The 144,179-nt window shown below is 45.6% G+C and overlaps 1 protein-coding gene across 9 annotated transcripts; it reads right to left on the bottom strand.

The window, feature by feature from the left end:
• Positions 1-36,704: 36,704 nt before the first annotated feature.
• Positions 36,705-111,246, bottom strand: LOC138488657 (ADP-ribosylhydrolase ARH1-like). Of its 9 annotated transcripts, none has more exons than XM_069615830.1 (6): positions 111,074-111,246; positions 104,829-104,901; positions 100,462-100,570; positions 77,457-77,799; positions 58,747-59,107; positions 36,705-39,246 (listed from the first exon to the last, which is right to left on the bottom strand). In XM_069615830.1, the coding sequence occupies exons 3-6, from the start codon at positions 100,540-100,542 to the stop codon at positions 38,859-38,861; spliced, it is 1,173 nt and encodes a 390-aa protein (XP_069471931.1). In that variant the 5' UTR covers positions 100,543-100,570; positions 104,829-104,901; positions 111,074-111,246; the 3' UTR covers positions 36,705-38,858. The 9 variants fall into 9 exon arrangements, with proteins under 9 accessions (XP_069471931.1, XP_069471934.1, XP_069471932.1 ...); XM_069615833.1 differs by having other exon boundaries at positions 100,520-100,570; XM_069615831.1 differs by lacking the exon at positions 111,074-111,246 and adding an exon at positions 110,709-110,816.
• Positions 111,247-144,179: the final 32,933 nt, after the last annotated feature.

Raw genomic sequence — 144,179 nt, 5'->3', positions numbered from 1 at the left:
GCTCTTGCTGAGGTTCGTATTGCAGATTAAAATCACCCAAAATCTAAACAATGCCCTTGCTCGTGTTTGTGGACGGCCAATTTGCCAACATCGTTTCAAGGGCACAGTCTGCAGAGCATTCACACCACAAGGGTGGTTGTAGATGGTATCCCAAAACAAGGATTGTTGATTGGGTAACTGCATGGTAGGGCACAATTAATCAACATGTTGGCTAGCAAGTACTTCGATCTGCGCATTCAATGCAGTTGTCACTTATACACTTCAGCTCTCACTCGGTCGTCCCTTGGGACCCTTAGATCTCAAAATTGGCAGATCTCTCCATGCTGACGGTGCTACATGTCCAGATCTCCTGAAAGTAGATTATATCATATACAGAAATGAAAATGGACCAATCCATATCATCTTTATGCCTCTGGAGTCTTGGTATATTCCAACAGAGTACCTTAGGTTCCCGGGCAAAGCTAATTTTCGTGAGGCACATTAACAGGGACCGTGTGGTCTCGGGAGGATAGCTCAGAAGCCACGCGCTCGGATTGGAAGCAAGATGATGTGGAGCAACACAGGGTTCAATCCCCAGGTCCACGCTTAGAAACCTCTGGTTATTAAGCCTGTTATAAATAACCAAACACAATCACAATTACATCACTGCCAGGGGTGTCTAATACGGTGTGGTTGCCCAGGTGTACAATTTAAATATTATTTGATTGCTATCTGAATTGTTAATTGTTCACAGTGTTTGTGTTTATAAAGGATAATGTTACCTGTTTATACGTACTGTGTCTAGACAAGAGAATGGTGTACATCTTACTCAAGTAGGACAGAGAGTACATATTTAGGTATCCGTGTATTCTGTAATTCAATCTGACCCAAAAGACTTTCTAAAGTAGGACTTCAATGCCCCATTAGTGTACAGGATAGGGTGCTACTAACAAACGTTACATTATGTCTATGCAAAAGTAACAATGACGCTCTACAAGGTTACAGGAGGAAAGAATAATTAGCCAGGTGCTGATTTTTTCTAAAAGACATATGGCCTCATTCCGAGGTTGGAGGTAACCATGTCGCAATTTGCGGCATGGTTACCTCCTTACCGCATACCGGGTCCTGGTTCCTCAAATGAGGACTTACTGGGCCATTCCAACCTTGGAGGACCCTGTAATTCCTCATTCGAGGAAGCCGGCCCGGTACATCCCCATTCCCATTCGAGCCCCCATAGGGCTCAATGGAAATGGGGAGGGAGCTAACAACGGGCCCGTTAATAAGGAGCCCGTTGTTAGCTCCCTGGTCTGCTAGCGGGACCCGCTAAGGGCACCTGGTTTTAGCAGGCGCCCTTTGCGGGTCCCACGAGCAGACTCGTAATAGGGCGGTAAGGGGGTAACGGCGCCGGCACTATTACGGGCTCTGTTAACCCCTTACCATCCACCTCGTAATGAGGCCCATAGTTACATTTGAACTATAAAAACACATGCCAGAAAGGAAGAGCCCTGAGGCCGAGGATATGCATTCCAAATTGCATCTGGTAGAATCTGTTTGGGTTATAGTACCATTTGCTCATCTTCTCTGTTATCCCGTACTCACCAAGATTTGGGAGGTCGCTTTCATATGTGCCAGAATCCAGCTTGAAGGTGAAACAACGATTTCTGGGGTGCCAGACCTCACCAAGGGAGCACTGAATATATTTATTTGTGTAAGTAGTTTATGTAGCGCAAATCTAGCTACAAAACAACAGAGCACTTAACAATAAAGAAAGTGGAATGTAGATAGGGGAAGGGGGATCGTATTGTCAGTCTATGGTCCTCATTTGTCGGTAAAGTGTCCCTTAAAGAGCAGGGTCTTCAGATCTTTCCTGAATCACAGAAAGGATTAGTATTGACTGCACAATGGGAATTGTGTGGGGCATTTGCATGGTGCAGTGTGAAGCTTGAGGCGAAACAGCTGCTCGAGGGTAAGACTTGAGGGATACACATGGGCAATGTTACCCGTGCCCCTGCTCCCTGTGATCCTTAACAGAAAAACCCATGGATGTTACCTGGCATTGGTCTTAGGCTTTTGTGAGTGGGCATGGCATCATCACTGCATAAGAAGGTCCCAGTGGTGACACACAATGGCACTGTTGTTTCTCAGCACTCTGTGCAGTCCTTGCAGCAACACATTTAGCATCATGCGTATAATCACAGTTTTGCATTGATGGGTTGAGAGTGTCATGCAATCCCCAATTCAATTGTAGCAAATAGCTAAGAATGGCCTTGGAACCCAGTGGATTGATGGGACTACAGCATGCTATTTCTGACTGTTGTCAGGTACTTCTTCATCTCAAAAATCCCTATTGTTGTGCTCTGTTGCTGTAAGACCACTAAGTCACTTTAAAATAGTCCTTGCTCAAGAGTGTGATGGGCTTGAGGACATTACTCTATCGTTTGCATTAGCTTAGGGGCAACATACTCGCCTTGGAAGCAAGACGACAGGAAGCAACATAGGTTCGATCCCGGGGTCTGTGCTTAGAGACCTCTGGGTATTAAGCGCATTATAGATAACCTATCATATATCATCCCTTTATTACACCAGTAAGGCAGGTGTATCAGAAGGGACGGAATGATAGCCCGTCAATAGGTGTCAAAGTTAGGCCTTCTTTACTGTCCCCTCTAATGTCTCAGTCATAGTGCACCTTGCTCTTATGTCTTCCCATAACGATGAATGTTGGGGGCTTTCATGGGGTGGGGACTGCGTATGGAGAAAAGTAAGGCCTGAGGGGAGCTGTTCCGAGGTAGCTGTTGCACATTGGGAAGGGTGGAGGTTTCTGCATTGAGCTTTGTCAAGCTTGGAGGGCAAAACATGTTCCCACTGTTCTGAGGGCTTGTGGTGGTCTGAAAATGACGTGTAGTGCAGTCAAGCTTAAGGGTGAAATGCCTGCGCTTCAAACTCTTAACACAACACCCGAAGTATTAGGCCACAGTACATTGAACACATTAAACATGTTGTTTGTTTGTTTTGGTATTTAGATTTATTAAGAAATGGAGGGAAAAAAACAGATTATGTACCAGGAAGTTGGTCATCTATTGTCAGTGCAATAGATTTGTTTGAAGCAGGAAAAACATTTCAACATCATCATACCACTCCCCTGTGGCTGCCTGATCAGTGTGCTTGCTGAGTGACACAAAATCTTCCACTTCCTCTCCTGATATTTCTGCAAGACATTGAAAGACGCAACAATAAACACACAAAAGGAAATGGAAGCAGGTGAAAATTAAACAAAGCCCTGAACATAATAACAAAACCTAAGATCCGCTAAAAGCTTCCACCAACGAGGAGATAATTGAAGGTGCCCCAAAATTAATATAAGCTAAAAGTAGTAACATACCCAAAAAAAGTAAAGTAAGCCTTCCTTCCTGAAAAAATCCAGAAATGCATTTAGTAAGTTAAATAAAATGTAATTAAAGTTTCCTTAAAAATTCGAAGAAAACAAAAAAGAAAATAAGCACTACAAAGGAAGGTTTTCCTAACAAAAAATAGCAACTGAATTGGTTCCACAGTGAAAAAAGTTTGGCCTAAATATGTAAAAATAAGAAATGTTCCCTAACTAACAGGCACTAAACATTTTTTACAAGATGCGCCCTAAGCTACTCCCAAAAACTCTGAACTCCTCCCTGTACTATGTGGCTCAGCCCTGACCTGACATTCGGCAGCCAAACAAAATTTTCCAAAGGTAACGAGATGTTACTGGATTCCTTATATCCACTATAGCACTCGCTTGTATTTCACGCTTTTGCAGAAGCCACACTAGTTTGACAAATTTGGCTGAATCTCCGTGTGCAATTAATCCACCGACTGGGCCCACAGAGATTTGTGAGTCACTTTTGGCAGGATTTACCCCCTTTAATTCTAGCTATAACTGCTTTTAATTTCCAAGGCACTCCAGTCTATCAATGTTGTCAGTTTCAGCCCTATTACATAGACTGGCAGGGAGCTAGTTCTGTCTTTTTGACTTCTTCAATTGGTCTGCTTTGGTTGCCTTTACTGAGGCCACTCTGTTTCTGCTATTACTTTTTTTCCGAACAACGTCTGGGTACAGGTCAACCTAGGCATGTGTGGGTGGTTCCCCCTCGATATTGTGACAGGGCTGCTCATATGGCCCTGTCGGGGTGGAGGGAGACCGATCCAAACATCCCGACTAGTAATGTCAGCGCTGGGCCTGCCCACCTGACCTCGAAATGTTGTCAGCGGATCGTGGTGGACACCGCCGCAATCAAGGGAGATGTCGGGAGGTTGGAAGCAGTACCAGCCCTGCACCAAGACTGTAGGGAAGTCAGGCTGGGGGAGCCTGCCCAGCACAGCAGGAGCACCCTGTGAGACATCGGACAGGTAGGCGGCATGTGCGCTTCCCCGGAGGAGAAGGCCACACCACAGGCAACGCCAGCACCGAGGAAGGAGGGGCGAAGCAATCCATAGGAAGACCGCCGCCGGGCGTGGTGAAGCTGCCGCAGCAGGCCGGAGCAATACGACACTCCAGCAGTAACTGGTGGACCCATATGCAGGCAGAAATATACCTTTGCTACCTGGGGGAGTCTGTGAATGCTTTGCTCCCACCCTCCCCAATTATCAGACCACACATTTGTTGGGTGTTGGCAATAAAAGGCAGTGGGATTTTATTGTACAGATATGGTCATAAAGAAGCATAATAACAATCACATATCATAGTATAGTACTTTTGGGCACTGGGTCCAGGTGTTACCCCCTCCAGCCCGTGCCGCCTTCTTTTTCCCATGACTTGTGTGTGTGTTCACCGTACGGTGTCCTGATTTTTCTTCCGTTGGTTCTCTCCCGTTTTCTCGGGTGGGAGGGTTTTTGTGGAAAAGAAAAAGTAGCAAGACGCTGTGTACACAGTGTACTCGCTTGTGTTTGGGTCCTTGTGCAGGCTCCCAAACTATCTGTGCTTATCTTGCTGCATTGCAGCACGTTATATAGGACCCAGGTGTCGCCCTGGTCCTTTTGGGGACTGTGAGGCCAGCCCCCAGGCCGGCGATGGTGCTGACTGTCTGAGCACCGAGGGTACATATCTATTGTGGTTCTCTGTCTCTCTGGGTACCCAGCATCCTGGGTGCTTAGCACCTGCTTGCGAAGGAAGGGCGAGGTGCTGTTTCGCACCTCGCCCTTCCTTCATGTTGTGCCCTGTTGTGTCTGCGTGTCACTTCGCTGTGAATGGCGGAGGAAGGAGGCAGCCCTGTTTGCGTGCTGCCTCCCTTCTCACCTGATCAGCTGCTATGGGGCACCAGTTACCAGGCCACGCTTGGTGCCTGGCAGCGCTGCCCATAACTGGTGGACCCATACACAGGCAGAAATATACCTTTGTTATCTGGGGCAGTCTGTGAATGCTTTGCTCCCACCCTCCCCAATTATCAGACCACACATTTGTTGGGTGTTGGCAATAAAAGGCTGTGCGATTTTATTGTGCAGATATGGTCATAAACAAGCATAGTAATAATCACATATCATAGTATAGTACTTTTGGGCACCGGGTCCAGGCGTTAGACCCTCTGGCCCGGGCCGCCACACCTGGGCTGGTTGCCGGCTGACCAGGTTCCCCCAAAAGTCTAGGTTAGTGGCAGCCTCTGGTAGCTAGCGACTCAGTTATTTGTCTGTGAAAGTGTTCCATCCCTACGCCAGATAGGTAGTTCCCGTCCTTGTGAAAAAGGTTGGGGTTACCCAGAGTTATGGCTGTATGCTTTATGAACCCTAGGCCCCTGGATATACAGAATTTTTCAATCCCCCTGTTCAGCTTTCTTCTGGCTGAGTCCACTGATTTGTAACAATTGGCCCCCAGCCATGTTTTCCTGGGCAAGATAGCAGAGTAGTACATTTCTGTGTCCCTCCAATTGTGGGCGATGCCGGCCAAGGAGGTGCATATCTCGTCATAGAGCCTTTTCCTACCCACGTTTACCAGATCATTTCCTCCTAAGTGAATGATCAGAAATTCTGGCGGGTCCCTGTAGGCGACCAGGTTGGACAGTTTCTCGTGAATTTCGGGCCAGTGGAGGCCTCTATAGCCCCACCATGATTAAATCGTGTTCCTAAACGCAGGCCCGTCTTTATTTTCTTCAGCCCATCACCCGGTCCTGAATGCGAAAAAGTGCCCGACTAGCCAGGCGGATCTTAGCGGTGTGTCCTGATCTGCTATTTGGAGGGGCAGGGGGCGTTAGTGAAGAAAATCTATATTAGTTTGGGCCTGATATATTTTTTAAAACAATCAGATTTTCCAGCCTCCTATGTTCTTTACCTTTTGGCCCCCCCCCCCCCGCCACCCTGTGATGCAGTGGTTGCTGGCTCAAAGAGTGGGTGCCGAAATCTCTAGGGTTCCATCCCGCTTTATTAATGGTTTTCATCAGGACCCCTTTGAATTGGTAGTGGTTTAGGGCCGAGGTGTCTCTGTGTATTAGAAATCTTCCCCCTACTTTGGGTCGCTGCATGCAGTAGAGATTGGTTATGCAAACTGGGCAGTTGGGTGCATCGTCAATGCAACAAATATTTATTACTGTTTTTGCTCCTGTTTTTGATCGTTGGTGACGCTGTCTACTCTTACCCTGGTTTCCATCATGCCCAGCCTATTGCTGGCTTTGGTGCTGGATGCTATGAGCTCTCCCACGCAGAAAGCCCCAAAATATGCAAGGGAGAAAGCTGTTTTAACCAATAGTGCTTCGTAAGGGTGTATGCATTTGCTGTCTAATAAACTTGTTATTTTTACTAATTACTCAAAATCAAGCGGGCGTTGCGTGTCTATCTGCGGCCCCTCTACATTGTCCCATCCCTTTAACGCATAGGTAATTAACGCGCTTCATGTGGGGTCTGAGTCACCTCGTAGCTTTCAGAAATGCGATACTGCCACGAGGTGTCTTTTTGCCCAATCTCTTTTAAAACCTTGGTTGTGTGCCCACTTTAAAAAAAGCATTTATGTCTTTTATCGTTATTAATTCAACATGGTTCTGCCCTGTCACTTTAAATACTGTTTGTGGGCACTTACTGTATTGTGCTGTGGTGTTCACCGCCAAGGCTTTCTTTGCCATCTCTATCAGGAACCCTGTGTTTTTCACATTTACCCCCAATCTGATGTGTAAATGAGGTTTATTGGATGCTCTAGTTTTAAACTCCAGACTCCTGGAGAATACCGTCCCTTGTAGTAATATCCTGGCTGCAAAGTTTAAACTGCCCGCCAGAGATTGTAACTCCCTGACTGTTCCTTTGTCTTTTTTGGTTAGGTTTTGAATTTTTACCAATAATTCTTCCACTTTCTTTATTGGGATTCTGCATAAACCCGCTGAGGTGTTTATTTCTATCCCCAAGAAAATAATATTTGTTGAGGGGTTGGTCATTTTTTCGGCTGCCAATGGATGCCTCATTGTGCAGCCATTTTTAAAGTTCTGCTAGTACCCTCCTGCAGTCTTCTGTGTTGGCTGGCCTATCACCATCAAATCATCCCGGTAGTGTACTACTCTGGCCCCTGGTACTTGCTTCGGAAATGCCCATTGGAAAGAAAAACTAAATTATTCAAACAGTGCGCAAGATACTGCGCAGCCCATGGGGCGGCATCTGTCCACGTAGAATTTTTTATCAAACGTGAAACCCAGCCATTGTTGTGAGTTCGGGTGGACTGGTAGTAACCTAAAAGTGGACTTTATGTCTAGTTTTGCCATCAGGCGTCTCTGCCGCAGTCCTGTATTATTCTTAAAGCCTGCTGGAAGTGAGTGTAGTTCACTGCTGATTCAGTTTGGGGGATGGCATCATTAAGTGAATGCCCCTTCGGATATGAAATGTGATGCATTAACCTCATCATTCCGGGTTCCTTTTTTCGTACTAGCCCAAGTGGTGACACTATAAAATTCACAAATGGCATTTTTTCCCATGGGCCCCCTAGTCTACCCAGTTTTAACTCCTTTGCAATTTCTTTCCCTCATTATCTTTGGATTGTCCCTTGCAGAGACCAAATATTTTTTGGTGAACTTTCCCCTTCTAAGGGAATGATGAAACCCTCTTTGAAACCCAATTCAATTGATGCGCTGACTTCTTTGTCTGGGTATGTCATTAATGTTATCTTGAACCCTTTGGAGTTAATGGGGGTTCTGCCTGATTCCAGCTGTACTAAATGTGCAGCCTTATTAATTCTCTTTTTTTGCATTTTTGGCTGGTAGCCTGGTGCAGCTGTTGCTGGGGTGATCCCCAGCGCAGTTGGAGCAGTTGTGCTTGTACCAGCATTCTTTTCCCCATGCACACTGATTTTTCTATAATTTCTGCATGTCGTTGTACATTTTGTGGAGTTGTGTGATTTATTCTGACCCCGGGTATTTGACCTAGCTGCCCATGGCTGATTCTTATGAAAGGGCTGCTCTCCATTTTTGTTTTTCTCACTTTCTAAACTTTTATTTCCTCCTTGAGTGGTTTTACTTGTTTGATTGATTGCTTGGGAGATCTCCTCCTCTGATGGAGGCTTGCCATTCATTAAATATAGGTAATTTTGGACTTCGTCCCATTCGATGGTTGTCCTTTTAGACATATTCCTTCTGAACCTTATGTCGTAAGCTAAGCAGCCATTCCCACTATAAGCAGTTTTTACTTCTCCGATCTTGTCCGCATAGGCCCAAATTTGTATCCCATCCCCAGGGAATTTTTCTAGAAAATGTGTGGCTAAAATAGCAAATGATTTCAGCCAGTTGTCCCAGGTCCGCTCTACGTGAACGTTTCTGGCTATGGCCTTGTCCTCTGTTTTCTTGGGGTCCCTGAAAGCATCCCTCCCTTTACATTGGGCCTCAATGAGTGAGAATAGTTCTATGCATTCTTTTACCCATATGGCCTCTTTTATTGTTATATCAATGTTCCATGCTAAGGATTTCTTATACCTATTAAGTATTTCCGTTTCTAAAGCCTTTAAATTTACATCTAGTTGTGCACTGGTGATCATCATCTCAGGTGCGTGCTGGACTGGTAGGTATGTCCTTTGTCCCTACGCTGTTTGTGTTGGAAGCAGCCCATGCTTTCAATGGCCCTGCTGCTTCCGCCCTTGTTGGTGCTGGTATGGGTGGCAGTGGCTCTGATGGTGCTATGGTGTCTAAGATTACTATCGATTCCAAAGGTATATTATCTCTCGTGCCCCCTGGTGGGTCTGTGGGTGTCTGCTGTTTGTCCCTGATCTCCAAAATCATTTGTTCAATTTTTTTCATATTATCACAGAGTAAAGACAATTGCTTATTCTCGTTACCTTTTGAACTGCTGTCCATTGGTGTCTAATATTTCTTCGGTGGGGATGGGCTGTCCTCTCCGTCTGTCAGCTCGGCTTCCTCAGCTCTTGGTACTTCATCTCTTGGTAGTCCATATAGATTTACCCTGACCCATTCCCAGCCATAATGATCTGTTGCCCCGTTCGGAGAAGTTGGGATTTTGGCTTTGGCTCTTTGGATTGTTGCTCCTGTGGTTTCCTCTTGGGTGCCATGGTAAGATCTATTCAGAAAAGATTCAAATTAAAATTGCACCTCGTGTTCAGGGTACTGCTACTCGATGTGCCTCGTAATCAGGGTACTGGTCAGCTTGGCCTTTCGTTTAAACTTATGCTGCTGTGTGTTGTATAGGCTAATTAGCCCCACTTCTGTTCAGGTCTGATTTGCAAACATTTTCCACTAGCACAATGCCTGTGTTTCCTTTCCTTGGTTTGTTTGACAAACAAAACGTGCAGTTAAAAAATAAAGGGTTCTTCAAACTGACAAAAACGAAACGTGCTGCTCAAAATTAAAGGGTTCTTAAAACTGCTTGCTTCGTCCTGTTACCAGGTTTCTTGTGTGGGTTATGATGGAACTTTGTTGCAAAACGTACCAGCGCTTTGCGTCGTTCTGCTTCCAATTTTGATTACTGGTGTGGGTGTGTTGCCAGAGTAACCCCTGGCTGGGTTTCTGTAATGTTTAGGGCAGCCCCCAGGCCGGCAATGGCGCCAATACACCCGGGCCCACCCGGATGGGAGGCCCGGGGCCGTAAGCTGGGAGGTGGGGGATTTGTGCGAAGTCCGGTGGGGCAGCGCCTGTTTGGCGCTGCCCCACTTAGCATGCACATGGTGGGGTCGGGCTGCTGGGTCCCTTAACAATGGGAACCCAGACAGCGCGTCTCCAAGACAGGAGGGTGAGGTGAGAGGGGCAGGTGCAACCGGTAGTCGCTGCCCCCTGTCACCTTGCCCTCCATACTTCAAAGGCCCCCCTTCCCATCCTGCGGATGCTGAGAGGGGGCCTTTTGAAGTTCAAAGAAAGGGCCGCCTTGCCCCCAGGCCGAATTTTGCCTTTATCTGGTGGGGGCAAGGTGGCCCTTCTCATGCTTCCTCCCCGTCAGCCACGAACAGCAGCAGGACGGCTGCAGGTCTGCACAGAGCACCAGGACAAGAAGGAGCACCGTTTGCTGGGTCCAGCTGACAATTTTTTCCTGGCTGCGCAGAAAAAGCGGACATTGACATATTTCCAGCAGTGAAGACCCATCGGTGAGTGAGCCTCCCCAGCCTCGCAGGCTTCAACAAGACAGAGAGGCACACTGCTGCTGTGCTTTCTTAGGAGAGAAAGCTGCAAGCTCCCCAGCCCCTCCTGCACCTCCCATCGAAGTGGAATTTTGTAAAGAAACCAACGCTGCGCTACACTGTTGCACTCATGCGAATTGCTTCAAGGGAAGAGCCCAGCTACAGCCAGGTGATTGTTTCAACTGGAGGGGCTGCTGCCAGTGTTTTGCGAGGAATCAACGCTGCTCATACATAGGACAAGGTACAGCTGGACAATTGCTGTATGAGACCTGTCCTAATCTGACATCGTGTCACGACGGCGAAGATAAATTAAAAATACCTTCTGGGGGATACAGCGGGGGCTGTGGGCTGACACTGACAGGCCACAGCATTCCAAACCTGACCGAGTCAAAGGTCACAAGCAATGTGCAGCTAAGGAGCAGAGCAGAATTTGCCGGCAGTGCTTTTCTGTGTCTTCAGCCTGGGAAGCAGGACTACACAGAGCACCGGCTTTAACAGCTGGACAGGGGACAGCCGGAATTCCCAGGCACACATTTCGGCAGACCTGCACTGGAAGGAGGCAGACACAGAGCCCCAGCATTTTACTTTACCTGGGAACTACAAGGGGGGGGAGGGAGAGGACCCTGACCCACACAGCAAGTTGGGAAACACAAAGACAACCCATTACGAACCAGCACGCAGAGACCCAAACAGGCAAGAGATGGCCAACGCCTTATCCCTGAAAGAAACATTACTCCTGGAATGGGCCAAAGCAGCGGAAGCCGTCCATGGCATGGACGTGGTGCAGGAAAGAATGGCAGAGCTCGCATCCACCGGCCTCAACGAGGATGACGCAGGCGCCCTGAAAGAGGAGGTCGACGGCGATGAGGAGCCAGCAGAAAGGGAGCAACCAGCTAGGAAGAAGCAGCGCCTTGACGTCCGCAGCATGCCCGCCTCTTCAGACACCCACCCAGGCACCAAAAGAAAAGCAAAATCAGGTACTGTGAAAAGCAATGATTTGGGGCCTATGCTTGAACAATTTTTAAAATGGCATAAGGGTGCGGGTGCTGGGAAAAAGAGGAGGCACAGGGATGACTCGAGCAGCTCCAGCAGCGAGAGTGACAGCACAGACACAGAGTCGGAATCTGGGGGCGAGGATGACCAGGGCCACCTTAAAGCATGGGTTGGGCCTAGCAATAATGTACCGTCTCCAACCCCTCATATGACTAAATATGGGAGGCGCACTGCCGGCAAAAGTGTAAATAGAAGCCTAAAAAAGACCATTGCATGGCACATTGAGCGGAAAATTAAGAGAAAGATCTGGAAAAAGCAATTTATTGACATTTTCTGCCTATTGGAATATGAAGAATTAGGTTTTGGCATTTCAAAAAGGGATAAGAAAGAGGAAGAAAAAGAGAGAGCAAAGAGGCCCACACTGGAGAAGAATATTCAGAACTGGGAGGCCTCTTTTCAAATACTATCCACAATAATTCTAGAAAAATTCCCAGAAGAGGGCACTGCACTGATTGCCTACCACCACAGAATTTTGGAGATTCACAATACCTTTGGGGGGGAGTCTTGGCTGAACTATGATAGAGAGTTCAGGAAGGAGATGCAGAGATTCCCTGACCTGGGCTGGGAGGAGGAAGACCCTAAATTGTATCTTTTTCATGTATTAAAAGAAAACTCAGCTAAGAGCGCCCAAAGCAGCAAAGACTATGAGCATCAGTATAATAGAAGGGGTAGAAACAGGCAACATAACCAGCGCAGGCCTCAACAAGACAGTATAAATACTAACAAAAACAAACCCCCCTTTCGAAGAACGCCCCCAGGGGGGCAAAAAACAGGGCATAATCAGGGGCAGTCTGGCAACCGCAGCAACGGGGGGGCCAAAGGAAGCACTCCGGGGTCCTGCTGGTACTTCAACAGAGGGTCATGCAACAAGGGCACCGAGTGCAGATACAAGCACCAATGCAGCACATGCAGTGGTGGCCACAGCAGGAACAATTGCACAAAAGCCTCTCCTTCCAGGCCCAGCCCAAAAGTCACTGAGGGCAAAAACATGCACTAGCTATAGATTAGGGGCCTCACCAATAAAAATTGACCAACTGCTAAAAATGTTAGAGAACTACCCTGACCCAGCAGCTAGAGCATCCCTGGCTCAGGGTTGCAAAGATGGCTTCCGGATCCCATTCAAGGGCCAGGGATCTCCCACCATACCCAAGAACCTACAATCTGCCTCATCCCTAGCTACCATAATAAGCGAAAAAATTGATAAAGAGCTACAACTAGGGAGGATTGAGGGCCCCTTCCAGCACCCCCCCCTTCACTGAGTTTTTATGCTCCCCCCTGGGCATTGTGCCCAAAAAAGAGCCGGGGGAGTTCAGGATGATCCATCATTTATCACACCCACCCGGTAGCTCTTTCAATGACGGCATCCCTGCCACGGAGGCCGCTGTCTCTTACAGCTGCATGAAAGATGCTGTCGACCTAGTAAAACTGTCAGGTAGACACGCTCTCATGGCAAAAGCGGACATTAAGTCAGCTTTCAGGCTGCTGCCCGTGCACAAGAGCACCTACCAGTGGCTGTGTTTCTATTTTGACAATAAATTCTATTTTGACAAATGCCTTCCCATGGGCTGCGCCATCGCGTGTGCCTATTTTGAACAGTTCAGTTCTTTCTTACAGTGGGCGTTCCAACAGGCCATGCCCAGTGCCAGAACGGTACACTATTTGGATGATTTCTTCTTCACTGGCCCAGCAGGGTCTCTCCTATGCAGCTCATCCCTAAAAACATTCAGTGAAACCATGCAGGAATTAGGGGTTCCTCTGGCACCCGAGAAAACTGTAGGACCCACCACCACCCTGTCATTTCTAGGAATAGAGATTGACTCTTCCATGGGGGAGTGCCGCCTGCCCAGGGACAAAATAGAGGACCTTCTTCAGACAATAAGGCAGATGACAGGCAGGGACAAGGCAACGCTGCGTGAAATACAGTCCCTTGCTGGGAAGCTGAACTTTGCCACCAGAATCATGCCCCAAGGCCGGGTTTTTCACAGGAGCCTGGAACTAAAAATGAGGGGGGTTACAAAGCCACACCACCACATCAGATTGGGCAAGGAGATAACACAAGACCTGGCCATGTGGGAAGCATTTCTTAACAACTTCAATGGCCAAGTGATATGGCGCAAACCCATGAATGGGGCAGACAAACTGATGCGGCTGGCAGCAGAGGCTTTGGGGTATGTTTTGGTAACAAGTGGTGCGCCGGCCACTGGCCGCCCTGCTGGCAGCAGAGGGGCTGGACCAGGAACATCACATTGCTAGAGATATTCCCCATATGGCTGGCACTCTACCTATGAGGGGACCTGTTGGCCAACACAGAACTGGTCACATGGTCAGACAACATGGCGGTTGTACACACTTTAAACAAGGGTGCTGCCTCCTGCCCTCTGGTGCTAAAAGTGTTGAGAGAAATGACGAACGTCACCCTGGAAAATAACATTGTAATAATTGGGCGGCACATTGCAGGCAAAGAAAATAAGGCCGCTGACGCTCTATCCCGTTTTCAGTTCTCCACTTTCAAGGCACTAAACCCACAGGCAGAAGCCAGGAGGACAGCAGTTCCAGAAGAGGTTTGGGCCATCATGGACACGCCGAAGGCAGCCCCCGCCAGCCAGCCGGTCACAGCTCTTCCCTGAGATGCCCGCGCCCAGCTCTACCCTCACCCCCGGGCCCGGACAAAAGGGGTTGCCTTTCCAGGCACCACACTCCTACAGGTGAGCCTAAAGGTGTCTTAGGGGAACTGGCCAAAAAGGCTCTGGCACAGAAAACTGCCAAAATGTACAATAAGTGCTTGACTGATTTTGGAAGGATCACAAAAGTCACCAACATCAGGGATATACAGGAGTGCCATGTCAATGACTTTATGGAGTGGGCTTTCAAACAAAGCAAAAAGAAGGCATGGGCTTCATCCCATCTGGCAGCAGTTTCATATTACACTAGATTAGCGGGGGCACCCGACCCCACCCACGGCACACTAACCAGATATGCACTCAAGGGTTGGTCCAAAATGGAAGGGGTCAAGACAGACACCAGGCGCCCCCTCAATTTTGCTAAATTAAAAATTCTGCTAGACACCCTCCCTGCAGTATGCAACAATGCCTACGAGACCTCACTATTTAGAGCTGCCTTCACACTAAACTACTTTGGGGCGTTCAGGATCAGCGAGATAGCCTCCAAAAACACAGGATCAGAGGAAGGGCTGGATATAGGCGACATCCACCTGGGGAAAGATTCCAATGCTGTGAAACTGTGTAGGTCCAAAACTGATCAGTTAGGAAAAGGGAGGATCATCAACCTGTACTGCATTGAGGAAACAGAATATTGCCCCATTTGCACCACCAGGGCATTCATGAACAAGCGCCCCAGTCGGGGGGGGGCAATTATTCACACACAAAAATGGGTCTGCCCTCAGTAGATTCCAGGTGAGGTCTGTCCTCAAGAAGACTATAATAGCTATAGGATGGAATCCTACTGAGTTTGGATCCCACTCCTTCAGGATAGGAGCAGCCACTTCAGCCTGTATGGGGGGGCTGCAAGAGAAAGCCATAAAAGGGATTGGGGGTTGGAAATCGGGGGCTTACAAAAGATACATCAGAAAAGACTTGATCTAATAGTATCCTCCGTCTCCCCCCCCCCATTTTCCTCTAACCACAGGCTACTCCCCGTCCCAGACGGCGTGGATCGTGGGCCACTCTTTCATTACCAGAGCCAGCAGATGGCTGGAGGAAACCCAGGACGGCATGCATTTCCAGGGCACCATCACCTACTGGTGGGGCAAGCCGGGCATGCGCTGGGGAGACCTACACGACAAATTGGCTGGCCTACTGGGGGCCTGCTCACCTCCCCCCGATTTTCTCATCATACACCTCGGGGGCAATGACTTGCCTCAGCTGGGCAGGAAGCTTCTCCTGGCTGAAATCTGCACCTCTCTCAGATCCCTGGCACACATGCTAAGACTTCGAACAGAAGTGATGATGTCAGAAATCATCCCTCGCCAACATTGGCATGGGGCAGAGTGCAACAAAGCCATGGAGATTTCTAGGCGCAAACTGAACAAAGCTGTGGCCAATTTCTGCCTTTTCTCAGGCCTCAAATTTATTAAACATGGGATCTTGGTGCACAACCAGGCCATGTTCTGCAGTGACGGGGTTCACCTGTCCATTGAAGGTATGGACACCTTCACCAGGAATATTTTCTGGACCCTAGCAGCCAGAAGCTGTACTTAATTCACAATCTCTTATTTTGGGGGGACCTGGGAGACGCCGGTCAGCATCCCCTCAGGGTGGCGGCGGGGATCAGCCTCGAGCGTGCCCCTAATTGGGATTAGGGCCCCCCGCTCACCTGTTCCCTCTGTCCCCAAAATATAGTATTGTTATCCTTATGTGATGTTATGGCTGGTTTTTCTTTAGCACCATGGCTGGTACTAAAATAAAGCTTGTGGCCAAAGTTTATTCCACCTCACATCCTGGTCGTCAGTCTCCTCATTCCTACAACTGTCATTACTGTATTGCCTGTCTTATCACACTTGTCATCCATCCGTGTCACCCGCATGCCACTCCCCAGCACAAAAACACTTCCAGGCTTATACACCCGGGCCCACCCGGACGGGAGGCCCGGGGCCGTAAGCTGGGAGGTGGGGGATTTGTGCGAAGTCCGGTGGGGCAGCGCCTGTTTGGCGCTGCCCCACTTAGCATGCACATGGTGGGGTCGGGCTGCTGGGTCCCTTAACAATGGGAACCCAGACAGCGCGTCTCCAAGACAGGAGGGTGAGGTGAGAGGGGCAGGTGACAACCGGCAGTCGCTGCCCCCTGTTACCTTGCCCTCCATACTTCAAAGACCCCCCTTCCCATCCTGCGGATGCTGAGCGGGGGCCTTTTGAAGTTCAAAGAAAGGGCCGCCTTGCCCCCAGGCCGAATTTTGCCTTTATCTGGCGGGGGCAAGGTGGCCCTTCTCATGCTTCCTCCCCGTCAGCCACGAACAGCAGCAGGACGGCTGCAGGTCTAAAAAAACCATCCCTCCCACCCTGCAAATAACTGTAAGGAAAAGCTATAGCGAGGGCCAGGTAGAAGATGGAACACAAGCATATCATTAGGGGAGGCTAAAACGCCTCATTTTAAAAAATAAACATAAAAATTCAACTCCAAGAGGGGCCTTTTTTAAAATACCGGGGGGTCTTTTGTCTATTAGTTAATCTTCTAGGAAAATACAGTTATAGAAGACCCAGGCGCTCAGAATCCACCAGAGAACATCAATACAGGTGGGAGCTCTAGGGGTCTTACAAAACTGAAAAGGAGAGAGGAACTTGAGCAGAAACTTGTACTAGTAAGCCTCAAGTATCCACCTCCATGCATGCAGAAGGGGGGGTCTCACCACAAGTGGATCAGGAGCAGGGTAAGTTCCTAGTAAGGCTCCGGAACCCACCCCCTCGCATTTTTTATGCAAGATAAGCGCACTGGGGTACACAAGTGGATCGTGGGCAGGGGAAGTTCCCAGCTAAGCCCTTAGAACCCACACCAGCAGCGAAATAGTACAACACAAGTACTGAAGGGGTTCACAACACAAGTGGATCGGGAGCAGGGAAAATTCTAGTAAGGCTCTCTTTTTGAACCCATTCCAGCTGTAAAAACAGGCAGCCTTAAGCGCTGAGGGGGTCTCACAACGCAAGTGGATCAGGAGCAGGGTAAAAACCTAGTAAGGCTCTTTGAACCCACCCCGGCTGTAAAAACAAGCAGCCTAATGCGCAGAAGGGGTCTCGTAGCACAAGCGGATCAGGAGCAGGGAAGACCCTAGTAAGGCTCCTAGAACCCACCCCCGAGGAAACAACTAGCCCGCAAACGGAGCGTGGGGGCCTCAAAAACAAGTGAATCATGTGTGGAGAAAGTGCCAAATTCATCTCCAAAGAGTGGACCAAGAGGTTAAAACGCCTCCATCCATGGAAAAGTGCAAAACACATGACCAAATAAATCAAAATGGCTCCAAGAACACATCCCGCGGAGGATCAAGTGAAAGGCTTCACAACGCGGGGTTTTGGCTTATCAAAAAATACGGATCAAGAGCCATAACTTCAGCGAAAATCACCCTGTGAGCAAGAGAGGGCGCAAGTGCTAAACCTGGTCAGATTGGACAGCAATGAAAGGCACACAAGCGCACACCTCCCCACCTCACTTGGAAAGGACAAGAGAAAGCAGGATGAACCTGCTCCAAAGACAAGCAATTATGAACATGTCACAGCTCACACGCTGGGGCCAAACAATTGTCACAAGCTTTCATTTGAATGGCGGCGGGGATCAGCCTCGAGCGGGCCCCTAATTGGGATTAGGGCCCCCCGCTCACCTGTTCCCTCTGTCCCCAAAATATAGTATTGTTATCCTTATGTGATGTTATGGCTGGTTTTTCTTTTGCACCATGGCTGGTACTAAAATAAAGCTTGTGGCCAAAGTTTTTTCCACCTCACATCCTGGTCGTCAGTCTCCTCATTCCTACAACTGTCATTACTGTATTGCCTGTCTTGTCACACTTGTCATCCATCCGTGTTACCCGCATGTCACTCCCCAGCACAAATACACTTCCAGGCTTACTGTCTGAGCACCGATGGTGCATATCTATTGTTGTTCTCTGGCTCTCTGGTTACCCAGCATCCTGGGTGTTTAGCATCTGCTTGGCAAGGAAGGGCGAGGTGCTGCTTCGCACTTCGCCCTTCCTTCATGTTGTGCCGTGTTGCGACTGCGTGTCGCCTGGCTGTGAGTGGGGGAGGAAGGAGGCAGCCCTGTTTGCATGCTGCCGCCCTTCTCCAATGATCAGCTGCCACGGGCCACCAGTTACCAGGCCACGCTTGGTGGCTGGCAGCACTGCCCAACAGCGTCTGTTGGAGTCTGCGCTCCAAAGAAGAATTCCCCACTAAACCAACAGAAATTGTTTAAAGACAAAGGCCTCCCTGAAAGGCCTTACAAAGCCACTGAACCACCAGGGAATGCAAATAATAAATACAGACCTTGATGAGGGCCTTGCCAATAGAAAATCTCTAGCCTGCCAGGGCACCTTTTCCTTTTTAAAATAAGGCCCACAAAAAGGCCAAAACGGAGGGTTAGTATTCCCTTAGGAATAGCTGGAAGTTACAGGCACGAAACGTTGAAGGCCTGCATGGAGAAGGGGGCAGGGCTTACACACCCTTATGAAACCTCTCCAGGCCCTCCTCTATCACAATTCTGGGGCCGGGTAAGTCAATGGTTAGGGAGGGTGTCCAATCCTGGGGGTGGTGGGATATTTAAAGGTACGTTTGGGAATGGGTTAGTGTGGGTTGTAGTTGGGTAAGGGCAGGAAGTGGAGGAAGACATCAGAGAGACCAGAGGAGCAGAGCGTGGAAGGTTACTGGAGAGAGGGGTCTGTGGAGTGTTTGTGCCTGGGAGTGAGGAGTGAGAGTACTCGGAGTAGAGTAGGTGTAGGAGGAGGTAGTAGTCATTTTGACTAGAGAGTAGTAGTGGTAGTAGTAGAAGGAGTAGTGAAGCAGTGGTGGGAGCGAGAGGTGGTAGTAGTCAGTGGTACTGGTAGTGCTAGTAGCAGAGGGTGATAGCAAAAGTAGAGAGAAGCTATAGAAGAGAAGTGGTAGTAGCAGTAGAGGGGGCCTAGTAGTAATGAGACATGGTAGTGGTAGTAGAGGCGGTAGTAGCAAGAAGTGGTAGTGGACTACGGGTAAGAGCAGAGAGGTATTAGTGACAAGGAGGCAGAGTAGTAGGAAGGAGGGAGGAGAGGTAACCTATTAGGGAGTGGTTGTGTGATAGTAGGAGGTAGTCAGCATAGTGAGAGAATTAAGAAGAGAAGTATGGTCAAAGGGTGCAGATGGGAAGGCGGAGTGTATGATCAGAGGGATAGGAGCATTGAGGGGGGGGGGAACATCGTGGGACCCATTATAGATGAGGGTCTGGTGAGATGGTGTGTGAGTGATGAGTTGGTGGAACCCGATGGATGGAGGCACCATCCCCAACTCCCCTTGAAAACTAAGCAGGGCAGGAAGGGGACCACTAGAACATAGTGTAAGCAAGAATAACAGACAGTGGTCTGTTACCTTGCCCTAGCACTAATCGGGTTAAGAGCGACTGGGCTAGGGTGGAGGAAAATGACAAGGGTGGTCAAAAGAGAGAGGTATGTCTCTAGTGCCACATTTTCCATCACCCTGGTCGGCCCAAAGTCCCCAGACCTTGTCCATTAGCCATTATTTCGATCCTGTTTTAAGAATAAACACCCTTGGATCTATTTCAGGAGTCAGAGTGGTCTTATGTAGTGACGCCCCATCACAATATGCACTCTATAGAGCAACTCCATCTACAAGACAGGTTTACTCACGTGACTGGTTATGGATAAAACATGACAGACGGGATGCTGGTAGAGTTTGCCTGTCTGCTGCCCCTTGTGGCAACAAGGAATGACAAGACTGACCAAGTGGTGCCCAAGTGATTGCTGTAGACTTTTATCTCAGACAAAAAAGGTAAACCTATCTGTCCTTAACGCTAATGGGGTTTCCCTACCAAAACTAAAGAAACTTGGGTGCTCATCAGGAAGTCTGTGCAAGTCGAACTCAAAAGGCACCCTGCCAGTCAAAAGCTCCTACGCTATCCCTGTTGCTACAATAAGTAATAATAAAGTTCTGGTTCTGATTGGGACCCAGGAGAATGACTACAATCTCCTGGATGCAAAGGACGTTCAGTCTTCTCAAAGTAATATCTCCAAGCTTTTCACAACAAACAAACAGTTCTACAAGATCCTTGTGGGGCTAGGAGAATGAATTCATTCTCCTAGCTGGTTCCCCAATGTTCTTTATAGTTTTCAACAAAACTTTCAATGAGAGTTTAACACATTCTGCTTTCTTTGTACATTTTTGCTTGCACTCACTGGGACAACGAAGATACTTCCTGAGTTCCTCTCGACTCTCCAGCACCACACTTTTGTGAAACTGCCCAGGGAATTGTGGTACAAAGTTAACTACTTTCCCTGCTTCTTCATGATTTACAGTCTCAAATCTTCCCAGCCCTCTCCCGTACTTGTACTTATTCCCGTTACCCTCTCACAGGGAACTCCTCACCGGTTTAACCAGGGGTTGCGGGCCCTCTTCCTCTGCTTTAACTTCTTCTTTCATACTACTTCTGAGGTCTGCTTCACTCTGCGGCCAATTGTTACTGGTGGTCTCGTCACAGTTTTCAGAATGCTCGATCCACCCATAACAGGTCACACCACCACCACCACAGTCTGTTGTATTCTCTGCACATTCGCCTACGTGGCTCTGCTGTGGGCTATGGTAGGCAGTCTGGGCACCTTTGACGGACCAGATGGTCCACCACCACAGGTCGTGCCACCACCCTTCCGGTCTCTCCAAGTTTACTACGCCGGTTTCCAACCCAGTTGAAAGATGCTTCTCAGGAGTCCCACTGTTCGTGTCTTTAACTTTGGAGACGTGCCTCACTGCAGTCTATCGAAGCCCAAGCTTGACATTACAGGCTTCGACGCAGCCTCCCCACTCATCGTGTTCTCCTTCTGGAGTACAACAGCGCTCAGCATACCAGAACTGCACGGCCATTGCCAAAAGGGTCAGAAGACAACGAAGAACTCAGTCCCTCTTTGCTGTTCATGTTAAATAGTGGCGACGACCCCAGCTTAACGTCAGTCCAATTGAGAGAAGCTGATCAAGACTTCCTCCCACTCGATTGTAGCATTCTCAAGTTCTTCTTTATCTCTGAATCTATGACATCAGGATGGTTTGCTATTTTACAATAACACATGGTTTCAGACTTGAGCTTTTGTGAGAAACCTAAAGGTGTCTCACCCGCTAGTCCCTGGAGATCTGTCATCCAGGTGGCCAGGACACAGCTATCGCTATTGGATCTAGATCCTGGGGGTGGACCAGTGGGGGTGGATCACCTGGCTGAGGGGTCTTCGGGGAGTGGAAGTGGGACACCGAAGGTTGCGACGTGGTACCCCCTTCCCACTAATACCTGTTCCCCCATCCTACCCCGTAGGATATGTAGAAGCTCTACTACCCCTTTTCTAAAACAAATACTTTCCTCTTCCGTGACAGACAATAGACTAAAACTGGAGCCGTTTACCTGACATGTCCCAACACTAGGGTCAGACAGAGCCAGGCAATTAATAACTGAGTACACCTGACGGCTCTTTCCCTTCCCCACAGGTATAAAAGACAGAGCTTGAAAGCACACTTCGAGCAAGGATAAATGCATAAGGAAGTAGTAATTTCGAGAAAGCAGTTCAAACAGAGAAGAAAGGCTTTGAGAGCTGAGAGGACGACAAGGAGGGAAAACCTGCAAAGCCTCCGTGACAAAAATCATAAGATTGGGATTTGCAGTTAGCATTTGGTGTAACAGATGTCAACTGTGCACGGGGCCGGGGGGCGTGGCTTGGACGCCATGTGAAAGGACGTGCCTGAACGGGAGCTCCCGCTGATCCGAACATTATCCGGCTGAATCCGCGCAACGGCCGCTACGATGTGGCATAGACGGTGATGACTGTAAATGCGAAGCTCGGCTGCACATGTGGATGCATTCTCATACGGGATTGTGCAGCGCTTGTGTACTCAGGAACCGCGTGAAGTTTTTGGGCCGGAGCTTCGCCGGCAGACAAAATGGCTGCCGTCGCTTGATGTTGGGACACAGGATCGGGGACCGGATCCTGGAGGCGATTCCCTCAGTTCACGTTCAGCGCGATCCAGCGAAAGCAAGCTTGACTGGAGGTAGCCGAAACTGTGTGGCGACGGGGGGACATAGTGCCCCCAGGCCTGGGGCCTAAGCGAGATCGAAGGGACGCTCCTGATCGAAGATATGACGAGCAAGCTCCTGAGGGCGAAGAATAAACAGCCCACGCTCGACGAATTTGCCAAGACATCGCCTGGCACCGAGGGGACCAGGAGCAAAGAGAAGGCCCAGCCCAAGGAGATGGCCGCAGGAGGAACGAATCAGGAGGTCCTGGCAGCGATCGCAGATCTGAAGGCGACATGGGAGACCAAACTCCAACTTGCGGTGGCCGAACTGAAAACTGCGATGGAACTTCAGGTCGGGGCGGTACAGGAGGACGTGAACCTCCTGAGGCAAGATGTGCGAACCCTGGCCGAGCGCACAGAGACCCTGGAGAAGGAGATGGGCCCGACTGTGGCGGAATGCACCGCGCACAAACGAGAGATCCATGCCCTGGTGCAGAGGGTAGGCAACCTGGAAAGCAGGGCTGAAGAGGCAGAAGGTCGGGCCCGCAGAAACAACATCCGGATTGTGGGCCTACCGGAGGGAGCTGAGGGCCAGAATCCCACAGATTTTATTGAGACTTTGCTGCTGCAGGAGATCACCGGAGGTGCCCTAACGCAGGGATTTGCAGTGGAGAGGGCACATAGGGCCCTGATCAGAAGGCCACCGCCGGGTAATCCGCCCAGGCCCGTGATCGCCAAGATCCTCAACTACAAAGACCGGGAGAAGATTCTGGAACATTTTCGTAAAGGGGGCACCATACGGCGAGGGGAGGCAACCATCACTGCTTACCCCGACTACACTCTACAAGTGCAGCGCAGTCGGATGAACTTTGGGGCGGTCAAAAGGCGCCTGCGGACGGCCGGTTTCAAGTATATGTTACTCTACCCAGCCAAACTTAAGGTCTTCTTCAAGGCTAAGACGCTGTTTTTCGACACCCCTGAGGAGGCCATGGAATGGCTCGATGCGCAGAACTGCCCTCGGGAGCCTGATGAGCAGATGGCGGACGGAGCAGGGAGAGTTAAGTGAAACAGTGGGCCCGGCGGACTTTGAACATTTGGACTGGAATATAGTCTTTGCCACTTTGTGATGGGGATGTACTTTTTAACTGTTTCGAACATGGTCCGCGAGCGCGGATACAAATGTGTAGGGGGCATCCGAGGGCCGTTTTATTCGTACCCCAGTGTGTGGTTAGGTTAGTCACTGTGTGGGGTGTGACACCCTGTCGGGTTCTCTACGGGGGCTTCCGTAGAGAACCGAACACGGGGATGCCTGAGATCCAGGGATGGAGCTGGGCAGTTGGTTGGGTTAGGGGGGTGGGGGGTGTTAGTTGTTATGTGAGCCTGGGGAAGAAACTGAGAAGGGATGTAGTCGGGACTGGGGGGAGGCGATCAGACCAGAGGGGGAAGTGGGAGCTACGGATAAATCATGGGAGACCTTAAGGTATTGACATGGAATGTTAGAGGGTTGAATAGCTACCTGAAGCGTAATAAGGTCATGTTGTATTTGAAGAGGCAGAGGATAGACGTGGCCTTGCTACAGGAGACGCATTTGACACGGGATAAACTTGAAATGGTGCGGAGAAAATGGAGGGGGACAGTGGTTGGATCCACATTCTCTGCGTATGCCAGGGGTGTGCTGGTTTGGGTTGCACCACATGTCCCGTTCAAGCTCTTGGGGGAGGTTGTGGAGTCGGACGGGCGGCTGGCCATGGTTCGGGGGATTGTGGAAGGTAGAGTTGTCTGTATCATAAACACTTATGCGCCCAACCAGGACACAGCGACTTACTTCAAGACACTGTGCGCGAGACTCGGTGAAGGGATGGGGAGCACAGTAATCTGGGGTGGAGACTTTAATTGTGTGCTTAACCCCAGGGAGGACAGGTCGGATGACAAAATGGTTAGGCCCAGCCCAGCGGCCAAGGTGTTGCAGTCGCTGCTAGCGGATCTAGGCCTGGTAGACGTGTGGAGAGCGAGACACCCGGGTGGGAGGCAGTATTCGCACTATTCGGCTCCGCACCAACTGCACACGAGGCTCGACTACTTTTTTGCCACTCCAGACATTCTTACGGAGTGTGAACAGATTGACTACAGGGCGAGGGTCCTCTCGGACCACTCGCCCCTAATCATGCATTGGCGGCTGCGCCCCCCACGTGCACGGATTCCAACATGGCGCCTTCGGGCGGAAGCGCTACGGGATCCGGTATTCAAGGAGGACATGAGGGAGGAGATAGTCGCGTATTTTGAGTCGAACACAGGGAGTGTCAAATCGGCTGGTACTTTGTGGGAGGCTTTTAAGGTGGTGATGAGGGGAGTTGCTATCGCGAAGTCCAAGGGATTAATGGGCGGAATCCTGACCGACCTGCGAGAGGCCGAGATCGAGCTGGAAAAAGAATTGGAGAAGGGTGGGACCGATACGGAAGTAGTTACTGAGCTGCAGCAGCGGTGCTCTGGGCATTGGGACAGACTTTGTAACCTGAATTATACGAAGTACATTGAGAGGTTGCATGCGGGTGGGGACAAGACAGGCAGGCTCCTCGCTTGGCTATATAAGAGCGAAACCCCTAGGGCTCCGATCCGATCGGTCATCACCGAAGGGGGTGCGGAGATCGATACGCAAGAAGGGGTAAATGGGGCATTCGCAGAACACTACCAAACATTGTATGAAAATCGGGAAGGGGGGAGCCGAGAGGAGATAGATGAAGTACTCGGGGATATAGGCCTGCCCAGAATCAGCGATGAAGAGCGAGAGGAGATGGATGCTCCGATCACTCTGGAAGAGCTCAGAGAAATAGTGCGACAGCTGCCCACTTGCAAGGCCCCGGGGGCGGACGGGTTCCCCAGCGAGTTTTATAAGGCGTATGGGGAGGAGGTACTCCCACCCATGCTGGACATGTTTAATGAGGCGTTTGAGCTGGGACAGCTACCAGAATCACTCAGGGAAGCGGTCATAGTGCCACTCCCCAAGCACAATACACCGGGACACGGTTGCGGCTCCTATCGACCCTTGTCAATGCTGAACCAGGACAGCAAGATCCTAACAGCTGTCTTGGCGGCTAGAATGAGGAGAGTGATAGGCAAGCTGATTCACCCTGACCAGACGGGCTATGTCCCGGACAGGAACATTACCCACAACCATAGACGCCTACACAGAGTGGTCGAATGGGGATGTAACAAAGACGGCGAAATGGCGATAGTGGCGCTGGATGCGGTCAAGGCGTTCGACTCTGTTCATTGGCCGTGGCTGTTGGCGGCACTGGATCACTTCGGAATGGGGCCAGGGTACAGGAGGTGGGCTGAATTATTATATAGCGCGCCTCTAGCCAGAGTTCGTACGGGGGCAGTAGTGTCGGATAGGTGGCAGTTAGGTAGAGGCACCAGGCAGGGATGTCCTTGGTCCCCAATGTTGTACATCCTGGCCCTTGAGCCCTTGGCAATTTACCTCCGGCAACAGTATGACCCGGTGGGCATAGAGGTGGGGGGGGAGAGCCATCTGATATCCCTGTATGCCGACGATATGCTGTTGTACCTCCAATACCCTGAAGAGAACTTGCAATATGTCTTGGAGGTGATGGAGAGGTTTGCTTGGCTTTCTGGTATAGCGGTCAACCCTCGGAAATCCACCCTGTTCCCGCTGGGCGGCTATGTGGGGATACCGGCTGAGAGGTTGCCAGTATTGCGAATCCCATGGGCGACAAGCACCTTTCGGTACCTTGGCATAGACGTATATCACACGACCGGGGAGGAACATAGGCACAATACTGAATTGGCAGTGGGGAGGATCGAGAAGTGCATGAGGTTTTGGGAGAAACTACCCTTAGCGATGATGGGCCGGGGTGCTATGCTTAAGATGGTCGTGCTACCTAGGCTGCTGCATTATTTCAATAACATTCCATACATGATACCCAAGGGGTTTTTTGCTAGACTACATAGGGTATGTAGAGATTTCTTATGGCAGGGCACGCGTAACAGGGTCGCATTGTGGAAATTGCAGAAGGCTTATGAGAAAGGCGGCGTGAGGCTGCCGAACTTTGAGGCCTACTACGTGGCAGCGCAGCTGCAGTACGTGGCCAAGTGGCTTTCGGACGATGAAACCCCGGAACATAGACTGTTGGGAAAGGACTGCTCCCCCTTCTACCTGCGAGAGATTATTTGGGTATCCAGCACATGGATGAGGGGGCGTCCTAAAATGCTAGCGTTGGGCAGGAACATGTGGCGAAGAGCCTGCCGGATGATGGGGGATCCCCTGCCGTGCATGCCGCAGCTGCCGCTAGTGGCCTTGGCAGGGGAAGACGGACAGCTTAGGGCCATCCTGCGAACATACTGGGAGTCAGTGGGGCTGGTCACTTTGGGGGACATTTGGCAGGATGGGGCCTTGGCGGAGTTCGCAGATCTAGAGGCGGGGGCGGGGCTGCATGCGGGGCAATACATGACGTTCCACAGAGTGGTCGGGGAGGTCCGGAGCACTTGGCCCGAGACCGTATTGGCTGACGAGCCGGATGCGACGCTGGAGATTATGTATGACGCATCCGAGGGCGGGCATGAGGTCTCCAGGCTGTACGAGATGCTGATGGCAAAGGTTGGGAAGGATTTGGGGTACCTGAGGTTGGAATGGGAAACAGAGATGGGGGCCCCGATGGCGGATGGGCAGTGGGAGCGCGCCCTGGGGTACCACAAAAAGGTATCGAGGAATTCCAGGTTTAAACAGATACAACTATATATCACGCATAGGGCATACATGACCCCCCTGAGAATTTCCAGATTTCGAGACGCTGGGCGCCAGGCGTGTCCCAAGTGTAACACAGAGAACGCTGATATGATTCACATGTTCTGGGCCTGCCCTGTGATTGCAACCTACTGGAGTGAAGTGGCGCAGAAGCTGGCAGGGAGGGGCATTGTACTTAAGATAGATTCGGCCTGGGCCTGTTTGCTTGGAGGGTACCCCAGGGCGCGCAAGCTTCGGCACGTGGAGAAGCTTAAAGATTTGGCTTATACACTTGCCAAACGCAGAATAGCCATGGGATGGAAGAATTGTCAGAGGCCACGGGTGGAGGTATGGTGGCGTGACCTCCAGAAATGGGCTGCCGCCGAGACGACAGCATGGTGGGAGGCCAGCAGGGCGGGAGGGGAGGAAGAGGTGAGCTCCCTCACGGCATGGAAGGTGCTATTGGCTGAACTGTTTAGTACGGGGTCGACCTCGGCTGGATCTGAGAGCGACGGAACCCCACCACACGGAACGGACAATGATGGTGGACACCCTGCAGGCTCATAGGGGGGAGGGAAGGGGATTGTTAAGTTAATTCTGTCCTGTTTTTTCTTTCTTTTCTTTTTCATATCTGTTGTTTGGCCTTTGTTGTGGCTTGATGTGTTCTATTTATGTTCTGTTGCACTGTGTGGTCGTTATAAAATAAAATACATTTAAAAAAAAAAACAAAAAAAACTGTGCACGGGGCCTCCCGCATTGATAACACAGGCGGGGAGGCATGCTTGCTACCATGGTACCATCCTTGACTCCAGAGGCAAGACAAGCCAACGGGTTCAGCACAGCCGGTGAGTCGGAGAGAACGTATAGCAAACTGGACTGTGTTGAGCCCAAGGTTGCAAACAGCAACATTGTATGAATCTGTTTGAACAAAGAACTTGTGTGTTTAAGATTGAAAGAAAGTCCACTGAAGGACCAGCTTCAGAGTGGTCACTCATTCAAATGACTCTGGCTGGTCCCCTTTGTTGAACCTACAAGTACCAGGAGGCCCTAGGAGAGGCCATCATGAGGAGTCAGAGGTGTTATACAATAGTTGAGTCAAATCCTTTGTACAATCGTAAGTCCCTGACATGTTGACAAGAAGTAGAGCAAAGGGAAGTGAATCCTGCATATTGATAAAAAGTTTTTTTGCCAAACGTGAACCCGGCTGAGGGATGCCTGCGAATCAAAGTGAATAGGAATACACCCATGAACATTGTATCGACAAGAGTGAACCCAGCTGAGGGTTGTCCACATTGAATGGTTGTCTAAAAAGATATCGAGACTCTTGAATGTTACATTGTCAATGAAAGGCTGTAGTGAACTCGATGGAGGGAGGTCCACATTACACAAAGGATCAGAGCCCGAGGGGGATCCTAAGGTGAAGAGTAATCTCCCCGTAAAGAGTCATTGGATGAACTTTTTTGTTTTTTGTGGATTGTAGCACATCAGGTCCTCTGAGGCAACAGAATGTGAAAGAGACTTGACCGCAGAAGGGCAGGATATTTTGGAAACAAACCATAATCTCGTGCTGTCGAGGCCCAGGAGTGTCTTGTGCTTAGGAGTCCTGCCTTGTCACATGCTAAAAACGCGGGGAAGGGAGACCCCAGCCATACCATCCTTACTTATCATTTCGAGAACACTTCTTTCTTTTCTGATGAACAGTATCCCACACTATTCTGTAACTTAGTGGTAAGGATTGGCAATATGTTTTATAGTATAGGCACTTTTTATTTGACAAGACGCCCCTAGGACTACCTTATTATTATTTGATGGTCGTAGCTTGCTCCCATTTTAAATTTAGATTAGGCGTTTATCCCACCCATTTTACGGTGTAACAAACACCCTTGAACTGTGATCACTTGTGTCTGTCTTTACTGTTTCCACCATGAGTGTCTTACACTTATGTGTAGAAGATTCGGTGATTAACATCAGCCTGCAGGGTTGGGTTTAAAGAGGCTGTGTCTCCCAATTGGGTCATTTTCCCTAGGAGACGAGTCCCTCTCTGCGAGATCCTCCTGCATGTGACCACCCATAGGGAGACTATTGGTTAGCAGCCTCACCTCCCCAGCTTCACGGAAAGGGGCTCCTCGGGGTAGAAGTGACGCTATCTGAAGGATCGTCACATACTATTACTGTTCCTGCCTAAAGAGGGTTCCAGTGCTGGGGACCTATCCCTGTGATTTAGTTTTTGATCATACCCTATTCGCTAGTACCGTACCTCCACACCACAGGCAGTCAGGAACGTCACCTGAGGTGGTGGCAGGTTTTGAGGCAGAAAGTAGTGCTTACACCTGACGCAGTGCACGAGAAAGTGTGGGAAAAGTTCTCTGCATTACAGAAGGTGGCAGCCTAAAAGGTTTATTATTAGCCAATAATATGATTGTGAGCCTACAATTAGAATTCAGGATAACTTACTGTTGTGTGTATCATGTATAGTAAAATGCTCCTACAGAGTTCTACATTACAACAACTGGAACTTATACATGCACTGAAATATCTCTGAAACACATAAGACGTATGCACATAAAATGCTCCCACACAGCTAGTTGACATTTAAATATGTATTTGACATCAAAACTAAAATATACACGTTAGAAAGAGTAAAGTGAAACCTATAACCAATTCCCATATTTAGTATACATGCTTACTATTCTAGAACGCATATTCTCTTGCTACCTAACATCTAAAGCTAAACTTCAAAGTGTGAAATCATTTGAAGTATGACATGGTAAAATGGTACTCACAATAGTGCACGTTAGAAAGACAGCTCTGTATTGCTGTTCCAATAACAATTCACTGGAAATATCGACTTTGAAAAACCAATATACTTAAAAAATGACCCAAAAATGATAAAATGGTGAAAACTAAGAAAGCACTGAAAATGTGTGTCAAAATTGAACAGGTTCCCCATACACCAAAAATCAATCAAAAGGAGACATGGGGCCTCATTACGAGAATGGAGGTAGCCATGGAGCTGTTAGCTCCATGGCTGCCTCCGTTCCGGGCTCCATTAACAGGTTCCTGCAATGGGGACTTACCGGGTTACTCCGACATAGGAGGACCCGGTAATTCCTCCTTGCAGGAACCCATCACCATTCCAATTTGAGCCCCCATAGGGCTCAATAGGAATGGGGAGGGAGGTAATAACGGGCAGATTACATCTGGCCCGTTATTACGTCCCTCTTGCCCTCGCGGGACCCGGAAAGCACGCCTGGTTCTACCAGGTGTGCGATCCAGGTCCCGCAATTGGAATATATAATGGGAGCGCCAGCCTTATAATGAGGCCCCAGGAGTCTCTGAAAACATTTTTTTCCAAAAAGTAGAGATCTATGAACAAAATGCAATCCAGGCATCGGTCCTACCACTCTGTAAAGAGGGCTGCTTCCCTGGTCCATCTTCTTTGCCGCAAGTCATGCTTTCAGCAAAGTGTTGCCCTCTCCTTGCCCCAGATCAACTTAAAAAGCAGTTCAACATTGGCTTCTTCATCTAGAGATGTTTGGATTTAACACAGGCTGCTAACGTACTGAACCAGCTCATCATGCAACATGGTGGCATTCTTCAGTTTTATATCAGAAGGTGTGGTAGCTGTATGCATGAAATGCAGTCAAATAAAACTATCATGAAAATGTGCATGCTCATGGTGACTGAAAGGTATGCACTTCGATCAATCCGTTCCTAAATTCAGCTTCCTAAAAGATGCAAAAACAATATTGCAGTCAAACAAAAATCATGGATTAGAACTGTAAGCGATGCTCCAAATTCATGCTGTAATGTAAACAAATAATCAATTGACAAACAGATGCTCAGTGGTTCAGACCCAGAGGTGAACTTGCAGGCATGGCTACTCGGCGGTGATGTGGCATGTGTGCGTGTTAGCTAGAATAGCCTATTCCACTCCCACGCTTCAGGTAGAAAGGCTTTAACATACATCTATTAGATCTGATACAACTTTGATGGTGTTTGGTAAACATGCCCCAGTTCTTTAATCACAATGATGTTAGATTGCACAACACCAATAATCCTCCATTGAGGGTGAAATGTGTCCTTGAGAGCTGCCTGCCTTTGGCTGATAAAGTTATTTAATATTGGAGAAAAAATGTATGCTTTTGAGGAGATTTGTATAGACACAATGAATTGCTTGGTGATTCAGAACTGGAGGTGACACGGCAGCACATTTACGCAATGTAGCATAAGTATAGGGGAACTGGTCACTACATTTCAGCATGCTGTCTCGCAAGATATACACACCACCTCTATCTGATTTGCCTGGCTGCCCTGCTTCATCATCTGGGCAACGTTGCTGATCAAGTACTTTATTTTACCTGGCTTTGGATTAGGGGAGAAAAGTGTACTTTATGTTTTGGTCATTATGATGTCTGCCCTGTTGAGTACTGATGTTCTCTTAGTTCTTGTTCTTCTGGGGCAAAGTATGAAGATGCTAAGTCATCTCCAAAGTATATCAGTGTTTGCTTTCTGCATGTACACATAAGTGAGATTGTTGCATGTATTACCTACGTAGGAGACCTGCAAACATTATTTTGTTTGGTCCTATTTCTGCCGTTTCAATTGTAGTAGTTGGCAGCATTTCATTTGCACTTTCCAGACCTACCCCTGCACATTTACACCAGCATGACAGCTTGTCTCTGTTTCCAGCCAGTTCCTGAAAGCCTTTGGTAGGGCAGATCCTCTCTGTTTTTCACCCACTGTTTTGGTTTGGCACCAGTAACTGCACACGTTATGGGCAGAGTATAAAACTATTTGCCATAATGATTTTGTGGGTATTGAGAGATGGGCTTATTGTTCAGATTTTCTTTAACTCAAACTCATAGTATTTCTCGAATTGTACCAATGATTTGTCCAATTCAAAATGGCCTCATTCTCTAAAGATATTGAAAAGGTGAATCATGGACATGCGTGAAACGTATATGGGGCCCTACACCCAGTATTGTACACCGCACGAATGCTCATAACTAACTCATAACCTTTGCATTCATCAAGTAGATCAAATAATGGCAGTCCAGTTTTATAACACCACTCTTCAATGGGCATTGGGTCAGGGCTCTCCTCGGGCCTCGGTGCTTTAGCTGGATGTGGATAGATTCTGTGCTGCTGAATTCCTCTGAATGATGCTCATGGTGTAGAGTGGTGGTGGGCAACCTGCAGCCCTAGCCAGCATACAGAATTAAGAGGGGCCATGAACGTTGTTGGGCAAAACATTTGGTGTGCTGCTGATTCTTGATCTACATAATTTACCTAATGTAGCATTATGGGATGGGTCTATGTACAAATCTATCCTTTTCAACAAATTGGATGCTCCGACTAGCACTGAACACTTCAGCTGAGATAATGACAGAAGTTGCATGTTTCATCCCATCTTGCACTAGATCATCTGGGATGGGACAAATTCAAGTTAGATGTAGCAGTCTTCAAAGCTTGACACTAGAGGTTTTGTATATATGCCGTTTTGGCTGACATGCTAGTCGTCCCATAGCTTTGACCTTCGGGCCTGAGAGTATGCGCCCCCAATCAGACCACGAGTGTCACACCTGACACTTGGAGTTTGGCAATGCACTTGAGAATGCATAATGTTATGTAACCTCCACCTCTGGTCTTTAGCTTTAGACATTGGGCCTCATTACGAGGTAGGAGGTAGCCATGGTGCTATTAGCACGAAGGCTACCCCCTTACCGCATTCCGGGTCCGGGTCCCCGAAATAGGGACTTACCGGATCATTCCAACCTTGGAGGACCCGGTAAATCCCCATTCCGGGAACCATTACCCATTCCCATTCAAGCCCCCATAGGGCTCAATGGGAATAAGGATGGAGCTAATAACGGTACCGCAATTTGCGGTACAGTTATTAGTTCTGGAGTCCCTTAACGGGTCCCTTCCATAACGCCTGGTAAAACACCAGGCGTTAAGGAAAGGACCCGCTAAGGGACCTCGGAATAGTGTGGTAAGGGATTACCGGCACCGGTGTCCTTACTGTGCCGGTAATCCCTTACCACCTACCTCGTAATGAGGCCCATTGTCAATCTTGCACTTTGCATTCATTTCATCACATAGTATGTTAATACCCCCTTCAGTGTGTCTGCGCGGAGGGAGGGGTGTTGTTTCTCTCTAGAAAATAAAGGTTTATGACAATAATATCCTTACATTTGTCATTTAATTAACATTGTTTATAATAGTGGTGTGCATACTGCTTGGGCTGATGGCAATCTATTTCATTTCCCTATGGTGTTGTTATCAACTAGAAGTGAATACTTTTCACGTGGTGACCATGAGCTCAATTTGCATACAAAAAAGGAGACTATAGAGAAATGGTTTTGAATGGGAGAGAGGGAATAATAGGATCCCCCCCCCCCTTCCCTGGCAAAGAAAGAGCAGCATAGGTAACCTCGATACACATTTTGCGACGTAATATTTTGATTAAGTCATTCTGATGTTTTGAAACACTGGCAATTACACTCACATTTTTAAGTGATGACCCTACTCAGATTTGAGAAGTTGCTGTGCTAAGATTATGGCAATAGCAGCATAGCGGGAACCATGGAGTATTTTATTTCAAAACATTGAAATAAGATAGTAGTTTGAACGTGTCTGATTGTGCCACCCTTCCTCTGTTATTCCTGGAGGGTGTTTCAGACTAGCATGATTAGGATCTGGCAATTCCATTCAAACCAAATGACATCTTCGATTGTATGTAGCTAATTTATCTTCCATCGTCTCATGTGCTGAACACACTAGATAGTGATTGAGTGATTGAGAGTATCTAATGAAAAAAACGACCTATCGGATCCAATAAGTCGACTGCTTAAATATGTGAGAAACCTGAGGGTATTCTAACGGATAGGCCCTGAGGATCCTTTGTTCAGGTGGCCTTGGAAGTGCCATCACGCTTGGATCCAAACCACGGGAGCAGATAACGAGGGAGGACCACCTGGGCATGGGGTCCTTGGGGACTGCGGAAGGAATGCCCTTGGGCGAGACGCGGTACTCCCTTTCTTTTGACACACCCCTACCCGACATGCCCTCTGTTTGTATGGGATATTGTCACCAAAGTCCCCATCCTACCCCAACCTTTTCCCAAATCGAAAAGATGGCGAAACCATCGGGGAAAACAAAGACCATCCCTAAATTCCAACATGAGTTACCCCTCTTTCCTCAAAACCCACTTTTCAACAACCCTAAATTCAAACCCCTTTTCCTGACATAAATCTACATCTTTATCCCTTTTTTGTAGAACACCACAATTCCCATAATCGCATTCCCCTATTGAAATACCCTAGTACTGAGACGAAGAAAAGAGGGACTGAGAGTACGAGGATTACTGAGGGAAAAACCTTTGAGACCGAAGACAGACTATCCTACCCTGATAGTAAGCTGTCCCACTAATAGAGTCAGGCAAGGTCAGGCAGACCCAACCCTGACAAAACACCTGCAAACAATTAACACCTCATAGGTGTACAAAAGGAGGCTGCATCGGGAGAGAGGGGAGTTGCTCTTGGGAAGCCAGGAGTTAGGCTGCAAGGATGAGTCCGACAGAGGATCCCTACCTATGTCCCAAGCACTCAAGGGAGCAGCAGTTGGGAAAACAGAAGGGAGGCTGTGCGGCTGAGACCAGCAGTGGATCCCTTCTCAGTCCCAGCCCCACTGGCTGCCTGACCTTGAGGGAAACGGAACGCCGGAATGCTGGCCCAGTGTGGCTGGAGGGTTGCCACAACGTGAGGGAGCCAAAGCGAGGCGAGCCACCCATAGTGGGCCATATCCAGGCCAGTGCTTGTTCTTTTGGGACACTGATAAACAGAGAAAGAGGTGCACTCCGGGAACTGTAATGCACTGCTTCCCGGAGGAACGAAGGAGTTGGGGAGGAAGCCTCCCGGGTGAACGACAGGTTTGGGGAGAAAGGAATGCACAAAAGTACTTGTTTCCCTCCCAGGTGAACGAAGGAGTTGAGGAAGAAAAGAGGGGCAGGTGGTGAGACCCTTACCTCAACACTGGAGGCGGACGGCATTCCCCATAGCTTAGCGCTGGGCGGTGAGTTTCTGAGAGTTGGGAAACACGGCACGCATGTGAGACTGAAGCAGGGATTTAGTAGAACTGTGTGAATCCTTCTTTGTAAGCCTAAAATCCACTCTTAACCATATGAGATGCATTATGGTACTTGTGGGGAAAGTACAGAAAAGAAAGACATTTGTAAATTGCTCATAAACTGTGGTATTAATTTGGCCAAGGATTACAGTATGCTGAAACATGCTTTGCCAAAACCAAAAAGAGCGTGTAAGACAAGTTGACACATTGGGGTGGGCTCCAATCAGTGGAAGGATAAAGGAGGATTGCAGAGCCCCACATTAGATGTGAAGGTGAAAGCGTGCCCGGGGCACGTAGCGATGACAGCCAGAGTATGGGAGAGGTCCCGCACAGGAGTGGTGAAAATACTGGGTGTTCTTTGAAAGGCTCCGATATTGTTGCAAAGTATAAAATTGGGAATACAAGTGAAACCATCTGAGAGAAACTGTGAACTATGAGACTTTAAACCAGCCAAAGGAGGAATAAAAAGCATAGGGGAGGGGTACCACCATAGAAGCTAAAGTGCAATTGAACTAATCAGGGTCCGAACTCTGGTGAGAGAAACCGGAGAGACCCGTTTTGAGAAAGTGAACCTTTTTTTTCTGAGTTCTGTGACATTTGTGGAACTTTAAAGGCCAGAGTTATTTTCCCTTGGGCAACAGAGTTTCTGAGAAGCTACCATGCCATAGAGGGAGGGCTGTACACACCATCTACCTGACCAGAACGCTCTCTCTTATGGTTTTACCGTGGGAACGAAGAAGACAGCTTGCTATCCTGACTTTATGTTGATACACTTTTTTTGGTTGAACACTTACATTTCGCCTCACCACTTTTTGTATGAGGTTAGGGCAGGTAATAGGTTTGTGTAATTATTATTGTTTTGGACTAGACTGACTACGACTGTTTTTCTTTAATTTAATGGTCGATATTACTCCCATTCGAGCGTTAGGGCAAGGTAGGCAGTCTCCAACCCTTTTGAAGCGGTTTAATAAACACCCTTGAACTTGCTCTTTTGTGTTGTTGTCTTGCTTTTGATACCATGGGTACCTCACAAATACTACAATTTTGTATAATTCATTTGCTAAATCAAATAAAACTCCTCAGTCAACAATGTACAGACTCCGATTATTTGACAAGTGTACACTATTATTGTGTGCTCTTCAATGTCTTGATTTATTCCTTACACAGTAAAGTAACAATAAGGAGTTAACATATGATTGCCAAACAGTTGTGCGCTGTAAGCTTTGTGCCAACACGTGTTTCATCATTTTTAGGCTTTTCCAAGCTACAACTGTAATAATTACAATCATTGGCTAGTATTAATTATACAGTATAAATTATATCATTAATGAAAATACAATAAGAAGAACATATATTGTGGTTTTCCCCAAAGAAGATCACAATCTAATAGATGTGCCTTTTGGGAAAGAGGTGAAAAAAGAAAATATATTATTTCATTGATTAACTTTCTATTTGAATCAGTAAAGAGTTTCAAAAACTTGATAATTCATCGATAATCTTTTCAGTAAAAAGATCTCAATTTCTAAGTTCATCCTTTGTAAATGATCAGTCAGGCATTTATTTTCAGTCAAGTTTAATTTAGAGGTTGTAAAAGGTCAAAGTTATCCTCAAGAATCCATTGCGATATGAAAAATGTATATACTAAAGCAGATTGATAGTCTTATGAATATATGTAGAGTGAGAGAGAGAGAGAGAGAGAGAGAGATAGAGAGAGAGAGAGAAAGAGATGGCCCTACATGTCCTGTTATTAAGAGTTATTTTCATATCATTGTCAATGTATACCTAATTTTATATGGTAATGCATTGTCAGCTTGCTGTATAATGTTGATATTTATTTGAATACTCCTCCAAAGAGACCTTTTTAACCTTTAATAATTATACTGCATCAATCATATATCTTTGCTGAACTTATTATTTTATGCTGAAGGCAAGTATTAGCAACCACTCACCTACTTCTACATCGATGATATAGTCCTCAGTATGGCCTGTCCAATTCTTTATATTAATACATGTTTTAAATGTCCATCCACATTTACTTGTAGCAATCGAAAAGTAAAATGGGAAGAAATATACAAATAATATTATATGTTTCTGACTTGGTACTTGTGTGATATGATCAGGATACTTACTGATCATTATATCAATCTCGGGAGATCAATTCTCCCTGTTAATATCCCATTAGAATATTGGCATGCTGCGTGTGTAATAGCAGCCATCAGAATTTATATAAAAACATAATTGCGCATTTACGTCAATACGTGTGACGTGATCGCGCATGACGTTATCACGTAGGCGTATGGAATCATTCCCCCATGGGGTCGATGTATGAGAAGTATAGAAAGATTTCTTGTAATCTATTTATTTCCAAGTTACAGAAAATTACATTGTACTGTGTGCACCAATGCTATTATTGGACTGATATTGTCCTTGTGAAATGAGCAATAACTATTTTAGTACTTAATACTTTAGTTACATGATTACCATTTATTATATTAAGTGTGGGGTCAATTCCACAGAGGAGTTTCAAATTAAATGAGTGAATTATCACTAGCCAATGACTAGTGCAAAGTTTGAGCCCGAATTGTATGCCTCTGTGCCCACCTATAAATGTCCATAAGTACTGAGAATGGTTAAGGACCCGGGGGAGAGTAGGATATGATCTGTGTGGTATTATTTGTCTTGGCGGTATATGATGGCAATCAACACGAAGAAGGTAAAGGAGGATATGGGAGGAGTATGGGGAAAATATTCAAATATATCTGAAGTGTCACTTGTTTTATGAATAAGCCTGAGCATGTATTATTTTTCTTTGAATCTTAGTGGGCATTGGATAGGGCAGCCCCACCTATTGGCTTTTGTAATACTTGTTCCAACCCCAGGAGCTCCTTAGTTTGAGCATGTGCTGTAGGACTAATGAGACAGCATTGTAGGAGCTCTTAGGGGCACTGGGTGATGGCCACTCGGGCCTCCATCTTGGATCGGCCAGTTAGGACTAGACAAGACAAAGGACTCTTATTCATCGCCGAAAATACATCGGGGCCGAAGGCCCAATGCCCATCATCTGAAAAGGTGGACACTGGATATCGTCAGACCAGAGCGACTGACCCGAAACTGAACAATCACGTGAGGTGGATGATCCATATGGAAACCGAGGACAGACTATGATGATAAACAATAGGGGTGATTGTGATGTCATGGGGGGCGGGGAGATCAAAGGGAAATGACGCCAAATGGAATGGGCCAGACAAAGTGGGGATATAAGGAGAAGGTGAGTTGGTTGGGTTAAATTGGGTGGCGGGCTGTTGGAGTGGCGTCCATTTATTCAGTTTGCAAACTACTTTTTGAATAAATGTCTTGCGTTGTCCATTCTCTACCAGACTACACAGTCTCTTATTTGATCTGCATTGATAGTACACAGGCTCTATAGGCATCCTAACTGGGCAGAAATATGTACATTCCCAAATAAGGATTGGGCTCAGTCCTGAGCTAGGTGTGCTTTTCTGTCTTCTGTATTGTCAAGCCTATTTTTCTTTTTTTATAAAAATGTTGCAACAGTCTTTTTTTATTGAAATATTCACTGGTGTGGCAAATTATCAAAATAAATAGCACTCACTAAATGTGGGATTCTAGAAGTTGACCACATTAGGAATGCATGACCCAATTCTTTTTGTCTGATAGAAGTAGTTTCCTTGTGACATCCGATTTTCTTTTTAGCAGAGTTGAGATAAATCACGGCCGAGTGCTTCCAGCCTCTCACGGTACTCAAGATGCTTGTAATTTGCGGGGTTCACACCTTGAAAGCCATACATGGCGCCCCACCAGCAGGCAGCGATGGCTGCTGTGGAGTCACTGTCCCCACCATGGAAAAATGCCCGGTGTGCCAGCTCTATCCAGGAATCCCCTGCACCTAGAAGGGCATCGTAGGCGATCATAGGGGCATCGTGGCCACTGCTTCCTCCCCAACCTTCGTAGCTGACAGAAGTGTAGAACTTGTCCCGCTCAGCCACACCATAGTTGTCAGGAAACACAGCTGGTCTTGTGCCATCGAGGAGATCTCTCTGCTTCAGGTACTCTGTCCACTTTTCTTCAAAATATGACCTGTGTGCGAAAAAGGCAATGCTTACCCTTTAACTTTTTTACGTCATCATGAATGTTTACACATAATTTAAAAAATAAAATGGTTTATGATTGCAAATCTTATTTATTTATTCATAGCCTTTATTGTCTAAAAGTCTTTTTTTTTTTTTATAAAATTTATTTTCAAAAAGTTCATAACAGAGAAACAGCATGTACATAATATAACATCATGGGATAATCAAAACAAAGCCAACAGAACTATATACACCAGAAAACCCCCCAGACCTCCAGGAGTCACAAAACAATCAATAAACTGGTCTAATATAGTAAAAGAAATTTACCCCAAATCTTGTTAAATAAAAGTCTTTTGTGAGTACTGACTAGGCTATACCTCCACTAATTACACCCAATAATATGGCTAAACTATGTGAATGTGTTTTTCTAAGTCATATTGCTCCATTTTGTAGGCCACTGCTGGTGAGTTCCGTACAGGTGTAGGAATGGAATATAGTAACGCTAGCTTTGACTTCATGGTTGACCTACACAGGCACTTTGATTAACAGGTGTGAAACAATAAATTAATTAATTATACTGCGTTCACAAACTGATGTTAGGGGCTCTTTACATCTGAGCATTATATGTTTGGGCCAAGCACTATTCATCACTACTGTTAGCTGTGCCCACATTTGAGTTGATCCTAATTGGAATGCTTTTGTGGTACATTACACAAAAATAGTAGGGCTGCAGAGGCTCCTTGTCCATAATGGATGACAGGGCACCGACCCGCCACCCATTACGGAGCAGTAAAGCCTGCCCATTGAAAACAATATGTCCTCAGTTGCAAAAAACAGCTGAGGATGCACTCCTGGGCTGGTATTCACTATGTAGGGAAGCATGGCTTCCCTTTCACAAGAACGCTACTCCAATGACTCATGAATGGCAGAAGGCGTTCTGCTTCCCCAGCCTTGCAGGCCCACTGTGGGTGCAGCCTGGTCGAAATGCAGAGCCAAATGTACATTTGGGCATACCTGCAGCCCCCCCCCATTCACAGGGTCTGCACAATGGTGGCGATCCTGTCCAGGAACAAGGAAGTTCTCCCGACTTCCTATTTGTGGTGTACGGGAGCCAGAGGGCCATCATGGCGGCGTCTGTACTCTGTGGCTGCAGGTAAGAAGAAAAAAAAAAACTTCTGTATGCACATGTGCATGCAAGGGTTTGTCTGCCTTAGCTCTATGAGGAACTCAATACAATGATACACGTCACTACTGACATTGCGTTGAATTTTTAGTAAGCAATAGTCATGGTTAGCCAAACGCCTAGCAGGTACTAGGGGAAACTATACGACTTTAGAGGGACTTCTGAATAAGAATATGTCAGGATGAGTTCAACTAAATTGTTACTCTTTAGTGCTCCTGGGATTTCCCTTGTGAAGAAACATACATTTACGAAACATATTCTAATGACTCCCTGCCCCCCTAATGGTGCCCTACCTTTAATAAAGAAAGCTCCAAAGGCGCGGCCACAAAACCAATTCTTGATCCTGTGCTTAACAAGTCTAACCGGCACTAATAGCACAAAGGTTCTAAGAACTCGGCCAAAGTAAAAGGTCATAAAACTACCATTCCAAATCCATCAGTATTCTAATGCAAACAAAATGCGTTCCTAAGGACTTTGAATAACCACAGTCCTCTCCACAGCCTAGGATTTCAGAATTCATTCTCTACTGGTTCTTCCTAGACATTCTGTCCTGTGACTCTCTCTGTTCCTACTTTTATTGGGGTAAGAGCCGGCCCCTCTCACAGTCCCTTGGGTGCTGGTTTCACAGAAGGACTCTCCAATAGGCGCAAGGCCTCCCTCCCATGCCTTGGTATATGTCCCCTTTTATCTGTATACCGTGGTTTCATTAAATTACTTTGACCATATCACTTTGTGGGGAAGTGATATATCTGTAGGGTTTGAGGTATGGGAGTAGTAGTGGGGGGAGGAAGGGGTATGTGAGGTATCCACATTGAAAATGAAATAGAAAAATACATTTGAAGTGATTTTGTCAAAATAAATTACAATGGAGCAGGTTGCTTCGATAAAACCACGCAGAACCAATTCACCAGGGTTATTTACCCCCCCATCTCCTCTGTAGGACTCTCTCACAGGCACTTGGGTGCAGGATTCACACTAGGCGCTTCTCCTAGCTCTTGGGGTACATGACAGCATTCACAATATACCTCTTAGACCTTGGCTTAGAGGACTCTCAGAAAGCATCTCTCCTAGGCCTTGGGATCAACATTCATATTAGGCCTCACTCCTAGACCTAGGCACCTCCTGCCAGGGCCGGAACCTCTTATTGTCTTCCCTAGAGATCACAAGTAGAAAGCCCATTCATTGAATCTGCCCCCATTCTGAACTAGGCTGAGCTTCTATTATTTCATTCTGCGTCAAGCTAGTTTCTAATTTGTTTTAACACAAGGCTTTCATACAATTATTTTATCTTTCCTAGTAGGCACACATCGCTTTTTGAGTTTTTACTGCATCATATTTCATGAAATCTCCTCGTTCTAACCAGGTAAGCATAATTTCCCATACATTTTCCGGACTATCTCTCTCCTCTGCGTTCAGCGATTGATGCTGGGTATGCGCCCATCAGGCTTAATTGTATTCCATCTTTGCAAAGCCTATTAAGCGTGTCCAGGCTGTTGGCTCAAGGCTGATAGACTGAGTATGGAATGGTATTTAATTTCTTAGAGATTTATGGTAGTCGCTGCAGGCCCTTTCTATTTTATGCACAATTCATACCAGCTTGATAATAATTTCAATCTCCTTATACTAACCAGATCATATGCATTCATCGAACATATACCAGGTTTATTCTCGCCAGGACACATTCTGTTTAAATATTTACTCTGCTTACTCCTTGCACTGACTATTTTGTTTTTCTGTTATGCATTGTGAGCACTCAATAATGGAAGGGGCACCATTTCCTTGGGGTTCTCAATAGTATCTGCCAAGGGAAGATTAACATAACTAATATTAATGAACAGAAGTATGCTCAATGTTAAAGGCAAGTCCTCCAATCACTCCGATGTCTCTACAGCCCCGTTTTTTTAAGAGTGAAATAATCAATTTTAGAGCAATTGCTGATCATGCATCAGAAATATCCGACCTGCACTTTAACAAAAACAATGGATTTCTTATTTGCCATTGAAATCTGGGTCAGCAATGACTATGAGACCCTTTTCCATTTGTTCACTCCACCGCAATACTCTCTTTTTGGTTACATCGATCTGCAGACTGGGGAGGCATTGTGACCCAAATTTATAATAACCTATGCAAAGTTCTTTCAATTAATAATCCAATTGACGCAAATCAGCAAAATTACTCTCTTGAAAATATAGTGTAGACAAGTGTTAGGTAAGATTTACACAGAGCTGGTAAATCTTCCTTTCCTGGTTCAACTCCAGAACTTTTTGCTTTTCTAGTGGGATATTTTTCCTTAATACCTCGGTGAGTGGGAACCTTTTTCCACACTCACCTGTCTTTAATTCTTTTTATGGGTGTCATTTTTAAGACTCTCCATAGTGACTTTTTAAGTTATCATGTCTAACAACTTATTGGCAATACGTGCCTGGTGTGCCACTGTGCGGTGCACGGTCTTCCGAATTCCGAATCGCTCTGAAACTTCGTGGGCATCCTGGTGTATCTCCATAGACACGAATCGAGTCCAAAAAGTCCCCTCACAAGAGTGCTGGACCTTTTAAACAACAAGAATTCAATCATGATTTTCTGTCTTCTTCTGTGCTCCTTGAAAAGGCGTCAAACCCGCAGAACCGCATTCAGCCGTGAGAGAAATCTTGCCTAAGCCTTCTTCATCGATCCCTGCTGCAAAGTTCCTTCTGAGGTCTTGTGTTCAGTCTCCAGGACACGGAATCCACTGACCGGGTATTTGGCTGAAGTCCCTGAAGTTCTCCTGCTGCAATCTCTTCTTCATTGCTGAGGTACTGTGTTGGCTTGGGTATATACTTACCTTAAGCCTGTTGGGATTTCTGTGTAGTCCTGGGGTGTTTTCTGTGATTGGGAGGTCCCTCGTCCAGTACACCCAGTCCCACTGCTAGAATCCTGCTGGGGTGTCTTCTGTGAAGCCCCTGGACCCTCTTCTAACCCTAGAAGTAAAGTACTCACTTGTTTGCCAGTTTTCCTAAGGAAACTCTGACTTTTGCTACTAAAGAACTTATTCTAACATTGCCTGTTGGTCACTAGTTCTAGTGACCCCCCTTCTGCTACTGAGAACACCCATGCTCTAAGGGAAAGACTTTGAAGGGATTGGGACTTCTGCCTAGAAAAGAAATCAAGTGTTGTACTTACTTGTAAAGAGTTGGTTAGTTGGTAACTGTAATTCTAAGAGTGAACAGTTACAAAAGTTCTTACTGATCTGGAATGTGTGATGCACTATTCTTAAAAGTATGGTTAACATCTTTTCTTCCTTAGCCACTGTTTTACCAGTCTAAAAGAAAGTAGATGTAAATGTATTTTACTCTTCTGTGATTAGGTTGTGCCTCTTTACAAAAGTAATGTGTTGGTTTCACCAGATTATTCCTGTGGGGTAATTGTATGAGTGTCCTCCAACTGTTGGTATCACCAGGTTAGTCCTGTTAGGATAACTGTATGAGTGTCCCCCAACTGGGTCTTGCTTCCCCTGACTTGCTGCTAGCCTGTCCTTAATAAGTCTACATTAGGTTGTTGCCTACCTAGAATAACTATTCAGTAAAGTGTGACATTGGGTTTTACTCTCCCCTTCATTGTGAAGTTAAAGTAAGTGGGTTTTACTTACCTTGTGTTAGCTGTGTGCCATCCAAAACAAGTTACCAGAGTTATTGCTTACCTCAATCTGGGGTTCCCTGATTTCCAAGGCATCTGTAATGGCACATTACATCCTTAGGTTTTACTCACCTGGTATAACTGTGTGTTATGACAAAAGTAGTTAGAGGTTTTTACTGCACCTAGAATAAGTGTTTCACTATTCACCAAAAGTATATTGTCCAATTGACTGTCTATGTGATTTGTTCCAAGAGTCACTGTACAACTGGAAGGGCCTACTGTCCTTGTATTACCAAAAGTAATCTAAAAGTAACCATTGGTCTTTTACTCCCAAAGGATAGGGTTGACCTATTCTAAATGTGTATAACAAGGTTTTGACTTCCCTAGAACTACAGTTAGAAGTTCCAAATAAGGTCTATACTTGGGTCTGCGTACTTTCAAGTATAGTATTGTGTTTTATATTGTGATTTTATATAATGTGTTAGTACTTACTTAACCCCTAGATTTATCTGGGCCTACTTGTATTTAAATAAATTCTTTATTGTTACAATACATAGTGTTTCAGTGTTTCTTTGGATCATTTGTATTACAATTTTCACTTGTACTGTATCTACTGCCCTCTCTCCCTCCTAAGATAAGCCTGGCTGCTCTGTCTACGCTACCCCGAACTCAGGTGGTACAGCCTTATACTAAGAGTGGAGTCTTGTACTGCCTCAGTAGAATGGCTTTGCTAGGCCCTTAACTGGACTTCAGAAAAAACTGTCCTAACAACAAGCATAGGACGGCCTCCGTTTTCTTGATCAACTTGAAAAATGGTTCAAAATAAAAGCCATAGAATGCAACACAAATATTTCTGGAAGACTTGAGTTCAGGCCAAGACAATAACACAGATTTCAAGTCTCCCAATCAAATCTTAGGTACACCTAACTCCAGCCACCATCTGGAGCAATCCTTACAAGGGTCATTGCCTTTACCAAGTGTTTTTGGAGATTTTAAGACACTACTTCAGGACATTTTGCATTTCTCTTGTCTGATCATTTTATAAAAATGTTTTACTCATCACCACATGCTTCTCGAAGCATAATGCCTCCTTCTAGCACTCTTAACAAAACAAATCAATTAACTTCTCCACAATTAATGGGCATAAGTCCAATCTGCCCTGTAATTATTCTATAGCTTGTTTTTTATCCTTATCACGTTTGTGCGATGGCCTAGCTCCATTGACTTCATCCAATCACAACCTTAAGTGAAAATCATCACAGGGGTATACCCCTCAATTAAGGGCTAAGAAAAAAGCCTTACTTATGACTCAGTGATCTTGCAAGCACCTAAATGCAGATGACCTTCCGGGTAAACTCAAATTATTATGTGTTAAATATAAAAAAGCAATTTTTAAAGCAGAGACTTTTTACACACAGAAATCAAAAAATGAGACAGCACTCCTAAGAAATTGTTTCAAACTATAGAATCATTACTAAACCCCCTAAACACTCAAGCATCAGTCCCTATTTCTTAGGATCACTGCTTGGCCTCAAATTCAATTTTTCTCTAAAAAATGTCAATAGTCAAAGATAAGATCTGAACACAGATACTCAAGTAGATGGGAAAGAAGAATGATGGTCTTCGTTAGTCCCTTCCATAGTGACTGTTTTTCCTAATCAAGTCTAAGCAAGCTACTGCTAATGAAACGCATAACTTACTCAGGAAGCTTTGACCCGCCTCTCGTATATAGGATGCTCTCCCTGCAATTCCAGCAAAGATCTTTGCTGATTTCATTACCAATCATATTACCTTATTTATAAATAAAACACTTATGGAAGGAATGGTATCCTTCCAACTGAAATCTGCTACCATTTCCCAACAGAGGAAAAAAGCATAATTAGATCCATTAGAAATGCGTTCTGGCCGAGTCGTTTGAAATACATTTTCCTGACAAGCTGCTGTCAACGAATGGCGGCCTGTTCGGGAACAGCACATGTGTTCACTGCACTCTGCGTCATCAGGAAGAGGTGGCGGACAGTAAGGGAAGGAGGGGGATTGGGGAGCGGTAGGGGTGTGTTTATGTGTGTGTGTGTATGATGTCAGGAATGGGGATGGGTCAGGGGAATAGGAATTTGGGGCGACGGTATTGTCCCCCACGATAGACATTTGGGAATGAGGGATGAGGGGTGGGGAGGGAACAGATGTTGCATGGGTGTCCCCCGCATTAGAGAACAGCAGGCAAGGGGCACCATAAAGGTAAAAATGATACCCTGCAGCACCGACATCGGACCTTGGCAACGGGGTTAGTATGAAATCGGCCTGCGGGGAATCAACATAGAACCTAGAATTGAATAGCTATCGTCCAGTCACCGGTCTTACTTCGCCCTCCACAATCTTGAAAAAAGTTGATACCTCTCAGCTTATGTCATTCATCTAACAGCATTCACAATTGGATGACTACCAATCTGGTTTTCGCTTTATCCATGGAACTGAGACTGCTTTACTACCGGTCTCCGACAACATCCTGGAATCAGCTGACCAGGATGAATGAACACTCTTGGTGATGCAGCCTTCAACACGTTCACTCATTGTACGCTACTTGCCCGTTTGTCTGACTATATCCATTTATCGACGCGTGCACTGGAATCATTCTGGTCTTTTATAAAGGGTGAATAACAACAAGTTAGGTTTGGCTCTTTATTATCGCCTAAGAAACCTTGCGACTTTTGGGGTTCCACAGGGTTTTGTTTTATCCCTGCTACTTTTCAATATCTGTATCAGACCATTCTTTAAAATCTTCATCAATCCTGGACTTAGTTATTATTCATACGCTGATGATGCACAAGTATACAATACATTCAACATTTGTATTCCTTGCAATTTGATTACTTGTTTAAGTGAAGTTAAATCCTGGATGCTTGAATACTTCCTCCAATTGAACCCAAGTAAAACACAAGTTATCTTGTTGTGCCTAAAAACTAAAAATTGTTGATCTCACCTAAAATATGCCCCTAACCTATACTGTTCAACATCCCCATGTCTTACTCCATCAAGGGAAACAACGTGGGTTTCTAATTAGCATCAGCAGTTCCCGATAAATCCTCCTGTTTGCTGCCTTCTCAGAATTTCCCCATACACTGACAAACGGCACTTCCCAAAGGTCGTTCGCTCCCTCATGAATTCCAGGATTGTTTAGTATAACTCTCTATACTTGGGTATTCTGAACTATCAATTAGATTGCATGCAAAAAATCCCAAATGCTGCAGTTGTTTGATTTTTCATCTCCCCTGCATTGAATCTATCACCTGTTCTTGTCACTCCTTATATTGGTTACCCGTGGAATGCGAGATTGCTTTTAAAACTCTACTTTTAGATTACAAATGCATCCGGGGCCAGGCCCCAATCTATTTGCAAAACAAAATTAATCAATATAAACCAACCTGATCTCTACAATCATAATCAATTAATATTCTTGTAATTGCTCAATTTAGGTATAAATACCTAGGCGATCCTAGATCTGGAATTACTGCCCCACTTCCAGTCTCTGGTATATGCTACCTTTATGCAACAAGCTATTTACCTTTCCTGAAATCATTGAAAATCTGGATTTTTTGGTTGACATAGCTTGCATGGTGGAGGATGATTAGTCATGTAGCAACTCAGTAGAAACACAAGTATGAGGCTTTGGATTGACAGTTCCCCTAAGGAGTGGCGAGGGGCTGGGGAGCCCTTCAAGTCCACATTCCTTTTCCAAGGCTTCCAGATCTTCCAGGGCTCCTTCCCTCTCTCCAGCTTCTTCGGGCCAGTGCTACCTGCCCCAAGGCTGCAGTCCTGCCAGATATCCTCCCTCCAGCAGCCTCCCCTTGTATCAAAGAAGCAGCAGCTGTCAGGTCTGCTTCATACGAGTCCAATAGAGGTACTGAAGTATTCAAGCCCATTCTATGACGATGGGGCTCTGGTGCAATGGACTCTCATTGGTTCACTTCTAGGTCCTAAACCTCCCACCCTTGGATTGGTTCTACTCAGTGATCATCTAATTTCATCTAAGCATCCTTTGGACGATTGGCTTTTACCAATGGCGGTATTGGCTTCCTCCCCTCTAGCCTGCGACTAAGAGATTTCTAAGGTGTATGTGTTATGTGGCGCAATATGAAAATTCCCTCAGCCTATGACAGTGGCTCCATGGCATTTTGCAGTCTCTTCCGCTGGTTGCAGTGTTTGCCCCAGTTTGGATTTTAGAACATTTAATCAGCGAGTGCCTCACTGCTTATTCCTAGATTCCGGTCTACTCTCTTGCAGTGTATTCTGGGAGATGGAGTTCCCAGGCAGTTTTTAAGGGCCAAGCTACCATGTCTCTCTGGGAACCCTGGTTCAGGTACACAATCCTGTGCCCAACAAGCTGGGCAGGCCTCCTTCATCTAGCCAGAAGGGGGCGTTCTGGAAATTGTAGTCGCCTGTAGCAAAGACAGCCGATTGCAGCGACACCGGACCTCTCACCAATTACTGCATGGGCCCACATCTGGCAGCAGCTGGGTCAACCTCATTCATTTTCTCATGCTCCCCTATACAGGACCACGAGGAGTTCCTCCAACGCACCACACTGCATGTATATATGAGACCAGTGTCTATTGTATGTGGGCACCTGTGAAGGAGCCAGTGTGTGTGTTGTGTGGGTGCATCTGTGAATAAGATAGTGTGTATGTTGTAAGTATGCGCAAATTGGATAGTGTGCATGTTGTATGGGTGCATGTATGAATGTATGTACCTGCATACATGCCAGCTGGTAGCGAACCTTTGATTGTGGGGGGATACATCCGTGAAGCGGAAGCCTGCAGGAAAATGTTTTCTTACAGAGGCATGGCATATGATTTTGCTGGTATTATGGGAAAAGTCAACACTAGTATCCTCATATGGGGTTACCGGGGATGGCGTCAATGGTACAGGCAGTAGGGACATGTTTTCTAACAGTGGACATAGCACAGTTACTCTCATTATGGGGAAAGCCAACGTGATGAGTGTTGTAACAAGGTGGGTTCATTGGTATAGGTCGCATGTACATGTTTCTTACAGTGGTCATAACATATGTACTGCCATTGTGGGCAACGCCAACATGCTGTGTTCTTATGTGGGGGGCGACATTGATGCAGGCAGCATGTACATGTTTTCTTAAAACAGAATTTTTACTGCCGTTCTGAGAAAAGCCAACATTGTTGAGTGTTAATAGGTGGCTATACTGACTTACATGGGTATAGCTAGAATGTAGATTTTGCTTACAGTACCATGGCATGTTTTATTGGTTACTGGCATTATAGACAAAGCAAAAACAAGGGGGTACTCTTGTTCGAAAGAGAATTGCCAGGCATTTCGGTGCTGGAGTGCCCTTGGGCAGGGCAAAGACTGATATGTAGTGGACATTTCTCTTCTGTGAGAGGATGATGAGCTAAAGACCCTGGTTGAGACTCTAACACGGGATATAGGCTGGTAGTAGAGAAACTCCCAGAACCCCCCTTGTTTTTGCATTATCGCCAAGGCAACCATGAGTATGCACTTTTGTTGGAATGCTGGCATATATTGGTGCATTTATGGACACAGATGGCATCACAATTGTTTTAATGCAGACAAAATAATGGCATATATTGTGGGCAAAAGGATCATGAAAATGCGTTAGACAAAGCTCCGAAAAACATTCTCCTTTGCACTGTTAGTGACTTGGCATCTACTGGAGCTTTGTCCCGTATTAACGTACAACATCAATTGTAAACTGTTTGGCTTTTTACATAATGTTTCACAGAAAGTGTGCTGTATGATGCACCATGTTAACTCATTATTTGAAACATTTTCTCTGTGAGGAACACTTCCCCGCCCCAAAGCCCTCGTGGTTGGTTCACGCTATCTCGCTAAACTAGGTAGCTCCCACATATTCATGGAAAAAATTATACCACTACAATAAAAAACATTTACCAGCCCAAACTGGAGGACGACACTTATACATTTAGCATAATGGAGGCCCGACAGTCCATGGGGACTAAAGTTACATTCTGAATTCACCTATAGGGTTCCATTTTAAGTTACTCAGTATCTTTGTATGTTTATTGTTTCTCAATTACGCAAAAACATGCTGGGCGTTATTGATGTGGCAGAACATATGCATGTTTTACACTCAAGGGGATGTGGAACACAGACTTCCGCATGTACTGACTGGTAAGCACAAAAGTCACTTGATCTATTCAAAGCCAACCTTCTACTGTCCTGTTGAGCAAAATACCCAAATAATCATATGTAACTAGATGAAACCAGGCCAGTCATTAGAATTCACTCAAAGCAAAAAGGTTTCCTCTACCCAGGCGACATTCTTACATGCAGGCCTATGGTTAGTGGGCACTGTAACTAGGAGGAGGACTGAAAGTCTCTGGAGGTTATGGAGATTTACAGATTATGGAGATGTTTGCCCCAGTGCAAATACCAAGCAAAATTGCTTCTGCCCTGGTGAATCATTTCAGTTATAGCAGTCCAGGTTTAAAAAAGGACTTTCAGTTATGACAAAAACTTCTTTGGAGAACATGCAAGCTCATACTTGATGGCCCCCCTATTTTCATTACAGCACAAATCATATAAATTGCCAATAAAATTGCATTCCCCTCTACTAGTTGCGATGTAGCCGATGGTGTCATCACGCCTTTCCCAGCAGTGACCTCTCCCCATGTGGCCAGCAGCCACTACCTGATCCTGACCCTTGGGGTGGCTATATGACGGATGATCTCATGGGGGGAGGTAGCCCTCAAGGGAGTGACACAACACGATATGCTCTAGGTAGAATTTCGTGTGGTTTAAAGTCATTATTGCCATATTATGCCATATCTCACCATTTATCACCTTCTGCATTGTTAATACCCTGCATTGTGACTGTCCTTTGTCCAACTGCTACCAATGTCAGGCCTATTTGATGACAACCATTACTATTTGTTACTGTATGCATATGTAACTGTTTGCATTTTGAAATCAACAGCCTAAAACTCTTACTGTAGCTTATGTGTGCCTCACTTGTACTAGGACATATTTTAGTATGCATGCTGCTATCCCCCACTCATGTAGTCCCTGCCTCCTATCATTAGCAAGCCTATTCTATGCATTAGTGGTCGACCACGTTTAACGCTAACATGTCTCCCTCCTCGCCCACAAAGATTAATCGTACCAAATTTCTACCACCATGGAATCATAGCTCACCAGACTCACATATTAAACCTACTTTATTCCTTCCAAACTTAAAACTATGTTCAAGTAACAATAATACCAACCCAATCAGGCCTAATTCGGTAGATATCCCCACTCCTAGCCAATGGATACAGTTATTTGCTACCAAACCTACTGCGAACCAGCCTTGCCACGGTACTCTCTGAAATGAAAGACTCAGCTCCAGATTCAGCAGACAGGCATTCCTACCCCACACACCCCAGGAGAATCTGGGCAGTCTACTTTGTCCTCACAAACCTTCACTTCATATTAGTCCTCTACCTCAAAAACCGCAATCAACGCCCAACACTTCGCACCCCAAAAACACTAACAAAAACTCAGACAAGAATTTCAACACTTGACCCCATTCCACTAACCCCTACATCAAAGGCGCCCTGATAAATGCAAGATCTATTATCGCGCATGCGACAGATATTGCGGACATTATCAACAAGGGAGAAATTGGCTTCCTAGCTATCTCGGAGACCTGGCTCCACGCTGCAGCAGGACCAGCTCTCCTATTAGCCATCCCCGACTCCTAGACTATCGTAAGAGCGGACAGAGAGATTACAAAAGGAGGGGATGTCGCCTTTATCACAAAATCCAGCCTGGCGCTCAAAGTAACCACCTCCCCCTCGGTCAAATCCTGCAAACTCCTCTCAGTTAAACTAGCCACCTCTAAATCTAGTACCCTTACCATCTACCTAATTTACAGAGCTCTGTGCCCCATAACGTCCTTTGAGAAAGACCTCATCACCCTACTATCCGCCAACACCAAACCCACTTCTCAAATAGTATTGCTAGGTGACTTTAACTTTGGATACCAGGACCCCAACAACCATTCAGCCAAGGCTCTTGCAGATTCATTGACTGAATTATGTTTTGCGCAAAGAGTGGTCCATCCCACCCATGAGAAAGGGAGAACCCTTGACTGGGTCGCTGACCTCAATTGTGAAACCTCCATCACAGCCATCGAACCCCAGATTTGGATCGACCACTTCCTAATCTTCTTTACCACCTACACCAACCGTCCAACCAACAATCCTAAGACAACAGACCCACCCCTTCTTACCAGAAACAAACGAAATATCACGTCTGACAAATGGATTCCTATCCTGCTCCCTACCCTTAACGTCTCTAAATCTCAAGACCCTGCTGAACTAGTCAACCTATATAACACAACTATGACCCTAGCTTTAGACTACATTGCCCCACTTAAACTACGAAAAGGTAAACCTAAAGCACACCTAAACAAGTGGTTTTCCCCCACAGCTGAAAGCTCTAAGATCAGAAAAAAGAAAAATGGAAGCCAAATGGAAAAACCTTCCATCTAAAGAAAATAAAGACAATGCGAACGGAATTTCCACGAAATACAAAGCTGAGATTATCTTATAATGAAAGGATTCTCAATGCCAGCTCCAGCACAAAGGACCTCTTTGCAATCCTGTTGGAAATGGAATCACCCATACCGCCTGATGACTCATAACGCAAAAACAAAAAATGGTGCACCGATATCCAAAATGCTCTTTCCAACAAAATCGCCACCCTCCTAAACAAAATAGCAGTCAAAAGGCTCAAACTCCCCAACTCAGAGACCTCACAGCACACAATACTCTTTGGGAATTCAAATGTACCCACGCTTCTACCCCAGAGGTAGAAAATATTATAGCATCCCTCAAACCAACAAAATGCCAAGGTGACTTGTGCCCGGCCCAAATTATCAAGGAGGCCACTAGAGACTTGCTTGAGTGCCGCAAGGCTCGTGTGTCTCTCCAACATTATATAACATATTTACTAAGCCCCTCTTCGAAAAACTGGATCACTTTGGTGTCATCTACACAAACTACGCAGATGACACCCAGATTCTTATCCCCCTCTCAGGAAACTACGACTCAGACGTTGCCTTACTCAACAAAATATACCTTATCCTTCAGGCATGGATGGCAGTCCACACCCTCTGCCTGAACGATGAGAAGATCGAGATTCTGATCCTAGGTGCCCCCACAAACCTCAATTAACTTGATGTCCAATACGCTTCTTTCCTCAATGACAGCATTACCATCAATGTTGCCAAGGAGACCAAAACATTAGGCTTTCGCCTTGACTCCACTTTGAACCTGTGCAAACAAGTTAATGCTAAGCCTCTGCAACTTCGTATACATGCAAGCTAATTCATGCCTGCAAACCGTACTTCTCAACTAATAGCTGCATCACATTAGTGAGAGCTTTAATTTTATCCAAACTTGATTACTGCAACACCCTTTCTGCAGGAGCCAGCAATCAAATCTTGAGCAAACTCCAAATACTAAACTAAAAAATAATGCCCTCAGAACTGCCTTAAGTATACCTAGGAGAGAACATATATCAGAAACTAGAAGAAAGTATAATTGGCTTTCCATTAAGGACAGGATTCAGCTTAAATTTGTTTCCATCACTCACAAATGCCTCAACAGGGCGGCTCCTCAATACCTAACAGAGAAAATCACCAAAAGAACCTTGTTACGACCCACTAGGTCCTGTAACTCGCACTGCATTAAAGTTCCTTGGTTCAGCCTAAACAAGCTGGAGGCATCAGTTTCCCGGTGCAGGCTGCCCAAGCTTGGAATGGCCTCCCCCTTCATCTACACACTGATCAGTATTTCCAAAGCTTCAAGACTAACACAAAAAAGTGGATAGCCCTGAACTACATTCTGCCTCTGAATGCTTGAAGTTCACTGAGGACTTAATCGCCCTCCAGCAACGCACTTGCTCCTTACATCGGCATATACCTCTCTTTGTATCTGATTTTTTTGTAACCACCTGACCTATGTAAATTATTTGTAAATGCCTAACTATCCCTGTTACTAATTGTACAATGATCTTATGTATGTATCCATTTATGTATCAAAGCTATCTTTAACGAGCCCAGATATCCCAGGCTGTGGAGCGCTTTATAAATCAATAAATCAAATCATCGGACGAGACATGGTATTCCCCCTTTTTCTTTTGAGGATACTCCTTCCATTCCACATACCTTAATGGCATATTGTCATAACTCCCCTCATCCACCTATGAAAGTGACTGAGAATACTTTCCATCCTCTGTATACAAGTCATCACGAACGGACTCCCCTTTTAAGGCTTATGAGAATTCTTTTCCATATGCTGCATACCACTCATCAAGAACCGACTTTCCTTTTCCGGAGTACAAATGTACTATAAAAAGGAAACTGAGCCGAAGTATGAAGATCAATGGATGCCAGGAGCACCAGCTGCACTCTAGTTGTTGCAAGTGCATCCTTGATGCTGGGAAATTTAAACCCCTGAACCAGCTGAAAGAGACGCGGGCTGGAGAAGTCTGACGCTCTCTCTGCCGACTGAGAGATCAGTGGGCTGGTGCGAGGTCTGTGGAGTCAACTGGCTCACCTGAGAGGCCAAGGAGAGCAGACTGCAGGAGATGGTCTGCTGTAGGGACACCACGAGAGAAAGATGAAGGCTTCCTGGTATCCGCAGGTACCAAACAGCAGCCTCCACACCGCCTGAATCCAGAGAAGCCCAGGTCAAGCAAGCAGGAACCGCGAGAGGGAATGAAACTACAGAGCAGAAGCGGCGAACCCATAGAGCAAATGCAGGATGCTAAAGAGACGCTGCAGGCTTGCCGTGGGAAAGCCAACGTATGCTACAGAGAGCCGGTGAGTCCACCCAAGGGATGCAGGAACAATGGGGCACTTCAGCAAGCATACCAACGGCATAAAGAAGAAAATGAAGCATCTGAGTAAGAACAAGGGATTCGATATTTCTTAAAGAGACAGAATGGAATACATATAAGAGACGGTCAAGTTTACAAGTGTGCAAGTCACAAGTATATTCATATGAGAAAACCCTGGCAGAAAAGTATACCAGGCATATCCAAGTTGCTAGTATGTTCATATGAGAAAGACCTGGCAGAAGAGTCAGGCAGATTCAAGTTACAAATATGAGAAAGTCCTGGCAAGAGAGAATACCTGGCAGGTGCAAGTCGCAGGTATGTTCATATGAGAAAGCCCTGGCAGGAGAGTATACCAGGCAGATTCTAGTTGTAATTGTGTTCAGAGGAGAAAGCCATGGTAGGCAGACTTAAGGTGCAAGTGTGTTTATATGGGAAAGCCCTGGCCGGAGAGTATGATTCAAGTTTAAAAGTGTATTAATATGGGGAAGTCCTGGCAAGAGAGTAAGCAAAGTCAAGTTGAAACAGTGTATAAAGTACATACTACAAGGAAGTCCTGACAAGGCTACATCTTGAATAGTCAAAGATTGCATTGAAATCATATAAAGAGGAGAGGAAATCTGGCAGGAGAGTACACCAGGTATCCTACCAAGTTTAAGACCAGCAGCCAAGTTGTTTTTGAATACCAGTTGTTTTGTTGAACAAGAGAAACTCAAGAAAACAGATGTCTATAAAAGTGTAAATCACAGTGAAGATGAATCATAGAGTAAGGGAACAATCCTCTGGTACTGTGTACTTTATCCATTGGGATCTTTTATGCTGTAGTTATGCCTTTCCTTTTGAACATTTGTGCATTTTCAAGGCCAAACACATTACCCTTTTCACCTCAAAGTTAATTTTGTTAGAATGTGAGAGCCAGAATAATACGTTGGACACAGGACAGTTTGCTTTGGACATCTTGACATCGAACAGAACCTTAGTTTTATTTTTATGTTAGAGAGGCATCTTCCAACCACTTTTTTTGTTTCAATAAAAGTTTATGGCCAAAATCATGAAAACCCTGTGTTCATTTCACAATTTCTGCTCCTCACATAGTGCTTCAGTCAACTCAACTACACTTCAAATTTCGGTAAATCCTAAAGTTACAATTCCTAAATATTTTAAATAGTTATGAAGGAGAATACTCATGCCATCTATTTATCATGTCTGAGAACAAAACAAAAAGCCATGCAGCATATTAATTTGCAAAAGTCCCAATGTTAACAAAGGGAGTTCATGGAGGGTCTCCTGGAGGCGTTCAATGAAAACAGAAATGCCATCAGGATGTTTAAGAATACTGCTGAGGCTCCACAAATGCGTTTCATTATTTTAAACATAGTGCTGTCTATGGACATATCTGACTTTTTAATTGTTTGGCGGTTTTAGGGCTCTTCTGCAATAAACACGTCCATAAAGAGCCTAACACAAAGACAGCCCACTTAAGAACACACCTGCATTGCCTGATGTGCACAATAACTCATTTGAAGGCTGCAGCTTCAATGTGAAGATTACTTCCTTGTTTAAGTGTAGCCTGTATTACAGTGCAAAAGGACAAAAGCGAACAATTCGCAATTATAGAATAGAGTGTTGTAACGACTTTTTAAGGAATTCATTGTATGCATCTTTACCTTTCTATTTATATATATATTTGCCTATATGTACATGGTGGTTTTCTTTGTGCACAAAAAATAAACCAAATTAATAGTAACAATCAGAGTAAGGTGGCCAATGACCAGGGAGGGAACGAGAAGAGAGAATTTTAACTATGAATTGATAATTTGTTCTTTTAAAAGGCTTAAACATGCAGAGAAAGCTACATTTAAATACTGAGATAACCCTGTAGATAAAATAGATCCTTTGGCTATAACTATTGCAACTGAGCAGGCAAGGGTTATGATTGCAGCAGTGACAGGATGACAGAGCATTCCACTGTCAAAATGGCTGCTGTCCCTTACAGGCAGAGCACAGAGCTGAAAAGCTTGCAACACCAGCATCCCTCTGCTCAACTGGCCACGCGCTAGTGGAATGACCATTGGTGGAGAGTGAAGAGATAAACAGTGAAAGAAGAATAGAAACATTCATTTTGCCCTGGGAAGACAGATTCGTTAAATCTTTTGGGTAAAACTGGAAGGGGAGCGAAATATAAAATTTCACATTTCCCAATATTCAACCATACATTTGGTTCTCAAATGTGTGAGAATACAGCTTTAAGGAATCAAAGTGGCGTCCCGAATAATATATGAGGCAAGAGTTTTGGAATAGTTAATGCAGCCCCAATGGCACAGATTCACAAATATGTTTTAAGCGATGCCTTGGAGCTGCCAAATGGCAACAATAGACTCAGGATCCAGGATAGACAAAAACGCTGGGAGGCGACAGATACTCCAGGGAACAGTTGCATTAGGACTACCGTCTCTGCAAGCGATCTCCTTAAATTCCCACCAACAAGTTATTGCATTTTATGACATAATCCAAGGCCTCTTTGATAAGATTGTTTTTCCCAGAATGAAGCCACTTTGATCCTTTTTGGCTGATATACACCACACATAATACTGATAGTTCTGATAATACTTTCATGACCATTTTATTATTGGTAGCAAGCAGTTTGAAGGGGTCGTATAAACAATACACTTTTGGGTCTTTCCCACCTTTAGAAAAACTGTTATTAAAGTCCTCACAGGGGCCCTTTTTGTTCAATTAGCAAACACTCAAAGAAACCGAATTTTCTGCATTTAATAGGCCAATCCTTGTTTTACGATAATTCGGTCAACTTTCACAGAGACAGCTCACAGATTGGGGCATTACAAAATCTTAACAGTCTAATTAAAACCTACTTATCCAACTTTGTTTTGTAATTTCAGTTGTGTGCATGAATGTTGTTCCTGGGAATATCAAGCAATATGTGGACTGGCCCAGAGAAGTGCTCCCTTTGTTGTAAATTTGTTAATTATTCAGTAGAGGATTCCTGCCATTGTTTGCTGATTTTTAAAGGCTGTTTGATGTTTAGGAGACTTTTTTGCCCATCTTTGACAGGCTTTTGCTGCACACAGTAGCAGCAGCCATAGAATAATTATGCTACAGCAAGATCCATATTGGAAGCATTTTCTTTTAGGGATGGTAAAGTCAAAGATGTGTTTTTTTCCGGATGCTATTACTATGCAACAAGTTACTTCTAGTTCTATGATAAATGTATTGAACACAATGTGTAAAAAGTATCTATTCAAGGTTCATTGTGAAATAATATATCAACATTTTTAATTATATGTTTGTAAGGATGAAGAAATCCTAATATAATTACTTTAAAATTGAAATTGATGAATGTATATTTTTGCACACCTTTTCGATTGAAACAATTGTATGTGAAAATGTTACTACCGATTGGAAAAGAAATTACAGAGAGTTGCCAATTGCAGCCTTTTATCATGAAACAGGTCTTCCCATGAACACGCATGCAATTCCTAGCAACCAGAGTTGCACTAGGACCAGTGGCCTCAGCTTCAACTATGCTTTGATGATCCAATTAAAATGCATTAACCACTTGAAAAATATGGAAACTGAGTGAAACAATTCCATACTTAAATCATTTGCCCATGTAACACTACTATAGTTGTATTTCTTGAAATTTGTATTGCAAAAAGCAGCAGAATATTTTTGACAATCACTACTAGTGAACCTTTTCCGTTTCAGTTCATAATAATTCGATTGGTGTTTGTGAGCAGTTTTGTTGTGATGTGACCATCTTGGGTCGTATGTGGCAGGAAAAGGACCATTGCTTACCAGGACTTCAAATTCTCCTTCACAAAGTGTTTGGATTGTTCAATGTACTTCTTAGCAACCGGCAGTACGTCCATCAACCCCTTCCCCCACTCATGTGGGGGTTTACGGTTTACTGCGTAGCTGGTGAACAGCGCGGCAGCCAGAGATCCCAGGTAGCCAGTCGGGTGGTGATGGGTCATGCGCCCGCTCTCAATGCTGACTTGGATCAGGTGATCCCGCTGCTCCGGACGTGGGAATCTCAGTCCGATGCACATGGCCCTCATCGCGGCACCGCATCCACCTTCGTACTTACTAAATGGAATCTTCCAGCCATTTGGGACATCCGGTTTTAAGATTTTTGCATTATTCATACAGGTTGGACCTGTAAAAAAAAATATATATATATATTTTTAAGCTGCTGTAACTCTAAAGACATGCCCAACCAGAATTATAACATGTTTCCTATGCAGCTTGCACAATGTTTATTGTAATTTATGATGCAAAACCGTTGCATCTTCGCTGCAGCAGGTTTGAAAAAGAGCACAATTTTCTTCAGCACAACATTGTGAACAAAGAAAAGAAAACATATTTCAGAGTACCATTGTTTATTTAAAAATCACGGGGTGTATTCTTTCTATGTTTTTTTCCGACTATGACAATGTTTGCTATACTTCCCATTCTCACTATAGCAAACATTGCTGCGGTGCAAAATTGTATTGAACGAATGTTGTTGCACCATGGCAATTTCTGCCTCACTGCGAATACCAAGCAAAATTGCTTCTGATGCTTACCAGCATTTTAAATATCAGCTTCAGTAAACCAGCATATCACAGTTCCTATTGCTCCCTGCAGACCATATGATATGCATGATATGATATGGCATTTATACACAAGTGATTCACAAGTGTGCACAAGTGATTCTAGGCGCGACTAGACAAGGAGGGGGAAACAGAAGGAGGACAAAACAGCGATCTTACTAGGCCTTGTATCATTCAGATTGCACAAGCGCAGGGAAGGGGAGAAGTGCAAAAGGGGGGTGGGGTGATGGAGAAGTGCAGGTAATCAAAAGTGCAGCCAACGAGTGGCTCATTACAGATACAGACCACAAGTGCTGGGTGATCCAAGAAGCAGTGTGAGGTGAAACTGGATATTCAGGGACCATGGCCCCAGTTTAAGAGGGTGGCCAGATGACCAGTGCATGAAGCAGATGGGTCATCAGCAGGGCAGAGGAAGGGAGAAAGCGGAAGTGAAGAGGAAGGTCTTGAGTTGCTTCCGGAACCGGATATGGTTCTGCTCAGGTTTGAGGGAGGCAGGGAGGCTGTTCCAGTGGGAGGCTGCAGCCGAGGAAAGAGATCTACCCACAACTCTCTGCTTTGAAAAGCGACTGACCCTCAGAGAGTTCGAGGTGGATGAGTGAAGAGCTCGAGATGGGAGATATTTAGGAAGACAGAGTTGGGGGTAGTGCAGTCCCAGGTACCAGAAAGCCTTGTGGACAATGCAGAGGGTCTTGAACTTGATCCTTACTGCCACTAAAAGCCAATGTAGAGATGTCAGAGCTGTAGGCTTACGATCCCTGGGCTTGAGTGCAAAGAAAAGTCTTACAGTCCTGTTCCGGATTAGTTGTAGAGTACGGAAAGTAGAGGCAGGAAGATTTAGAAAGAGGATGTTGCAGTAGTCCAGCCTTGAGAGGACCACAGCTCTGGAGACATTGAGATGCTGTTATGGTCAATTGTCATTGACCATAACAATGAAATATTTGAAATCCAAGATGTTGGGAGTACCCATTTAAAGATGTTGTTCATATTCCCATTTAATTAGTGATCTCAGGTGAATATATCGAACCTATCCAGTCCCAGACCAATTTGCCATTAAAGATGCAGACCCTCAGTGGGGAGTTGGGCCAGTGCTACAGAGCTATATTAGCCAGACTCTTAGTGTGGTTGTGGGGAGACAGTTGTGTCAGGCTGTTGCTGCTAGTTGGTGATATTGGAAGGAGGTGGTGGCAGCAGTCTGGAGAGGGGGTTATAGACCAGAGGGGGAGTGGGAGGGGGTAGAGGTTGGTGAACATCAGGAGGTGACAGGGGAAGATGGGTAGAAGCATGTTGGACATCAAGAGTAGGTGATGGGAGGAAATAAGGATGCGGCTGGTGGATATCGGGTGGAGGCAGCAGGAGAAAAGGATGAGGTTGGTGATCACCAGGAGTGGATGGAAGGGCAAAGGAAATTGAGTATACATCAGGAGGGGTTGGTAAAAGAAGAGGCGGTTCATGATTGGTAGTATTGAAATAAATAAAATGAGATAACTAAGATGCTTGAAAAGAAATGGACAAATCCGGTCCTATTTAGACTTGCAAGCTAACAAAAACAGACAGTATCCTACTAACCCCAAACACCCAACCCACCCTCCAACTCACCTGCCCTTAGAGTATCCCCATTGTCCCACCCTATACTTATTACGACACATCCGGTTAACTTTTCACACCCCTGTATGAACAATGGGTGCCTGCGTGCCTGGTCTGAGTAGGTCTTCTATTTCCTGCCCCCCACAGGTCGTCATGTGATGTTCTACTTCTGGATCGATGGTCTCTGCCGGACTGCTTCCCGTTTCCACCTCCTCAGACGAGGGGCTCTGGGCCACCACCTCCTTACACAATTCTGCTAAGAATGAATGTCCCATTGTAACAGCCGGTGTAAACTGGACGGATCCGAAGATGGCAGCAGAGTGGCCTTCACCCAGTGCACATGAGAGTCACTGAAAGTGCTACCTCAGCAATCCTTACTGCGCATGCTCCGCCCGAGGACTCTAGAGTGAAAGCATTGCGTGTAGTCAATAGATGGGGATTACCCTAACAAATGTCAGCTGGAAAAAAAATAACAAAAAATAATAAACAGTTGGGCTCTTATGATGCTAATCTGATTCAGGTATCCAATGTTCAGGGCTTCTATTACAATAGATATCACTCCCCCCGCACCCTCAACATCTTCATTTACCAACACTTCCGATTAGCTTATATCCTGTGATGTCCTCCGGATGTCAACACTTCATAGACTGTCCTGCCACAGGGGCTGCCAATGTCCACAGTGTAGAACCATTAGAGTAAGTATCCAGACAGCACAGGAAAATATAAGGAGACCAGTTGGGCTCAATCATGGGAGTAGAGGAAATATCCAGCTCTGATGGGGTTGTTTCAATGATGGGAAGAAGAACAAACATGTGGAAGAGCGTCAAGGAGTGACGCAATAAGATATCAGTCATTCCCTGTGCCTGCCTTAAAAAATCTGGAGGGTAGACCAAGCGGTGGGCTTGTAATCTGCTTGTATATAAACTTAGGTTGGAGGGCAGAGGAGTGTGAAACAGGCTCCTTTGACCTCCAATTTCTTTCTATCACAACAGGGGAGGGGAAGTTATCGACCTTTTCAATATATTTAATAGACCCTCCAAGGGTCAGGGTATGGAGGCACTTACAGCTCTCAATGTTTCCTTAGACTCGAAGGGTGGGAGTGAAAGAACTGACAAGATGACCCTGGTGGTAGGCGATCAAAACCTTCAGATCGAACCTTTGGTCGGACTGGAGGACTTGTGGGATGATCAGGATATGGCCTGGGACATACCAGTGTAGTGGCCACAGCCCCATATACGAACCCATGAACACGCAATAGAATCGGTTTGCCTATGGCACAATTTTAATTTAAGTGCCTGCAATGGGCAAGCACCAAAAGATCAGAGAGCCACAAAACGTTTAACAGGCACAACGGATCATCCCTCATAGACTATATTTTGATCACAGCAACCCACTGGGCAGGGGTTGCAGACTTTTAGGTCCAGGTCAGAACAGAGAGCGACCACTCTCCTTTATTAATGGGCTTTAATGACATAAGGGGTTCCCCCCTGCACCTCCTTAGCCCCTAAATTTAGCCAAGCACTGAACATTGTAGGGCATGCTCGTAAAACTATTAAATGGGCAAGACTATTAGAAAAGGAGTCAAAGACTGCATTGTATGTATCTATCCTCACGGAAGTTGGGGCCATTTGTGACAATGAGGCTGATGACTCAGTAATTCTGGAGACCTATAGAAATCTTAATGAAAAGCTACTTCCACAAATATCTGCCCCGGTAGGGAAGGTAAAAGAGAAGGCCACCCGCAAAAAGGAGTGGTACGATGAGGAGTGCTGAGCAGCCAAAAGAAAGATAGTAGCTTGTCTGGAAGACAGGGAGGGGGTTCATAAAATTAACCTAAACCAGGCACGCTTGGACAACAAAAATATAGTGCTGGCCAAAAAGAAAAATCTGTGTTAGATAAATGACACTCTCTGGTGGATGCATTACAAGCTAAGAATAATGTGTTATTTTGGCATATGATCAGCAAGAAAGAATTCAAAGGTAACCATGCACTGGAGTGTTGCATTGGTTCCGAGGACTAGCGCCAGCACTTCTCGAAACTGTATGGCGCTCAGGACTCCGTAGTCGAGTTACCTTGCCCCTGAATTGCAAATGTCCACCCTGCCCCATTATGTTTTACCATAGGGGAAGTAGAATTTGCAATAATCACGCATAAACGAGGCAAAGCAGCAGGCCCAGATTTGATCCCAGCAGACCTGTTTAGGGATGAGGTGGGCATCTGGACCCCGCTCCTGTGCAAGGTCTTCAACTCCATCATTAGGAAGGGCTCAATCCCAGAGTCATGGCGCAAGGCAGTGATGGTTTGCCTATACAAGAAGGGAGGAAGAAACCTGTCAGCAAACTACCGCCCTGTTTCCCTATAGGACAGCGCAGGAAAATTCTTTGGAAAGGTTATCCTGGCACATCTCCAAGACTGGGTTGATAATAACAACGTAATTACCGATCTACAGGCTGGTTTAAGAAGAAATAAGGGCACTCTAGACAAATGCCTTATGCTGTACCTGTTAATTCAGAAATACACTGTATTAAGACAAATGAAAGAGTACGCAGCGTTTCTAGACTGAAGGACAGCTTTTGACTCAGTCTTCTTGAGTCACGTAAAATCCCAGCCAACCTGATCAATATCATCAGTTTACTATACTCAGGAAACAGCGCTACAGTCTGCCATGGAATGGGGGGGCAAAAACACATCATCATTTCCTGTTAATATGAGAGTACGGCATGGCTGCGTCCTGGGTCCCCTTCTTTTTAACTTGTATAAACAAGAAATAATTGATGCATTGTTGAAGGGGTGCCAGGATTGCCCTAAAATGGCCCTAAATAAATATCTGTCATTATTCTATGCGGATGATGCTATGTTGGTTGCAACCAGCCCTAAAGGTTTGGAGAAATCCATGGCTATCTTTTTAGCTAAATGTAAAGAGTTAGACCTAAATTTGAATATCGATAAGTCTAAGATACTGGTGTTCAAGCCTAGGTTTACAAACCACACATCACTGGTGCTTAGGGTGGAAGGAGTACAGCTCGCCCAAGTAATATTCTTTGATTACCTTGGAGTGAGATTACAAGAGACAGGAGGGTGGGTTGAGCAGGTGGGCCGCTCAGTTTGCACAATAGAGAAACTCAGTGAATCAATTAAGCCTTTCCATGCCAAACACGAGGAAGGCACCCTTTCCCCAGCTCTGAATTTATATGAAAATCAGGCCCTACCTATAGTTTAGTATGGGGTGGAATTAAGGGGACACGCCAACGTAGACACCCTCATAAAAAGTGAATGCACGTTTCTAAAAAAGCTGGTCTCTCTTCCTAAGAGCACTCCTTCCTCCTTAGTATGCTCCAAACTCAATGTCAATTCTGTGGCTGCTCAGTTTAAGCACAAACCAGTTCTTTTATGGCTAAGGATTTGGAAACAGGAAGGGCTGGAAAGATGGAGGGATGCACGGACCTACCTTATGGCACTAGATGGTGGGAAATCGATACCTTGGCTTTGCCATAAAAAGAAATCACTTTACCAGGCGGTAACCTCTGGGTTAACCCAGAATACCAGCCAACGGGCACCAAGAAAATATTTATAGATGCATTAGTTGAAGGTGCCCGGTATGAACTGCTACGCAATGCTATGAAACTCAAACTGGGACCTGCATACCTCAAGGTTAGCCATCTTGGTCCTCAGGCCTTTCTGGACTATATATCTCCATCATACGAAAGGTCTTTATACCTACGAGTAAGGTTAGGTATTCTGCCAGTGACTGCCTTCACGCAATCATGGAACCCAGCGAATGTCCAATGTGTGGGATGGCACCTGAATACATGTCACACTTCATGCCTCTATGCTTCAAAACAAATCCTTTAAGGCTTATAAACCAGAGACCCGTGTTGAGGGTGGCTGGGGTCAGAGACACTGAAGCAGAAATTATTCTTGTGCGCCAGAGTGTTGATCCCTTGCTGGTGTATGGGTCTGCCTTGTTACATCCATACAGCTTGGCTGTTAAGGAAGAACTATTTGAACCCAAGCCTAAAGTAAGCCTCACACTCATTTTCTTTTGTCTCTGTGCTGGTGAGTACGGCTCCTCTTGGCTGTGAGCCCTCGAGTCGGTGTGTATGGCTCCCCTTTTGTTCTACTAAACAAAAGATAAGGAATTCGTCATTGAACTAACTTTGATAGTTCTGGTGATTTATTTATAAGAGGTTGCGAGCCAGGCTCTTCTCTTAGGACCTAAATGTAAACTGTTGTATAACATGTATTTATTGCAGTAAATTGTTTGTATTTCATGTTTTAATAATGGTTTTATTTTATGTCTGTAATTGTTGTTTGTACTTGAAGACTCAACGCCGAATAAAAGTTTGTTGACTGACTGATGAGAACATGAGTAGAGAGGTGCTAAAACAGGTTACGTTCTGACCCTGGGGGAGGAAGGCGACAATGCCCTTCTTATGTTTCCTGAGGTGGAAGAGAAGTGCTAGCGTCATGGTTCTACCAGAGTCCTGCAAAGAAGTATGTCACATATGAACGGCTTTGATGAGACACCCAGCAACTCCTACAGGAGCGCTCTGAAGGAGATGCTCATGACAGAGAAGAAGGGTGTGGGAACCCCTTAAGTCTGATACTGAGCAGTGAGATTTTAAGGGGATGAAGAAATAGTGTGCAGGATTCCTGACATCAAACCTGACCAAACATTATAAATCGAGATGAGACTGCTCAATAGTGGTTTGGAAGAGCTGCTGTAAATAAAATCCTAGGTGTACTGTCCTTTCTGGTGCCTTCACAGCACATTTAGATCTTCTCAAGGACTTTATTAGATCTGTTGGTATTTCACACTATGAACAATAGCCTAATTATTGGAGACGGTGGTGGGTTGTGAGAAGGTGCAGCGGGAAACAGACGTTTTAGCACAGCTTGTCCCACCTGTAAATCTGCTTTAGAATGTTTGTCAATGCAGTAGTGCTAAGTAAAGGTATGAATAGAGCTCCATGTAGCTGCTTTGCAAATGGCGTCCAGCGGGACGTTTGCAATAAAGGCCAAAGTAGCTCCTTTACCCCTGGTAGAGTGAGCTCTTGGTATGAAAGGCAGTATCTTGCTTGATAGAGAGTAGCAGAGTTGTATGCATTTCACTATCCATCTGGAGATGGCGTTTATTGAAACGTGGCCGCCTTCCTGCCAGGTGCCCTGGAGACAAACAGTTGGTCTGTTTTTCGTAGCGGTCTTGTCTTGTTTAGATAGTAAAGGACCACCCTCCTTACATCTAGTGTTTGGAGATTTTTCTGAGCTGAGATTGAAGGGTTTTGAAAGAAAGCTGGTAGTTCAATGGACTGGTTGACATAGAACTTAAGATATGAACGTAGGTGAAAACCTAGGGTGTGTTCTTAGTACCAACTTGTCTTTGTGGGTAACAAAGAAAGGGTCTTGCACTGACAAAGCTTGTAGTACACTGCCACTTCTTATGGAGGTGATTGCCACCAGAAAAGCTGTCTTGTATGTAAGGTGTTTAGGGATGGATTTATGCATAGGCTCAAAGGGGTGTGCAATGAGCTTTGTAAGTAACACATTTAGGTCCCACCCTGGGGGCGGGTTTGAAATGGGAGGGTAAAGTCTTTTTACTCCTTCCATGAATGCCTTAATGACCAGGGCTTTCCACCAGGACACCTTACTTTGAGAAATGGTGTCCGTGGATAGAGCCACCAGGTTAACATTGATGGAGTTAAATACTAGCCCGGAGTCTAGTAAGTGGAGCATGTAATGAGGAAATGTGTGATAGAGTACATTCAATTGGGTTTACATTGTTTTACTGGCAATATATTACAAATATTTTCCATTTGTGTAAATAACAGTGTCTGGTGTTTGGTTTTCATGCCTCCTTGAGGATTTCCATACACCTTTGAGGTAGTTTTAAATGGCCTAATTCTATGACTTCAGGAGCCAAGCTGCCAAGTTTATAGACTGAGGGTGTGGGTGGAACGTTGCCCCCCCGTGCTGTGAGAGCATGTTGTAGGGGCACAGGAGTTTGATTGGATCGCACATCACCAGTTTGCGCAGATGTGTAAACCAAAGTTGTCCCATCCACATAGGAGCAACTAGGATTAGAGTTACTTATTCCAGGTGCATCTTGTTCACTAACCTGCTCAGTAGCGGTGTTGGGGGAAAGGAGTAGGCACAGTTCCCTGACCAGTTCAGCCACATGGCGTTCCCCTTGGACCCGTGCCGGGGAACCCTGGCTTCGAAGCCTGGCCATGCATGTTTTTAGTCTGTGGCAAACAAGTCTAAAGGGGGATAACCCCATAGGGGGAAGATATCGTTTAAGATGTTTCTGTCGAGCTGCCACTCAGGTAGAGGATCTATGCTTAATGAGTCTGCCAGAGAATTGAGTTCCCCTGGAACATGTTGTAACGTTAGGAACATGCCCCGCTTGAGTGCCCACTCCCACATTTTTTGTGCTAGCCTGGACAAACCTGGAGAGTGTGTGTCCCCCTGCTTGTTTATGTGAAACATGGTAGTGGTGCTGTCCGTGAGGACTTGTACCATCTGACCTGACAGGTACACTTGGACAGCCTGTCAGGCCTTGAGCACTGCTAGCAGTTCCAACAGGTTTATGTGATTTTGGGCTGTGACCTGTGTCGACAGGCTGTGCACTGTGTGGTGAAGGTAATGGGCTCCCCACCCAGTGAGTGATAAGTCTGTTGTGACAACTGCTTGTACTTTAGGGTTGTGAAAAGGTTTTAACTTTAACAGTTCCTCCTTTGTCCACCAGCGTAGTGCTTGAACTAAGGTTAGTGAAACAACCACTAGATCGTCCCACTGACCCTGCTTGCCTGAGACCACTGTTTCGCTAACCACTCTTGCATTGGGCGCATGCACAGCTGTGCGTGCGGAACCTGGTAAATGCATGATGCCATCATCCCGAGCAAGCGCATTGCTTTGCGTACGGTTATTTGGCGACCAGCTAGATACTGAGGTATTTGCAGAAGTATGTTTTGCACTCTTTCGTTTGATGGAAAGACTAGACCCTCTTCTGTCTTTATGACAGCTCCTAAGAACTATTTAGTTTTGCCTGGAACGAGACTTCATTTTTTCTCATTGATTGAGAATCCCAATTGGAACTGGAGGTTGATTGATCTTTGGGTATTTTGCGTGCAAATTTGGGGGGATTCCCCTGTTATCGGCCAGTCATCCAGATAAGGGTACACTGCGATTGATTCTCTGCGTAGACCCACTGCCACTACCGCTAGTACCTTGGTGAATACCTTTGGAGCGGAGGCTATGCCGAAGGGTAGTACCTTGAATTGGTAGTGTTGGAACCCTACTTTGAATCGCATGAATCTTCTGGGCGCTGGGAACACTGAAATATGAAAGTATGCATCTTTCATATCCAAGGTTGCCATGTAGTCCCCCTATTTTAGCAAGGGATTACTTCCTGTAGCGTTTTTTCATGTGTATTTTTTGTGGCTTGACATAGGTGTTTGCAGGGTGCAGTTCTAGGACAGGGCACATTGTTAGTTTTTTTTTGGCACAAGGACGAACATTGAATAACTACCCATGTTTACCTGGTTTGCCGGGACAATTTCTATGGCGTCCTTCAGTAGCAGTGCTTTGACCGCTTCCAACAGGATGCACTGTTCTTCCTGTGAACTTGTCTTTGTCTCGGCAAGTGATTGGCAGGTGTTTAAATCAGCTCTATGCAATACCCCCCACCACGGTGGAAAGTACCCACTTGTCCGATGTGATCCCCTCCCATGCGTGGGCAAAGTGTGAAATACGACCTCCTACTGGAGTGGCATGGGAGGGAACCTGTAGCGGGTGGCCATTGCTTAGAAGGGGTTGAGCCCCCTCTTGAGGAGGAGGATCTGCCCCTACTTCTAGATCTTCTCTGGCCTCTTTGAAAACCCTGTTGGGAGGACTGCCCTTGTGAAGAATCCCAGGATGAACTTTTCCAACCCTGGTTGTAGTTAGAGGACCTCTGGGAGTTCTGTCCTCTAAATCGGTGTGAGTTTGAGCCTGACCTTTGCCTAAAGGGCTTGTTTGTGAGCTGTCACACGGATTTGAGGGTATCATATTCTTCCTTTGCGTTTTTAAGTGCATCCTAAACTGCTTTGCCAAATAAAGCGTTGGGCTTAATAGGCATGTTTAAGAGGGTAGCCTGGGTCTCCAGTTTGAAACTCGATTGACAGAGCCATGCTTGGCGTTTAATCATTGTGCCTTCTGCCACGATTCTCCCTGCGTTGTCTGCTGCGTCCAGGTTATTTTTAAGGATAAAGCTTGCTACCTGTTATCCATCAGTGATGGTGGGAGAGAGCTGTGTTATTAGGGGCTCTGGCACCGAGTCTATTTGCTGTGCAATCTCGTCCCACTTGTGGAAATTGTACCTGGCTAATAGTGTGTTATTATTAGCTATCCTTGTTTGATAGACAGCGAGGAATCTACTTTTCTTCCCAGGGTCTATATGTTCTTACTCTCTTTGTCAGGAGAGGCTTCGGCAGGGGTTGCCTGGGTATTTATTTTGAAGTGCTTTGCAGCTTTTAGGAGCAGGTCATTATATTGCAGTCGGTTGTCTATCGGGGAGTCAGCCACTGGTGGGTCAGTGTGGTCTGGTGATTGGATGATGTATACGTCATCATAATCATCTAAGTCTCCTGTGTCCCCTTGGTCCTCTGGGTCTGTGTACGAGCCAGGGTCTTGTGAGTCTTGGGTGTTATAATAATAGGTGCCCTGACCTAAGTCCTGATATGAGGAGGATGGTAGCGTGGTTGTATCCAGGTGGGCTTTTTTGTCTGAGAGCTTGCTGCCCTCCTCTGTGGGGGCCCCTGAAGGTTGTTGAGTTGTTTGGGGTGTTCGTCAAAGAAGTTTATAAAACTGGACATTCTCCTCATGACCCTACTGAATTGTTCTGGGGTCCATTGGGAGAAGCTTGGCAACACAGAGGGAGCAGGAGTAGCAGGTGCAGTAGCCCCTGAAAGGGTGCCCTCAGGGGTAGTGTAACCCCTACTTTTTGTGGCCTGTGACTTTATAACCAGGGGTGTCGAAGTCTTGGAGGTTTTCGACTTAGTGAGCTGGACTTTAGTAAGGTGTCGGGAATGTGTTTTCTAATTAATTCTCTTAATTTAGAACTCTTTCTGAGGCCGTCAACGAGTCTTTCAACGCCCGTTCTGCGGAAACTCGAGGGCTTCCCAGATTTAGACATGGTGTCAGAAACATACTTTACCGTCTGTTTCGGGGCCTGTCATGTGGTGATCATGACCGCGATGGCCCAGAGGACAGGGAATGTTTGGACCTTCCCCTTGACACCGCGTGTGGCTTATCGGCCGATGACGTGGTTCACTTTCGGCAATGGGGGATGTGCTTGGTCTGGTGCAAACTGGTAGTGCTTGAGCCGTCGGCTGTCGTCCCCGTAGCAGGGTGGGTGGCTTGCATGCAGGAATCCTATGTATCCTGATCTCCCTCGGATGCTGCCATTGCTGGAAGCTCCCTCAAAGTCCCTGTCAGCCTCAGCCTGCATGGCGTGGTGGGCCCAGCGTTTAGTCTTGCGTCCCTTTATAGTTTTTGGCCTAAACAGTTTGCAAGACTTGCACTGTTCTTCGGCGTGGTCCCTAGGGAGGCAAAGGTTACACACTCAGTGCAAATCCTTCCAGGGAAACTTCCTGTTACAGGAAGGACAGAATTTAAAAGGAGTGTTTTCCATCACTTATGAGGATGGCAGCATGGGGAAATAAATGGGAGTAAATTCTCTAGTGAGAGTGGAATATGAACCTCCTCCCCGCCCTCCATATTGTGCAGGACCAAGGACGTTGGCAAAGGTTTGCTGAGACAGGAGTCTCTGTCGTCGACGGATGGTCTTGTCTTTGAATCCGTTGCCGGAGATCTTGCGGTAAATGGTTGTTGAAAGGACAGGAAGAAATACTAAGAATAAACTTTTACTAAGTAATGACATCAGCCAAGAAGGAACTCTGTGATATGCGTCCAACTACGATGGTGGAAAAAAACAATCTGAGGGACCACGACACGTGAAGAACCATGGGTACAGTGGCATCACACTAGGAATAGCATTACTGGCACACAAAACAAAAATGTAATACTCTGTGGCTACCACTAGATGTCGGCCTATGCATAGCATGTGACATAAGCAGATCCACAAGCCTCAGAAATGGTATCTGGTCTTTCCATCGAAACATTTACCATCAAATTAAATCCAATGAAAATTATCCATTGAAATTCATTTCAATCAAAAAGCATTTTCATTGAATATTTTTCATTTGATTTTAGGGTTAAGGTTAGGGTTAGAGTTAGGGTTAAGGTTAGGGCTAGGTTTGGGTTAGAGTTACGGTTAAGGTTTGGTTAGGGTTAGGGGGTTGCCCTTGAGGGTTGCGGGGGAATCCCCCCCAATAAACAATAAAACGTTAAATGAAGCTGGCCAGTGCCGAAATACTTTAAAGATTTCAGCACTGGACAGCTCCATGTAGCGTTTTAACGTGAATCGAATTCCTATATTTAATGGACAAGTTTGATGGAAATGTACCTTGAAATGTAAAATATAGTATTTTGATGCATTTATTTTCGGTGGTTTTAACTCGATGGATTTCTTTTTCGATTGATTTCATTGGAAACACTATAAACCATCAGAAATGTATTTATTGAAAAGACTTTGCCTGAAGGTGCTTTATGGTTGCAGCACAAAACATAAAAAAACAAACTCACCAGTTGTGGTTCCCAAAGGAACCATAACCCAGCCAATGGCATGAACTGCTCATGATGGCCCACTGAAAGTAATCTTTAAACATCATTTTAGTCTCGTTTCCTGTTGACACTCAAATCTAAAGTAAAACTAAACATAATGAATCTGAGTATTCTTAGATGTCTTTGCTCCTGTTCTCCTAAGGGAACTGTGTATATACGTATATCATCTCGGAAGTCATGTGTGGCGCAGGAGAATTTCATGGATGTGGTCAAGTTAGGACTTCTGGTGAATTTCTGTGGTTGTACGGTTTTGTGTTGAAATCATAATATCCTTTCAATTATTTTCAGTCAATTTAATTTATTTTAATTATATAAGGATCACGCATGCAGCCCCTCTGCCCCACACAACTCAGATCAGTAGAGGCTGGCGCCTACACCTCTGGGGGTGCAGGAAGCAGAGGGCGGCAGGCAGGCGCACCAGAGTCAGCAGCAACAGGCAAGCACTCGACATGGGCGCCACCAACTTGACTTGACTTTGTCTTATTGTTGGAACGTGATGCTGCGTTCCCTCAAGCGCACATCTCAAACTCACCCCATCCCTATGGCAATGAATGCCCTGCTTTTGGCCTCGGCATTCTGTTAAAAGGCTCACTGCAACTTTGGAACCCCACGTCTTACAGTTTGCTGTGTTACCTGCCATGCTAGAGGTCTTCTCGGGTAATTTGGACTCCTGTTTCCAAGCCTTCTTTTCTGTTTGCCTCATGCCCTTTCTTGCTTCCTGTCTGCAGTCTGTTTGCCTCCTGCCTCCAGCCCTGTCTAGTCCCCAGTTGTCAGTACTGTTCTGCCTCCTGGCGATTTTTCAGACTGTCTTCCCCCGCTCTTCTTCACCCCATTTCCCTTGGTCCCTATTTCCTGCCTCGACTACTATCGTACCTGGTTCCTGTTTACTGCCTACATGGGAACTGGAAAGACTGTTGTTACTTTTGTTTTTAAATCACTAGTGACATTTTTCACATCTCTTGGGCTTCAGGTAATTTTGGATCTTGGCTGAACTTCACTGTCAACGAAGTAGGACCTACCCTTTTTGTTTGTGATGACATATATAAAAATGCAAGGAATTTTGAATCGGGGAGAAACGCCTAAGCAGGGAGGAGAGTGACTCCTCCGCAGAGGCCTGGTAAACCTGGTAACAAATGCCAAGACCAGACTGCAGAAGTGAGCCCTGATCCCTGTGCTATGCACAACAAGGGTATTTGACGCTGAGACGACCAACATCAGGGAAGCAAATGCTTCTGAGGAGAGAATGCAATTATTGAGGTATGGACTTTGATTATCAAGGCTGGAGAAGCCGGAGAAGCCGACTGGGTTTTTGGAGCCTGATAAACCTGAGCAGAGAGAAAGCAAGACTATCAGATAGCCACAGGATGTCAGAGAGGCCCGAGGAACTAAGAGAATGTCACGGCTGGGGCAGCAGGGAAGGTTACAGGAACCTGTTAAACCTGAGTTGGCAGACGCCCTATTTAAACAAGGTTGGAACAAAGCAAATAAAAAGTCAGAGGACTTTGGGAAGTCCTGAGAAATAAATAGACTGTAACATTCAAGGCTGGGAGAGCCACCAGGGTTAAGGTAATCGAGCAAACCCAAAGAGGTAGAGGCACACTCGAATCTGAGAGAAAATAAACCTGTCACAGGACTTTGGAGAGTCCAGGAACGATGAAGGTTAACAAAGAGAACTGGAGAAAAATAGAATGGGTGCCAAGCGCCCAGTCAAATATGGGAAAATGTTATGAGGTAACGATGCCAAGAAGCCAAGGTCGTAGCTTCTGAAATAGGCCAACAATGGATACAATTAAAGAGAAGAAGAACAGAGTATCCTGTTCAGAGAAGGTCAAGATAAGCCACAGATGGCAGACAACTGGCAGCAGTAAATCAAATAAACGAAATTGCATGAAGGAAAGGCCGATTTCATGGTGTCTGAATGACACCTTAACTTTCCCAGACCATGAAGCAGACTCAAGGTCAACCCCAAAGAAATAACTGACACATGACAACTGAAGTGATGATTGATTGTAAGAATAATTGAAGGGAAGCTGGAGTGCAGACAAACTCCCTCCACCTGGCCAGCTATTCTCCACGCTGCTAAATGCAATTGGAAAGGTATGAGTGGGGTTGATGCCAACCCAATCATAGTAGACCATGTAATCTAAGGTCCTATAGTTAATAAAAGCAATGAGACGCCAAACTTTTAGTGACGTTTACAGTAGCCATTTTGAAGGAAGGGCTTAGTTGCCCCACCTGACATGTCTATCCAATCCCCTCTCTCCGTTACCATATACAGATATAGTACCTATATTAAAGTTACCTTCCTAGAACCAATCAAGTTGCATGCTAAGTTTTAAGAGTTACACGTCAGTGATGATGAGTTTTTGGTATAAATGTTGTTTTTTCTGAAATTAATTGGAGTTGAAGCGAGAAGGAAGATCGAGCGATTTCTGATATTCATTGAACTCCCAGTTTTTTGTACTTGTCATTAAACAGACTCTCTTTGCCAAACTATTGAGTTGTCATTATTGATTTGGTGCAAGAGTACAAATCTGCATCCCCATCCATCTCAAGGGTGCTGCTGCTCATCTTAAAGTGCTGTTTGGAAACCCCCAGTCCAATGGGCCGGCTAAGGTCCATCTAGTACAGGAATACGGGGTAAGTTGCCATTGATAGACCATGAGATGCTGCATTGTGTTAAAACCAGAGCAGTTTCTCATGTTCAATTACAGTGCACATTTTATATAGGATTACGATGTGCGTCATTTATATTGCTTAATATAAAAGAGCCTGATTCTGCATTCTAGCCCTATGTACATCTTTGTATGCACTCTGATTTTAGTTCTGTCTTTCCCATTTGATAATTGACAAGGGGGGTCCTGGGAGTCTCTCTGCCAGACATTAGTCCTGGTTACGATAGACTTACCGAGAGTCTTTAGCTCACTATCTTTCACAGAGAAGAAATATCCCAAACATATCAGTCTTTGTCCTGCCCTGGGGCAGTCCAGCACCGAAATGCTAGGCAATTCTCCTCTGAACAAGAGTACCAACAGCATCCCCAGACACGTGTTCCGGTCTGGTTGGACCTCATCAGTAGGGAGGAGCTGTGCCTCTCTAAGAATAGTGAGCAAGGGGTCCACGTCTGGATTCCCCTAGTAACTTAGGGTGAGACCCAGAGTTACTTAAATATGCAAATTGATAAGGGGGGTCCTGGGAGTCTCTCTGCCAGACATTAGTCCTGGTTACGAGAGACTTACCCAGAGTCTTTAGCTCACTATCTTTCACAGAGAAGAAATATCCCAAACATATCAGTCTTTGTCCTGCCCTGGGGCAGTCCAGCACCGAAATGCTAGGCAATTCTCCTCTGAACAAGAGTACCAACAGCATCCCCAGACACGTGTTTCAGTGGTTGGACCTCATCAGTAGGGAGGAGCTGTGCCTCTCTAAGAATAGTGAGCAAGGGGTCCACGTCTGGATTCCCCTAGTAACTTAGGGTGAGACCCAGAGTTACTTAAATATGCAAATTGATAAGGGGGGTCCTGGGAGTCTCTCTGCCAGACATTAGTCCTGGTTACGAGAGACTTACCCAGAGTCTTTAGCTCACTATCTTTCACAGAGAAGAAATATCCCAAACATATCAGTCTTTGTCCTGCCCTGGGGCAGTCCAGCACCGAAATGCTAGGCAATTCTCCTCTGAACAAGAGTACCAACAGAAACCCCAGACACGTGTTTCGGTCTGGTTGGACCTCATCAGTAGGGTGGATCTGTGCCTCTCTAAGAATAGTGAGCAAGGGGTCCACGTCTGGATTCCCCTAGTAATTTAGGGTGAGACACAAAGTTACTTAAATATGCAGATTTAACAAGGGGGGTCCTGGGAGTCCCTCTGCCAGACATTAGTCCTGGTTACGAGAGACTTACCCAAAGTCTTTAGCTCACTATCTTTCACAGAGAAGAAATATCCCAAACATATAAGTCTTTGTCCTGCCCTGTGGCAGTCCAGCACCGAAATGCGAGGCAATTCTCCTCTGAACAAGAGTACCAACAGAAACCCCAGACACGTGTTTCGGTCTGGTTGGACCTCATCAGTAGGGTGGATCTGTGCCTCTCTAAGAATAGTGAGCAAGGGGTCCACGTCTGGATTCCCCTAGTAACTTAAGGTGAGACCTTACTCTTGTTCAGAGGAGAATTGCCTCGCATTTCGGTGCTGGACTGCCCCAGGGCAGGACAAAGACTGATATGTTTGGGATATTTCTTCTCTGTGAAAGATAGTGAGCTAAAGACTCTGGGTAAGTCTCTCGTAACCAGGACTAATGTCTGGCAGAGAGACTCCCAGGACCCCCCTTGTCAATTTGCATATTTAAGTAACTTTGGGTCTCACCCTAAGTTACTAGGGGAATCCAGACGTGGACCCCTTGCTCACTATTCTTAGAGCGGCACAGCTCCTCCCTACTGATGAGGTCCAACCAGCCCGAAACACGTGTGTGGGGATGCTGTTGGTACTCTTGTTCAGAGGAGAATTGCCTAGCATTTCGGTGCTGGACTGCCCCAGGGCAGGACAAAGACTGATATGTTTGGGATATTTCTTCTCTGTGTAAGATAGTGAGCTAAAGACTCTGGGTAAGTCTCTCGTAACCAGGACTAATGTCTGGCAGAGGGACTCCCAGGACCCCCCTTGTTAAATTTCCCATTTGATAACCAGAGTCTGCTCCCATGCAAATAATGAACGTTCCCTACTAGTGACTACTAGTAGGGAACAACTCCTTTGTAAAGTACAGCCATGTTAAGTGCTTGTATAGGAGCCAAATGCCAGTAAAGTTCTGACAACTATGTCCATTTACATCCACGTTACACTTGAGTGTTTGTTGGTTATATAAAACATAGACATGTGCTCTTTATAGGGCCAAAATAAATACTGGGCTAAAATAATATTTCCAGTAGTTTGGAATACATGCAATCATAACAGAAACTACTCAAAAGTAAATGATATGACTGCACTTTTGCTTTGAGGTTTCAGAAGTCGGTTTGGGGCACTGGAAAGGATGGATTACCTTTCTGGTGTTTTACTGATAGCTCTGCTGAGAGGGTCTCCTTTTTTCCTTACACAATTATCTTTAGGAATTGCAGGATTCACGACCTAAGAAATAGGTTTTTTCTCCAAATGTGTTTGTTGTTTTACATATATTTCAGCCATTTTTTGATGGAGCCCTTTAAAGCAGGAGAGAAAGCTTCACCAATTGAGGCATTACTTAGAGTATTAGCAAATGTCTATGAATTATCTCCAAATTGTTTAAACTGACTGTTTTATAATTATTAGATTTGAGTATTTGTCTTGTGAATGCTTTTGTATAAAGCACAACACAATAAAAAGAATGTTTACAAAAATTACCTTAAACCATATTTGTCAGTGTGGAATTTGTGATGAGATATCTAACATTTAGTAGCAAAGTACTTATTGCCACTGATGTACTGGTCTGCTTCTTTCCTCCCCCCCTGCACTTGCTGCAGGGGCTGTGTGTGCTGTTGTGTTCCTGATCACTAGAGCCCATTGTTTGCATTCTAAATCTGTTGCACACCACTAACATTGGGGTCAGAGTGGGAAGAGCACCAAATGATTAAAAATGTACCTGGAGCCCGGCCGACCATGTCACCCATGCAGTCTTTATACTTCTTTGCGAGGAGTGAGTAGAGTTTGGGCAGGTCGACATCTCGCCCGGCTTCCACCAGTGCCTCAGCCGTTGCTAAGTGCATGACTGTGTCGTCACTAACATTCCATCCATCCACGTTGAGGTTCTCCATGCCACCCAGCTTGGCCAGCTCTTCATGGATCTTCTCGCCACTTCTGCTGAACTCCCAGGAGCCATTTCTGTAGCCAAGAGCATCCCCGACACCGCTGAGCACCATGGCTGCAACATAATATTCGGTCGGAGCAGAGCACATGCCGAGCGAAAGTGAGATTCTTTGCAAGATCTGTAAATGAATGGGACATGAAACAGTAAGTACATATTTAGAAAGAAAGAATGGTCCTTGTCCTTTAAACAAATGTTCCTAATATGGCTAGACATTGGGATGTGTTTCAAATTGACTTATATTTTAATCACTGGACACACTAGCCTCTTCAGACTCCTCAACCAGACCTTGTGGCCATACCCTCTGATTTTATTGGTATCCCAAATAAAGTGCCCCATATGGCAGATAATATTTTCAGTGTTCTTATCTAATAGGGCCAACACATGATGAAACAGGCATAATCCATTACTTACATAGCAAATACATAAATGCTGCGTTACAGACTCAAACCATTGATCAGGGGGTAACCTGAAGATTCCCCAGTAGCCAAAATGGCAGGGAAGGCGAATCGGTTACCCCAGAATTGGGGTAGGAGAGAGACTGTCACAGCTGGATAGGAATTCGATTTGCAGAGGGATGTGCGTTGGAAAATAGTCAGTTCATGCTCTCATACACCTGTGGCTGGTCTGGCCTACTGGAAAGCAGGTGAAGAGCAATGCCCCATGCTGCTAAGGGTCTTCTAAGCCCCCTCCCCCCAACAGCATATGTCTGCCTCACATGAAATAAAAAAAATAACATGCCAGGCGTTTCACTATTAATGTGTTTACTGACCCCAAGTGGTAAGGGGATCTACTCCGGGCTCCCTCCCACATGGGCTCAGTCAGCCAATGCCTTCCCAGGTGTCGGGAATGTGACTGACCAGAGGCGTCAACAGGTTAGGGCATAAGCGGGCTAGGCCCATCCAAAATCTGTAAATGACCGCTCAACAGTGCTGTGTGGCCCTTTACAGATGTAAAAAAGGCAGTTGAGAAGGCAGCGTTGTGTCAAGTCTGGAGGGAAACAAGTAAGGGGGAAAGCATTTTTGATGTGTGTATGCAAGAATTGTATGTGTGTATGGATGTATGTGTGCATGCATGTGATGGGGTATCTCTGTAAGTGTGCGTGTGTAGCAAGTGAATGTCTGTGTAAGTACGCATGTATGAATAAATGCAGCCTGATTGGTGTGCGCAAGTGAATGAGAAAACAGTGTGAATGTTCTGGGTGTTCATGTGAATGGCAGAGAAGCTGTTCTGGTGTGTGCCCGGTAGGTATAGGTGTGTGTGTGTGTGTGATAGAGAGAGAGAAGAGACACACACTGGGGACGAAGGGGCATAGGAGCATTAAGATTGTCATACCATACATGGAATTTTGTGCTCACGTTAGGGGGAAAGTCAACATGATGAGTGTTCCTACATGGGGGAGGGGAGGGCAGGTTTCCTTACTGAGGCATGTAATTTTTTTTATACTAGTATCAAGGTCAAAGGCAACATGATGAGTGTTCTTATATTGTGAGGGAGGAGGGGTTTGCATAAGTAAGGACACTTTTTCTTATTGTGGAATGGCTTTTTTGTGTTGCTGCCATTAAGGCAAAGCCAGCAAGAGTATGTCCTTATATGGGGGTGCTGGCATACATTGGCAGAGCCAGCATGAAAATGTTTTTTTAATAGTATCTTTACTGGCATTATGGGCAAAGCAAAATGCGTATGTTCTTATGTGGGAATACTGGCACATATCCCCGGCATGGACATGTATGGGCACTAGCAGCATGAACATGTTTTTACACTGACAGAGTACTGGCAAATAGAGAGAAAAGGCATTACGCAAATGGGTCGAAAATGCACCCGTGCATTGTTGTTGACTTGGCATCTAATGGATTATTTTTTCATTTCTTACGCTACAAAACCGATCGTAAGCTGTGGGCCTTTTACCAAAAGTGTCACGCAAAGTGTACTGTGAAGTGCACCAGAATAAACATTCTCGGGGAGAAGCAGCCCCTCTCAACACAAATGCCACTTATTTGGTTAGGGCTCCCGTGATACGCTAGGTTGCTCCTGCATATTCCGCGAGGCAGAACAAACCCTCTTCCCTCTGCAGGCTCCCCTGGGAGTGGGCCCAACTACATTAGCTTCAGACCTCACTTGTTAGACAATCCTGGCTATGCCTCTGTGACTGCCGCTTGGGCATGCATAGGGGCTGGCTGCTTGCCCCGCTTTCGCCCCCGTATCCAATCTTTTCCCTGTATGTAAATCACATTTGTGAATCGGGAATTCTTATGCAAAAACATACATATGCAGGTTCCAAGGCACACTTTGCTCCTGACATGCTATGCCCGGGAGTCTTTCGTAGTAAGCACCACAATTCCTAAACTTTGCTTGCCCCAACAGCTCTACGGCATTCCCAGCACCACTAATTTCTATTTCTATTTTCTATGTCAAAATATGAGACACTAAATAGGAAGTCATCTCCCTTTCGGTCACTTGAGCTGGCGTGAGGCTCATGGAAGATCAAGGGATAACGCGTGGCCTGGATTGAAAGGCAGGTCCAATCAGCTCGCTAGTGAGAAGTTATGAACCGAATGCAGATGAGAGAATGGAAACCAGGTGCCAGTAGCCGGTACTCCCTACAGTATTGTAGGCTTCCTTCAAGATTACTCCTCCAATTTTCAAGCGTCAGGTCTAGGGGTGACCTTTGACTTTTTATTGACTTTTTATTTTATTTAATTGTTCATTTATAAAACGCTTAATACCAGCGAGTGGTTTCTAAGCGCGGGATAGGGATTCGAACCTGTGTTGCTTTGCGTTGTCTTGCTTCAAAGACAAACACGTTGCCTCAAGCTATCCTTCCCCCCTTATCACAGATCATTGCAGTGAGGAAGTCATCATTCCTCCATCTGCATCTCCTGAGGAGCATATTTCTGCTTGTGTGTCTACCTCAATGGTTGCATCAGTCTTCTCCTTGACTTCTGTAATGTCATCTGTTCAGGGGTCCCAGCAGAATCCTTGTTGTAAAAGTCTAAAATCATGCAGCATGTCTTATATTAATCCTCAGAAGAACACATCTTTTCTGAAATGCAGTGCCTCCAAATAATACGCTAACTTCAGTGCTCTATGCCTGGCTCATAAAGCCATACCCACACTTGCACTAGGCTTTCTCTCCAGAGTGCACCCTCATTATGTTATGTATTGTTATGTTATAGGTTCTTATACCGCGTACTGTTGCCACTTGCATGGTTACTTGGCGCTCTGGCATATCTTTAAGGCAAGTGAGGCAGGGGGTAAGTAAGTAAGACTGAGCAGGAGAAAAGAGAAAGAGAGCTGTGGAGTGCTGTTGGCAGCTTCAGTTCGGTTGACACTGTTCACTAAGCGTAGGTGTGTTTTTCGGTTGGTAACCACCATGTGCTGTTGGGTGAGGCTATTTGTGGTTTGTTTCATTGTGGTGTAGTGAAGTGCGTGTGGTTCGTTGTGCTGTAGAGGTATGGTTGTGTTTAGTTTAGAGTTTGAGAGGAGTATGCAGAAGTGTGAGTTTTTAGTAGGGTTGGTTAGTGGCCGTACCCTTTCCTACGTTTGCTGTTATGATTAACTATGGCCCATATCCCTTACCCTTTCTGGTGTGCAGTAATTTCTGCCCCCATGGGTTCTTTCAGGAATGTGATACTGCTAGATATTGCTCCCTAACACAGATAAGCTGAGTGAAAGATTGGCCCACCAACACAAATGGGACAAAGGCGAGACAATGCCCCCCACACAGATGGGCCAAGTGAAAGACATGGATCACTAACACAAATGGGCTACACCCATGTGTGTCACACCCGAGCAGTGTGAGAACAAATGCCTGAATTTCGAGACACAGCAACAAATAGAAAAAGTCCAAACCAGAGAAGCATCAATAAATAGAAAAAGCCAAAATTTGAGATTTCTGGAAAGTGAGGAAAAAAGCCTAAAGTTGAGATAAAGCAGTAAATGGAGAACCACCTACAAATGGAACACAGCAGTGATTTCAAAACGACTTACTAGCTGGCTGACGTTGGTATGCTATGCTATGTTACGTTAAGTAATAAGAGTGGTAGGGTTATAATGGAATACAGTAATTGCTGTACTCGCCACCATGACCACACTTTCAGTCACTGCTGGTTGACGGAGGATGGTTTCCCAGGCGAACACAGGCAAACACGGACTGGAGTTGCTTCTTCGGGAGTTGCCCTTTGCCTTGGGGCTCTTAGCCATTGGCCCGGCCGGGCAGAGGCTGCCCTGTAGGGTGACCTATGTTAGGGTTGGGGCCCAATCAGCCTTTGAGGGTAGGAAGGGAAGGGAAACAGGAAGGGGACAAGGAGAGACTGGGCAGACATTGGAAAGCGCCAGAAACAGCAATAAACACGTCGAAAAACGAAAGGAAAGTAACAAAATAATATATACATATAAATAAAAGTATCAGGCGCAGTATCTTGGCCCGGCCGGGCAGAGGCTGCCCTGTAGGGTGACCTATGTTAGGGTTGGGGCCCAATCAGCCTTTGAGGGTAGGAAGGGAAGGGAAACAGGAAGGGGACAAGGAGAGACTGGGCAGACATTGGAAAGCGCCAGAAACAGCAATAAACACGTCGAAAAACGAAAGGAAAGTAACAAAATAATATATACATATAAATAAAAGTATCAGGCGCTGGATGGAGGGACAGGCCCTTTGCATACTTGCCAACCCTACCGATTCAGGCGGTATGATACAGCTTTTTAAGCACTCTTACCGTCTACCGATTTTGCTGTCAAAACCTACCGTTTAATGGCTCCAGGCCTGGCTGCAAGAGGCCCAGCCAGGCCAGTGTGAGCAAGAAGCAGCATCCTCCAGTGAGAAGGTGGGCACGTTAAATGGCCCATTTTTGATTGATGATGTTAATGACATGCTGAATGGCAACCTGTGAAAGAGACACACATACACTCTCTGCCCTGCGTATTGTGAGGTCAAGGGTCAACCCTGTTCGGGGGGGGGGGGTTCTGGGGGTTAGTGGAGCACTCTTGGCTGTGAGACAGCTCCTTTTGGCAGCATGACACGTCAGAGACGCTGTGATGTGATCTGACCTTTATGGTAACATAGGTGTTCAAACAAATGCTGTCATTCCTCTTTCTCTGTGTTAGAATATAATAATATGCATCTTTCTTATCCCTAACCTAATCCCTTTTTCGCGATCAAAATCCCATTCTTTTTAGTAATATTCAAAATGGGGTCTCATTTGTCAGTCATTGAGAAGAAACAAAATAGAAATGTGTTCATGGCTTCCTCTGTCAGTCAGTACAAGAAAAGGCTGGGTCCGTGCAGAGGGCATGTATCAGTCGCCTGGCCTTCACCGATAAACCTAGGTTAAATAACATTAAGGACAGACCCTCCTATTCCGCAAAGAAGGAAAGGCTATTCCAATATGGCTCTATTCTCTTAATAAATGTTATGTAAAGACTGGCAGCACTAACCAGAGGTTACACAATGAGTCATATTGTTCAGCCCTTCCACTTTGTTAGACACACAAAAGGTATCTTTAAAAGGTTATGCAAATAGGGTGACCATTGTTGGTACGGTGGGCAAGTGGATTCTGTGTTTGAGGCCTCAAACATAAGTCACCGTCCGTGAACTGGCACAAAGAGCTTGTAATGAAAGCCATAAGCAAAGTGAAGACTTTTGACATAACAATAACATCTGTTGAATATGCAATTTGTTCTGTCTTCTGAGGATTAGGGCATTATTGTATGTAGTCTGAACATATTTGTGTTGTTATCTCTTGCAAATGAATAAAAAATGACCTATGCTGATGCAGGCTTCATTTTGTGTATAAATGGAGCTGCTGTGTACTATTCAGGCACTTCATTTCTCCACTCTCCATGAAATACTGGTCGTGGTTGAACCCAAAGTCCGCTCGAGTGCATGATATGCGCAAAATAAATCTTACCTTGCAATTTTGAAACTCTGTCTCAGATCCTCTACTTTGTTTGAATTATAATGCTTTGAAGTCTCATCTGGACACGACACCCGACAGTGCGGTTGCCGTGCATTTGGCATCGGATTCATAGCCATTCGGTAAGTAATCCTCTGAGACATTCACACCACCTATGCCTAAGCACAATCCTGTCCTCTTTCATGTATTCGAGTTTTATTTGGTGCTCTGTATTCTTTGCAGTTGATGGAGCGCGCAGGTTGCTTCGGCCCCCGTGCCTATAAGATTAAATTGCAGCAGTGACTTAAATATAGGAAAATCTCCTCTCTCCGATTATTTATAGTGTTTAAGGGCCATTGAACTATTTCAATGAAAGATATGTTCACTTCCAGTTCCCAATGCATGTTGTATGGGAGGATAGGTCCAAAAGACCCCCCGCCCCTGCAATCCCCTCCTGGTAGTGTCCATGGTGTCACCAGGGGCCCCCTCCCTTTGCCGCCTGGGCCCAGGCGGCGGGTGGACCACTGGCTGATGCATCGACAAAATGTGCTGTAATACATTAGGCCCTGGAAACCATTTTGTGAAAGCTGGGACTCCATCTTGGAACACGAGTCCTCGCATATCGTAGCACAGCCCCCACCAGAGAGTCCTCGCCTACTCTTGTTGCCTTCGCTCCATGGCAGATCTGCTTAAAGCCCGTTCCCAAGAACAGTTAGACATGAACAAGTATCAGGGCAAACACTGTATCATTCACCTTCCGCAATACATCATCATCCCCGGCGTGACCCGGCTAGCGGGGAAAGCTTGGAAAATAACTGCAAATTGCCTCCCATAGAGCAAAGCCTTAATTCTGCAGTATACGACGAGTATAAAAATGCATTGCGGTAATGTCCTTTTGTACGCAACCCATTACCTAAAGTTCATATATACTCTAAGACTCAATGGATGTACCCTCACTTGGTAGATTGTAAAGAATGCATAACTCTCATTATATCATGTGGGTAATAATGGTCACCCCGGCTGATACGATGTGCTTCCATAACGAAATATAAAGAGGCTAATGAGATAATGAACTAATGCTGCTAAGTGCGAAGGAGCATAGACACGACAGTGCTACACGTACAAGATGTGTAAGAAATGAACGTATAACCTGAGTTATGTGTAACAATATGTATTATCACTCTTAACTGTAATGATCTGTTGTTCCTGACTGCTTCACCAAACCTAATGCTACCTCAAACGTCATATAAACCATTGTTATGTAAACGCTGCTATTGTGTGAATACTTACTCTTGAGTGATGACCTAGAACATTGATATATTGTCAGATAACCTGTACAGAATGAATATGTAAAGGTGTAGATAATACGAACGTATGATTATTTGCAAACTCAGTAAGCATAATACTTATTCCTCTTTTCTTTATGTAATGTGCAGTACAATAAGAGTCGACCATTGCGAGCATACCCAAGGTCACCTCCCCTCCCCTCGTACCAAGATATGCCAGGGAAAGCTGAGGCCCAAGCTACATAGCCTTGCCTCCCCCAGTTCGACTGGAGCCGTTTCAAGCATCCACGATTACCCCGCAGCTCACATAGCCAGGGTCAACCACCAGAAGTATTTACAACCGAGCCCTAAAAATTCTCCTCTAATTGAAAGGCCAGAGGTGCGCCCTCAGCGGTTCAATGGCCCACCGGTTCGCCCCAAATTAATGGTCCTGCAAACAGACACCTAATATTGTACTAACACAGTGTACAAGCATCTATCACTACTTCTAACGAGACCCGAAAACTGGACAGGCTCACATCACGCTCTGAGACCTGACCCCATGGCCTATGATACCTAGTCAACAGGATTAGAGTAACCATGCCTTGATGCATTAACACATGTATCGCTTAACGTGCATTCCTCTTGTGTCTTAGTAACCTTTAGAATAACCTTTTGTAGGATTTACAGGACAACCAGGATCCCGATAACATGAGTGAAGGTGGTGTGTGTGGCCACAAGGGCAGAAAGCCAAGAAAAATGTTCATCAGTGTCACCGATCGTGTCCGGCCTGGCGGCACCTCCCAGATGAGCCCAGCTGACCTCCACACCCCACGTTGGCACCGCGATGACGTCCACCAACCACGAAGCACTGCACCTATAGCTAGTCGACGCCACCCAATCCCTACGAACTTGTGCCCCATATAATGTGTAGGCGCTAATGACGTGTTTTATAAATATAACCGCCTGTCTTTGCTATTGTCAGACAGAGCACTCTCGGAGTTTGCAGAGTTCTTTGCATGCCCTATTTGATTAGATAAACTCAGTTTATTCTCTCCCGCACTTGGTCCTAGTTTTATTCCACCTTGGGAGAGTCCATCACTGCCTCTCATTGCGGGGAGGGTAGTGCCATTGGGGGACGCTCGCCTTCAGTGGTGACCACGAATGCGTGATTTAATTTCTTAATATCCCTTCCATCCCCTCTGGCACGAAAATCTCCGGTCGACAAGGGAGACGCACGGCACGCCCGCTCAGGAGAGCTGCCTGCCTACGGCAACTTGTACGCTTAGAAGTGCGCACTCAATCGAAAAAGGGTACGGGATCCCGCTCCAAAAAATCCCCTTTGAGTACCGCTCGCCGGAGCTGGGATTGGCCGTTGAGTGTGTGGCGGCGCCGCCTGGACGACCCAGTTCGGAGACTCTCGGTTCAAGATGGGCACGTGAGTATTAAGTGCGAGTGACCGTAAAGGGAACAGGGGAAGGGAGCTGGATAAAACGAGGTCATTTAAAAAAAAAAAAAAGGGGGGGGTTACTTTGAATTACCAAACAACGATCGTACTTTATTCTATCGACTTTACTTTTCTTTGCATATGGCCATTAGGAATAAAAGGTGAACTAAAAGAGATAAGAGATAAGAGACGGGAACCTAGCTCCGCGAGGGGGTAGAAGGTGGCACCGCATAGTGCTTTCTCGACTAGTGCTGGGAATATATGAATAAGTGAAGAATAAGATAAATGTGTCTGGTAGAAAAAGGGAGACACGGTGAATATATTAGTAACTGCTATTTTCTGTTTCACTACTTCTCTTTCTAAAAAGTACTGAGTAAAAAGTAAAAGGGTTCAAAGGAGACAAGACTTCTTACAAAAAAAACAACAAAAAAAACACAAAAAGGGGGCCCCCATAGGTAGGGAGGGAAAAAGGTCATGTGTCAACTGTTAACAGAGCGTTAGATGTTGTTATATCTATGTGTTTTGTGTTGGAAGATAACTATGTTTGAGTGATTTAACTGATGACAAAAATGTGTGTAATAACGGTATGGTCATGGTAAGTGTGACCAAGTGCTGCTACAGGGAGATAAGGTTGAAAGATCGCAACCAATCATTGCATTGAATATCCGAACTAAAGGTAGTTACAGAGTTTATGATTGTTCTGCCCTTGCATATGTCTACGAGTTGTTCTAGGTACCAGCTGCGCGTATTATACTCACTATTGTTCAAGTGTTGAAAGGGGTAGACTAATACACACATACACACACATATACATAAGAATAAGACATACAATGGGGGCGGAAACACCCCTAGCACACATCTGCAAGAGTTTACCCGGGTATGCTGAGCGCATCAAAAAATACCATGATCAATGGATCACAGAACTAAAGGGAGAAGGGTTACCCCAGATCTGGCCAGAAGGAGGATCTTTCGACAAGAATGTCTTGGATATGATAGCAACCTGTATATTTATGAAATATAAGGGAAAGCAGTTTCAGAATAGGAAAGAAATACTAGACTTATGGAGATTATTCGAAGAAGTGCCCCCTCTTAAGAGGAAGGAAAGCGGACTTAATTTGCCTTCCACCATCGAGAATCCATTAATGATACCTAAAGCAGACAAGGAAGTAGTCGAGGCAGAGAAAACAGGTGAGGTAACACGGTTGTATCCCCTACTCAATAAACCAGTGCTGGCAGAAGGCTATAGCAATCCCACCTATGTACACCCGGCTGCATCCACAAGTACCCCAGGCCCGACCGCACCCCCACCATACGAAAGCCACAGACAACGTGGACAAGTAGGCACACTGACGGTTGACATCGAAAAATTGACAAAGGATTTAGATAGCAGGCTTTCATTAGCAAGAGAAGAATCATCAAGAATAAAAAAACATTTGTGAGCAGAGTGGAACTAATGTCACTAGATCCGACCAGGCACCTAGAGCACAGAACAGTGACAGGTCAATTGAAGAGGGGTGGAAAAAGGGAGAAATATTATTCAGAATACAGGAAGAACCAACGCGGATAGTGGAACTAGGAGAGATGGATGAACATGCTGACAATGACATAATGGCTACTGGGGATAGAGAAGATCTATGGTATGACATTGAGAACGAAGAAGAGGAAGGTGGGAGACAAAGTGTGGCGATGGGAGGAGAAGATGGGAGAACGGGTGGCACATCCCTAGGTAAGACAATGGAGGAGGAATGGACAGGGAGATTAAGGAATCGATTAGGGAGAATGGCAGTATTAGGGAAACGGGGAGTGAAGGTGAGTACAAACAGAGCAGAAAAGGGGAAATTACAGCTCCCATTGATACACAGGGGAGGTGGGAGACCAAACTACATACCCTGGGCACAAATGGACAAGGCTAATCTGTTAAAGTCATTACCACCGTTGTCAGGAGGGGCAAGTAAGTGGATATGTGCATTTGAAAAGCACACCGCAGGAGTGCCACTAGCGGTAGGAGATGTAAAAAGTCTGCTAGTATCGGCAGTTGGGGATCAGGCAGACAGAGTGTGGGTAAAGGCTGGTTTCCCGGGAGTAACGTTAGATTGTGATCGCCACGATGGAGCTTCCTTTAACACAGTGCGCACAAGGGTGTGGGATGCCTTGAGAGAAACATTCCCAGATACGCCCGATCTACAGTCAGTTATGCAGTGTACCATGAATGATGGGGAAGAAGCTTTGGATTACATTTTTCGGGTGCAGGAGATGTGGAGAGCAGAAACAGGTACACCCTGGTACCAGTCAACATCATTATTCTATTTCATAATAAAAAGAGGGCTCCCTAAAGAAGTACAAAAGGCACTCGACAGGATTGCAGGTATAGAAGCAAAGGGATGGCCTGAAATACAAAGCTTAATTGTTCACCACTGTAAAAGGATAAAAGAGCAGGAGAAAGAAATAGCCCAAAAGAGATTGGCAGATGAGGCAAAGCTAGTACAAACTAAACTAGTGAAGGTCGCTGCAGTGGTAGCCGCGCTCCCACACAACAGGGAGGGAGATGAGGAAGAGGAGGGGCTGGTAGCAATACAAGGAAGGATGGCAGCAAATTGGGCAGGAATTGGGCAGCAACAGTGGAACGGACAGGAGCAGTACGGAGGTCCGCAGTGGCAAGACTGGGCCCCTCGTGGGGGACGAGGTGGGTACAGAGGCCGTAGAGGAGGTGGTCCGGGGGCTGGTATGAATGGAGGATATGGTGGTCAAGGCCCTAGAGGGACAGAAGGGAGCTGCTGGAATTGCGGGAGGTGGGGCCACTTTTCCCGAGAATGTAGAAATAGGCCAAACAATGGCTATCAGGATACTATGGCAACCCCCACCCGGGGAGCCTGTACGGCCTTCCAATGGGAGGACCACAGAGGCAACCGGATCGGGAATGCGTAGAACAGTGGTCAGGTCAACCAACTAGAGCCTGAGTTATCCACAGAACGATGAGAATATGCATTACACATCAGGAAACCCATTCATGACAGTTGCAACGGTGCACCTGCCCCAGCCCCGTACAGTGGCGTAGCAGTAGTTTCAGGGAATGTCTTCAGTCAGGGGGGGGGCGATGAGACACCCAGCATAGGACAGCCCACAGGGAACACTTGCGTGTCCTGTTCTATCTACAACCTACAATGCAGCAGAGGAACGATTGATAGGGGCACAGATAGGAGACAAGCAATTCATTTTTATGGTGGATTCGGGAGCCGAGAAATCATGCATACGTGAAGGCTGGTTTCCCCTATCTAATCGCAGGTTGGAGACGCAGGGGTTCTATGGGGCTGTCGTCGAAGTTCCTTACACAGAAGATTTAGATGTGACAGTGGGGGGTAAAACAGTGAGAGCACCCCTACTCTATTATGAACAATCCCCAATAAACCTACTAGGAAGGGACCTCCTTAGTAAGCTCAACATGACTATATCCTTTACAGAGAGAGAGATAGTTTGTTCCACCCCAGGGATATGCCCTTTGCGCGTAATGCTGGTGGTGCGTGCACGAGCAACAGCACCGGAAATACGCGGCATACCAGTGAATCCAGATGTGTTCATCCAAGAATTGAAAACATTAGCACGTGTAGTACCTGAGCTAAAAAAGTTGGGAGTGGCGAGTGCCAGGAGAATTCATCTTTCGCCCAATAGTACGCCCAGAAACTGCTCCTGGTCCTGGCTCAGTGGGTTCTACGTTATTTTGCCGAATGATTTTACATCGTGGGACTTTTCATCGCCACCCTTTCATCGCCAAAAACTCCTTTTTTTAATATTATTTATGAGGGGGCTTGGCCCCCCCAAACCTCCCTTTACTTAAATAAACATACCCCAAACCGCACCAAACACCCCCCCCCCATAAAAAAGTTTTTTAAAAAAAGTTTTTGGCGATGAAAGGGTTGGCGATGAAAAGTCCTACGTTGTAAAATCATTCGACGAAATGCGTGTATACCGCTCATTGATATCCTTACACTTACATGCAGTACAAATTTCAGCCAAAAGAATTGCCGTGATTGCAATGGACATAGACGGATGTGAATGGCGCACTGTACTGTGCATCAATGCTGACATTGCCTTGCGTGACCTGTCAGATGAGGATCTTTTTTCTGACTCAGAAAGTGATGGTGAAGTAATAATGGAAATAGCTATACCATGTGATATCTTGATACAAGTAAGGCAAGTGCCCGTACAGTTGATGGCAGTGGTGGGGGCACCACCACCCTTCTTTGACGATGACATGAAACTGGTGCCCAGTAATTTGTGACCCACAGGCCCCCATGATGTAGGGCTGTTACATGGAGTAACCCCAGTGCAAATAAAGCTCAAGCCAGGAGCAATCCTGCCGCGTGTCAAACAATACCCATTATCCCGAGAGGCCGAAGAGGGAATAAAAGAAACAATAAGTGTTTTATTGGCGCAGGGAATAATAGTACCTTCAAATTCCCCATGCAACACTTGCGTTTACCCGATCAAAAAAGCAAAAGGAGGGGCATGGAGGATGATCCAAGACCTACGCCCAGTCAATGACGTCATACAAAAAGAGTTCCCACTAGTACCGAACCCTGCATCAATACTTTGTAGTATCCCAAAAAATGCATCACATTTCACAGTGGTGGATTTAAAGAATGCCTTCTTCTCCATACCCCTGGCAGAGGAAAGCACATATCTGACCGCGTTTACACTGGGTGGTAAAAGATATGAACACTGCAGGTTGCCACAAGGTTACTGTGAGAGCCCAAGCATATTCAATCGCATCCTCCATGAAGACTTAGGAAACCTAACAGCAGAAAGTACAATAATTCAATATGTCGACGACTTGCTTGTTTGCTCCCAAAGTGAAGAAGAATGTAGAAAAGACTCAGTCACACTTTTGACATTGCTGGCACATAAGGGTTTCAAAGCAGACAGAGGAAAACTGCAATACTGTCAACTTGAAGTATTATACCTGGGGCAGCTGATATCGAAAGATGGCAAAAAGATAATACCCAACAGAGTAGAAGCTATCACTGCAGTGAGAGAACCATGCACAGTAAAAGAGATGCAAACATTCCTGGGAATGTGCAATTATTGCCGAGCATGGATACTTGATTATGCAGAATACACCAGGCCGCTACTACAAGCTCTCAAAGAAGCCCAGTGGGAGAACAGGGAAATAGAATGGTCAAAAGAAATGAGTGACTTGTTTGCATCATTAAAAGAGTTAATTTCAAGTGCGCCCGTACTAGCTAACCCAGATTATGAGCCCAAATTTTACCTGTTCTCCCACTGTAAATGGACTCTGATGGCAGCTGTCTTGACCCAAAAAAACATCCCTGGGACACAAGCCACTTGCCTACTACAGCGGCACACTAGACGCAGTGATGCAAGGCCACTTCGCCTGCAAACAATCTCTCGCTGCAGCCGCTTTCGCAATTGAGAAAAGTGCCACTATAGTAATGGGATGTTCTGTTACATTGTTCGTAGAACACTCTGTTTGCCATATTGGAAAGGTCTAAAAGCACACTGACCACACAACGAGCAACTGCCTACGAAATAATACTGTCTAGCGCCAACATCCACATAGTGAGATTCAAAACAGTAAACCCAGCAACATTCATTACAGAACCATGTACATTGGAAGACATGCAGCAGCACGATTGTGCTACTTACGCAGGAGAGAAGGGAGATGGCCCTGCAGTAAGAGAAAATGCCCTCAGCGAAGGAGAAGTATACTTTGTAGATGGGTCAGCATTAACTGACATGGATACAGGGGAAAAGCACGTAGGCATGGCAGTTGTGAGACTAGAAGAAGGTGAGTACGAAGTATTAGTACAGCACGGCTTGCCATCGCACTTCTCAGCCCAAGCAGCAGAGCTCATCGCCTTGATAGAAGCTTTACATGCAGCAAAGGGATGCACAGTAACCATATACACCGATTCGGCCTACATGACCACTACAGTATCTGGAGGGCTGGCTAGGTTGGGAAGGAGAGGATTTCGCAGGGCAGATGGGTCTCCAGTACAGCATGCCGAGCTCCTGAAAGAGTTAATTGAAGCATTGCAGTAACCTATAATGGTAGCAATTGTGAAATGCCAAGCCCATACATCCAGCACTGATGTAGTGGCTTAGGGGAATGCGGCAGCAGATGCCGCAGCAAAGGAAGCTTCATATTTTAAACACGAGATTGCAGGTGAGTACTCGGTGCGACAACCAACAAATGAAGAGTTACCTGAGGGATACAATGATATGCCCATATCGCAACTACTAGAATTACAAGGAGATGCAAGTGAGGAAGAAAAACGGTTATGGGAGAAAAGGGGGTGTAGCCAGTCAGCAACAGATCTATTGTGGCACCAAAATATCACCGGCAAGGTAGTAATGCCGCTCAAATTGTTAGAAATAGCATTCCAGCAATTACACTTCCCAGCACACAATGCCAAACAACACATAGCAGCAGAAATACAAGATGATTGGTTTGTGCCCGGCCTCCAAGAGCATATATCAAAACTAGCAATGGAATGTACCACGTGTCAGATATACAATTCTGGAACTGCCTCTTGTAAATGCCCAGTGTCTCCTTCATCTTACCCTGTGCAGAATTAAGAACACCTTCCAGGCACATGAAATAATTTTTACCATGTTACAGAACGAGAAAACATGTTATCCGAAGGCGGAAGGAGTGATATGTCTGAAAGAGCCAATTTTTATAATAAAAGGGACATTATTTGCGGACAATAAATGGAACAATGAAGAAGTGACATGCAAAGCTGAAGCGTTACGGGGAGTGGCACTAGAAAAACTACAGTGGATCGAAAAGACTTGCACCCCAGTCTGGAATGAACATATCACTAAACTAACATGGGTAACTGCCATTGAAAAACCATTCAAGTTACAGAAAGAAACAGAATATGAACTGTGTTTCCAAGGAGAGGGGAAAAACCCAATGGGGATGAACAGAAATTGTAAACAGGACACTTACCATCCCAGACATGAGAAAAGGAACAGCAGCACTGATGGATACGTACTGGGTATGTGGCAAACAGGCGTACTTGCATCTCCCACAGTCATGGAGTGGTACATGCTCACTGGCAACATTACACTCTGCGCTAATGGCGATTCCTGAGAGCCACATCGGTGGAGGAAAGCAGGTGCATAACACCCCTCGTGAGAACAAGGCCCAGCCAACAGAAGAGCCACAAATGTACATTCTGTCCGATGGTAATAGGGAAGAGGTGATGTCGAGGAAAAGACGATCATCAAATTACATCTCCAAAGCATCATCCGAACTATTGGCGCAGATTCCAGACAAATATCGATTGTTCAGCTCAGCAGAGACTTTCTTTGCCTCACTCATCCCCAGCATCCAGGCACGAGCAAATGCTAAATGGCTCCAAATAACCCGATCGGAGCTGATCCAGTTGGCAAACGATACTGAAGAAGGCTTCAACGTGATCAAGGTGGAATTGAGAGCCCTGAGGTTAATGACAATGCAAAATAGGTATGTCCTAGACCTATTGACAGCGATGGACGGAGGTGTTTGCCGAGAAATTCAAAGTGCCTGCTGCACTTTCGTACCTTCTGAAGACGCAGATAATGGCACCTTGTCCCACGTGATCGCGGCAGTGCACAATTTAGGAGAAAGAATGAAGAAAGAAGGTGGGGCTGAAGCAAGCACATGGTTCGACAACCTCTTCTCCTGGGTCCCGTCATGGCTGGGGCTGACTGTCAAACTACTCATGCCCACAGTGGTCTTTCTACCCTTGATTTTTTGTGTGTGTCAGGTGGGCCTTCGATGTTGTGCAAATGCAGTACCAAAAGGTGCATTGATGGTAGTGACAATTGGCAATGCTCGAGATGTAGCACAAGTAATGCAGGAGGCACAGGTGCAAACAGGTGAAGAGAGTGGGCCCAAATACCAGATGGTGCCAATGTACCACAGTGGGGACATAGTAGACAGATTATGGCACACAACAATCAGAGAGCCCCGCGAACTTGAGTGGTATGAGGAAGTATGGGTAGACCTGGAAGGGGATGGGGATTGTATATAAATGACATGTACACCAGACGAATATGCTAGGAGGAGGGAAAGCCTGAGAGGGGTGTGTAGGGCTTGGATGCCTATAAAGGGCACCCCGGCGTGGGATGAGGCAGAAGCGGAGGAAAAGGAACGCAAGAGATTGGGGGAGTTACATTATTCGTTACTTAAGTAACGAAAGGGGGGAAATGTAAAGGAGGATAGGTCCAAAAGACCCCCCTCCCCTGCAATCCCCTCCTGGTAGTGTCCATGCCTCGCCAGGGGCCCCTCCCTTTGCCGCCTGGGCCCGGGTGGTGGGTGGACCACTGGCTGACGCATCGACAAAATGTGCTGTAATACATTAGGCCCTGGAAACCATTTTGTGAAAGCTGGGACTCCATCTTGGAACACGAGTCCTCGCATATCGTAGCACAGCCCCCACCAGAGAGTCCTCGCCTACTCTTGTTGCCTTCGCTCCATGGCAGATCCGCTGAAAGCGCGTTCCCACAAACAGTCAGACATGAACAAGTATCAGGGCAAACACTGTATCATTCACCTTCCGCAATACATCATCATCCCCGGCGTGACCCGGCTAGCGGCGAAAAGCTTGGAAAATGACTGCAAATTGCCTCCCATAGAGCAAAGCCTTAATTCTGCAGTATACGAGTATAAAAATGCATTGCGGTAATGTCCTTTTGTACGCGACCCCTTACCTAAAGTTCATATGTACTCTAAGACTCAATGGATGTACCCTCACTTGGTAGACTGTACAGAATGCATAACTCTCATTATATCATGTGGGTAATAATGGTCCCCCCGGCTGATACGATGAGCTTCCATAACGAAATATAAAGAGGCTAATGAGATAATGAACTAATGCTGCTAAGTGCGAAGGAGCACAGACACGACAGTGCTACACGTATATACAAGATGTGTAAGAAATTAACGTATAACGTTATGTGTAACAATATGTATTATCGCTCTTAACTGTAATGATCTGTTGTTCCTGAGTGCTTCACCAAACCTAATGCTACCTGAAACGTCATGTAAACCATTGTTATGTAAACGCTGCTTATGTGTGAATACTTACTCTTTAGTAATGACCTAAAACATTGATATATTGTCAGATAACCTGTACACAATGAATATGTAAAGGTGTAGATAATACGAACGTATGATTATTTGCAAGCTCAGTAAGCATGATACTTATTCCCCTTTTCTTTATGTAATGTGCAGTACACTAAGAGCCGACCATTGCGAGCATACCCAAGGTCACCTCCCCTGCCCTCGTACCAAGATATGCCAGGGAAAGCTGAGGTCCAAGCTACATAGCCTTGCCTCCCCCAGTTCGACTGGAGCCGTTTCAAGCATCCACGATTACCCCGCAGCTCACACAGCCAGGGTCAGCCACCAGAAGTATTTACAACCAAGCCCTAAAAATTCTGCTCTAATTGAAAGGCCAGAGGTGCGCCCTCAGCGGTTCAATGGCCAACCGGTTCGCCCCAAATTAATGGTCCTGCAAACAGACACCTAATATTGTACTAACACAGTGTACAAGCATCTATCACTACTTCTAACGAGACCTGAAAACTGGACAGGCTCACCTCACGCCCTGAGACCTGACCCCATGGCCTATGATACCTAGTCAACAGGAAGAGAGTAACCATGCCTTGATGCATGAACACATTTATCGCTTAACATGCATTCCTCTTGTGTCTTAGTAACCTTTAGAATAACCTTTTGTAGGATTTACAGGACAACCAGGATCACGATAACATGAGTGAATGTGGTGTGTGTGGCCACAAGGGCAGAAAGCCAAGAAAAATGTTCATCACTGTCACCGATCGTGTCCGGCCTGGCGGCACCTCCCAGATGAGCCCAGCTGACCTCCACACCCCACATTGGCACTGCGATGACGTCCAGCAACCACGAAGCACTGCACCTATAGCTAGTCGACACCAACCAATCCCTACGAACTTGTGCCCCCTATAGTGTGTAGGGGCTAATGACATGTTTTGTAAATATGGCCGCCTGTCTTTGCTATTGTCAGACAGAGCGCTTTCAGAGTTTGCAGAGTTCTTTGCATGCCCTATTTGATTAGATAAACTCTGTTTATTCTCACCCGCACTTGGTCCTAGTTTTATTCCCACCTTGGGAGAGTCCATCACTGCCTCTCATTGTGGGGAGGGTACTGCCATTGGGGGACACTCGCCTTCAATGTGTAATGAATCCTTCTGTTTATTTTTAGGACTTGTGCCCTGTCTGAGTAGTTTTTATATGCTTCTGCTGTTAGTGAGTCATTCACTTAGCTATTGGTGTGCAAAGCGCCCTCTAGTCCCGAAGAGCTAAGTTCACCACATGCCCAGCTGGCAAACGTGAGAGCACTTTAACTCTCGTCCTCCAGCTCCCCTTTATTAGTGAGCTGAACCCTTGATGCAGACAAGTGCAGAAGCCTTCTAAAGATATTGCTAAGAAGGTCGTAACGCTCCTTTCTGGGAGTGCCCGTGTTTCAATTGTCTCCAGTCGAGAGCATGAGCATTGTGGCCAGTCCTCCAGATAAGATTTTGAGGTGGGAGTATTTTACTCCCTACTTTTAAACTTTGAGAGTAAATGTGATTTCAAGAAAGCAAAAATGACTTATCTCCATTGCAAGAGAGTAAAATGTATGTGACATCCATCTGACTTGTGCAAAAACTGTATGGAAATCATTACCATGCGGCAGCTTTCTGCATTGTGACAGAATACATATTTCATTATTTCTCTAAGGTCTGGCCATTTGATCTCTCCTGTATATATTTAAATGTTGAAAAAACAAAAATCTAGCCAATTACATAGTAAAACAAACATTAATTGTATTGTGTATTTTGAGGTTTGATAGCAGAATTTTCCTTTGATGTTTGATGAAAGTCCTCATTTCCTGGAGCTATTACTACCTAATGGTATGCCAATGTTATGATACAACAGTGCAGAGAGGCAAGGACTCCACGCTAAATTCTATACGTAATGTCATGGTCAAATGGTTATTTATATAGCGCTTTTGGCAAATCGCTGTACATAGAACATATGTATAACAATTATTAAACCAAAGTCAGTATTCCTCTATCAACCTCAAAAGGATGAAAGGCTGAGATGGCCTTGACAAGATTCAAACCTGCAACCTACAGATCACGCACAGATCGCAGCAACAGGCACTCGTCTGGCTGAGTATCTTATTGGCTAACATCCTTCAGATGTCGGCAAATGGAGACTCGACTGAGGTATAATAATCACTGTACCTAGATGTTGGATAAACCATGTATAAAGCGCTACATAAAGTTAAATACCTATCTGTATTATCACATGGACAGGTTTTGCTGAGTTTCTATTTCAATTACAAATGTACCTTGAACAGTTCCTGGAGAGTCAGGTTTTGGACGTTTTAATTATAGTCTTGAAGATTTGAGAAGCTATAACACCCGTGATTGGTGTAATGACAATCACTCACCCTTGACAAAAGACTCTGCTGCAACTGACCATTTATAGTAATGTACCCCATTGAGTGCAAGGTTGAATACATGTAAACTAGGCCATGCATACTCCTCATTTTATTCACTGAATGTAAATTACATTTTAAGTGTAAAAATGATCTGCCTCTGCATGATTATGCACACAGCACAGGAACTCTGAAAAATACAATTGAACAATACTGGTTTGCTTTCACTGGAAAAAAAGCATAATTTGTTACAAAAGATTAATTCTCAATTGCAACTTAGTTTTCCATCGTATTAATTATACAATCATAAAATGCTTGGAAAATACATATGCACAATGCTTCTGTTTGCTCCATGAGCATATACACATAACACAGCAGAAGCTGAATGGAAAGAAACCATTCCTTTTATCACAGTTTGCAGTTTCTTTTTTGAAAGGCTTCAGAGAAATACATTCTGTTTCAGGGGCTTTTTCTCCATGGCTTGCAATTACATCCATGTAGAAAAAAAATCAAAAGACGTGTTCTGGTTTCTGTCAAGTAACCTGACCTTTGCACTGCCCTCTGCTCTAAAAATGTGTGTAAATGTACACAGGAAAATAATACAGCTGTCGTATTTACAAGATTTCCATGCGTAAAAAGGCCTAGTACGAACCTTATCTGGAGGCCTGCATGTAGCTATCTGCAAGCTCAACCTTCACCCTGCCGAGATGAGCCCAGCTGACCCACGTGCCACCGGACAGACATCCGAGCGGCAGCCAATCTACCACCATCACTCAGTATAGAACTATAATGTATTAGTTTGTTCTTCCAATTGGATTGCAGAATTGTGTAGCTATATCTGTCGTCACTAATGACGTGTTATTGGCTTATAATGTGCTGCTCATGTAATGTTGGGCAGAGCGCTCTCAGGGCAGCATCATTCTCTGCATGCACAATTTACTTGAGATAAACTTTGTTTTCCTTGCAATCTATCTCCTGGTCTCATTCGCTAGCGGGGTGTGTCCTTTATTCAGAATTTTGAATATTGTGTCAGGGAGTGCGTCCCTTCAGGATCTAATGCAGATGTTCTAATTATCTAACTGTGCAATCACCTCCCAACATGAGGCCTTTGGTGTGGTCCCTAACCAAAGGCTCTGAGGTCCTGTAAAGTGGCTGAACAGCCTATATGACGCCTGATATAAAATGATTAAATACAATATAAAATGTGTTTTAATCCTTCTCTGTGTCGGAAAGAATTGTTAAAAGGATACAGGACACAAAGCAAGAGTTATTTCTCCTGGATCCGGCTTTACCTAGATTTGTTTATTTCTCAGCCTATTACCGATGGACTCTGCTTGATGGCATTAAGGATCTGCTTGTGGAACAAGGAAGGGATATGTGGATGTGTTCTGCATCCATGTATCGGATGGTATTGGTTCAACAGGCACCATATCACTGAGTCTCACCTAAGACAGGACTGATTTATTGCATACAGAAAGCAAATTATTTGCATGAGATTCAGACGCAAGCAAGGCTTAATCCACATATAGGAGAATATTAGTCTCTATAAAGTTAGCTACAATTCCCAGAATGTGGTGAATAACTAATGTTATTGGATCACATTCAAACCTCTGCCAATCAGCAGCTGGTCATCGCATTCACAGTGGTGCTCCACGCGAGTGCCTTCCGTTTCCCACTCTCATTCTCACAACCTCCTGCTCTTAGGACCTCCCTCCATCTCTTGCTCTGACTGCATGGTTTCTTATGTTTCTTCCTTCCTAGTCTGAACAACCTCCTTCTGCTCGCCCTCCCTCCCACCACTTCACTCTGCCTCCATCAAGAATAATCTTCATACCTGCTGGAGTCAGTAAGGGGAATATAGAATGATACAGGAAGAAAAAGGTTGGAGGAAGTTATTGACCTCGTAGCCAGTCAACAACGCAAGTTCTTGGCCAGTTCCTGCACGGGTATGATCTCATATTCCGGAGGGTTCAACATGTATGTTGCAGGCAAATATCTAGTATTATTGTCGGGCTCCAAGGTCAATGTTATTTTGTTAGAAAGGTAAAAAAACAGGCGGCCATCAATGAACTTCCCAGTCTGTGAATCTGTACATATGTGAATGTATGAGTAGCAAACAGGGGATCCTCGATGTCAATTGTCTTCTCTGGCACCTCTCACAAACAATAAATATCACCAGAAAAGTCATACAAAGTACTGTGTAAGGCATTACCACCAGTTGTACACACTGCACGATACACGCCACGAAAAGCCTTTCCTTCATAACAGCAAGGAATATTTTTTGTTAGAGTGGGCAATCCCTACCAATCAAACTTTAACAGAGACCACCACCATCCTGATACTGGCCAGAAGTGCATTTTAGTGAATCAATAGGGCTAGTCTTCAACTTGTGACACTGAAGAATTCTGCATTGTGGTCTGGTTACTTACCAAGTGTCATGATAATTCCACTGGTGCTGCAAAGCAAACTGAAGGGGTTGTATTGGACTGCGAGCTGAGCATAAAACATCTGTTTAAATGGCCTTTGAGCTGTTTACAAGTGAACACATACATCACGCCAATAAAGACATTGCACACGGCGGCAACCTTTGTCTTCTCCTTGTCCAGCAAGCACACCTTGGGGAACATGGTCCTCCTGAAACGACTTATTTAACAAAAACGGACGTTTCTAAGTGTGTGTAGAATTGAGTGTGGTCTTCATTACCTTGATAACGATAACAAAACTGCAGCACCACATCCCACTCCAAAAATACAGGTTATACCTTCGCAAATTTGCTGGCACCATAGTGTTTCTTGCGCTGCTCTTTTTGCATCTGAAATAAACAATATAAGGCTATATAGACATTGGTTGTTATATGCAACCCTTGTTTCTGAATTATTGTTTTCTGTACCATTGAATTCTCAGCATGATTTTGTAAATTTCCCCTCTCCAAAAATAGAATCCCTGTGGAACAAAGGGCAGGGTTCAAAATTGAGGGGAGCTGGGAGCTATTTAGCTCCTGTTTGTAGCATTGTAGTGCCTAATTAGCTTGTTACTAGGAGCTACTTTTGGCTTCTAGGGCCAGCTAGTGCCTTTAAACATGTAAATGTGACCGTAACTAAGAGTATTCGAGAATGTTAATAAAGAAGAATTAGAACACATCTGATACACATTTAAACACAATGGTTTATACAAAATGAAAAATAAGTTAAATGAGCATCTCTGGTAGCTCCTGCCTACAGGGTGATGCCCAACAACAGGAGCTGGTTTTAGCTCCTGCTTATCGAACCTCAATTTCGAACTCTGAAGGGTGTAGGACCAATATGCTTATCAGTAGAGCAGGGGTATGCAACCAGATACTCTGAACTACATCTACTATAATCCTTCTCTATTGACTTTACTGGCTTGGAGTTGTAGTCAAAACCATCTGGGGAGCCAAATGTTGAAGAACCCCTGCAGTAGAAGAATTAGGGTTTGTGAAATCCTCCCGGGCCACCATAAGGAAACCCAGTAATCATTATGTACCATCCCAAGCCACCAAAATGTGACTCGCCCCCATCTACCAACCCCTAGGTAAAATTAACAGATGGCATTCCCACTAAAACTCAAGGTTTATGCGTCACTTTTTATTACTAAATCAACACCTGTCTGTGCTTCATGTCCCAGCACAAAGCCAAGCAGAATGTAGTCACCTCTAACTCCCATATTTTCTCAAGAGTGCAGGCCTTGCAAATTCTTAAAAATAACACTAGACCAGCAGGGCAAGTTCCTTAGTTTCCATATTCGATCAAAGAGAAATGCACTTACCCTAAGGTGGCTGGTTACAAAATATCTACCACTGCTTTTTGTAAAATGGTGCCCGTCACCATAAGCACACTAGCTATTTGGGGCAATTCTTTCAAGCATGCACAGTGAAACTTGTATTTGAAATTTAATGCAAACAAAATGTTTGCAGTAAATGAAAAATAGGTTTCCAACATCCCATACTCGTCAGCAAGGCCGAGTAACGTGCAAATGCTACTCGCCAATTTTGGTTGGGTGATATTGTATGTAAATATGTTCTCTGTAAAGCGCTTTGGATTAAGGCGCTATATAAATAACACATCATTATCATTATCATTATAAAAACTACTCTGCAATGCTAGTGGGCTAGTACATTTTGTGATCCCTGGCGTGGGAGGGAAAACTATGCATTTTAAGATGGCTGTGCTACCTAGCCTACACATGTGGGAGCTGTGCACCAATATGCATTCATGAAATGCTACATAGCTTTTGTGCATGTTGCTAATCTAAGCTTTAAATTCTAGGACCACACTCAATTTGCCTTGTGTCACCACTTGCCCAGCTCCCACCAGTTGTGGGCTTTCTCCTACTGTGCCATCATGAATCTAGCAGGTCAACATGCTCTACTTGCAGATCTTTGTGATCACTGCACCGCCCATAAGCTCGACGACCAAAATGTCGGCTTTCATTACGGCATGGCGATCAGATAGATCACTCTGGCCCACATATCCCCTGCCCGCCCCTCCTCCCCAACACACTTACATTCCCGGCGGCACACTTCTCTATGTGCCACTGAGTCCTCAAATCTTTCTTGTTCTCCATCAGAAGTGGGATCACCCCTGCAACCGCCGTCCCCCATTACCTCGAACAAAGGGTGCGGGGGACACCCCTGCAATCCCTGCTTACCGTGGTCGATGAAAATTACTGTGCATTTGAGTCATACCAGTCAGAATTTTGGTACGGCGCAAATGCGCAGTGCTCTATCAGTAGCAGTTTTGGTGGCGACATTTTAGTACGATTCCTCTACTTGCTAAATGTGTGTGGAGTATTTATTTCAAGACTCTTCCTACCTTGTCCCTACATTTGTTTATGCACAAATTTCCAACTTAAATAAAATAGTTCGCACAGTATCTGCCACTATGCCACAAGGATCTTTGTCATTATTTTTAGTGAACCAAACTCTATTATACACTTTTTTGCAATATGTGTACCACTACCTAGCATTTTTCAAGTCTTTCTTTGTAGTGATCCACCTGACAAAAAAAGGCTCTGATGATGAAACAGGTTGAGCACTCAAAACTTGCTTATGCAATTGTACGTTTTCAGGGTTTACATAATGCACAAAAACAGGGATTCGCTTATTTTAAGAGGGTGGAGTTTAGTAGCTTAATTCTGGCCCTGGAACGAGGACACCTTTGTGACAACCCCAGCATCCTCCCTTTACCACAGTCTAGCATCTTGGACAAAACCAGGTCATGCCCTCTGCATCACACCCCTTTTCTGCCAAAACCAAGAGTAGCCAAACTATGATAAGCTAGTAAATCCCATGTAAACATCTACTTTCACATGTAAGTGCTTTTCAGTTCTGAAACGGGAACTGAGAAACATGGAAGTGATGTCTCTTTTACTCAAGTTCTCAGCATTAGGCCACATCTACTACTCAAAGGGGAATTGTTAAGGCAATGGAAGGTTCACTGTGAAAGCTTTGACAGTGATGTCTCAATGGTCAGCATTTTCGAAACACGATCTCCTAAGGCTTAGATCTGATCAATGCTCAGGATTAAGTGCAAGTGTTAGGAAGAATATATGGGGGGACCCTTGCACCGGCCACCGCCCCCCAAGCATGTAAAATGGCTGCCAATGTTACGTTCTCTCTGTGTCCCTAATTCACTAAAATCAAAGGACTTTGCAAAGTTAAGGCACAGCATCTCCTTTGTTTTAAAGTCATAGCTAAATTGACGTTAAAGGTCTCTTAGAATGAACTATGTGGATAAACCATCCATTTCCTTTGCATGTTCATTGTTTGCACGCTCCATGCCATTAGCATGATTGCCTTCCCTTGCTTTTTGGAACCTTGTTGCCCATTGTTTTAGCCCCTACTTTTATAATGCATTTCATTAGGACTTATACTTGTCCTGCTTTCCTGCCGTACTGATCATGCCCTCACTAATAGTATTGACCGTGCAAAAACATGTATACCTTCGAATGGCTGAAAACCTGAATCGTCACTATTGGGATTCCAACCTGTGACCTGCAGGCAGGTCTCTACAGGAGGCACTCAGCCCAATCGCACTTTGTAACGATACAATACGACCATGTCCAAATCCAAAGGAAGAATGGCTATGGGTCCTCCCAACAATCTTGTATATCTGCCCATTGACTTGAGGCATCTCCAAGTTCAGTCTGTGGTTTTACCACCACACTAACTCCGAAATATGGATCTTCTTGCAGGGCAGGTAGATATTCCTTATAATTATTGGCAGCTGCCATATTGCATTATTTGCAACAGCCACCTGGGTTATGTTATCAGTGGTTGCAATCCTGTGGCCCACTGACCTTCCTGTTGATTTTAAATTGTCCATTTAAAGCCGGCGAGAAAGGCTTCCTTCTTAACTCCCCCGTGCTTCTCAAGCATTTCTTAGAATTAAAAATTGGATTCTGTAAAAAATTAAGACCAGCTAGAATGCCTTTCCACATAAATTGTTTCTTGTACATGGAAGTTTGACACAGACACAATTATTTTGACAGTAACTCCAAACATTGGGAGTTTTGCTTATTTATTTGAACCTGGAAAAGTCTCTTTGTGAATTAGTTAAAACAAATACCGACGTGTGCCCATCCGGCGTCTTAACCTGCACCCTTCAGGTAATATGCATCACTGCTTACTGCTATTACTGCTTGCAGTAATAATGCCCCATCAGTCAGTGTACCAATAGGTCACGGCTTAACAGATCGGTTTGCATCTGGCAAACAAGCAGCATCAATATTAACAAGTGCACATTGCTTATTATGGAAATAATGGTGCCCCTGTCACTTCCCGTATCTATTAGTTGTGATTGAAAGACAATACACTTATTGCTAAAGATTCTTGTTTTTAATTTGGTAAATTGTGGATGCATAATGTTAAAAGCTGCACATAATCACACTGCTAGGACCTTTCATAATGTGTCTTGGAATTGATGGGGCATGTTAAAAACAAGACACTCACTAGTTCTGATTTCTTATTGAGTGCCAGATCCGTCATGCCCCGCAGAGACTTCACCCTGGGGTGCAGGATAAACGAAACACAGAAGTCAGTAGGTACTCACCCGAGTAGTTAGTGGGGTCCAGACAAGCAACCGTCTGATACAACAGCTCAGCAGATGGCGAGACGAAGGAGCACTTCAGACAGGATGCCACGGATGAAATGTGAAAAAGAGGGAGGAGGGAGAAAAGAAGACAGGTGTGAGAGAATGAGGAAAGAATAAAGGGATGAGAAAGAGTAAAACCAGGCCCAGACAACACTAAGGCAGAAAAGGTAGACTGGTCTACTGTACAGGTAGGCCAAGGGGCCAGAGTGTCATCTGTAAGGTGTATCTCACTATTGGTGGTGAATTTAAACAGTAGTACATGATCAGTGGTCTACATACCCACTAACGCTGGTGCGGGACACCTTGTGTGCCCCTCGAAGAGGAGTTGAAAGAGGGGGGAAGGTGGAATACCCAATTGGAAAATCACATGACAACTGTTAAATACCCATGCTACTAAACACTCAACTTAATACAATAGTTTTAAAACCATAAGCGTCTCCGTTGGACGTCCGAGAGCAACAGTATTTATTTATTTATTTAAATTTATATAGCGCGCAAGTAACCCATGGGCATTGAGGCGCTGTTACTTGCAAGAGCTTAGTTACAGGCAAAGAAGCATTCATCAGTACATTATGTATTCAACAGGCATAGATCTGCTGTTTTGGTTGGTACAGTTGGTCATTACAAACAGTTTATGCAATGGAACATAGGAGATGTATTCAGCTGGTGCGAGGAATCTTATGTGAATAAGATGGTTTTTATGGATTTGCGGAAGGTGCAAAGGGAGGCCTCACCTCGGATTATAGGAGGTAGGGCGTTCCAGTGAGTGGGTGCGAGATATGGGAAGCTGGAGCCGCCAGCTCTGGCTTTTTTTACTAATGGCACAGAAAGCATGTTAGTATATGGTGATCTGGTTGGCCTCGTAGTAGAGATGGGGTGGATCCTTTGGGAGAGGTAGTCGGGTGCAGTAAGGTGAAAACACTTGTGAGTCAGTGTAAGAGTTTTGAAGATGATCCTTTCTTTTATTGGGAGCCAGTGTGCTCGTTTTCTGGCTTCCGAGATGTGTTCTCGTTTGGCAATGCCTTGGGCTGCCCGGAGAGCGCTATTCTGAATGATTTGTAACCTCTCTAGGTTTTTGTTGGATGTACCTAGGAAGAGTACATTACAATAGTCAAGCCTAGATCCAGTGATGGCTCTGGCTATGTTAGTGCAGTTCTCTTTGGAGAGAAAGGGCCTGACTGCGTTGATTAGTTTGGCATGATATGCAGCTGCAGAGGCTATAGCGTTGACTTGTTTAACCATGGATAGGTTGGAATCTAAGTAGACGCCAAGTGTTTTGACTGATTCTGAGACAGGTATTTTGATGGAGTCTATGGTGAAGTGACTGAACTGGGAGTCTAGATTTTTCAGCGTGTCGGGTGAGCCTACCAGGAGGAGTTCAGTCTTGTCTGAGTTGAGGCATAGTCCATTGTCTGCCATCCAGGCTTGGATGGTGTTGTAGAGGTTGTTGAGGGTCATGGAGTCAGTGTCGTAGTTGCCAGTGAGGGTGAGGAGGATCTGTGTGTCATCAGCGTAGTTGGTGTATGAAATGCCCATGGCGTCAAGGATGAGAAAAAGGGGTCGAGTGAAGATGTTGTAGAGGGTGGGTGAGAGGCAGGAGCCTTGGGGCACACCACAGAGTATGATAGTAGGTGAGGCGGATGCTAGGTCCGAGAATACTTGCATGGTTCTGTCTTGTAAGAAGGAGGTGATCCATGCTGTGGCTTCAGGGGAAAATTTGGCCGTAGAGGAGAGGTGGTGGCATAGGACGTCATGATCCACGAGGTCGAAAGCCGCGGATAGGTCAAGAAGTAGGAGAAGTGCTGGTTTGCCCATGTCTCTGGCATCGTCCATTTGGTTTTTCAGGTCAAGTAGGGCGGTTTCGGTCCCGTGTCTGGGGCGGAAGCCTGATTGTCGGAGTCCTAGGAGTTTGTTCACTTCAATGAAATGTTGAACCTGCAGGTATGCTGCTTTGTCCAGTATTTTGAGGAGGAAGGGGACAGTGGTGATGGGTCTATAGTTGTTAGGGGAGGTGGGGTCAAGGGTGGGTTTTTTTAGGAGAGGGCGGACCCAGGCTTCCTTAAGGGAGGCGGGGACTTTCCCTGTAGCAAAGGAGGCGTTTACGAAGGCTGTAAGGAAGGGAGCTAATGCTTCGGTGCAGTCTTTGATAATGGTGGCTGGGCATACATCACCTTTGCAATTGGAGGGTTTGATGTTCCTCATTATGTTGGTGATGTCTTTTTCTAGAATGGGTTTGAATGAAAAGGGTTGGGGGGTGTCCGGGGCTGGTGGTGGGACAGGGGTGTGTGTGTTGGGTAGGGCTTGCTTGGTGGCTAGTATTTTGTTTTGGAGCAGACTCAGTTTATTTTTCATGGCTGCTTGTATATCATCACACCAGGCCTTGTCTTTGGTGAAGTTCTGGGGGGCAGGCGCGGGTGTCTCTAGCTCCCTGAAAATGGCAAAGATTTCTTTAGTGCTGGATTGGGGTTCAGAGATTCTGGATTCAAAGGATTTGGCCTTAGCTAGGGTGATTGCTTTTTTATATCTAGTGGAGCATGATTTAAAAGTCATCTTGTCTTTGTCAGAGTGAGAGATTTGCCACTGAGTGAGGGCATCCTTTTTTTCAGTGCGGAGTGCGAGGAGGTCTGGGGTGAACCAGGAGTTGGAATGGGTGGTAGGTTTGGCTTTACGGGGTTTAAGGGGGGCAATGGAGTTAATGGCTGCTTTGATGGCAGCTTCGTAGGCTGTTGCGAGTGTTTCTGGGTCGGTGGAGAAGGGGGGTCTGAAGGCTGGGCCTTGGAGGAAAGGCAGTAGCCTTTCCTTAGTGAGTTGGCGGGAGCTTCTGGCGAGGCAGGGTGGCAGTGGTTGGGGTGGGGGGGTGGTGGAGCAGGTGGTGAGGATGCTGAAGGTGATGATGTGGTGGTCTGACCATGGGGTGGGAAGGTTTCCAGTGATGATGAGTGGGCAGTTATGTTGCGCAATCCAGTCAAGGGTTCTGCCCTGGGCGTGGGTTGGGCTAAAGATGGTGTTGTTGTAGCCCAGAGCCTTGAGGGCTGAGTCAAGAGATTTGGCTGCTGGGTCCTTCCTGTCCAGAAGACCTAGGTTAACATCCCCCAGGAGAATGGCTTGAGATTGTTTCTTGAGGTTGTCAGAGAGGAGGTGGATGAGAGAGGCTTGGAAGTCACCTGTTGGGCCTGGGGGGCGGTAGACAATGTGGACAGTAATGGTACATTGGGGAGATAGGTTAATTTTGACTTGGAGGTAGTCACTGTTGTGCAGGGATTTCTCTACTTTCCTGATAGAAAAGCAGTCTTTGGCAATAATTGCTACACCTCCCCCTTTGGATAGCCGATCTTGTCTGGTGATGGAATATCCAGGCGGTAGTGCGAGGGTGAGTGCCGGGCCAGATGCACCGTGAAGCCATGTTTCAGAAATCATGAGTAGATCGAGGTCATGGGTGGTTAGGAGGTCGTGGATGTCTAAAGCGTGGGCATTGATGGATCTAGCGTTAATCATGGCGCATTTAAGATGGGGTTCGGTAGTGGCTGGGGAGTGGGTGGACATAGGTGGTAAAACATTTGGCACAGTAGCATTCAAAATGGTGGTAGAAGAATTGCTAACCACAGATTTTACACTGGGGGGCCTAGTTTCAGAAGTGGTGGACACAGGTTGTAGAACATTTGGCACAGTAGCATTCAAAATGGTGGTAGAAGAATTGCTAACCACAGATTTTACACTGGGGGGCCTAGTTTCAGAAGTGGTGGACACAGGTTGTAAAACATTTGGCACAGTAGCATTCAAAATGGTGGTAGAAGAATTGCTAACCACAGATCTTACACTGGGGGGCCTAGTTTCAGAAGTGGTGGACGCAGGTTGTAAAACATTTGGCACAGTAGCATTCAAAATGGTGGTAGAAGAATTGCTAACCACAGATTTTACACTGGGGGGCTCACTTTCAGTAGAAGTGGGCACAAGTGGTGACAAGTTTAGTACGGTTGAGGCACACCTGTGGATGTGGTACAGTACTTTATTGTCTGCTTTATTGTCTGTATTCATAGACGCTGTAGGCTTTGGGCGGATGAGTCTTGCAGTGATCAAATATGGCGAGGGCGGTGAGGTGCGCGAACTTAGCCGGGCATTGCGGGTGTTCGTGGGTAGGGGATGGGAGTAGAGAGTGGCTTGCAGCGTGCGGGTGCGTAATCTGATGAATCTACTATGCAGGCATGGGTATGAGCGAGATGAGTTGTGGTTCTGGCTCTTACCTCCGGAGTGCGGCATAGATTTCTGGCAGACGAGCAGCAAAGAGCTGATAAGAGCATGGGAGGCCTTTCCTCACGGCCTTCCCTGCTCGGCTTCGCCTCTCGGCCCTCTCCCCCTCCGTTTAAAGCAGGAGGGGAGGGGCAGGCAGGGAGAGGCAGCAAATGGGCGCTCGGGCCCGCGGCAGTGATGTCGGCTGGCTTCTTTGCTGGGATAGTATAGAGACATAATGGTTTGTGCACACACTTTTGGATTGTGTAAAAAGAACAGATTTTGTGCAGATAATGGAAAGGAAACGTATTCCTTATCCTGCATACTGTTTCCACTCTAATATTTCGCATTCAGGATATAATCCGCGTTTCCTGTTGTCTTTCTTGGGGTGACGAAAGACATTCAAATGATACTTTCAACACAGTAACACTACAAAGGAAATTGGTTCTTGGCACTGAAATAAAAGTTGTTGCCCAGCTAGACAGTCCTCGCCTTATTTACTCACACGGATGGGTCAATGGCAGTGCCCCTTCCTCGTTGCTACCCTCTTGAGTGCGCTTGTTAAATGGCATAGGTATTCGACGGAAGGCGCTATTTTGATGGATGATTGACAGATTACGGTCGTGTGTTTTATTGAATGGTTTGACGTGAAGAGATAAAATGTCGGTGTAAAAAAATGCGTATGTTTAATCACTCGAGGAATCCTGGAGTTCGTAAACACTCGGGATATGAGTACAGCGCAGCAGACCTTGGACTCGATTTACAAGGCGGTTTTCAATGGGAAGATCCCATTGAAAAATGCATTGTGAACCAGGGCGTTTGTAGTTCACAGTAGACAAGTCACAGAATAGGAGAGGAGGCCTGCTTTGAACAAGTAGGAGGCTGGGGTGTAGCCCATCTAAACTCGCTGCTATCCTTTCTACTATGCACGCTCAGTGTTACTTTTCTTATAAATGCCACAGCCTGTCCGAAACAGCGCTCTGAGGCCCACGGGCGGGAGGCACGTTGCAAAAATAAAACAAATAAATACAGGCGTACAAATCCAAACAATCTGCATTTACTGTGCTACACCCGCACTACATATAGTTGAGAGACCTGTACAGCTATATGTCTCACAAAATGACAGCTGCACAGCTCGATTATGTGTATTTTGAAGGCGGGACATGCAGGCTTCGTAGACCACTTAGCATTGGGCGGCCAAAATGTGTTCGCCCCACCCACTTGCTATCATTTCCGGTGGCCTTCCGGCGTGAGAACGTTGCGCAGGCGCATACCATCCCATAGGCTCCACGCCCCTGGAGCGCCCTTCAATCCTATGTTAAGCGTCACGCGCAGAGCATATTTACGGTCTACCTATTCCTAAAATATTACGAAACTAAAGAATGTCCCTGAGAAGTACTGGATTAAGGGGTGAAAAGTGCATATATTGAGCTCATGCGGCGTCCCCAGCTTTGTCCTTTCACTAGACTTTAGCGATTTTTTAAAAAAATAATTACCCAACCGCGCTCGATTAAAAGCAAATCACCTCTTAAGACTAGGGCAGAAGCAACTAGTTCCTATCCGGAATTCATCCCTTAACTGAAATGTTTCCCTAAAGAGGAAGTCGCCTACCTGCCATTTTAGGGGTACTTAAAAACCGGTTGAACCTTCGGGGATGGTATCTGTTAGTCCGCCCGTCTAGCGGTCGCTCCTACCAGTTGGCGGTGGTGGGCGTTAATATGGGGAGAGCACGTCGGGAGTAGTAGTGTTTGCATGTTGGAAGGAGTTGTATCCTGTACATTTGTTTCGCTGTATTGTTTATACCGCTACTACTTCTATATGAACTGTGTGATGCAACCAAAAATGATAAATTAAAGTTGTAAACAAAAAAAACGGTTAAAAGTCTAATGTTCTGCGAGGCGCCCCGTAAAAAGACGCCTCTCCATTGGCCGAGACTACAACCGGGTCCTGCCCATTAACACACTAAGATCACTCACCGATAAATCTCAGCCTGACGTGAATCCAAAAGGTGGCAGGTGTTAGTACGGTCCTACAAAGTGCCGGACCTTGCTCTTTGCTGCACTCAATTTGGACAGTCGAAATCAGCCGAAGTACAGTTCTTGGTTGCGAAATGCCCTGACGCCTGTGTGCCACCTGCTGGCCCCTTGGCTTGAATTGCTTTCGAAAGGGGAAGTCATCTGCTCTCTTAAATCTTGTTGTCTTTTATTACGGGAATTATAAATGAGAGGGAACATCAACGGTAGCTTTATTGTTGCATAGTGCTCTGGCTTTCTGATATTTCATGTCTGTTGGCTGGGCGTTCAATTGCCAAGTGTCCCTGTTTAAGTGGGCATGTGTGTTTCTGGCTTTGAACTAGAATCCAGATTAATGTTCAGGGAAATCATGATTCTCTTAAAGACACGGTAGCAAAGTATTATGCTTACTCTTCTTTACTAAAACTCGAGCAGCAATCTTAACAAAGAAAAACCATTCAACACAACTCAAAGAAAACTTCAGTTTTCTGTGACAATGTATGTAGTCTTTGCAGTTTGAAACTCTTTTTCCCTCAGGCATGTCACGTGTCTTAGTCCACCAATCGTGAGGTTACTGTCCTATCTTCTCACAAGTCCTCCCCTCAACTTCCTCTTTCTTTCGATGTCTCGTTGCAGTTTCCTGATAAATGATTCCATCTCGAACCGGGTATAACAAAGAGCCAAACTCACAACAAACTACTGCCTCCAGATCCGGTAGGGCACCGCCCTGTGCTGTCTGCCTTCATCCCAGAGGACTCTCAAGAGACTGTTACGCACATGTACCTGCCCAGATAGAAGAAGAAAGAAAAATCACAACCGTGTTCACGTTACCTGTGTGTGGGCAATCGTCACTATCGCTGTGCCGCACTGCTGCCTGGCTGTACTTCTGGCACTTGCAGTCATCCTGCCTCACTGTGCCCTATCTACACAGATTTGAGCGATTGAACAGGTGGGATAATATTTTGCCTCTGTGACTTTAATATAATCGTGACTGTCCTGAAAAAGACCAGAGGCTCGTATTATGCTTGTTTAAAGCTTACTTACCATCAACAAGGCAACCTGGTGGACTGTTTTAAAATAAAAGGTCTTAAAAGTAGACTTACTCGACCAGTACACGGCCTTGAGGAAGCCCTGAAGCCGAGCTCCGGTTGGGTTGGAAGCCATAACCCCTTGCGCAGAATGCGCTCTGATGCAGGTGTTTATGCCTTCTTCTTGGATGACCCATTTCACCCACCTGGCTAGGGTGGCGTTGCACACTGCCTTAAAAGGTTTACGGAGTGCAATGAAAACTATACTTTCTCCTGCGGGTCTGAGATGCGCAGTCTTCTGGTACGCTTTCAGACCCTAATTGGACATAACTTTAGCGGCTTCAGAAAAGCAGGGAAGGTAGTCGTTCTAATGGAAGTTTTTGTTCTCCTTTTCACATGGAACGTAATTCCTTCTGGAGAAAAGGACTTGCTATCTATCTCCAGTGCTCCCACATCAGATAATCTTTTGCAGATCATTATACACAGCAGTATCGCTAGTTTAGCCGACTAAGTTTCCTGGTCAAATCCTCGTCCAGCCAACTCGGGGAAAGCTGGAGCACGTCTTTCACATCCCACAGGCATGAATTTTTGTGCGTAAGCGGCCAAATAGCACTCGCGTCCTTAAGCAGACTGACTACTAGGCGGGCATGTTCGCTGATCGGAGTTCTGTTAACTTGCTCATGACCCGCCGAAATGGCCGATCTGAACGTGTACACTATACTGTAGGCCTTACCCTGGGTGGCTAGGATTCCTAGGAGGTTTACTCAGAGGATCTCATCTGCCATAGAGGGATGCACGTCCCTAGACATACACCAGCTGTGACCTCTATCCAAGTCATCCTGTAGGATTTGGCGTCTTGAGTGCCCAAGAGTCTCTGATGAAGTGCTCAGCCTCTCTATATGTGCCTGGAGAAAGCCAGCTGTAGAGTTCCCAGATAGACCAGAGGGTGCTGGAGACCGGACGGGTCTACCAGCATGCTCGACTTGTATGGAAGAAGTATCTGGGTGTCACAGGTGCGCTCCAGCAGATCAGGGAACTAGGTTTGACTCCTCCAATCTGGCTTCACCAAAACTAATATCACTTGCTGCTGCCTTGTATTTTCCAGTGTCCTCGCAATCATTGCGATGGGGGAATGGGGTGTGAGGCGAAATTCCTGCGTGAATCCCATTGCTGTAGAAAGGCATCCATGGCCAACGCCTTCTGATAGGGCCTCCAGCTGGAGAACCGTTTAAGCTGGCAGTTCATCTCAATGCAAGTGAGTTGGCTAAGGAGTTGAGTCAGAGTTCCTGCAGGGAGATGCTGCTGCCTACATTTATCAGCACTGTCCCTTTAACTGTGATGAGATACTCTGTTGTGCTCTTCAAAACCACACCTGGGTGCGTAACGCTGGCACGTGAGTTGGAGTTAGGTTGGCAGTGAGTCGGCCAAGTGGAACCCAGTGGCCTGAGGACACGATGTCAAGCGCAACGCCATGAGGGTCCAGCTTCATTCCTCCATGGAGCTGACCCATTGTTGCAGCTGGAAGTAGATGGTGACTCAAGGTAGGAGGAGAGTTCCAACACTAACACCCACACAGTCACAACGCCTACAAGGTGAATGGGGATATAGAGAGCAACATTATGAACACAGACCGTGCTGGATGGGCTCGAGTATGGAGTTCGCACTTGAAGGTGAAGCTCCACACGAAAAGGATGAAACCACTGATGAGTCTCTAAACAAACAGCAAACGGGCTGTGTCTCAACGGCGATAAAACCAAGATCATCATCATGGGCCCCAAAGAAACACTAGCCAATCTTAGCCAACGATACCGCAACTTTACTATCGATAGCTCCATCATCCCTGTCTCATCAGCAGTGAAGACACTAGGGGTCTTCCTACACTCCACGTTGTCCATGACTCGCCAGGTCAGTGCCATTGCCTCTGCATCTGCGCTCACCACCAAGCTTATAATCGCAGTCAAACCATTCCTCTCCGACCAGAATTTCCTATCAATAGCGAGAGCTCCCATTGGAGCTAAATTAGTTTATTGCAATGCTCTCCTAGCTGGCACATCTGCAAAAAATCTGAATGGATTCCAAATAGTCCAAAATAATGCTCTCGGAGCAGCCCTCAGGATACCGAAAAGAGACCACATCACGCATGCCAGGCCAGCTGCCCACTGGCTTCCCGTAAAGGAGAGAATCACCTTCAAGACTCTCACTCTAACACACAAATGTTTAAGCCTCTCTGCCCCTCCTAACCTATCCGAGACCTTATCCAGAGACACCTCATCATGTCCCAAAAGAACCTGCCACACCAACAAACTGCGCATCCCACCTATCAAAAGAGCCAAAGCAGGCAGTATTGGTTCCCCACACTTAGCACCCAAACTTTAGAACACTTACCCAACTCACTCAGAGCCGAGACTTCCCTCGCAGCCTTCTGGAAAAAGCTCAAAACAACACTCTTACTAACACAGCCTGTCCTGCCCCCCCGCCCACCACCCTCGCTCTGCTTGCAACTAAGTATGTACTATGCCTTAATTTCTGTAACTCGTGATTTTCCACGCTCTTGACTGATGTCACAATGCCCCCGGGCTGCACGCTTTAAAAATGTTAATAAATAATAATAATAATTGTTTTCCACCCCCACCCCACCTACTGTTGTTTGTCCGGCATTGTCCAACATGGCTGCAAACAAAGCTGGCTTAGATGTGGAGGGGCGGCTGGGGCCCAGAGCTCACGTCCCGCAAAGAATAATTCTAAAGCCGCCTCCTTAGATCTATTGCAGAACTACACCATAGACAATAATAAGCCGGCGGTAGGCACACCACCAATCTCAAAGGTTGCTAGAATGGACCTGGGAAACATGTCTAGCCCGAAGGATTTGAATGCAGGAGTGTCTACGCTGTACGTGGAGATGGACCTCTGCTCCTCTCAATGTAGCAACCCCAAAGATTGAGTGGAGATAAGGATTCCAACAAAACAACCTTCAGAATTGGCCGCTCGATTATCTCATGATATAGCAGAAATACAGTTTTTGATAGTAAATCAAAAGAAATGCAACAATGTATTTGGTCAACTTCCATCTCAGGGCGAGCATCGCCCGCCACTGAATGGTTTGAGTGTCACAAATCATTCTTTGAATACTTCGGTTGCTAGTACACATGGAAGTACTAACCCAGAGAGAAGCAACATTAACACAAGCACTACAGTGGACCCTCCAGGCCCCTTGACGCCTCGACCAGAGCTTCTCACCTCTGCTGACCTCCCTAGATCTGCAGAGCCAACTTTATCGTCAACTCGAGAACTACAAGACGCATCACTTTCAATGTCATTGTCTTCTGAATCTGACATCTCGGGACGTACCTTGGATGACATCTATATTGAGACGCCAGATAAAGTTCAAAATTAAAAATGTGCCTCTTGCCATGCTCTCTCTTTGGCAGACATGGCCGAGATCCAAAACAACATCATGTCTGCACTTTCAATCTCTCTAACCCCATTCATGAAGCTGTACGAAACCATTGGAGACACACTAAAGATCAATCCACGCTCCTAGCAATGATTAATTTGAAACAGATCTTTTTAGAATCTCGATCCAAACAAGATTGGACAAGGAAGCTGAGTCGCCAACCCAGTAGGGGCAGGCTTGCCTGATTGACCTGGCAAGAGGGGAACAATACGACAAAACGGCAATGATGGCTTCAATTCTGGATCTGATGAAATGGCTCTGATCCATGGACTTTGGATCGATAAGCAAAATCCAGCCGATTTCCAGCGATAGACTGGATGAACACGTCTCGATGACTGTGGCTATAGAGCCATGCAAAAATAGGAATAAGGAAACAGCCAAAACCAATCCCCTTGACAAAAACTCTCGACTGCCCCCCAAGGAAAAAAAAATAAAAACATTTCTAAAAATAAGAGACCCTTGACCAACCAAACACACACTCTACCTCTCCCAAAGCAGATAGTGATTGGCACAATTCCTGTCCTTCATTCTGGAATGACAGCTGAATCTACAGTGATTGACCCGGATCTGCAAAATGGCTGGTTGAGCTGTCCTGCCTCAGACCCCAGAACACAACCTCTTCGGGTCAAAAAACCTTTTCCCATGTTTGACAAGACAATAAAAATGCCTAAAGAAATAGGGAAACAACAAAGAAAATCCAAGAACATGTAACTGGGGAAAAAAACGAAATCAAATGGATCTTGAGCGTTTCTAAGGAATTTAAGAACTCATTTAGCGCCATCACTAAATCCATCAACAGAGCAAATGATTAATATCAGCAAGAACTCAAACTCAAATCGATTGCAGAGACGAGACCTGGAATCTGCCACCTTGAATACCTCGGAAATGGAACTTAGGAACACGCACATGTACCTATCGGTTTATTTGTCTGACGAGATGGACAAGAAGGATTCACAGTCTGCCTTGAAGGAGAAACACTACAGTACATATCAGTTATGGACGAAGACTTTGTGATTACGGAGTTACAAAAACCTGCTCATCATTCTAAATTTGAAGTTGCCCGGACAGAAACCATTCTTGACCCTGGAAGAAAAACGTCTGCTTACCCTGAACAAGCATCTGAAGAGGACTGGTTCAACTATACACAGAGGAGATCTCAACAAAGTCAATCAAAGTCATCCAATCCACGGAATCCTGTTGAAAGTATGCTAAACGATCATACGGTTGTGATAGAATGACTATTGATATTGGAGGACGGGTGGATATTAAACCGAGCAAATGTTTTAAAGCTTTTTCACTATATTCCCAAGCTTGGATTTATAGATTCGGATGACATATAAATTGTCCAATTTGTGGAAGAAAAGAGATTGGATTGGGTTATTCTACACTTATCTTCACCACTAATAGAAGCAGCCCTGTTAGAAGTGGCATCCTGTTTCCTTCCGTTGGGATTCAAATTATCAAAGGACCTTTTGATGCCCAGGCCTCGAAATACAAGGTTGTGACCATCAAATGAAAGAAAACGGGGCACCCACACAATACCAACTCAAAAATTATCTGAGACTGGGGATGAAGAATATTCATTGAGAACAGTGAGATTTGACCCAATGAAAACCAAACACAACAAGAAAGGTCAAGATGCATAGCAATAAACTCACATCGCAGAACAGAGTTGAGGATGGATTACGGGTGACAACTACTTTGATACCTTCAATGGAAAACTAGCAACAAGAAGGCTGAATGGACGTGCCCCTGCAACTGTGCTCTTGGAACACAAGATGTTTTATGCACCTATTCACAGAGGGTAATTTGGAACTATCAAAATATGACATTTATGTGTCCAGGAGATGTGGCTGTGGTTGGTACCATTATGTGTTGGTTACATCGCATACTTAAACCCGGCCAACAAAGGATCCCACGGTTGCCCTTCTTCGGGCCTATTGACCTTACTAAAATCTGCACGTGGTCTGACTATGGCAGAAGTGTTGAATACAAATCCATTAATGCAGTTTATGGTATTAGACTGATATGATTCTGTGATGTGTCCAAATCATTGGTGATTTGATGATGCTTCCTTTATTGATGTAATTTTTGGGGTGGGTGGATAACTTTTTTGCCCGATTTGAAAAGCCTAACATAATTCTGTGTGGCGACTTGAATGTTCAGTACTTTGGCAAGAAGGGTTTCTGACTGCCAGATACCCTAATATCTAAGAAAGCACATTTATGGCTAAAAGAACTGCAGATACGTTCAATTTATATGCTAAATGGTCAAACCACAGGGGACATCCCAGCACTCCGACCTGGCGGAGTGGAAACTCGATAGCACATTTAGATTACATCTTCGCCACACTGAATATGATCCGACGTTCGCCTCCTTGTCTGTATTTTCTACTGCTAGCAGTGACCATCAAATGGTCACACTGACATGGAAAGGGAAACAAACAGGTCTAAAAACTGCTAAGCTCCCCCAATTATATCCATCCAATGGTAAAAACAGACAGTGAATATACCCCAAGGATATTCAGGGAATAACATCTAAATTCGCATCAAGGGGTGAAAATGAAAACCTAATGATGAAATATGGCTGGGCACTACTACCCTTTGAGATAAAAGATCGAAATGGTCCTAAAAATAACTCCAAGAATGATTATGCATATAACCTGGATGTAGTGGACACGAGAAGGGTATATCGAGCAGTCATAAAAAAGCTGAAAAATCTCTCATTGGGAAAAAGGAGCCCATTGATAAGAAAAAGGAAACAGTATTTAAATTGGCTATTGAATTCACAATCTCAACGTTTGCAACAAGATGCTGAAACCATGATTAAGGCTATTTGTGAACAGAATACATGTAACTTGGGGGCCCTTCTCAATGGGCAAACTAGACAGACTCACCTATTGATGACAGCCGTCTCAGAGGATGCTTGGGGCTCCCACTTTTCAGTACTCCTTGCAAAGAGGGGGACAGGTGTGGATGTGATCCATGTCGGGCCTTCTCGGAGATGGCAGATTGTATTTGATAGAGATGAAATTCTGATGCTGATCAAAAAACTCAAAACATCACGAGCCCCGGGGCCAGATGGTCTTAGTAACAATATCCTCAAGATTAAATCCAGAAGCATGGGCTGACTTCTGTCTACTTTTGTTCACAAACATCTTGAAGGCTAAAGATGTTCTCTCAACATGGAGAAGCACTGTAATAGTCCCAATTTTTTAAAAAGGAGATAGACACCATCCAGCAAATTACTGTCCAATAGCTCGCCTTGATCCTCTGGCGAAGTTTTTTGCCTCAATTCTACCGCATCTTATAACAACTTGGGCGACAGAGAATAATAGGATGGACATAAGGCAGACAGGTTTCGTCAGGGGTTTAGGCACTAATGTCAACCTCTTTTGCTGAATTTGATAAAGCTGGAAGCTCTAAAGGCGAAAATTAAAATATACCTGGTCTTTATAGATCAAGAGCAAGCCTTTGAGAGCGTCAACAGAGAGAAATTATGGCAAAAACTGCTACTGTGGAAATGTCCACCTGACCTAGTTGACGCTATCAGGTCTTTGTACTCATCAACAATGATGCAAGTAAGACTATCAGGGGACGGAGTGCTCTCGGAAAACATTGAAACCTTCTGTGGCCTTGAGCAGGGCTGCCCCCTGGCCTGATACTCTTTAACCTTTATATGTCGGACCTGGGAAATAGTCAGAGGGAAATAAGCGCATACCTTTCGATATTAAATACCCAATTGGTCCCATGGGTTATGTACGCTGATGACCTTGTCCTCCTTGACAAGACCCCGATGGGTCTTCAGAGGAAAGACTAACAGGTCTAGAACTCTAGATTAAAAAAAACTGTTTAAAAATCAATGTTAAAAAGACAAAAATAATGACCTTTTGTGCCCAACAGGGGAAACACAAAGGCAAGTTCACCTTATTCTTGGGGACCAAGAAATTAGATCAAATGCATTCTATTAAATACCTTAGAGTCTTGGTAAACTGCAGTATTAGAGAATATGATTGGGAAATGGCATTAAGAGCAAGAGTCAAGAGCTTGGCCCGACAAGGGTTGATATTACGTACAAAATATGGTACATTTTCAGCAGACCCAGTGATTACCTTTTACAAACATAAAGTGTCTCCCATTTTAACCTACGCAGCATAAATGGCTCTGAAATTATCATGGGAGATTTGGGACTTTCTGGAAGCCACCTTTTGGCATAGAGTATTAGTATTATTATGATAAGATATGGATTGGCTCTTCAATCATTTCATTCAAAGTTCCTTTGGAAATCATTGGAACTATTTCGCAAATCAGTAATTGATGATCTCCCACCTCTAGGCATATTAAGAACGAAACAGACTGGAGCAGGATGGTCTGTTAAAGATATGGAAAGCCAAATGCAGTAGTTGGTTAGAATCACTTGATCTGACGACAGAGATTCTGAAAAATAATTCTGACAAAGTAAAAAAAAAAAAAAAAAAAAGATAAATGATTGGATAGAGACGCAAGACAAGAAAAGTCTGAATAGACTATTTGTCACATGAGAGGCGCTCGATAAATCAACGGCCATGCTATCTGGTGAAATTGCTGTTCCCCAGGTATAAAGATTTGTTTATGCGCTTAAAACTAAATCTCCTCCCTACGAGGGAAGATTTAGCCCATTAAAGACAGCTGGATGATCGCCATCCCACTTGTAGATTCTGTGAGGAGCCTGGTTTGTTTGAATCATCAAAGCACCTGATGATTGAACGTGGCACATTAGCCGCTAAAAGAATTAAATATATGGAACGTTTGCTATGCATAGTATCCACCTTGGATGCTGACGAATGGTGCAATCTGTTTTTACTGGGGGAACAGAACAACATGATCTTTACCATGATTACATTATGGGAGGAAATACTCCTGTGATTATTCCCTCTGTTATGATGTTTATGTTTATTTCTCCCTTTTTTATTACTCCTCTTCCCTGAGCACGGGAAAAAGAATAATGTTTTAATCAAATAGAATTTTTCTGACTGATTTTACGAATTGTGTTGCGTCTGATGCCTATGTGGAAATTAATTGTAAAAATTACATGTTTTCTTTCATGGAAACTATGTGAAAGGTTTGCAATAAACCAAACACTAATAAAAAAATTAAAATAAAAAGAATGATCGACTCATATGGAAGGAGTATCTGGGTGTTGCAGGTGAGCTCCAGCAGATCCGGGAACCAGGTTTGACTCCACCAAGCTGGCATCACCAGAACTAATCTCGCTTGCAGCTGTCTTGCATTTGCCAGTGTCCTCACAATAATTGAAAAGGGGGGTGGAGGGAGGCGTAATTCCTATGTTAACCCCATTGCTGTAGAAAGGCGTCTATGGCCAACGCCTTCAGATCTGGCTTCCAGCTGAAGAACCGTTCCAGCTGGCAGTTCAACCTTGAGGCAAAGAGGTCCATTTCACAAGGACCTGTCTTCTGCATTAGCTCGTGGAAAATTGAGCTGTTCATCTTTCAGTCACTAGAAACCCTCAGGCGTCTGGAGTTCCAGTCAGCCACTTGGTTGGTGATTCCTGAAGGTACTCTGCCATGACACTCAGGCCTTTCTCCAGGCAGAAATGCCAAAACTCCCTGGCTAATTCTACCAACCACTTGGATTTCATCCCTCCTAGGCGGTTGATGTATCGTACTGTCAAGGCGTTGTCCATTTTCAGCAATATGCAGCATTGCACCGTCCCGGGTTAGACATCTGATTCCAAAGGAGCCCACTACCAGCTCCAGGCAGTCGATATAAAACCTGGATTCCTCTATGGACCATCGCCTTTCGGTCATCAGCTCCCTGCAGCAGGCTCCCCAAACTCTGCAGCTGGTATCCGACTCTATCACCAGGTCCGGAGTAGAGCCAAAAATGGCTCTTCCGTTCCAAGCCTCGATGTGCCGGAGCCACCAGGCCAGCTCCGTTCTTGCCTCGTTCGACATCATCACTGTGTGCTCGTAAGACATTCCCTGTCTCAGATAATGAATTGCGAGGCGTTGGAGGGCACGATAATGGAGTGGACTGGGAAAGATCACTTGGATGGAAGAGGACAATCGTCCTATTATCTTCGATAACTCTCTGAGGGCAATCTGATCTTTGGCCAAGATTGATATGATCTCCATCTTTATATCGTTCACTTTCTTCAAGGGCAGACTCTGCGTTCCAAGCTCTGTATCTATGATAAACCCCAAGAACTCCATTCTCTGCTGTGGACTGGTTTCGGATTTCTTTCAATTAACGAGAAACCTAGTCTCTCTAGGAGACCAGTAGTCAGGGCCACCTGCTCTTGCACCCGCCTTGGATCCTGGGCCACGAGACACAAATTGTTGAGGTATACAGTCAGTCTCACACCTTGCTCACACAGACTCGCCACAATCAGTCCTGAGGCTAAGCCGAAAGGGAGACATGTATACTGCCACCTCTGGCCTCGCCAGAGGAATTGTAAGAATCGCTGTTGAGTCTTGTGGATGGATTCTGCCAGATAGGTGTAAAGGTATGCCAGAGGACAGGGAGTTCACACCACAAAATCACAGCTTAGCAGAGTACCCAGAGCCCATCAAACCCTCCCCTGGCAATGACAGAGGACTCAGCCATGGGGCAAGTTAGAACTGTCACTTTATTTTACAAACAGACAGGGATCATACAGAAAATCAGAGTCTCCAGCTATCACATTGACCCTTGCCCGGTTACACACCACCCTATAGATTCGAGCGTCGGGATTGGCTGGAGCGGGACTCCCAGGGCTTGGGTCCATGGGCTTTTCACAGTGCTCAGTGTAACTTTTCAAGGTAATGAGAAAGACTGTATTTCCCTATTGTTGCCACTGACATAGCCACCTAGCCTGAGAGAGTGCCTGCCAACTGCAATGTTTGGTGGACAACGCATGTATCAGTTCTGTCTGTCTTCGCTGGGAATGGCTTCTCTTCCCCACTGCGGGTAAATGGCCATTATCCAGCTTGGCTGAGTCACATCGGTGAGGATGCAAAACAGAGTTTTTCGGTCTGCAATTATTGAGGATTTTGTTCTGTTATTTGGCAGGTGGCTCCCTGCGCCGGGAGCTAGAGACTTTTTACCTGCCCTTGTCCTTGGCTGCGAGCACTGGTCCTCTGCTTCATGCTGCAGAGTCTGCATCTCTTCTTCCCTTATTCTGTGGCCTGTGGCTTTACGTGAATCCACTACAGTCATTCTATGGTCTCCCTGTATATATATATATATATATATATATATATATATATATATATATATATATATTGTATTATTTTCTTTAGTGGTTAGTAGTACTCTGCTCTTCCAGGTTCCTTATGCGTCCTTGAAGTTCCATATGGTTAGTTGCTATAAAGCGGTTGCAAGCTACTGGTCATATAGCACAGCGAGTAGAGCGTTTGGTCGCTTTGACATCCATGCAGAGCCTGCAGACGCAGGTTCGAATCCCGGCAGGGCCAAACTCAGCCTTCCATCCTTCCGAGGTCGATAAATGAGCACCACACACCATGGGAAATAAGCAGCGCTCAGATGCCTGAGGGTTCGTAGCGCTATATAAATGCAAAATAAAATAAATAAGTTTACTCTGTGTTTTGCTTTATTGCATTTCTGCATTTGGCTAGTGAAAAAGGAAAGGATTCTGACATTAGGTATATCTATCTGTGCTCTATCTACATAACAGTGTATGCATGGTCTTCGTGTGTGCACGTGTGTGTCTGTGTAACTTCGTGCAGGGATGCAAGTTTACTTTGTGACTAACGTTACTATGTCATGTCATCACTAATAACGTCAGTACAGCTGGATATTTATCATTAGTCAACCTGGTCCAGTGATGGGGCACATGTATCCGCAAAGACATCAACTGGGTAGGGTTTGGATGGTTGTCTAAGAGAATATCTGCTCACATACGTGGAATGCACCGGTTCACCGGGGGGTTGGCCAAACAGCGACTGGTATCTCTCATTTCTCATCCTTTGGGCTGACGTGCATAAGGGGACACAAGGGCCATTCCATAGACTCTCTCTTCAGTCTCCACACTGGCCGACCTGTCGACCACTACTCCAACCTATTCACCTTTGCTCTCGGGAGCCAAATCTTCGTTACTCCTCCCAGATGTCCATAGAATCTTGCATGGTCATCTAAACTCCATGCCACGTAACATCAGTCTCCTTCTGGGTTGCACCCACTTTCCCCAATATTCTTTGTAGTCGTTGGTATCCTCGAACACTACTCCAGTCAGGAATAGTGGATACTCTATTATTTGCATCCTCATATCTCAAGCCGCTATTAGCTTGTCTCCCTCAGAAGTTGTTTCTATGAATACTTTCATGCCTACAGTTTTCTCTGTTGTTTTTCAGCATTGTGTGATGCATATCCTGATCACACACAGTGTCAGTAGTACTAGCAGTAATGCTGCCAGCAACAATTTCAGACCGTTGGTCATCCATGTTGGTATCCACGAGAATATGTATGACAGCCAACCTTCATCCCTATCGGCCCCCTTTGCATCTTCCTCAATTTTGGCATGCATTTGCGATCATCTGGTAACTGCCTCAGTGAGTGTTCCATTTGCTTCATCATTTGCTCAGACGAACATACAGCAAGATGACCCGATCTTCCATTGATGTGAGGAGGTCCAAAACATATGTGTTCTGGAGGGCCATCAACCTTGCTGCTCGGAGCCCTTCTTTTATGGCGTTGAAGCCGCTGACATTTTAGTTTGTTTGCATCAGCTCCTACCTCGTAATCTGGAGCCATGTTGTGTTTGTGTATGTCTGTACTGCAGGAACTACTGATGCGAAGAACATCTCTGTTCTGCTGAACAACCAGTGCTCAGATGGTATGACATCCATAGAGTCTTACATCGCTGACGATATGTAGTTCCCTCTTCACGCTAGTTCATTCTACTGACCTCTTCTTTCTTCTTGCACTGTCAATTTTAGGGAATTCATCTGTTTTGGTGTCTTTCTGAGGAACTACTAATGCTGTCTGCCTGCTTGCTTTCCTTGTTTTCTCCAACCTTTACTGCTGCGACATTCTGGAAACATAATGCTGCTTTCTTCATTGGTATTATGGGCATTGGTCCAGCTTAATTCTCCAACCAGGTCAGTGACTTTGCACTTGCTTCCCATTCTTCAGGCACTTGTCATTTTCTTTTTCAACCTTATGAACTGGAACTGTTAGGAGCGTATGCGCCTTACTTCCCACCACTTCTTCTTTCCACCATTCGGCTGTGCATACTTGGCCATATACAAGCATCTGTGGTCTTTCCCAGCATCTTTGTTCTCCTCCTATCTCTATTCACCCTTTCCTAGGACATGGTAATTCTTTCAATGTTATTGTTTTTGTTTTCCACTTTCTGTGGGCAGTCAGTGATATTCTGTTTCACTTTTTTTTAACAATAATTGTTCATCATTATCAAGTGTTTTTATATAGCCGTCTTAATAGGGAAATGTTACTTTGGACATCCATCTTAAGGCTGCCATTTCCCCTTGAAATCTCCCTTGGGTGGTGCACATTGATAGGTATATAAGGCACTGTCCTCTTGCTGCCGGTATTTCAGTTTCCACAAACGTTTGGGAGGCACTCATGGAGTAGGGGATGGGAGAGCAGACATAGCAGCTCTCTCCAGTGGTCTGTTTACCTACTTTAGTCATGTGTTGTACCACATGTTATTGAATACTCGAGCAGTATCCTTGAGATAGAGATCAACCCCTCCTACATCTACATCAACACTGCGTCTACCTCGCCTTACTGATCTGGCAGTGCTTACCTCCCCACCTGAAATGGTAGCCACACCTGCTGGAATTGGGTTTTTTTTAGTAGGGTTCACTGCTTTATTTTCTATAGCAAAGGACATTCACCACAAAATTAAGGGCAAAGATACCAAACGAAGAAAAGACACAACACAACATTATCACACTTTTAATAATGGCATTCATAACTTATTCCGCTTTGGAACCTGTACAGTCTTGAGGATATTGATGAACTGCCTGAAATGTGCTAAAAATGCATTATTTAGTTGTGGGTATTTATTATTTTAAGTTCTGTGGACGTGGTGCTGTTGTAGTGCAATACGGAATAACTGTTTACATACAGTGCGTATTCTACGGTCGAAATACTGGAAGTACGGACGGATTCCCTCGATGAAGTTGTGGGTATGTTTGGCATAAATAGGTCAGGAAAACAAGGACAAAAAAACTGGGAGAGGGTCTTCTTACACGGTTAGATCTCCTAACAAAGAGGACAAATTGCCATGGACGGTCGCAGGGTGAGGGTCTTCGGGAAACATGGGACAATAGAGCAATAACAGTCGCAACTTTCATGATGAATGCTGTCAGTGTGCGAAAAGAAAAATAATAAACGAACAGTGTACCCTCACTCCGGATGAGTATGAAGTCCTTTCCCTATCTCTCTCGCTATGGAGCGAGAAATCATGGGTTGGCCTCTGCTGGGCTGTGATGCTCCTAGGTAATCTTTTTGCTCTTTTTCTTGTGGAATGTTGGCCCTTTTTGCTGTCGTTGCTCGGAGATGCTGCTGCTTGACAGGGCTTGACGTCCCCAAGGTAATCTAGCCTTTGATTTTCACTGCCCAATCTGTTATTTTTTCGATAATATGGGGAACTGTGAATCTAGGCTTAAACCAGGTCCTGGTGAAGTCGTGCAAAAGTACTGTGTGGCCGGGATACAGTTTTGGTGCTTTCAGTTGTTCCTCATTTGTTTCTGTTTTGTTGCTTTCTTTGTTTCCTTTGAGCCTCTGCGGTTGAGCCTGCATTTGGCGAGAAATAAAAGAGGCACTAGCCATCAAGGCAGCAGTGTAATCGTACATTTCTTGTCCGAACACATCAGACATTTTTTCAGCAATGGTCAGTGCCCTAGTGGGAGGAGTCATGGGAAATCACATGCGCCGCCCGGTTACCACCTCATGTGGGGTTAAATGGTGGTTGGACCCTGGTTTGTTGCGCCATGCGAATAGGGCCAAGTGTAAACAGTGTAGCAAGCTCTTATTCAACATTTTCTTTATTTTGGCTATGTTCTCCTTGAGCAGCCCATTGAGGCGCTTGCACATACCGTTTGCTTGCTGGTGATACGCACAGGAGACTTTGTGTTGTATCCCTAGCCAAGTGGTGATGTGATGGAGCATCTCATTAGTGAAGTGAGGACCTTCCGAGCTAATTCCTTACGGATGTGATCTACATATATTTCTCCTTCCTAGATCCACCCTTGCAATATATTGTTTTTAATTATTTCTGTTGCTGTTTTGAAAGATTGGACGTGGGGAAAGTTTGCATATCCCACCTCCTATTGTCAATGAATTTTGTTATGTTTTTTAGTAATTGTTGTATGTTCGAATGTCACTGATTGTTGTGTATGGTCTGAATGCTGCACTATGTATGTTTATTGTGGTGGACTATTTTTAGCCAGTTTTTATGTATACCTTTGCTGTCCTGTCATGTGATATAATAATGAAGTGTATAATAACGTGTAATTTGGGTGTCCGGTTTTCGGGGATAACCGGAAAGTGCCTGATATGTGACCCCCGTTAAAATTTAAAAATTCTCGGGGTTATCCGATAAACCCTGTATTTCATAGTGCTGGGAGCGGGATTTGAAACCATGGTGTCTTGTTTCCAAGACACGCACGTTGCCAGTGAGCTATCCTAGTAGCTCTGTTAAAGCATTGTCTATTGGAACTGACATTGCTACTAACGCTGCAATGATAATTTATTATCCCATATTGCCACCTTGTGGCCAAATGCCGATTTGACTGTCTGGTCATAAGGACCTCACATTGCAAACTGCAATGCTGGACAATCCGGAAAACTCTGGTTTCGGTTGAGCGTTAAGCTCTCTGTGCCTCTCCCAGCTGTGGCATTGTTCTTGGGAGGGAAACATTAGCAGGACTGCAGGGGACATGCTCCTGTTGATGATGTGTGCATCTCTGTCAGGGGGAGGGCTAAAGTACCCCCTCCAGTCATGACCTTTGAGGCCTGCATGAGTCATTAGGCTGCACGTACATGTTTGCCCAGGAAATTTCGCTCCATATAAGCAGCATCACTTGTTCGAGCCATTCACTGCTCCCTGAACCTGCTGAACGGTATTTTCCAGTGTTTCCTTCGCTTTTGCTCTGCTGGGCGTGTTGGACCCTTTGTAAGGTAAGTTGTATGTATTTTTTTGTGTGATGCCAACGTGGTGGGGGTTTGATTTACATACATTTTAAACACAAGGACTCCTGGGCCATTTCTAGCGAGCTCAGAACTGGCACAACCCGTGCCCCTGAGCCGAGGTGCCATAATTACCCCTTACATTGGAGGGGGGCCCACAGGGCTGCCTGATTTCAAGAAATAAGGTTCCATTGGGCACCAGTCTTAAATAACACATGTCAGGATATTTTATGGAGTGCTGCAGAGGCTCTAAAACCATTGCCTTTCTGTTCTGACAAGTCACTCAAACTCATCCCCTCAAAGCTGCATATAGGTCGGTGCTAGCGTTTGCATAAGAAGATGTCACTTTTAAAGCACCACACCTGCACATGCATATTACAACATGAGTACTTTAAGCGCACAGAACCAGAAACCAGCTTCATGATGTTTCGTGCGCACAAAATAGCACCAAAGAGCAGAGGAACAGTCTGAAAACAGTCTATGAAATTGACAGCCTAGAAGCAGATCCGCGCTTCGAAATCGGTAACCTTTTGGGGAAGCACTACGAATGAGTTTCTTTATTTATTATTAGTAGTACACTTTATGTGTTTTCATTGCATAGGTTGACGCGTGCGTAGAACCTCTCCAACTAATTTTCATTTAATGAGACACACAATGTAAACTTATTTATTCCACGTTGGGTGTAAATGTGTGACGCAGCGCTAAATGAGTAACTGAACTCTACGCAACAATGCATGTAAAATGGCAAGCAATGCTGTGTCGAAACATTCCATCAGCCACCATGTCATTCGAAGTGAGTGAAGCCTCTTTGTGGTATGCCGTGCAAGTACTAGATCCCTTCCGCAAAAAAGAATTTAGTCAAAACTTTGAAAAATATTAATTTATTTTTAACCATTTTAAAGACACTGAGACTGTGTGCAGCCAGTTTAACGCCTATTTGGCAGAGCCTGTGCCTGATAATCTTCAGCTTCGGGTGCATGAGTATTGGGTGGGAAAGCACCAACAGTGGCCAGATTTATCAGCTTGTGTGTTGGATATTTTGGCCCTGCCCGTGTCCAGTGCCAATGTGGAAAGGTCGTTTTCCCAAATAAAAGTCTTTATGGGAAGAAAAGAAAGGGCACGGATGGGCAGAGTCCTTGAAGAAATATTGTATGATTTATTACAACCATTTTGACCTGTAGGAATGCAACATATTACTTGATTAACATGAAATTGTTTAGAACATCTTGCACTGAGAGATGACCCTACATATGCACGCAACGAAGCAATACAAGAACATTTCTGTGTTTACACCTGAAAAAACAGTTGTCCGCGATTTTTTGAAATGGGCAAATGGGAAAACAATGGTAAACACAGATTCCAAAAGTTTTTGAAAACACTGGAAAAACACACCCGGAAGTAAAAAAAAATAAACCCCTAAAACAGGAAATCCTACATGTAATTAACGGACTCTTTTGAATTTTTGTATCATGTTGAATAAAATTTGATACACCATTGTGGTAAACAAAATTCGCCCTCTGGACATTTTTTCAGAATTGTGAAGTGAGGACTGTTGTCAGACCGCAGGAGCTCACACATGCTCCATCGTGGGAACATTTCCCGAACCAGGAATGTTGCTGCTTTAATGGCATCAGGATGGGAATAGGGACTGGCTTCGATCCATCTGGAAAATGGGCACAGAACCACTATCATGTAGTGGTAGCACTAGCGTACTTGGAGCATGTCAACATAGTCAACATGAAGGTGTTGGAATGGACCCACATGCATGGCCTGCTGTGAATCTTTTACAGGCAATGCAATTGGTCATGAATTCTGCCACATGTTCGGCCAGATTGGGACAGAACCAGTCTTCTCCAATATGAGCAGCAAGCACATCCTTCCCCATATGGGTAGGATGGTGTAACTGTTAGTACAGTGTGTAATAATGATAATGGCATCACTACTTTCCCTGTGTGTCCTTGCCGCCATAAGGCGTCTGTCAGAGATATGAAACATACCCTCCTCAACCATAATTCTTTTTCCTACTTTGGTGCAGCTCCCTGCAATTCCATGATCTGTGTTACTGGTAATGTGTAGTACCCTTCCTTCAACACCAATGTCCGTACATAGTTATGCGTCTGGGATGGGGTGACCACTTCTAAAATGTCACCAAAATAGGTGGCGCGTTTTGCTTCCGCATCAACTGCCTCGTTGCCCCTGGAGACGGGATACTCTCCCCTCGTGTGGGCCTGGCCTTTTGCAACCGCTATGCTCATTGGGGATTGGAGTGCTTCTATCATTCTACCCAATACGAGTGTGTGCTGCACCAGTGATCCGTCAGCAAGTTGGAAGCCCCTCCTTAGCCAGCGTGACAGTCCAGAATGCACTGTAGACATCACATAGGCAGAATCTGAATATATTGTCACTTCCTTCTTCTTGATTCGCTCCAGCACCAGTATTAGAGCTACTAGCTCTGCAGCTTCTGCTGAGAAGTTTGAAGTTTATTTTATTTGTAAAGCGCAGCCAGACTCTTGGGCAACTGGGCGCATATTCTTAGATACAGGTTACAATATAAAAGTATGCACAAAATGCAAATTTACAAATTATGATACAAGTACAATATGACGCATATTGAAAATGTGACGGTAAGCATGCGCTTACTAGCGCCTCACTTGTTCCGTCCTCTTTTAGCTTCACTACTGCCATACCAATATGGCCTTCTCTGTGGTCTGGTCTATTATTGTCAACCCATCAATATAAAGCACTTCTCCCTTCTCAAGTGCGTTCTCCTTTACCTTGGGGATGTTGTCATGGATCTCTATGTTTGTGGCACAGTTGTGTACATAGTCATCCTCTTATGTGGGTTCGGCAACGAACGCCCAGGGTTCACATGTCAGCACCTCACTACCTTGATAGCTGGGCTTGACTGTATCACCTCATATCCCGAAGCTCTTTGTATTGTTAATGTACTTTTGGGTCACTCTAGCATTGCAAAGAGAGCATGCTCCACAAAAAGAGTGGTGCTGCATCCCATTGTAGTACTTGTTGCAAATGCGGCAGCAGCTATTGCCTGCTCACAAGAGTAGTGTCCTATCATCACTGAGTCTAGTTTTCCACTGTAATAAGCTAATGGTTTGTGACCCATGGTTGTTTTCTGTGCCAATACTGTGGTTATTACTACTCCGTTGGAATGCAAGAATAATAAAAATTTATCTTGATAGTCTGGGATCCCTAACACTGGAGCTGTGCATATTGCTATTTTCAGCTCTTCAAATGCCTCAGGCATTTCTTCTGTCAATTGTAATGTGCACTCCCCTCTTTGTGCTTCTTTCAGTGGACTTAACAAGGGTCTTGTGTATGTGCTGTAGTCAAATACCAATGTTTTGCAGTAATTACAGAGGCCTAAAAACTACTGCTCCTGTTTTATAGTCGTGTTTTTTGGCGTCTTGCGAATTGCCTCTGCTCTTTCTGATGTCACTTTTCGCCCTTCTTTCGATATTAGTTGCCCAATAGATAACACTTCCTTCTGGCAATATTGTAATTTGGCCTTGGCTATCCTGTACTCTTTCTCTGCTAGTACAGTCAATATGTACACAGAATCATTTCTACAGTGTGTTTCTGTTTTGCTACAGATCAAGATGTCGTCTACGTATTGTATAACAACACTTTCTAACGGTACATTGCCTAAATCTATTTGGAGGACCCTGTTGAATATGGATGGGGACTCACAGTACCCTTTCGGAAGACCAGTGTGTTTCCACTTCTCATTTCTATATAGAAAAGAAGTAAAATCTGGATGGAGTGGTATAGAGAAGAAGGCATTTTTCAAGTCTATAACCGTGAAGTCGGTAGCTTCGGTGGGGTTTGGAACTAGAGGAAATGTTGCCTCGACAATATGGTTCAAAGGGCGCAAATCCTGTATAAAACGCCACAACCACCCTGTTGCTTTTTTCACAGGGTACACCGCCGTGTTGCATGGTGACTCTGATGGTATTAAAATGCCTTGCTTAACTAGGGCTGCAATGGTCTTGTAAATGCCCTCATCTGCCTCCCTCGATAGAGGGTATTGCTTTGCTCTTGGTAGAATGGCACCTGGTTTAAGTTTTATCTTTATTGCTCCTTTTCCCTTCAAAAGCCCCACATCATAGGGACTTGTGGTCCATAAGACATTGGGGACCTTGGCCAAGTCTTCCTTATGAAATAAAAGCGATGCTTGCAGCATCATCACCATTCTCTGTGGTGCCTAAGTGCAGTGTATTTTGACCCAATATGTGATGTTGAACACCACCTCCATGATCTGAGCAGTTGTCTTTGAACAATATTTTGTCAGTCCCAGTAGTCAATCTGTACCCTTCTCCCACTGCAATCACTGACCTCCATGCTCGTCCGGTGTCATCTGTCCCATGTACTGTTATTCTGTCCTCCCCCACTATTACTACCTCTAATTCTAGTGGGATCACTGTCGCCTCTCTCTCTTCTAATGGTAGTTCTGGTCTGAATATGTACTCATTTGGAAGGCACCATAGTTTTCCCTGGATCCCTGGGAGCAATGCTAATATTAGTTCAGCTCCATACTGGAATAGCTCTTCATCTGCGGGCAAGCCCTCTGAACCGTGTGTCTGCAGTAGGCCTGAATAATTTCCCTCACATTTAGGAGGTGAATCCCAGGTGTGGAACACACTTTCCCCTGGTCAGTGAATGAGATGGTCATGTTGAGTTTGTTCAGAATGTGTCATGATCTGTAACGCTCACCTGATTCCCGTAGAGGCGCCGGTCTTGACTGGGCGTATACCGTATCTTCAAAGGTGATGTGTAACACACGGCTGGCTCTTTGGGCTGGACCTCTGTGCACTGTATGTTTGACACGAAGGGTAAGATGTCTTAGATAAGTGAACGCTGTGCTCTCCATCTGCCTCGGGGCAGGGTGCTGTAACCAGTTTCTTCACTGGATAAGGGGAGCAGGCCTCTTGACTTCAGAGGACTGCTGTCCGTCGTTTACTGCACGAACGGTAAGTTTCGAGTAATTCTAATGTCTTTAAAGTCTTTAGTAATGATGTCTCTTGTTTTGCAGGGTTCCGGCGATGGCGGATGACGGGCGGAAGTGAGTTGAAGATGGAGCCCGTGTGATGAATAGAAGCGCCTGGAAGCACGTAAGTAAGCGCTTGTTGCCTGCTTCACGATGCGCTCTAACTGTCTTTTTATTTTGCAGGTACAAGTTCGGAGCGGCTGCAGGGTGCCGGAATACTCACTGGGTTAGATGTGGAAAGGAGTAATGGCACGTGAGTATTAAAGTTCCCCAATGTCTTTAAACGCACCTTGTTTTGTCTTTCAGATGCCGGAATGCAGTGCGAAGACCTCCGGAGCGCACGAAGAGTAGGTAAGCCTTTGTCTTTCAGATGCCGGAATGCAGTGCGAAGACCTCCGGAGCGCACGAAGAGTAGGTAAGCCTTTGTCTTTCAGATGCCGGAATGCAGCGCGAGGCGTTGGTGACAGCCGATGGACCAGGTAAGTGAAGAGCTGTCACTGAAGACCGTAATGCTAACCTGTTCTTTCTTGTCTTTATAGGTGTTGCTGAAGACTGGATTCAGGATGGTAAGCCTTTTTCCTTAGGCCCAGGATCAGATGCAGTGGCACCAGGCTCATAAATATGCCCAGTCCCAGCGCTGGAAGCGCCGGGCTCATAATGCTTGGGTGGACTTACCTGCAGCAGACCATGCTGCTTACTTGCCTGCCAGTTGAGCCTCTGATCCTCTTCTGTTTGGAACTACTTTTCCTGTTGGGTGGGTAGGAGCCACTCCCTAGATTCAGAACACTGGAACTCTTCTGGAAAGCAGGAACTCTTTTCTTACCTAGGCGTGGCTGTGGAAGGAGACACCTAAGCACTACAGGAGGCTATTTAAACCACACCCGATGGATGAATCTTGCTTTGTGTTATTCTGCATCCTCTGCAGCAGAACGCTCATCGTGTCTTCTGCATCTGATCCTGGGCCTAAGGAAAAAGGCTTACCATCCTGAATCCAGTCTTCAGCAACACCTATAAAGACAAGAAAGAACAGGTTAGCATTACGGTCTTCAGTGACAGCTCTTCACTTACCTGGTCCATCGGCTGTCACCAACGCCTCGCGCTGCATTCCGGCATCTGAAAGACAAAGGCTTACCAACTCTTCGGCGCTGCATCCCGCATCTGAAAGACAAAACAAGGTGCGTTTAAAGACATTGGGGAACTTTAATACTCACGTGCCATTACTCCTTTCCACATCTAACCCAGTGGGTATTCCGGCACCCTGCAGCCGCTCCGAACTTGTACCAGCAAAATAAAAAGACAGTTAGAGCGCATCGTGAAGCAGGCAACAAGCGCTTACTTACGTGCTTCCAGGCGCTTCTATTCATCACACGGGCTCCATCTTCAACTCACTTCCGCCCGTCATCCGCCATCGCCGGAACCCTGCAAAACAAGAGACATCATTACTAAAGACTTTAAAGACATTAGAATTACTCGAAACTTACCGTTCGTGCAGTAAACGGCGGACAGCAGTCCTCTGAAGTCAAGAGGCCTGCTCCCCTTATCCAGTGAAGAAACTGGTTACAGCACCCTGCCCCGAGGCAGATGGAGAGCACGGCGTTCACTTACCTAAGGTGAGAGCGTTAACCTTTGGGGTTCTACAGGAGAAGAGAAAGGGAAGAAGAGAGAGACATTCAATAACCCAGTTCATTAATCCCATATTTTCTATCTGCAGACATCTTACCCTTCGAGTCAGACATACAGTGCACAGAGGTCCAGCCCAAAGAGCCAGCCGTGTGTTACACATCACCTTTGAAGATACGGTATACGCCCAGTCAAGACCGGCGCCTCTACGGGAATCAGGTGAGCGTTACAGAATGTCTCTCCCCATTATGTTTACTGGTGTCTGTTGGGAATACAAGGGTAGAGCTACGTCATGCTCCCCTATAGAAAGTGTAAGATCGTCTGTAAAAGGAACCAAATCTGCCATCCCAGAAAATCCCTGCGCATTCATGGCATCCCTGACATTGTAAACCTTTCGTCCCAAATGCGGGATCTAGTCGCCCCTGTGTCTACAAGAAAGGAGAAGGTCTTGTCACATATCGTCACCCCTATACGTGGTTCCTCTGCCGGGTTGGGTGTAATCGATAAGACGGAACACACCAGGTCTGTTGGTGGGCTGCCCTATTGTGGGAACAATGACATTCCGTTTCCAGTGAATGGGTTGCCTCCCACCACAGTCACACCTCCCAACTTCCGAATAAGAGTAATTCCCATGGAGTCCGTGAGTTCCAGTGTCCCTTCATTTTGCTGTGCCATGTATAGTGCCTGTGTGTTATTCTGCATCTGCAGTGCAGGTGGTGCTTGTGAATATTGCTGTGCGGGCGCATGCATCTGGGGTGTCTGTGTCATAGTTTGGTATGCCTGCGGGTATGCGTTTGAGGTCTGCACCTGTCATTGTGTTAGGTCCTGAGCATAGTACGCAGTCTGTTCTCCCTGATATATAGGCTGATATTGCATCCCCCCATTCTGTTGTATCCCCCTCTGCTTCTTCACACCCTGGAAATGTTTCCTATCTGTCCACACACCCAGCACTGGGGCGGTTCCCTCACTGGTTTCGGGTATCCTCCGGAAAATCCCTCTTGGCCATGCTGCATCTAGTGTCCATATCCTCGGCCCCTAGGTGGCCCCTCCTCACCCTCTGAAACCATGATGCGCATCATCCCGCCCCATGAAATCTCCCCCTGTGGGCGGTGGTCCGTATTGCGCATGCGTGGTACCTTATCCTTCTGTGCTTGTTAACATCGCCCCTTCCATTGTATATTTTGACAATTTCTTCTGCACTAAATTTGCCTCCTCCTGCTTTCTTTCCCCATGCTTTTTCTTCGCATTTTCTTGCATTAGCCTACAATAATGTACTATAGTGAGTGGAATTTCAGATCACGGTTTGGCTTCCATCCCCACTAACATCTTGAACTGCCTTTGCACCTGCTCCTGCAACCCTCGACATAATATATGATAGAATAATCCCACTGTCTTGTCCTGCGGTTCTCGTGTTTCAAGTCTCCATTTCTCTTGGATAACTTGAATGTACTGCAGGGGGTCTTCATCTTCCCCCATTTTGCGTGCTATAATTGAGCTATTGTCTGAGGTGTCTTGGTACTGCACCCGTAGAGCGCACCACACAGCCGGTCTGCAGATGTTAAATGATGTACCGTCGTGCGCCGTGTTCTGGGCGGTTACTCCTGGGTAGCCGGCCCTTTTCCATACCAGGCAACCTCCCCGAGAATCGCCAAAAGTAAACTTTTCATATCCCCCACTTCTATTGTCGTACCCACTGTTAGACTTTCTATTTCGTATATCCACTTCCCCACAACGTACACCTCAAGTTGTCTTTATCAATCTGTTGCCATGGTATGTATTGCGGTCACCCCCCTCCCTTTACAAGTAAGAGGAATAGCATCAGTTCACTCTTCCCACCCTGTCTCCCGGGTTCTTTGGTGGCGGTGAACGCCCCTTGCCGATTCTCCCCTTCTTTGTGCTGGAAGGTCCCTGAGCCTCTGCGTATATGGAGTAACGCTATCTGCGCTGCACGATATAGCCCCAGAGAGATGTGCCCTCTCATCTTTATCCACCCGTGTCCTTGTCGGCTCCCCAGATCGTGTCTCGGTCTGGGTTCTTCCCTGTAGACCGTTGAGCAGGTCGCCCGCCTCCTCATCCTCACTCCCTACTAAGTCATCGTCTGACCCGATATCTTCACCATCACTGTCAGTGTTATCCTGGATACTTGGCCTCCTTAATACTGTGCCTTCCTGTTTCCCTTCTCCTAGGTCAATCACGCTCCCAAGCTCCCCCCTCACAGAGGACTCAGTATTGTCTGTGTCTGGCAGCGCTGCTGCCCTATCATATTTTCGGCTCAGCCTCGCTCTCCTTGCTCCTCTCTTTTCTCGCTGTCACAAAAATGTGCTAAACCCAACTTCACTCGCACTTCCCTCACAGCGCGCTCGTCCTCCCTGTGCTGTCGCTCTCTAATGAGCTGTTCCACTTCCAAATACCTCTTTTCCTTCTTTATTTGTACTTGCTTTTCCCTCTCTTCGTCTGCCCTTTTTCTCACCATATTCTCAATCTCTCCGTTTGCGCTGTCGTGCTTCTTGTTTCTCCCTTTGCACTCTCTCACGTTCCTTTTTTCCTCCCTTATCTTGTCCAACTACTACTTCCATTATCGCTCCCCATTCCCTTGCTTCACTCATATCCTTGAAACCCATTGCTTCCTTATTAGGACCTCCCACTTCTCCCGCTACCTTCCCGTCCAGTTTAAGCAATATTTGTCCACCTACCCACTCGTTCGATAGTATATTTTCCAGACCTTCCTATCTCTCTTCCCTACCCATGTTGCTCTCTTCTATGCATGCTTTGCTCTCGCTATGCTCTCTTTTTCGCCTCCCGCATTTTCAGCTTCCTTGAACGCGTGTTCGGTCTCATTCTGCCCTTCCCTCCTGCTGTATGCCAGAGGTGCAAACATTGGATTTGTGTACCCTGCTGCTGCTCTTAATTCCCTCTAGGATTTAATCCCTGGACCTCTGCTGTTGCGGCTTTGGTCTCATGTTCAGGAGGAGGAGGGGTAGGGACAGAAGGGGTTTTGCCCGTGGTCTCTTGTTGGTTCAGCATCCAGTGATGCTGTGCCGTGTCCCCTCCATTGTCCTGAAATATTTTCCACAATTCGAATACGGCCCTTCGCTTATTCAATGTCTTCCCCTTGTAAGCGGTGTGTATATTCACGTGTAATGGTTGCTGCACACATCTGGAGAAGCTCCTACCTTTTGGCCATGGCTTAGGTAGTTTACCCTCTGTGCTTTGTGTTCATTCTGTGCTATATTTACACATTCTTTTCTTATGTCGCGCAAGGACCTAGCAGATGTGCTGCAGCGGTGTGTCCCCCATGTTGCTGCCACAATACATTACTTTAATACTTACTTGACCCCAAGTCGGGGCTTTCAACACATCCGCTGTTATCAAACAGATGCACTTTACTTTATATTAACTTGAAATATTCAAATAACAGTTCAATTCACAAGATCACTGCCATCTTTGGCTCTCAACCAATATTCTGGGAGTGTTCCATGCACCGCCCTTCTACAACTCTCTGCCTTCTCAGGCACACCCACCAATCTCGCACATGCGCCTTCTGCGCACCACCACAAAACACCAACACTCTGGCAATCTTTGATCGTCAACAAGTTCGGCACCTACTCTTGCTCTCCGAGTCCTATCACCTCAATAATGCGTACTGATATAAAAAACACAATCGCTGATACCCGCCCACTCAAAGAATTTAACCAAAATATTCCCCAGTGACACCAAGACCCTGACAAATACAAACAAGATATATCTATGGCTGGCTTCCTGCCCCCTAACAGCGGATTCCAATACTTCATGTGCTCAATCTGTACCTACAGCATCGCCTTGTAGATAAACGCCTCTGCCAGAAGAACACCTTCCGTGATTCAAGCTAGCTTCGCCTGCTAAGCCCTATACATGCTGATACTGCCATCCATGGCCCAAGCTACAACGCCCAACCCACAGGAAATCCAATAATTATATAACATTTGTCATCCGTACCGTTGAGTCAATCTTCTAGGCCAACTCTCTCAACTAATCGCCTCAAGATTGAATGTTCCCTAACCACAGACAATTAACATCCACCTCTGCTTCTTCACCACCCAATACTCAATACCATTCAATACCCAACACCTCTTCACCACCTCCCTCTATTTTCCATATGGCTAAGTCAATACTTACACTCTGTGATCTGCTGACATCGCTCGGCCACCGGCTCTCCCCAAATCTGCCACTCTGCCCTTCTGGTCTGCTGGGCATCCCAAGGACCGCGGGAAGGATTTTCTCCAAGGCGGTTCCTGACGGCCTCTTCACAGGGTGCACCTTCCACATGGTCCTCGTTTTCCGCGGGTCACCTCACAGAACTCCAGGCATTGCGACGGAACAGACAGCTTTGTGCCGATCAAACGTAGCGATCCATTCTCTGCTACCAATTTGTAAAGGTATGCCAGAGGACCAGGGGTTCGCACCACAAAATCACAGCTTAGCAGAGAACCCAGGGCCCATCGAACCCTCCCCTGGTATTGACAGAGGATTCAGCCATGGGGCAAGTTGGAACGGTCCTTTATTTTCCAAACAGACAGGGATCAAACAGGAAAACAGAGTCTCCAGCAATCGCAGCTCCTGAGCCCATGTCACAAGCTTTTATCCTGTAGTGACGTCACAATTCCCAGCCCTTCCCCCAAAATGTTAAGAAGAGAACCCATTGGGTAGCTCAAGTAGTAACATCTATAGGTATCATCTATATGAGTTGGTTAATTGGTCCTCCCATGTCAGGTGTGTTCGCCTGAGACTTCCCCAAACACTATGTATTACATTGTTGCAGGGTCGCAGGATGACCATTGGCCCTTGACTCATTACACACCACCCCAGGATTCGAGCATTGTGATTGGCTGGAACCGGTCTCCCCAAGCCTGGGACCCTGTTCTGTTCACAGCGCTCAGTGTACCCTTTCAAGGTAAAGAGAAAGACTGTATGTACCCATTGTTGCCACTGATATAGCCACCTAGCCTGAGAGAGTGCCTGCCACCTGCAATGTTTGGTGGACAACGCATGTATCAATTCTGTCCATCTTTGCTGCGAACAGCTTCTCTTCCCACTGCGGGTAAATGGCCATTGTTTGGCGGGGCTGAGACATGTGGTTGAGGACTGGTCCCCTTTCTGCAAAATATCTCTCTCAAGAGATGGATCCCCTCAATCTTGAAGTGTCGGTTAGGCATTCAATTGTCTGAGATTAATCATTGGCCTGACCGTTTGCTTCTGTTTCACCAGAAAGACATTGCTTAGGAAGCCTTGTGCCACCTGCTCTGTTGGCCTTATCACCCCTTTCTTTAGAAGCTCTTCTATTTCCTTTTCCATAAAGCTTTGTTCCTCCTGTGGCATTTTGAATGGTTGCGTTGGTCTTGCCTGTCTGGGCTCTTGGAAACAATTCCAGACAAAACCCTTGCACAGTCTCTAAGACCCAAGGGTCTGTGGTAAGGTCCTGCCTAGTGTCTAAGTGCGCCCGATAACCTGCTACAAATCACAGGAATTGTGCTGCTTGCCGTTGCGCTGAGTGCATGCGACTGTACTCTAACCCGCGTTGTTGGCTTGCGTCCTGTGTCTGTCGCTCCAGCCCTGACCCCCTTATGTGCTAAGGACGAGTATGCTCATCCTTTTTGCATAGACTAGCAGAATAGCCTGGCAGTTATTACCTACCTATCTTTTTTGTGGTTTTATTTACATGCACCTGATAGACATAATACAATTGTACATATATGACATTTTTCTGTAGAATTAGCCCCGATGATGGACATGTGTCCGATATGCATCGGCTAGTGTTTCTGCCACTTCTATTAGAAGATAAGTGGTCTGGGTGGGGAATACAGCAATCATGATATTCCGGAAAGCCCTACCACTCCTCTCACCTACATAACATAGCTTACCATGGCTTGCTAGCTTATAAGTAATAAATTTATCACTGCTGCACTCCAACCATTAAGCACCAGTTCATTAACTTTTATGTCCCCATTTTAGGCGCTTTCTCAAATCTATGCGTTTCTGCATTTACTGTTGTGCTCCCATTTTAGGAGTTTCTCCCTCTATCCAGGTTTCCCAAATCTAGGTGTTTCTGCATTTGCTGTTGTGCCCTCATTTTAGGTGCTTTCTGAAATCTGGCTGTTACTGCATTTACTGTTGTGCCCCAATTTTAGGCGTTTTTCCATATATCCAGGTGTTCCCAAATCTAGGTGTTTCTGCATTTGCTGTTGTGCCCTCATTTTATGTGCTCTCTCAAATCTAGGTGTGACTGCATTTGCTGTTGTGCCACCACTGTAGGCGCTTTCTCAAATCTAGGTGTTTCTGCATATTTCTGCTGTGCCCCATTTCGGGCATTTCTCCCTATATCCAAGTATCCGAAATCTAGGTGTTTCTACATTTACTGCCCAGACCCACCCCCTACTCCCACATGACCCCAGCTGCACAATCCATATGTGCGGGATCTCCCAATTAAGGATGCATCCTGCCCACAGGATACACCATGCCACACTCCACAAATCAGAGCCACACGCTGGCAAGCCAGTATGCCTAACGGTATCCACCACACACTACCCCAAACCTCTCCAATGCACAGCCCAACCAATCCACCTCATCTTGCAGCCACACCCTCCAAAACCCCAAGGTATATGCTCCACCCCTAGACGATCATACATTACTTCCCCGCCTCCCCGGATCCCTTCCCACTGCTCTTGCTCTCAATCTAGGGAGACCACAGCTGGAGAGACCAGCCAATCGCGTTGGACCTAAGAAAACAACATCATAGATGAACTCCATCCAAGTTTAAGGTATGTATAGCTTGCACCACGTCTGTGGACACAGGCCGCAGGCACGGCCACCCATCCATGCACTATAGAATGCAGCTATGGCTATGCAAATCCGGTTCAGCAGCTCACATAGCTGTCCACATTGAAACACCTGACATGCCTTAACACCTCCACCATTAGGTTACAATGACAACCTACGAAAAGGTCAGTCTTGCTGGGCACACAGAGTCTACGGCACTAGCACTCTATCCTAAACCACCAACAGCACCCACCCGCGTGCCTGACCTCCTGGCTGCTTACTGGAGCCTAGCCAGCCCATCCACTTATTGGAGCCTAGCCAGCCCACCCAAGTCCTAACCTGCCAAAATGCACACACGCATTTTTAAGTTTACTCTTAGAATCTCCCACACATGGAATTTGCTCCCCAAGGGAGTTCCAACCACAAAGCGCATTGAGGCCATACAAATAGGGAAAGGGTGCTATATAAATGATGAATACAATACAAAAGGCCAAGAGATATTTGTCTCCAATTATCTGGACCGACTGTGCTAGACTCGTAACCCATGTACTAATAGCACTTATGTACCAATGCGATGGCTGAGCTTGATCATTACGCCCTCCAGATATGCAACACACTGTCACTCCAGGAGACACCCATTGTTGCAGATCTTACTCATCTGGAAATCTAGGAGCAAAACCTCATACAGAGGGCCTAGAAGCACTTATATCTTTGCTAATTTTTCCTATCAGGGAATGTATCTAGCAAAACTATCGATCAAGGGCCTCTCCTGCACCTATATTGAAACAATATGTGTTGGGCCCGATCTGGCTATCATCATCCAACAGACAACGCTAATAAGCAATTGCAGACACAGGGGGGACTTAACCTAATAACCGAAGGGGGATGCCATCTCCTCAACAGGCACTGGAAACTCGTCAGGAACAGGGTCCTCCTCAAAACCACACAAATTCAACAATATGCTAACTCGTCTCTCTGCACCAACAAACAATAGAATGTAGCTACACCCCTTGAGTAATCGGCCTAGCTGCACACATACACCTCCATTATCGCCTCAACAGCCTTTAGAGTGCAGCTATACCCTACATAAATCGGGCTAGCTGCACACATAATCCCGCTCACAAACTCTGCTACTGCCAGAATACAGCTTCTCATGTCCAACTGGCGTTGCTGCACACATTTCACTGATCTCACACAACCATCAGACCGCGCCTAGCTCTGGAATACAGCTACACACTACTTAATCCGCCCTGGCTGCACACATACAGAGTGCACCCAAGCACTTTACTACAGTACTCTCTACACTGACCTGGACCACGGTCCAGAGGGCATTCAAACCACAGTGATTTGAAATCATACCAATGATAAACGGCTCTATACAAAAGCCCAACAACATAACATAACATAACATAGCATAACAAAGACAAAAGGCACCATTTGATGGTGTACATAAAAGAAGACACAGAGATTTTGATTTGTCATTTGAGTCTTGGCTTATTGAGGATGATGAACTGAATTAATACAATAGTGTTTACTACATACCTGGCGTCTCCAGATCTGATGATAGATATCACCAGAATCACTTTCTGTTATTGATATAGTGACTATCAAGTTTCTGGAGGATGCCTTAACATAGATGTCATTTACTTTTTACTAACAAGTAACTTTAGTTGGTGCCTGCCAACATTCTCCATAGCTAGAAGCTGAAAACAGTAAACATTTCTATGGGGCAAAGTGATTTTCCTGCCCCCATTGCCAACAAACTAAGGGGGTGGTTGCCCCCTTTTCCTCCTATACTCTGATCCTATGGGTGATATTTCCTCTGTGAAACAGCCTATAGTTGACTACTTGTCATTTGAAACTGAGCCAGGAGTGATCTCTCTTCTCTTAAACAGACTCTTTTTGACTGCATATTATTTAAGGGCTGTGCTGGGAGTATTGTCTATTCTGCTTAACACAATTTCTAACCATCATTTGAAGAAGAGCCAGGAGTGATGTCGAACTTGGAGTGATGGCTTTTCATTAAAGGTATGATGTCTCTTGCTTGTTTGCACACGGCGCATAACAAATTGTATGCCTTCATCAAACAATGACTAAGAGCAGGTTACTATTTCCTAAGGGACAAGGACTTGGCCCTTTATCCTTCCGAAGTTGATACATTGAGTACCTTCAAGATCCTCCTTTTCTTTCCTATCAACCAAACTGTATAAACCAGCGGGAAGATTAAAGGCCTCTCACATTAGCACTTGTCCAGTGTGAGATGCTAGATCAGTTATCACATTTGCATTCTGGGTCTTCTAAACCTAGCTTTGCAGTCTGAAACTAAAACTACAATTGCTGGTCAAGAATGCTGAATGAAGTGGCTGAAAGCAAAGACTTGAACATCTGAGCATTGACGGGCACAACTCAAGAGCTTTCTTTCTGCATAATATGATATAGATCACGTAAAGAAGCAGCAGTGGGTTTGTTTTGTGCCCCCAGAACCAATCCTACAGACTGTTGGGATATTTCCAGGGCTAGAAAGGGACTGCAAAAAAGGTCTCAGTGACATGTAATTATGTGGTCACTCTAGTCGACCACACTCTGCCTCCGCTGACACACAACTATAAACCTTTACTGGTAGTCTGGGGTTATAAGGGAAGGGGCTAATACAATATTATGTTCACTGCTGCACAGGCAGGTTTATTCCAAGTACCCATCCCTTGCCCACAACAGACAAAAATGAGGTTTGGTGCAGTAGAGAGCACATAAAAGGTACAGAAATGGCAAGCTACGCCTAAACTATACTTTGGCCATCTCACCCTCTCTATCCCTCTAAACCCCCTGACCTCACCCACCTCTATTGTAATTTAAATATTTCTTAAAGTTCATTTTTCCATGAAGCTGACCAACCTACACTCATGACGTAACCTCTTAAATGTTTATGCTTGAATGAGTCATTTTAATTCCAAGGTGGACCTCAGTATTCCCAGGGAAATCTGGAAGCTGACTCTTCACTGTTTATCAGGAGCCCCCA

This window comes from Ambystoma mexicanum, chromosome 9 (assembly GCF_040938575.1).
Source record: "Ambystoma mexicanum isolate Mex_15411 chromosome 9, UKY_AmexF1_1, whole genome shotgun sequence".
Lineage (NCBI taxonomy): Eukaryota > Metazoa > Chordata > Amphibia > Caudata > Ambystomatidae > Ambystoma > Ambystoma mexicanum.
The sequence above is the reverse complement of the archived record's forward strand: the minus strand, read 5'-3'. Positions and strand labels throughout refer to the sequence as shown.

What these genes read in the sequence shown, in the direction of transcription:
- LOC138488657 (XM_069615830.1), bottom strand. Translation starts at nt 100,542, where the DNA reads ATGGTGCCAGCAAATTTGCGAAGGTATAACCTGTATTTTTGGAGTGGG. An exon ending in GTTTTGTTATCGTTATCAAG is followed by an intron (nt 77,800 to 100,461) that starts GTAATGAAGACC and finishes ATTCATTTACAG; the next exon opens with ATCTTGCAAAGAATCTCACT. An exon ending in CATGGTCGGCCGGGCTCCAG is followed by an intron (nt 59,108 to 77,456) that starts GTACATTTTTAA and finishes TTTTTTTTACAG; the next exon opens with GTCCAACCTGTATGAATAAT.